This window comes from Leucopleurus acutus, assembly GCF_964270905.1.
Source record: "Leucopleurus acutus genome assembly, chromosome: 11".
In the NCBI taxonomy this organism is placed as follows: Eukaryota; Metazoa; Chordata; class Mammalia; order Artiodactyla; family Delphinidae; genus Leucopleurus; species Leucopleurus acutus.
The window spans coordinates 38,122,428-38,266,606 of NC_139152.1; the positions used below are offsets into that span (position 1 = coordinate 38,122,428).

The following is a 144,179-nucleotide window of genomic DNA, read 5'->3' on the forward strand; positions in this document are numbered from 1 at the left end:
ACATAAAATATCAAAAAAGTGATCGGAATTTCACATCCTAGCATTTTCTTAATAAAAATAATAAGCTGAAGGTAATACACAGCCAATCTGAACTAAGTTAGTAAAACCAGTTTAAAGGGCATTTTGAGGAATTGGTTGTTTATCCGCATTTAAAAAGGAATGATAGAATAAGTTTGCTAAATTAAACACACAGCTTTTGAGGTTATATTTCTACTGGGAAGAAATCATTTGCATCTCTAACAGACAAAAATCTATAAATTAACATTAAAAGTGTGACATTTAAAAATTATAATTTGTAATATTTACATATTGTATATAAATATTACATATTTCATATGTAATTATGCAATTATCAATACATATTACAAATTACATATATAAATATATAATTACACATTACATTTAACTATTACAATATGTAATTATGTATGTTGTAATATTACAACTTACAGATTTATCACAAAATCTGGGCATTTAGTCAGTAGTACACAGCATATCAAACAGAAGTACTTCCTCTAGATGATTAAATAATCCATGGGTGGCACTGCTAAATAATGTCCCAGTTCAATATTGTGTCTTCTCCCTGTCTTATTTCTAAGTTTTGGATAATTTTTAAAATATCTCTGGCTGTGCCACTAGAGATTATGATGGAATTGGCCTGAAGAAATACTCCAGCATATTTTTTTTTAAAGCTGTCTTAAATTCATAAAATATATAAAACCGACCCATCAACATTTTGGAACTAGCTGTGAAGAACCAAGCTGTCGTTGTACAAGAATCTACCAATTAAAATGTTCTGATGCACAAGATGGAGAAATGTCTCTAATTTCTATCTGTGATTGGAGCCGGGCTAACTGGGAGCCTGAATATGGAAAATAGGGATTGGGGCTGGGTTTACTTGGGGGGTTGGCGTTAACATAAGGATTGCTCAAGAGTTTATTAAGAAAAGAGAAGAGATGAAGAAACAGCCCAAAGGACAGAAGAAACAGTAAAAAAAGAGAGACAAGGATATGAATTGAGATGAAGAGACATGATGAGAATCTGGCAGTATGTTGTTCATTTATTTCTGTTACTTCTTGTGGGTTAGAAAAATTCACAGGCATGGAATTGATGGGCAAAAGTGAAGAGCATTTACAATATTAATAGATATTGCCAAAAAAATTGCAACAGTTTATACTCTCACCAGCTGCATATGAAACTGGCTGTTTCCTACATCCTTACCAGAACTATAATAGCAACAGTTTTAATCATTTCTGATATGAAAGTAAAATTTTAAAAGGTATATAAATGTTCTACATTAGATTTATTTACTTATGAGTTAGATTATTAGATTGAACATTGTTTCAAGTGTTTTTATTTCTCTTTCTTGCAGCTCCTTTTTACATTTTTGTGGCCCATTTTTCTGTTGGGATTTAAATATTTTTCTTAGTGATTTTTAAAAGCTTTTGACTAGTTAAGGAGATGAGCTCTATGCTATGTAGCCAAGGACTGGGTAGGCAGAACTTTAAGATGCTTCTAGATGCTTCTTTGTGAATACAGTTTAGTAACTTTCGAACAAGAAAGTCAGTGGAATAGCCTCTATAAAGTTCTAAACAGGAGTCAAACAGACAGGCATTACCTCAAGGGAAGACTGTACCAGAAACATTTTTGTGGTTTAATGTGACTGTCCAAAGCCAAACATCGCTTGGGGTATTGAAACAATGACTGTTGGAAAGAGTCAGGCAAATTTGCAGAGGCACCACAAAGATAGTATTAATTCTCTTACCCACTACCTTCTGTTTTGAATTTTACCACTTTTAGAACCTCTCCCATTGATTCCCCAAAGGGAAACTCACCATGAGGGACATCCGGAGTGAAGACCTGGCATCAATATCAGGTTTCAGTGCCCCTGGGTGGGGGAAGGGGTGGGCGTTGGCTCTGATACAGTGTGCAGCTATAATTGGAGCCCTGCCTAAGCCAGACAGCCTGGAGGGCGTGAGTTGGGAACAAGCTTGTGGTAAACAGCTCTACCTTGCTTGGGTTCCCAAGGTGGCGGTCTCCATAGCACTGGGTGGATTAGTTGCCCTTCCTCCATGGTGGCTTCAGCCCTGGTGGAGTTGTGGACCTGTGAGGGCACCACGGTTAACAGTAGACACAGATTAACAAACTGTTCAGAGCCAGTGTTCAACAGTGACACCGTGTGGTAGCAACAGAAGCTGCACTGCAGTGGGAAGGAAGCCTGCTATGAACTGATTAAATTCACCAGTAAGTTTCTCTTTTGCCTGGAGTTTGGAAGCAAGCACTTCTGGAGCCAAATGCCTCGAGGGTTCTTGGACAATTTGGAGGGGAGGGAGTATCAAGAAAGAGACATGGGGCACCCTGGTAATATGACCAAGGGAATACTTTGAATAATTTCGACCTCAAATTTGAGAGTCAGGTCATACCAGTTGCAACCCATGTGTAGCAAATGTTAGTTTTGTCTCTCATTTGGACTTTTGGGTTTTTTGCCCTTTGGCACTTTTGTAAGTCATAGGGAGTTGCACAATTTTATAGATCAGTTACTTCCTTTGTGACTTCTGTATTTTTGTACGAAGAAAGGCCTTCTGCTCTCTTAAGATATTATATATATGAGATACAGATATACAGACAGTGATAGGAAAACTGTGAAAGGCTTTGAAATAGGTAAAAATGATTACTGGGTGCCCTTTCAGTGGAATACTACACAGCTCTTCAAGGTTACCTGGAAGGATACCTATGATAGAGTGGAAACCATTAGTTACCTAGTAAATGAGCCTTTCCATCTCATTATCAAATAGCCTCTTCTATTTCTCCTCGAAACTTGCCTGAGGCCCTGTTATAAGCTACAGGCCCAAATCTGGTTCTTTAACAAAGACACACAGGCCCAGCGACTCGTGGAAAAGGAGTGTGCCAAGTGCATTAAACTATTAAACACTTGAAAGAATAGACTCCTGGGTAGGAGCTTCTGAGCTGACGTTACTTAGACAACTTTCAAGCTGTACCTGTGGAGTGAGCGTGGATTTACACGACCGCTTTTAGTCCAGAAGCAGACAACTTTATGAAAGCAGAGCATTAACCCAAGATCCAGCAGAGCAAAATTACAAGGAATGGAAGGAGATGATGAGGGAAATCTTACTGTGGTTGTGCTGAGGCTGTCTTAATACTCTTATTTTCTGGATATATAAGGAGACCATTTCTCTTTCTTCTTAAGCTGTCTTTAATCTACAACTCAGTGGACTCTGCTTTTGTAAAGTGAAGGTAAACTCATTCAACTTCCCTCTGCCTCCAAATTAAAAAGCTGTGAGTTCCTTTACTTTTTCACAGCAATAGTTATTTGCATAGTTTCCTTTCTACCAGTATAGAGTTGGAAAAATTGTGTATCAATTCCTTGTAATATCATGTTTGTGAATGATGCCCATTTAATCAAACACCTCTGAGGAACAAAGGTTGATTTTACTTATAAAGCCAATGCCTACAAAACCATCCCAGGAAAGCTGGCCTAGTACCTTCCTTATAGATGGTGAGAAAGGGCACTTCCTGGAAGGGCAGGATCCTTAGCAAATTTTGGGGGAACTCAAATGGAGAGGAATTCATTCAAATTTCTAGACAGCACAGGTGAAATACGGTGGGGTTTCTTGGGCTTGCTTTCCTAGCCTTGAGCTGGCAAATAACAGAGACTTTTAAAAGTGCAATTCTGTGCTCCAATAGCTGTTCAATACTGCATGCCTCCGGATTTGCAAAGCAAACCCAAGAAAGCCTATGTGGTTAATTAACACCTGCTGCACCTATGCAAATCATCAGGCCCAACCTAATGAGGCCAGGCTTTTTTTTTTAATAACCAAGAATAATCTTTGAGATTTTCATGGTTGAAAAGCAGAAAGTTATTAGGAAAATTGGAAAGCATTTGAAAATTTGAAAGGAGCAAAAAAAATTATTGGGTTTACTACCTATGTAATACTAGTTGTCCCTTCTGAGTTATCTGATTCTAAATGAATATTGCTTTCTTTTTTTTTTTTTTTTTTTTTTTGCCTTTGAGCTATTTTATAACCTGGTAAATTGTAGAAAACTGATAGAGACAGAAAAGATTATTGCCCAGAGAAGCAAATGAATTCTGTCTGATGGAGATGTAATTGATTTCCCTCTGTGGAGAAGGCCAGCTTTTCATCTATTAGCAAATTCATTTCAGCATCCCTGATTGCTCATATATGTGTCTGTTCTTTGAATTCTCCTTTGAACCATTTTAAAACATCTTAATTGTTCCTTTATTAACAATGAACTAGGGCTTCCCTGGTGGCGCAGTGGTTAAGAACCCACCTGCCAATGCAAGGGACATGGGTTCGAGCCCTGGTCCGGGAAGATCCCACATGCCGCGAAGCAACTAAGCCCGTGCACCACAACTACTGAGCTCTGCGTTCTACAGCCCGTGAGCCACAACTACTGAAGCCCGTGCGCCTAGAGCCTGTGCTGCGCAACAAGAGAAGCCACCGCAACGAGAAGCCCATGCACCGCAATGAAGAGTAGCCCCGTCTCACCGCAACTAGAGAAAGCCCGCGCGCAGCAACTAAGACCCAATGCAGACAAAAAATAAATAAATTTAAAACAAAACAAAAAATAATGAACTAGATAAATATTTTGACACACTTTGTATGAGTCATATTTCTACATTTGTAAAAAAACAGACATAGTTACCTGTGTGTTTTAAAGTCTTTAATATATATGAGCTCTTTTTAGATATAAGGGGCAATACTAGGATATAGCTTTATTATCTTCAAAAAGCTAGTCATCTTTCCACCATTTATTGAGTAGCCCATATTTTCCCCATTAATTTGAAAGGCCACTTTTCTCGTGTTATTTGTGTTCTCTATTATGATCTATTTATTTCAGTGTAAATCTGTTTTAAGTGTTACTGCTTTATAATACATTTTGATAATCTGGCAGGTTATTATGATGTTGCAGTAACCCTACCAAAGAACAGAGTGTCCTGCCAATTTGGATTAGTCTAAAATTTAAACTAATGAAAGATAAAACATTGGCATACCAAAAATTGGCTCCGTTATTTGGGCCTCATCAACCCCTTCCAGACTGGGCTAACCAGACAGAACCGAATTATAAATCTAGAAGGTAAGCGAGCAGGTTTTCTGAGTTGCAAAGTAATCGGTAAGTCCATAGTTTATTCCATTTTGGAGGGGTAGAGTAACGCACACCCAGACAATTATGTGTAAAATAGGGCAGAAGAGAACAGTATTAGCAGACACGCATGGAACTGCAGTGGAAGTCAGAACCATCAAAACCACAGCAGGACCAGACCTTCTGATTTATAACAAAACCTGCTCATATTCTCAAGCCTTCTGCACGTATGCACTTTCACAACTGCTTGGGTTGGAAAGTGATGACGACTCACACCCTTTGTCCCTGGGGTTTTTTTTTTTTTTTTTTTGGCGTTACGCGGGGGCCTTCACTGCTGTGGCCCCTCCCATTTCAGAGCACAGGCTCCGGACGCGTAGGCTCAGCGGCCATAGCTCACGGGCCCAGCCGCTCTGCGGTATGTGGGATCTTCCTGGACCGAGGCACGAACCCGTGTCCCCTGCATCGGCAGGCGGACTCTCAACCACTGCGCCACCAGGGAAGCCCGTCCCTGGGGTTTTGATTAATTAAGAAATAGAAACAGGAGGCACATAAGGATAAAAGTATCAGCCTTCTTGCTAATGAAGTCAGATCGGTGTCCACAGCTTGGACTCCTGGGCCCCAAATTTCCACCATGAGATTCACACGGGCACCAAGGTGGCCCTGCAGAACCGGCTGTCTCCTGGGCAGCCCAGGGAGAGTCGAGAGCAGCCTCACAGCCAGTCATACCATGAAGGCCCAGGTCGTTCGTGCACTAACCCTGTCCACAGAGGAATTTGGATACCAGACTATGGTCATCTTGCCATCTTGGTCTGATAAAACTTTCCTAAGATCATGGGGAGGAGCCAGTGATGGACATGGAAATGAGGCTGCAGGAGATTTTCCTTCAATAGTTCCTGGAGAAACGTAAGTGTCGACAGGATTTCCTATTTTATGGGTGGTTGCAGTGTGGGTAGAGGAAGACTAGAGTCCCTCCCACAAGATGGCACAGAAACTGATATTCACAAAGATGAACCTGAGTTTAAGAAGAAAATATTACGCTCAGCCTACTCTGATTGCGAAGGATGGAAAAGATGTCATGTGCTTCAGATCAGATAGATTTCTATCGGAAGGAATTTTTAAAGTTTGGGCACCTGAATATAATCTTCCATGAACTCTCGGTGTCCCAGAACACTGACAAACGTGTCAAATCTGTCTCCAACAATCCCAAATAGTGTGTAAGTACCTAAATACCTCCCTTTTTAGTACTGCACCCCAGAAGAATGAAGACAAAAATTCATAAATACTTTTATTCCACATTTTTAATGTTTAAAAACTATGTTAACAGAGCAGTTATAGAACAGAACTTCTTACATGTCTTTATTTACACCACATCCTGGGGGGGGGGGGAAATATGTGTTTGATCAACCATGAATGGCAAAGTTTTGTGACTTGTGACTCACTTAAATCATCCATCTGAAATTCATTTACAAGGTTTTTACATTAATAAAACAGTGGTGTGCTACACGCACTGATCTTAGATGAAGTCTAAAATACACTGAACTCTAGTGAGCGGATTACATACCAACGATCAAGATTCAAGTGTTTTGGGAAAAAGTGACTTAACACAGTCTATGTTGGCGTTGACACTGAAAAGAAAAGGCAATCATGCAAGACTTGCAAAAGCTTGATAAAATAATGGGTTTTTTTTTTCTTTCTTTCATATTTGTGCTCATAGTTAATATTCAGGTCTTTCCCCCCTTTCAGAGATCCCAAAGTTTGGGAAATGCAGCAATTCAATTTTGAAAAAAAAAAAAAAACCCAAAAACCGTTCTCCTCCCCAACTTCTGTTTTCATAAATGCTGTGTAGTGTTAACGGTGAAACAGCATTATGAAGAAACGACTCGTTACTTTGGGTACATCTATTTCTATATGGCAATAATTTGGGTCTAAAACGTTCCTTATTTGTATCTCAGAGGACTAGCTTTGAAATAATTGATCATAACACCAGTATAAGAAATCAACGAAACTATTTCTCAGACATTTCTCTCTCTAAACAATTATGTAAGACTTGTAGGTTCCAAGTTTACATTGAGAGAACTATGTTACCTGGGAGAGAATGTAAATTTTTCTAATTCCCAAACAAAACCGCTAATATCTATGAAAACATTCTTGATATGCAGATACCAGCGACTTCTATTTCAATGAGGACCAACAACTGCAAAAATATACAGCCTATTTATTTACAATATATTTACATACAAATGAAGTATTTCTTGCAATAAGCCTCAACTGCATAGATTCTTCCTTTTAAAGAACAAATTCAAGCCTGTATGCCCATGCGCCCAGTTTCACAGTCCTTCCTCCAAGAAAATCCTAAAGAAGATCTGAGCCTTGCGAATTTTATATGTTTTTCAAGAACTTTCCCTTTAAGATTTAGTGGTATTTTTCAGTTGTCAGCCACCCCATCCCCAATTTGTACCTGAAAGCCTTAGATAACTATAAGTAATTCACCGTGTGTATTTTAGAGGAAGTGTATTCTGCTAAAAGAGTCTCAGAGCTGCCATCTCTAAGGAAACATTCATTAACATCGTTAAATGATGCAGTCTCAATCGTCTTTATTTTGAAAGGGGCTAGAAGTTTACTGTGAACTGGAATGGAGGAATTAAACATTCTGAAAGTTGACACCCTTTCTAAGCCTCATGCCACTTACACTGATAAACAGAGGGGAACTGATTGATGGCTTTTGCACTAAGGCATAAAATCATGTATCTGATCATTTCACTGACCTCCGCCCCACGCCCACCCCAACAAAATGTGCTGTCCAGCACTCTGATCCGCTGAAACCGAGCTGAGCACTAATCTTTTCGGAGCAGTTTGTAGCCCCTCTTGCAGTGCAGCACTTTCAGCAAAGAATTCACTTTAAAGGGAGGACAGTGAACCCAAACATTCTAGAGAACTTACTCCTGACATGAATTCAGTATTTCCTCTGAGGTTGCATTTACAAACGGTATTATCATTTAATTCCTTTCAAAAAAGAAAAAAAAAAACACCCAAACACCTCACTTTTATTTCTTCACAGCTGCCATAACTGTAATCTTATGGTGTGTCAGCCTGCGCGAGCCCCGCTTACAATGATGCACCTGTACCAGCATTTCCAGTGGGAAGGGGGCTGAGACGAGGCCCCTTCCTCCCCTCCCTAAGTCCTGCTTCCCACTTCTTGTCCGCGAGTCCTAGGAACCATCCTCAGAGAATTATGGGCAGGACTAATGAAGAGGAAAAGGAGAGGCAAACTGGCTCCCTGGCAGGGCTTTTTACAACACGGTTTGCTGGGCCTCCACCCTGAGAGTTTCTGATTTTACTGGGTCTGGGGTGGGGCCTGAGAATGTGCATTCCAACGAGTTCCCAGGTGATGCTGATGCTTCTGGTCTGGGGATCCCCACTTTGAGAACCACTGGCTTGGAGGCTTGACGCCAACTCCAGAAAGAAGCCAATTCTGGGGTAACTGTCTGAGGTGTCCTCTGAAATACCGTGACACCTTACCACAGCCCTTTGTCCATCCCAAGCCCCACGGCCATGACCCACGGATGCCCGTCTCAACAGGGTCTGCAAATGTAAAAAAGGAAAAGTGGGTAGAGAGCTTTTTTACCCCCATTTGATTACTGGGCAGTTAAACCATGGTTTACTAGCACTAAACCCATTAAAAGTGCTGTGTGCTGGCTTCTATGACTGGCATGTGGGAGAAGCTATGCCGTGGCATCCTTTTTGGTAGCGGGAGGGAAGGAGACGAACTCCAGGAGTAAGAGGTCCTACAAATAGAAACAGGCAGGCCAGGCCTGAGACCCCAGAGAAAAGAAAGGGTAGCAGCGGAGAACGTCCCTGGCGGTTTACGGCCCACAGGAGGACCCTTCATCCTCCGTAACCCTCCTCCTACCACGAGGTCTCTGGTGGCCCTGAACTTGGTCCCCCTCCTTTGCTGGAGACCTAGCTTCAGGCCACTCTGGGCACCTCTAATTGGTGGTGTGTGACTGGAGTGGGCAATCCAGATTCCAGTAACCACGAGTGAGGGATTCTTGGCAACTCTGAACAAATACCCCCTAGAAACAATATTATATTTAGTGTGTAGGTTCTTTATCAATCTTGTTATATTTATCCTATTTCAGCTAAACTATGGGCTTAGATCGTTTTCTCTAGCTGGTCTGGGGGGCCTAGCCATCACGTATAACCTGGTTTCTAAAGGAAAATGCATTCCAGGTTGCAAACAACTGACAGTTTTACAACTGGTCTGCTTACAAACTGGGGGCTGCCCGTGCTTAAAAAGACTGGACTTCTTTCCCGTCTATACTCTGCAACCCCACTTCCAGTAAGTAACATGAAGGAAACTAGGGATTTCCAGTGTGCTGTGTTATTATAACTAGAGAACAGTTCATAATCCAAAGTACGAAGCTGGCACCGTTCACTAGTGCTGAGATCCTATCTACCAAAGGAAAACATGCTGCTCCCAAAGGCTAAGGTATAATATTCGTTAGTCTACTCATGTAGCAGGAAAACTTCTACAGCACTTGACTGTGTTATTTAAATTCTACCTAACATCTGTGGTACATGTATTTTTGGCTACCAGTTCACTGTTCTGAATAAGAAGAATAAGGGCAGTACACTTTATAGCTAATCCCACACAAATGATGTAATTAGTCCGTGATATTTGACAAATTACAGTAGGGTCTATTGTATTCAGTCAACAATAAACTTAGATAAACATTACAAAGAAGGTTTAAAAATCCTGTAGTATCACAGACATTCACAGCAATGTGCCTCCTCTAAATAAGTATATTTTAAATAATAATAAAAATCCCTTGTCCTGACACGTAAAATCCAGACATCCAAAAATATCACTACACATCCCAAGAGCTAATGATCACCTTCTAAATGGACTCTGTGGGCATAAAATGAATTGTTATAAATTAATGAAGAAAACAGAAAGCAGCATAATATAGCTTGCAGGCTACATTTGTAGTTTATTTAATGGAGGGTCATCCACTCTCTGGCTATTTCATTATTTGGTGCCCTGGACAGCTCAAAGGGCCAGCCAACTTGTTTTGTTGAGTTTCTCTCCTGCTCATCTAACATGGAAGACACTGCTGAGAAGGACAGAGGGCTGTGGATTTTACTAGGTTAAGAAGTCATACATAGGTAGGTACTCGTATCTAAACACCTGAACTCTGACCTAACGTGCATGTAATTCTGGAGCATTATGGTAAAAGCTATGATGATCCCACTAAGAAATGCAGGAAATAACTTCCCCTTTTCCCCCAAGAGGATCACGAGAAAGTGCTCTGATGCCTGCGCTCTCTATGGGACACTAGTCTGTAAAGGGAAGGGGACATTTCCGTGTTACTCCCGGTAAGTGTGGAGGCCTCTGGGGGTCTCCGTGGGGGAGGAACAGAGCCCAGAGCTAAGTGCCTGGAAACTCTGCCAGGAGTCTGCGGTTACAGGCCACTTATCTCTGGATAAGAAATCTGTGCTTGGTGAACTTACGTGTCTGTGGAATTCAACTAGGATGCAGATAAAACACAAGTCCTGCTTCAAGTGACCAGCTCACAGGGTACACACACTTCTCACTGTGTGATACGGACAATCCAATCATAGGTGATGGCCCAGCTCAGGCGGAATGCGGTGCTGGGTTTCTATACTGTCTCCCACGCCTTTCCAAGCTACCTTGTCCCAAACTCTCTTCTTTTTTCAGCCTCTCTGTAGTTCCCTTCACTTGCTTTAGGAGAGGGGCTGGGGTAGGAGTGTGAGGCAACTCTGTCCTCCTGTGTGGTTCACGTCAGGCGGGCAGTAACGGCCCACCCTTGACTAGGGGCGAGAAGAGAGAGAGCACAGACGCCAAAGGCCCCATCTGGGGGAAGAAAGGTACACAGTGATTTCATCACGTGTTCTTCTCAAAGACCATCTCTGAGGGCTCGTTTTCTTTTTTCAAGACTGGATGGATGGTTAATGGAGAAGAAATAGGAATGAGGCTTATTTAAGGTACAAAAATCTTATATTTGTAATAACCTAAATTTATAGATATAAAACAAGTCTTTTAAAGACCCCCCTAAGGTACCCAATATAAAACAGGAATTACTTATCCTAGATCATCCTTGGTTAGATACACATGATTCTCTGTGCAAAAAGCTGGTGGACATGAGTAAAAGCGGCTGGGTTTGTAATTTAAGAAAACGCTTTTCCCCCTTCAACAATACCGATGCAGGGCTGAAGGCTACCTGCACCCGAGGAATATTTCCTTAGGCATTTTGGACAACCTTTTTGTAGGACTCTCGCTTCTCAATTTGTTACAAAGGTATCATGGGTCTTCCCCAATAGAAGTTGACGCAGCTTAGAGTAACTCTGACAGAAATTGTCAAGGGGGAAACAAAACTTCATTTGCTAGATTACCCAGATGTGTAGATTAGTATGTTTACCAAGGTAAGAATCATTCCCATCCCCTTCCCAGCTGAGAACAGTCGCCAGAGAATATCTCTGCACAGAGTGGGATGCGGTGCCAGCGAGGCCATGGGCTGCAGAAGCTCGGCTGCCAGGTGATCAGAGCTGCCTCAAATATTGGGCATCCTCTGGTCCAGCAAGGGTGCGCGCCCTGTGACTCTCATATGATTATCCCTATGTGCTATGTTAACCAAAATAGGCAAATTATTTATGAAACCATTTTTTTTCTGTAAAGCAAAATAAATATATACAATTCAAGATTCTTTTCTTTTCTAAAAAGGTACAGATATTATAAGCTGAACATCAGTAGGAAAATTATGTCAGAATCTGGATGTGTAATAAATAAACATGACGGATGATCATGTTTTCCAAGTTCTAAGAGACGATGACATCACAGAAAAGAGAGTTAGGAGAGTGAAAAATAACTGATTGGGAAAAGTACTGGAAAATATGATTGCGTGCAATTTGGAACAAAAGAAATCCATAATCCTTAAAATTGATCCCCAATCTTGGAGGGACATGAACCATGATAGAAACAGGTCTCTGTTTTGTTACCAAAGTGTTATTCCATTGTGTATCTTGTAAATTTCTGTTTGCTTCTGTAAACTTGCAAAGGATGCGATGAGGGCTTGCTGATGAGTGGTAACTTGACCGTTTCCTTCTCCATCTGGTCTCAGTGGCCCTCATCACCACTTGATGAGCAGGCCCAGTCGTAGATAACCAAGGGAATGCTGACCAGGGAAAACACCACCCCCAGACCCAAGAAAAGGGCAGCCTGGAGTGACAGAAAGGCAACGGTTATTTTCAGGGAAGCAAACATTTCCCACACATACCAGGGAAAAAACAGATATGCTTTTCCCGCTCTTTTTGAGTCCCTCTGTATTTGGAGTTTGTTACAACTATTGCCGAACTGTGAGAATCTTTCTAAAACTGTGTGCATCTGATTCTCCAGGGATGGGAAACTAAGAAAAACCAGCTATCAGAACCATCCTCTGCATTCTGTCCTTTGACTTCACAGTCACCTCAGAGTGAATCTGTTCTACAGCTGACGGTATCCTCACAGCTTCTTTCAGACTAAGACGACAACCGAAAAAAAGAATGGGCTTAGAAAACATACAGGTCGTTTCATTACTCTTTACCAACCAACCTAGGTTATCGCTGGCAGGCAAACATTTCTGTTTGAAAAAGTATTAAAAGGATATCAAAAAGAAAAGTAGATTTGATAGAGTGAACATAGGAAATGGGTGTCCAAAACAAAGTTATTTCAAGGGTTGATGAAGGCCACAGGGGGCAGGTTCCTAACTCCAGAATCTGGAGAACTCGAGATTATAAACTGCTTGGCCTTGAGAGTTTCCAATGAGAGCTGAAATTCAGGGAGAAGGATGAAGCAACATGAGAGCCAGGGGGGCTGGACTAGAGTCTGGATGGGGAGACAGAGGTAAGGGAAGGGGAGAAGGTGAAGGGTGGCATTGGGAGGGTTGCACACAGGCTCACCGTCACCGGTCTGGTGTAACTCCCACTGGGTCCCCAGATGGACTGGATCCCTTGTCTAATGCTAGTTGGTAGATCCTCCTAGCAGTTTTGAAACGGGAGCAGGGTTGGAGAGGCCCAGAGAATTCACGGGCAGTAGGTCTCCATCATTGTCAAACTTAATCTTAGTTTACGTTACTGCTGTGCCAGGGTGACTGCTCTTCCTCTCTGTCCTCATGAAGTCCCCACTGGTCAGCTCTAGAAGGACTGAGGATTTATGGCTTTAGGGATAATCCTGTTGGGGAAGCAGATGCTCTACCAGCATCAACGCTGCTTCTCCTCCATGCACAGCGATGATCCCCCATGCCTATGTCTCTCATCCGGGTCTGTTGACTCAGGTAACATGTGGATTGGAGTGCTTACACTATCTGGGAGGGCGGCTGAGAAGCCTTCTCCGAAGCCAAACATAATGGTGCTCCAGAAGGTACTCATGTAGCAGCCACTTCACCCCTGCTTCCCTCACTGTCTCCAAGTGCACCACCTTCAAGATGCCCTTGAACTTCACCAGACCTGGAAACAAGAATCCCAATATAGAAAGGTAGTTTCTGAATCCAGGTCTGCTGCTCCAAAGCATTTCTGTCAAATCATAAAAAAGACTCTTTACACTAACTCAGCCATTTAAAGTAAGGCATTGCAGGTTCCCTGGGCTGTAGCATGGAGTTACAGGACTAGGAATTGTACCAAAACAGCAGACTGCATAAAATCTTTGAGCCCCTTTCCACTTCAGGTCTTGCTAAAGACAAGGCATTACCCTACAGAGACACAGGATGATAAACGTCTAATCTTTCAGTTGGCCCTGCCCTCGCAGAGCAAAATAAGGCACAAAAGAGCAAAACCTGAAAATATTTTGAGGGAATGGAGAAAATTCTGATATTTTAAATTTCCCAAATGGGCGAACACTAGGACTGCTGCCTACTTTTGAGATCCCTAAAAGTAGTATTAGTTGGTGGAGATGGACTATGTATTTGATATATTTCAGTGAAAAACTAATCAGAAAAATGAGAGTGGCTGGCATGAGACGTACCCAAATTCGTTGAGCTCCTTTATCTCCATCTTGGCTTGTGATTTTTAAATAAAGAGACGAAGGAAGGATGAAAATAAGCATATTAGCAGACGTAACTCCTGAAAAATGAGGAAAAACAAAGTTTGAGGTTGTTATCGTGAAACTTCAGGTTTCTAAACAGCTATTGTAAATAGAATAAGCAGAAAGTCAGAAAGTCGTACCTACGACTCCAAAAATATCCTTCATGGAGGGTATGAAGATCACCAACAAGTTGATAATAACCAGCAGTATGAAGGTCACGAAGACATGACGACATAAATTAAACTTTGTTTTCTTAGCCAGTTCAAATAAAGAAGAACGAACCTGCAGGAAAAGAAAACAAAAAATTCCGTAATGCCCACAGCACGCTGCCTTTCACATTTCTCGGCAGTGACTGAAAGATTGGTGCACAGGCATTTGGGACATGTTTTGCCATGCCTAGTGAGTTTATAGATAGCTTTAACAGTTTGGGAAGCAGGGGGGCTTGACTTAAGATGGGAAGTCTTTTTCTTTACGAATAAAACAGGGGGATCGTTTCTGTTTTATCTATGACTGAGTGTTCTTTTATGGTTCTTCTATATTCCCCTGTCACGGATGACTGGGATTCAAACAGTCTATCTACATTTCTCTGTAAAGAAGAGGGACAGATAAATTAGAACGAAGATTCATTCCATCAGAAGGTTACCCTAACTCACTGATCCCACTTTTTTTGCAAAGAGCTTTGGGATCCTTTCTTGATGCAGTTTCAATGATGCAGGAGAGTTCCCTGCAGCAGGCTTGCTCTGCAAGGAGACCTCAGCTTTTCTCAAGTTGCACTGAGGCCTTTTACTCACCGTGAAAAATAACACCGGCACCGTGAGGATGACAGCGACAATGACAGCCAGCCGCACGGTCAGGATGAGGATGTCATCTTTACTCTGATACTTGTGGAGGAGGTCCGAATGCACGTTTTCTAAAACGAGGGAAACGTAAGAGGGTGTTAAAACAAGACAAAGGCACATCACGGAATGATGGGTTTTCTGAGCCACAAAGAATTTGTAAACTAAAGGGCAAGGAAAGCAAGGTTCTGGGTATCGAAGTGTCTATTCACAATTTATAAAGTTGAAAAGAAAAATCCCCTGTGTGAGATGGGCACCACCTGTCCACACGTACCTGTAGCAAAAAGGAATGTACAGTAATCACTAGAAGAAGTTATACCAAGTGGGGAGCTTAACTTACACTACACTAAACCTAAGAGTAAGTTGGGGGTAGAAATACCACACGGTTGAAGCACAAAGCCCTTCTTCGTCTAGCTTCTCCCCGACTTGGTGCCACTCATCAAACAACACAGAATAGCCTCACTCTCGCTAAGTGGACTGCAGGCCCCACGGGGCCACTTTCAAACTCTCCTCTTATAACTCAATGTCCAAGCAGCAGAGGTACCCATGGAACTTCACCATGGTGAAGTTCATCATTCTTCTCTTCCAGGTATGTTTTCCTCATAAAAAAAGTACTTAGCTTATACACCACTTTGAACTTTTTCTCAACTCTGAACTTCAGGAAGTGTCATTTCAAAGAGAACCAAAGCTAGAATGGCAGCCACTGAGAGCAAGAATGCTCACTCGTGTCTTTTTTATCAATGACTTTTGAGCAGTTAGTTGTGATTTAGGGATGCTCATGAGAAGAGGTGAGCTCAAGGTCCTTCTACTCTGCCATCTTATCTCCAACTGGAAAACGCTCACTCCTTTGACGAAAGATAGTTTCCCTCCCCTCTCAAGGTTCAGGGTGTGGAATTCCAATTCTAGTCAGGGCCAGAGATGGGTCTCAATTTTAGAAAAAGGGCCCTAGGATATAATAAAAATCTCCTTAGTTCTAACTTCCTTGATTCAAAATTCATAACCGTCTAAAAATAGCTGAGTTTTTTCTTTGACCTAAGAGTATGAAAGGGTTTGGTATTCTATTCTATGTGGGAAAAAAATGGATTTGCCAAGAAAAATCATAGCTTAAACAAGGTTGCAGTGAGACCATTCAACTAACATTAGGTACTCTCTCTCTCTCTCCCTCCCTTTACCCACCCTAATCCCTACAACTCTGCAGGAAACTTAAGAACACCATCTTTATGCAGAAATTAAATGTGGTATTTATGGACTCACTAGACAATGCTATTCTCTATCGCTTGTGAGAATGTTAATAAGGGAATTCCCTGGCAGTCCAGTGGTTAGGACTTGGTGCTCCCCTTCCTCTCTAGGATGAATTGATCATCTCTAGATGTGTTTAAATTTTGAGACATGTGTGTTTATGAAAAAATGCCCCCAAGAAATATTATTTAATAGAGAATGTGAAATTTATGTATTTAAATTTATATTAGGTCCCAAATTATAATGATAACGAAAGATGTTAAATAAAGCTGCAGGATGCTTGGAATAGAAGAAGATGAAGAAGTAGTAAAAGAAGGTAAACTATTCATACAGGGTCAATAAAAGATACAAACGAAACCTTGTTCTTTTTCAGATTCCATTTCTTTCAACTTTCTATGTCACTGCTTCAAATCGTTGCAAGGCTCCACCTGCAGCTGAAGGATCAGGTGCTTTATTTTTATTTATTTATTTATTTTTGCGGTACGCGGGCCTCTCACCGTTGTGGCCTCTCCCGTCGCGGAGCACAGGCTCCGGACGCGCAGGCTCAGCGGCCATGGCTCACTGGGCCCAGCCGCTCCGCGGCACGTGAGATCTTCCCGGACCGGGGCACGAACCCACGTCCCCTGCATCGGCAGGCGGACTCTCAACCACTGCGCCACCAGGGAAGCCCCAGGTGCTTCATTTTTAATTAATGCAGAGTGTCATGAGTGTAGCACTCTACTCTTTCTCACTTTCAAAATCTGTCTCTCTTTTCTATTAATGGAATCTGACCCAGTTCTCAACAGCAATTAGGAAAGCCTTCTCTGATTATAGTTTTAAACTTTCCTCAGTAAAGGTGGCGTGCTTATAAAATGCAATTTCTTTTAAGGACAGTATTAGGAGAAAAAATTACAGTATATTGTTTCAGTAATTATTCTATTGTGCAGTCTGCATGAATATGGAAAGGAACCACTGCCATTTGCTTTAAGTAGAGGAAAAGGTCACCAAGTCAATGGACAGATTTGTTGCTTTTTGGGCTATCATATTAAAAGTTATTTTGATATTGATTTTTACTAATTTACTTACTAATACCTATATTTATGTACTGACAGAAGGTACTTACCATAGAATGTCAAGTAGCCAAAAATGGCAGTCAAGAAATACATAACAAACATGGCGAAAAAGGAGATATTTGAAACCATCTGCATCTTTTTCTGTGATCGACTAAAAACAAAGATAAAGGAATTTGAAAAATTAAAAACCACATTACTGAATGTAAGCACCAGTGTTAACACTGAAGAATAGAACTTAACCTTCTATCAGGCTGGGGCTGACCTGACCACCTGAAATTACCCCCAGCAAATATGCCAGTTTATAATAACTTCTTTTACACCAAATGGGTATTGTGAGAGAGACAGCCAGGTAATGAACAATCCCTTGAATGTTCTTCCCCATTCTTTTGAAAGAATATCGAGTTCTCATCTGTAGAGCAAAGAGTATTTTTTAACGTTTGTTTGATAGATACTATCTCTACACTCAGCATGCACAGGAAAAAGGCAGAATAAATTCCAAAGCTGTTCTCTCACCTCGGGGCAGAGCTACAACTTGACCTCGGTGTTCAGTTGCTAAAGCTGCTATTTAAGTTCCGGTTTTCCCACTGAATAGCCCCAGGGAAGCCTGTTTGTCTCCAGAGCAATGAGTGCCTAAGAGCTCACAGCTGGGATAATGAAGGGCTCTCTCTTTCTCTCTTAGGTCAAGTTTACTCTGGGAGTTTGCATGAACCTCTAAGTTTCTTTAACTGCCCAAACAATTAATCCACAAGACTTGTACCCAACAGTCGACCACCAACAGTCACAACATTTGAGTGTGTCGTAAAAGGGAGTATGGAAAACGAGAAAAATTGAGAAGTACCCATGTGAGGAAATTACAAACTAAAAGCTGAACTATTAAATTTAAAAGATGCCAAAGACGTATTTAAACACCCTAAATATAAGGTCATAAAGTAAGCCTGATGAACACATAGATAGGTAGATGTAAATACCGATACTTCAAAGTTTACTCATATATCAATTAAATATGAAAGAGGAAGACTAATGAGTGAATTCAATGCTAAATAACATCATCTTTATTTTTGTTTCAAAATGGAAACAGATAGCTATATTGTATGTCTTTCTGAGTTTAAGACTATACCATGATGCCTACTTCAAGAAACAAGAAAAATCTCAAATAAACAATCTAACCTGACACCTAGAGGAGCTAGAAAAAGAAGAACAAACAAAGTCCAAAGGAAGGAAACAAAGATCAGAGTGGAAATAAATGAAAGAGAAACTAAAAAGACAATAGAAAAGATCGATGAAACTAAGAGCCGATTCTTTGAAAAGATAAAGAAAAATGACAAGCCTTTAGCTAGACTCACTAAGAAGAAAAGACAGAAGGCCCTGATAAATAAAATCAGAAACAAAAGAGGATAAATAACAATGGATACCACAGAAATACAAAGGATTACAAGAGAATATTATGAAAGCTATATGCCAAAAAATTGGGCAACCTAGAAGAAATGGACAAATGCTTAGAATCTCATAACCTTCCAAGATTGAGTCATAAAGAAACAGAAAATCTGAATAGACTGATCACTAGTACAGAGATTGAAACAGTAATCAAAAACCTCCCAAAAAACAAGTCTCCAGGACCAGAGGGCTTCCCTGGTGAATTCTACCAAACATTTAAAGAAGATTTAATACCTATCCTTCTCACACTCTTCCAAAATTTTGAAGAGGAGGGAATGCCTCCTAACATTTTATGAGGTCAACATCACCATGATACCAAAACACACAATGTCTGAGAAATAGTTTCGTTGATTTCTTATACCAAAACACACAAAAAAATTGCTGGCCAATATCTCTGATGAACATAGATGCAAAAAATCCTCAACAAAATACTAGCAAACTGAATACAACAATACATCAAAAGGATCATACACTGTGATCAAGTGGAATTTATTCCAGGGATGCAAGGATAGTTCAACATTCTCAAATCAATCAATGTGATATATATACCACATTAACAAAATACCCACTTACGATAAAAACTCAATGAAGTGGGTACAGAAGGAACCTACCTCAACATAATAAAGGCCATATATGACCAACCCACAGCTAACATCATTCTCAATGATGAAAAACTGGAAGTTATCTCTCTAAAATGAGGAAGAGGACAAGTGTGCCCACTCTCACCACTCTTATTCAACCTAGTATCGAAAGTCCTAGCCAGAGCAATTAGGGAAGAAAACGAAATAAAAGGCATCCAAATTGGAAAGCTGTCCCTATTTGCAGGTGACACGATTTTAAATACTGAAAACCCTGGAGACTCCACCAAAAAACTATTAGAAATAATAAACAAGTGCAGTAAAGTTGCAGGGCACAAAGTCAACATACAAAAATCTGCCATGTTTCTGTATGCTAAAGATGAGCTAGCAGAAAGAGAAATTAAGAAAACAATCCATTTACAGTTGCAACAAAAAGAATAAAATACCTAGGAATAAAACTAACCAAGGAGGTAGCTACAGAGAATAGAGTAGTGGTTACCAGAGGGGAAGGGGCTGGGGGAGGACAAAATGCATAAAGGGGATCAACTGTACGGTGATGGATGGAAACTAAATTTTTGGTGGTGAGCAGGATGTAATGTATACAGAAGGAGAAATATTAGGTTGTACACATGAAACCTATATAAGTTGTAAACCAGTTACCTCAAAAAAAGACACTATGCCATGATGACTATTTTTATGTGGAAAGTCTGACAACAATAGGCTAAAAAGAGAACCCATGAGGGAATTTCTAAGCCGGGCTTTCGTTTTCTCTAACAGCAATCAAAAACAAATCCATATAATCATTGTAATCGTTTGAAATGAACAACAATATTCTTTTGTCCAGTTTGTGGTCTTAACATAAATTTCTTCCTGCCTGATTTACCAGCCTTTTCCAAGTCAACGAAAAGGCAAATCAGATGCAGTGTATTTAGTGGCTCACAGATGGGTATGAAGATTATTATTATCCACTTGCAAAATAATCATAAGTAACATAAAGCAACACAAATACTTGAACTCTCTTGAGTAATATAGCATTTGAAAAACCAAATCAACAAGAAAAAGCCCACAGAGTAAGCCGCTTTATACATTTATGGCCAAAATATACTGTAGGTTAGTGATTTTTCTTGCTTGAGAATGGCAGAAAGTAAATGTTGAAGCTGGGTGATGAGTCAGCGGGGATTCATCATGTGAGTCCATTTATTTTAAATACAGTACTTGCCTATTAATGAGGGGCCCTAAAATGATTCAGTTTGCAAAAAAATTAAACACATCTCTTACTCTTTAAGCTCGCTGTAAATTGGCAGGACAGACGGGTGGCAGACGAATGCGAATGCAATTGTTGGTAAAGCGTACACGGTCTATTTGAAAGAAAAAATATAAATGTTATGGAAAGGCATTTTTACCATAAAAACTGTACAGCTCCAGTATTTCTGAGTCGTCTTTTCATCTGACAGCCCTTCAGAATCCCTGGATTATTTGGTTATTAGGAGAGCTTTGGTATCGAAATAGGAGCAGCTTCTCTAAGAGAGCTTATCTAGCTTGAGACATTAGGCACTTGGCAGACAGGGGTCCTAGAGCTGGGCTCACCCACAGTGTATTTTACAACCTCCAGGCACTGCGTCACCCCGTACTTATGTGGCGCTAGCCGGTTACACAGCACTTTCCTACATTATTTCACTGAATCCCCACAGCAACCCTGAGGCAGACCAGTGCTGTTCTCCTGACTCCCTCCAAGACAGGCTAGGCAACACGCCCAGAACTTCCACCTCCGTTTTACTGCTCTTTGCACTATACAGGGCGCATCAATCAGCCTTAAATATGGCATCTAAAAGGAAAGTTACTTTCTAAAAAGAAAATCACTTCACTGCTTTGGCTGTATCCTTGAGAGTTAAAAGACGGCGAGAGAGAGAGAACGAGCTAAATTCGTTTTCTTCGATAAGGTTTTTTAAAACTCCCAAATTCAATATAGTAACTTCTTATGCAAAAAGAAGTTGGCAGAGAAGGAGGGAAAAGTAACATTTCTCATGCTCTAATTTTGCCCAAGCACTGTACCAGGCACATTCTAACAAAACCCTGTAAGATACAGAATAGAATAGTTATTTTACAAATGGGGTTGATAATTTGCCTGAGGATTCAAATCCAAGCCTGACTGGTTCCATAGTCCATCATTTCCCAATATGTCGTATGAACGTTCCTTAAGTGCCAATTTGTGGTGGCGTCTGTATTTCAACTGTACTTGCTGGGGAAGTCTGAGGTGTTCCTTTCTGTCACCACAAGATAAGAAGCAGTGGGCTAAGGATGTTAGTTATTAATCTGTTTTTAAAGATCTACAAGGAATAACAGAGCTGAGACAATTATCCAGAAAGAGGTTTTCACAGGGAATACTTAAGGCTGTCCTACACATAAACTGGGTAAAAGGGAGGATGAAATATACAATTTGTATATTTCTCCAAGGTCCCTAAATGGATTGTGGCAGTTGGAAGCAGTGATACAGTGTTCTTTTGAGAACAAACACATCAAAGACAGTTTAATCAAAAGAAGTCTGAGAAATACAAATGCCCTTAGTAGAAACACTCGTTTTTCTATTTAAAGGATAAGAAACTTACCTTTGAATTGAAGGTAACATATTTTGGCGTACACATGCCAGCATTTGTTGAATTAGCACTTATTGTTGAATTTAGCTCTGAAACAATGCAGGGAATTTGAAATTTCTTGTATATAACCTAGTATTAAAAAATAAAGGAGAAACAATCAGACGTTATCACATAAAGCCAAATAATGCATAATTATTACATAGCATCATATTACAGCAAAACCAAGCCAACCATTTCAATCGGCACTTACCACAATTAGGAAAAAAACCATACAGCTCAAGGAAAATCCACTAGTATAGCCAAGGTAGCCTAAAAAAAAAAGTTTAAAGAATTATTATGATTTCATCCATCACCTCTTTCAATGCATTCTTTCAAGCATAGTTTGGGGTTCCAATAGTATTCATACATGCTAGTATTAATACAAGATTATTTGATAGTGCTACCTTACTTGGCAAAAATGGTGACTTGAAATTAAAACATTATAGCATTGTGTTTTGATTCCAGTTCTTCCTGACACACTAGACAGAGAACACAGATTCCCAGAATCCAGGGGAAAAGACCTTCCCAAATTTGGCCATAGGTCTCTGTCGCTGTACTCGGATGGATTCCTATGGCCAAATCCCATTTACTCCTTGATCCATTCAATAATTCTTGATTATGCACATACTGTATAAACACTGAATATACGCAGAGGAGAGGAAGTGCTTTCTAGGGAGAAACTGAACACCTGAGGATCTCCACCTTGCTCCCCTTGGAATGCCTGGGAGATCTCCAAGCACCATAACCTCCAGAAAGGCAGAGTTCAGTGGTCTCTGGGGGCTGCACTATTCTCACCCCTGGGGGAGAAGAGCCCTTCTCCACTAGCACTGAAAAGAGCTACATGTATATACACAGAAAAGCTTAAACACAGACTCAGAAACCAGATAATTAAGTAGCTTAAAAAAAAATCTACTTATAGGTCTCACAGAACAGCTACAGAGGCTTGGTATTTTTCATACAAAACAAAAAATTATGGTTAGCAATCATTTTGGGAAGAACGTTAAATGTCTGCCTTGAATGAGCCCAGAATTAAAGGAAATGCATTTCAGAGGCTTTGGACTGGACGGCAGTCTGGCTGCATTATTCCACACACGAAATGTCCATAACATCAGGGACCCTGGTCTCCAAATACACACACACAAAAATGTCAAAACCAAATGGATATGACTTAGTGATTATCTACCACTTTTGACTTTTTGCTTCTCTCTCTCCCTTCAATGAAGCAAATAATTGAGACCGGTTAGACTCTGATAATTTTAAGAGTGATTCATAATACTTTGGGGTAAAATATAAGCAACTTTCTGTCTTGATATCAGATGTGAAATTCTGCTCATCTAAATAATCAGAGTATGTAAGACCTTGTATGAGGAGAATTCCATTTCCTGGACTTTGTGCTTTTGGACAGAGCACTGTCTGTTGCTGGTCCCAGGACCTCCCTTCTTCCCTCCACAGCTTAGTAGAGGGATTGCTTAGGAAGTCACATACCAACCAGTGTTTTTATCCCATGTTAAAGTCAAGCCTGATTAATACTTGTAATTTATCACTCATTTAATCTTTACCCTACAAGTGCAAGCAGAGGGCAAAGTTGTTCGTTTTTATTAGGTTTCTGATTCACCTGGGTACTGCAGAGACTATGAGAAAAGCAAGCTCTTACCTAAGTTCTTCAAGAGACACAGAGGGAGAATTATGCCAAAGGTAACTACCACCACCAGAAGGCGGCCATCCACGTACCAGGCTCTGAAAGGCATGTAAGCAGTTAGGTCACATTTTCTTAGAAAGTGACTTTTCTTTCCTCACACATAAAATTTCACAGTATTTAAACTTTGTTAACTATTACTAATGTTTACCATTAACTTTTATCATTATTCAGGTTTTATCCAACCACTTGGACCCAACCACTAGTCACTGACTATCATCTCTCTCCCCAGGCAGCAGAAGAAGAGACACTGCTTCCCCCCTCACTCCCACTGGCTAAGCATGCCTTTCCTCTGAATTATTTACGTCGTTTCAAAGCTGAATGCACACATTACGTTCTGTCAGATTACAACTTCTCTTCTCAATTATTTAAAGAGAAAGTTCCTTTCTGTTTTGCTTGGCTAATATCATCGCAAAACAAGTCACCACAGGTAGCCATTGCTTTCTCCCTAATCCCTTGTATTTGACCTTGAATCCTGATGAAAGAACACTAGGAACTCTGGTTTCTATGATCCTCCCTTGAAAGAAAACAGAGAAACTAAGACTGACAAGAACTGTTAAACAAGAGGTAGTCAAAACACAGGATGCACTAAACGCAGCTGCAACGTTTTCCAAGGTTAGCTGCATCTTTAATGAGGCTGGCTCACGTCAGTTCTGCTCCCCAAATGCTCTGTCCCTTCTTTAAGGAAGAGACTCGGGTCTTAATCTTGCTTGTTCCACTTCTGTGTCAAAAATACTCCACATCTGTTCTATTTCATAGAAACTGGATGTAGATTTCAAGCTCTTGGGAAATTGCAGCACCTAGCGTTTACAGCATGACTGATGAATCTACCTTTTAAATGCTCAGATTCAAATGGCTCTGCCTGCTTCCTTCATTTATATACCCCCAGAAACAACAAACCAAGAAAAAACAGCCTAGGGAAAACTTTGTTTCTGCAGTCGTCATAAAAGAAAAACGTTAGTTAGCCCACATTTCAATTAAAAGCATTTTAGTTATCTCGCAAACAACGGTCTATAACTTACGAAAATGTCTCTTCCTTTCCCATTAGAAACTTTATGGCAGAGGGTAGTTCATTTTTTACTATGAAGAGGTAGCTCAGCATCGCTAGAGGAAAATGAGAACATTTTTAGAAAGAGGATACTGAGGCTCACGTTGCAAGCTATATAAAAGGTCACCAGCCTGTTCCTAGACTAACCTTCAATAAGACACAAAGACAGCTGTAGACACTGTCCCAGTATCCTTGGTTGTTAAGCGACTACCGTGCCTGCTGGACTTTCCAAGCGCCATTTTAGCAATGAGAAGGATACTGCTTGAATTACGTTAAAATGCATGTGGCCACCCAACCACCGGGATTAGAAAGAAATAATAATGTTCACAACATTAATGTATAGAAAAACACGATCTTTTTACCTCCAGTGTTCTGTAGGGAGGTGGCCCCAAAGATGACAAGTTTCCCTGTGGTGCCAAAGACCTGTTCTCCCAGCTTTTCGTAAACCATGCAGCCTGTTTAAAAACCACAGTTGAGAACAGAAGAAATGACAGAGTTCCCTATGTTAAAAATAGCCAAGATTTCATCACTCTATTGACGAGTCCCCAAGTTATTGTGTCTTTATCAAAAATCACACAAATAGCCTTCTTGGCTTTGCAAGGGTTAAGGCATTCTCATGACAAAACAACCCCTTGACATTTTTGAATGTCAGACATGACCACGATTTTTTTCTTTTTCAGGTTGGCGACAAAAGCACCGCAAATAAACGATGAGGCCATAAGACTTATTTGTTTTACTGTCTCAAAAGTCTCCCTGCTTTACTGGGGGGGAAGTTCCCACTCTGATCTTATTCTCAGGTCTGGTGTGTATCATTAAAATAAAAATTTGATTTAAAAATAAAAATCCTGATGCTTGGGAAGAAAAGTTCCTTTTGAATGAATCACCTGAACTGATTAGGCTAACAAGGAATTATCTTAGTAATATTCCAACAATGCCTCATGGGTCCTAAATACAGTAACAAGCTTAGAAACGTGTAATAACCACGACATCAGAATTCTGACCTTTGATAAAATTTAGTTCAGGGATTTGCAACTCACAAAAGAGGGAAGCAGATAACTCTGTCAAGAGAATAATTTGGCCATAGCAAAATTCTAAAGTGTTCAACCGGCTCATCTCAATAAATACTACAATGTTAAACCATTCATTTAAGAAAATGGGTTTATACTTCTTTGTAACAGTTCAGCTCACGTTTTTCAAAAGGTTCACAGGAAGCAATATGAGTCAGACCACAATTAAACTTTTGTTTATTCTCTCATAAGACTGGTGTTTAACCTAGACAATGGTTAGATCTGCAGTTTATTAGAAAATGTTCCAGTTAAATGGAGTCATCTACCTACAGTAATAGTCGGCCAATGTGGTTTTAGCTAGAGTAAAAGTCAAAGTATTACACACATAATCCAGTGTCCCAGGAACAGAAAATAAACACTTCAGGTATTACGCTGCCCAGAGAACCTGAAGTCTTTTCACAGCACACTCACTCCCACGTTGCATTGGGAATCACGTTTTCTCCTTGGAATATGCACGAAAGGGAATGAAAGCTCTGTTTACTTTTGAAACCTTGGAGGCTGTCATATAAAAACATGGGGTCCTTGGTCTGATTTTATAAAGACCTAAGGAAAAAGCCGAGGCCTTTAAAATGAAGTCATCTTAAACTAGAAAAGCAGGTGTAGTTGAGGGTTCTCTTTAAATGGCAATGTTATTCGCCCATTGCTCATAACAAGTTAACTTATATGTTGCTCTATCTACTCCTCTAGGTAAATTCCTCTACAGGTCTTCCAGTGACGACAGGTCAAAGTACTGTGTTTCTTTAATAATCAAGTTGCTGAACAGGGAGAGTATCATTTGCTCACAGTATCACCATGAGAATCAATGACCCTGGCTTTACAAAACTAGACGTGCCATCAGCTTACCTGTTTCCTTTGAACAGATCAACAGAAGGTTGATTGAATATATGGACAGCAGTGTTACTGAAGTCAGAAGTACCCTAAAGCAAAGAAAATAAGTCTTGTGATAACTATGAAGAACACAGACCCTGACCTCACATTGCATTGGGTTGGCCAAAAAGTTCGTTCAGGTTTTGCGTAACACGTCACGGAAAAACCCGAATGAACTTTTTGGCCAAACCAACAGAAAGGCCAAGGCTGATTTAGATGTTACACGGTTAACGCTATTCATTGACAGGATCCAGATACTGGAACCTATTAGTCACACCCTCCTTAACATCCTCAATAAAAAACGTTCTACCAGGTAAAGAACTGCTCATTAGAATGTAACTCCAAGAATTCAAATGCTTTGTAATCCTAAGCGTAAACAGAAATAGCTTTCTGGGATCATTTCAGTTGAGGCCACTTTAAAACAACATTGTGAAAGAAAGCTTTTGTGGCCTATGGTGCACTTGCTGTGACACCCCCGTGAGGAAGTGTGAGAGAGGGGCGTGAGGGTGGGAGTGGGGTGAGTGGGGATGTTGAGGGAAAGGCTTTCAGTGACCCTTAGGTCCAGGACCACGTGACTGTGGGCACCTTGCTTGATGTCTCCCATCCCTCGCCTATAACAGAAGGCCAAACGGTGTCTAGGTTCTTTTCACCTAATTACTTTATGGCTATCTTTGAATCTATACATTAGACCACTGAGATAATTCACTTTTTTTTGCACCCGGTTTCTCTTAAAATAATAATAAGTTTCCCTCTCTTAACGGATGGGAAAAGTTTGACAACCAAGCGGAATGAGAAGACTTTGTTGAACGACAAACTCATGTTTTTGTTTTAGTACATCTGGCTCATTATCAAACCTTCCTCGAGAAAAAGCACAGTTAGCATGATGTGGGAGATGGCATAGATTATTTCTGAATCGTTTGGTTAAAACAGACCTAAGAATTGCAAATAAAGCTTATTTATTTAAAGAACTAAATTCCAGTCCCCTAGATAAGACCGCTCACTTCCTGATGTAGGGAAATATGTCCCAGGAACAATGCATTACTGCAATTGATTCCATGTTTGAGTAATTAAGGCAATTCTTTTTCTAGCAAGTACTGCTGAGCGGTGCTTGGCGCCTTGTGCAATTCTCTCTGCGTGGGCCTCTTCCCAGCCCTTCCCCCACTCCGCACACCTGCTGAACCACTGCTCAGATGTCACCTCCTCAGGTACCTTCCCTTGCCCCAGGCAGAAACACTGCTTCTTAGCTTTCTCTCGTCTCGCGGCATTTTGTTTCTCCTCCGTTTCAACCATGCGGAAATAAACGGGGGAGTACAGACAGCCAAGGGCAGAGCAGACGGACTGCCAGAGACTGGCCAGAAACCATAAAAGAGTGACAGGGCTTGGCAGAAGTAAAACAAACACTGGGAGAAAGAATGGAAAGTCTATGGGAGGAAGAATGGAAAATCTAACACTTCAGGTGAAAGTCCAACTGACCGGCTAATAAAGGGGAATTTAGGTTAAGATATGATTGTAAAGAAGTACATTCGGACATATATTGACTCAGATCCCTGAGTAAGAGGGTGAATAAGAGGGTAAGTCCCTTATTACCTATTCTGGTTAAGGGACACGAAAAACGGAGAGCAAGCATTTATTAAGCAATCCAGCAGTTTTGAGATCTGTAATGAAACACGATTTGCTACGCTCTGCCGGAGAGTAAGAGACAGGACACATCTGTGGTATGATTTTTCTTCATCTTATAAGATAATATTTATGTTAAGGAAGCATGCCTTGAGTTTCACTCAGAGTTCACTCATGTTGATACTGAACCCTAAGTGGCAACTTCCACAAGAGCCTGTGACGGGCCACAGAGGATTTCTGTGGCACAGAGAAGATCCTGGGCTACCAACTGGGGATAGAATGGATGCAATTTGAGGATTAGCCATGGGCTCTTCTGAAGTGACCCTGTCCTCTGTTGAATTGACTCTCCTGGGACTGACCTGGGGAGGAGAGGACATATTACCACTGGGCCCCAGGCTAATGAGTAAAGAGTATGACCTTTCGAAATATGTACATTGTAGGAGGGATAATTACTAACATCTACCTAATGGGTAACCAAAGGCCCTCAGCCAGGGAGAACTGGGTCCTCAGTAGCAAAAGAAACATTCTACGGAAACATCTGTTCCCCCAGCTGGTAGCCCTGGGACCACATGTTCTTGCACATAGCGGCTCTGAGCCATTCTTTTGGGTGGACTTCTCTGTAGATATGCTCAGCTGGCCTGTGGCCTTCGGCAAAAGAGAAAGGATTTCTTCATAAACTCGTTTCACCTCTTTTTCTTTTCCAAGTGGGAGAAAAGTGTTGATCGGGGAAGATTTTAGCAGGGAGCTCACCTATCTTCTTCCCCAAACTTAACAACAGCAGAATGAGATCCTTCCACAGCGATGACAAGCCCCTTGCTCTCATGTCTGAGAGACATCACACCGCACCCCCGGCCAAACGACCCATAGTAAGTCTGACAGCCAATCCCTGGAGACCCTTTTCTCCATCCCTCCCAACATATAGACCTTCCCTTCCAAGACTGAAGACTAATATAAAGCAAAAACCTTTTTCTCTCAGGTCACTAAAAGGTGACTTCTGTATGTAAAACTCTATCACTGCTTTAGCCTATAACAGAATCTAGCATTAATGGAATTAAAATTTAGAAAAGTATATCTCCCTATTTAGATTCTTGGAAAGAAGCAATAAAATATCGAATTGGTTATCACAGATCCTAGAATAGTTTAAGAGGATCCAGTCGGAGCTGACATCTGAAAGAAAGAGCAGGGAGAATGACTCGTGAGACTAAGGACTTATTGGAACATTTCTTCTATCTTGAGCATGACTGTGCCCCTATTTACACAAGTAAATATTTGTACATATAGTTTGGTTTCCTGGAGGAGAAACATAAGCTGGTATTCCTGTGCTAAGAGGAACAGAAGTGATTCCTTTTTTTTCATTTCATCTGGGTATCATGTTAGCTTTCACACAGCTAACCATGGACCAAAAGTTTCCATATGGTTGGGGCAAAAGCTGCTCGCTGAAAAAGGCATGTTTCAATGGGAACCAAACCTCAACAACAGGCAACTGAGTTGTCAAGGTATTAATAGTTCAGACTGATGTTCAGCCTTGAAGAGAAGGGGACCTAGAACATATGACGGAACACGGGCCCTGGGGAAGCAGTGGCGGGAGAGTCAGTCTCGCGAAGAACGTGTTCAGGGATTTTGAGAACCCTCATGTGTCAGCGATACTTTGAAAAACGTGGTGCAGGGACATTCCAGTAGATTTCGTGTCCCCTGAGAAGAAAGAGGCTGGTTAGGAAACAGAATTCTAGACTCCTGGACTGGGGAGAGACCTTCAGAGACTACCCTGCCCAGCTTTTCAGGCAGGATGGGAAACCTCTATGCTCTGTGCCCACACATAGGCATCCAGGTCTGCAAAGTCTTCTGTCAGGGGACACATATGCAACCCACCCTGCTTCTGGAAAGTGCTGTGCACTGGAACTGAGGCTGAGCTGAAACTTCTGCTGTTGTGTTTATCTTGGGTCCCTATTTTACCCTCTGGACCTACTTGAATCTACTTGAAATCTAACCCCTCCTCCACCTAAAGGTCCATCTGACGGTGCTCATTTTAAGATGGCGCTCTTTGACTTGAACTTCTCCAGTACTTTCAGCTGTTCATCCTGTGATGGAGTGTTCAGCTGTTTACAGCTCAGTCGTGGTCCAGTTTCTCATCCATCCTTTCTAACGGCTGTGAGCCTAGAAAAGCAGGATGCTCTCACATTAGTTTTGATCCAGACCGTGCAAAGCACAGTCAGATTATTAATTTGAGTTGGACATCCTGCTTTTTTTTTTTTTAATTCTTCTTATTAGTAATGTTGAGCATCTTTTCATGTGCCTCTTGGCCATCTGTATGTCTTTTTTTTTTGCTTTAATTTTTTTATACAGCAGGTTAGTTATCTATTAGTTATTACTTTTCTATTTTATACATATTAGTGTATATATGTCAATCCCAATCTCCCAATTCATTCCACCCCACTCCCCTACCCCTGCTTTCCCCACTTGGTGTCCATATGTTTGTTCTCTACATCTGTGTCTCTATTTCTGCCTTGCGAACTGGTTCATCTGTACCGTTTTTCTAGATTCCACATATATGCGTTAATATACGATATTTATTTTTCTCTTTCTGACTTATTTCACTCTGTATGACAGCCTCTATGTCCATCCACGTCTCTACAAATGACCCAAGTTCGTTCCTTTTTATGGCTGAGTAATATTCCATTGTATATATGTATCATATCTTCTTTATCCATTCGTCTGTTGATGGGCATTTAGGTTGCTTCCATGATGTGGCTACTGTAAATAGTGCTGCAGTGAACACTGGGGTGCATGTGTCTTTTTTTTTTTTTTTTTTTTTGTGGTACGCGGGCCTCTCACTGTTGTGACCTCTCCCATTGAGGAACACAGGCTCCGGACGCGCAGGCTCAGCGGCCATGGCTCACGGGCCCAGCCGCTCCACGGCATGTGGGATCCTCCCGGACCGGGGCATGAACCCGCGTCCCCTGCATCGGCAGGCGGACTCTCAACCACTGCGCCACCAGGGAAGTCCTGCATGTGTCTTTTTGAATTATGGTTTTCTCTGGGTATATGCCCAGGAGTCATCCTGCTTCTTTTAAGGCAAACTATTTTGGTTTTCATTTTTATGGAAGCAAGTCACACTTTTCATTCTTGTTGAGCTTCTGGGGGAACTGCTGTTAGGCCAGTCTTCCTGGTTCCATCCTGTGCACTTCTTTTTTTTTTAAGCCAAGTATAAGGCTCTGCACTTATTTTCATTACCTTTTATCTTTCCAGTCTTGTGATATTTTTAAAATTGTTATCCTTTTTCCTTATGTATCAACTACCTCATCCAGCTTCCCATCTTGAGTCTGCCTTCATCCAAGTCACTGGTTCTTTCTGAACGGAACAAGCCCATCTGGAAAATGGCCCACTGTCCGGCCAACTGCTCCAGCCAGACATCTGGAGGTCATCCCTGACTTCTCATCTACTCACTCATCGCTCATCTCTAATTCACTGGCAAATGTCCTATCATTTCCGCCTCTAAAATATATCCCAAATCCATACGCTTCTTTTTTTCCCATCTCCACAGCCACTACTCTAATCCAAGCCACTGTCATCTTTAATTTCTGGGCAACTGTGATAACCTGTTTCCCTTTTCTTGACCCCTCTGATCCATCCTCCATCCAGCAGCCAGAGGTATCTTTTTGTTCTATTGCTTTATTATGTTTCTTCACCACTAGACTGTAGGACAGGCCACGATGGTTTAATTCACAGTCATGGCCTGTCCTACTTACCTGTTTGCTTCCAATACCAAACACAGCACATAGCGGACTCTTGGCTAAGTATAAGTGAATTTACAAAGATTAGAATCTCATTTGTAAGCCACGTGAGATGCCAAATATCTTGCTAAAATCAAGGTACACTCTGCTTAAGCCGGTTTGGTGACCTACCAGTTCACTCTTTCTTTTTTTTTCTGGAAAAGAATTTATTTTTATTGAATTTTTAACTTTAATTAAATTAATTTATTTATACAGCAGGTTCTTATTATACCAGTTCACTCTTATCTCAAAAGATGAAGTTAGGGTAGCACGACTATTTAGGAAAACCTTATTTGCCCCCAGGGAGCAGTATTTTCTGCAGTAATTGCATGTAAATAAGCTATTTAATAATCTGCTCTAGAATAATGTTTGGGATACACTTTTTACTACTTTTGAAAGCTGGGATGAAATTGGCCAATTTCCAGTCCTCTGGCAATACTCCATTATTTTTCTTTTTTAATTCATATGCTTTTTTAAAAAAATTATTTATTTATTTTTGGCTGAGTTTGGGTCTTCATTGCTGCGTGCGGGCTTTCTCTAGTTGCAGTGAGTGGAGGCTACTCTTTGTTGCGGTGTGAGGGCTTCTCACTGCAGCGGCTTCTCCTGTTGTAGAGCATGTGCTCTAGGTGCACGGGCTTCAGTAGTTGTGGCTCACAGGCTCTAGAGTGCAGGCTCAGTAGTTGTGGTCCACGGGCTTAGTTGCTCCGCGGCATGTGGGATCTTCCCGGACCAGGGCTTGAACCCGTGTCCCCTGCATTGGCAGGCAGATTGTTAACCACTGTGCCACCAGGGAAGTCCCTCCATGATTTCTTAAATATTCCTAGATATTTTTACTCTATTTGCTGCAAGAAAATTTTGACTCACACATTAAAACAATGAACATCTAAACATCTATCTTAAAAACATTTATCTGTCATTGTTTTGAATCATATTGATAGGACTATGATTCTTGTTCTTCTATAATTTACCCAAAGATTATATGGATAATGTTATAAAAAATTTCATTTTTTAAAGTATTTTATGCTAATGAAATGGAAAGCTGTGACAATAAATGGAACCAACACACTTAAGGCGACTGAAATGTTCTATGCCATGGTTGTGGTGGTGATTCCACAACTCTATTTGGGTAAACTCATCAAATCTTATCCTTTAAATGGGGAAATTTTATAAATTATATCTCAAAAAAAAAAAAAAAGACAAAAGAAAAAAACCCAACCTCCCAGCACTTTAAGGGAGATGAGACTATCTTTTAACAGCCCAGCTATATAACGAGAAATCATACGACATCCTTCAACCGAGCGTCAGAGTCCTTGAAAGAGGTGAAGATGAAGCAGCCGTCACTGCTGCGGATCCAGAAATAGCTCAGATGGGGGTGTTCAAGGCTGCCACGCAGGTGAGGGCTTTCAGCTCTTCCAGGACCCGCTCCTCTCAAAAAAGAGAGAACCCTTACCAACCCTCCCAGCATGACTCCTCCTGTTCTCTCCTTTGCCAGAGTTCAAGGCAGCGATTCTCAAATTTCAATGTGTATATACGTATCTCCTTAGGATCTTGTTAAAATGAAGACTGTCATTCTGTAGGTCTGGGATGGGACCTGAGGTTCTGTTGGTGCTCGCAGGCAGTGTTGATGCTGCTGGTCCATGGACCGGCCTGGAGCAGGCGGGATGGGAAGCTGCCAGCTCTGGTCCCCCGGCATATCCATCTCAGTGTTTCTGTTTCTCACAACCTCCGAACCAGCGCCACCACACTGCCCGCCACGCTGCCTGCAGGTATCCAGCGTAAATACCTGCGACACAGATCCCACCGCTGTCCAGGTGAGACTGCACTGAAGGGAAGCATTTACAGCTGAACCATTACCATTCCTGTGAGTCCCTGACCGGTGCTCAGTGTGAGAGCGAGTCCTGTCTGCTTCCTTTGGTCGACTTCCTAAGGGTAGTAGAGCATTACTTACCTCACCAGGATATATATTTTTAAAGTATTTTCAACTCCACACTCTTCCCCACACTGCCATGTCTTTCCTTCCAAAAGGGACCCGAGGCTCACCACACTATATAATCCTTCCTCTTCTAAACGTGGCTGAAAGTATAAAAGTTTTTTCTTTTTAATAATGTCCAGAGATGCTTGTTTTATTTCTTACCAGCTGACCGCATTTCAGGCTGGTGACATCAAGTAACAGTTTAATTACCAACTAATTTTGTACCTCTGAACTACAAATCAACAATACAACTCAGCAAGGAGCAATGGGGTCAACGTCTAACTGGGAGGGGCTGGGTTTTCCAAATAAATGGTCTTGGTTGACAGGGTGCCATGGGTGGAGCCACAAGGGCAAGGCCTGAGATGGTTTGGGAGACCCTGACACCTGGTTGAGATAGGCTGAAACCCTGTGAATCCCTAGGCCAAGCCCTCCATCCCAAATCCTAAGAGCACAGCTATAATCTTCGTTTTTGTGGTCAGTTCAGCCCAAACGAGGAGCTGAGCTGGGCCTAGCAAAGTGGATCTGGGGCCTACTTTTAGCTGATCTGTCTTCCACCTGCACTCCCAACCTTAGGGCACAGCTCTTTCTGCAGGTTCTTAGGAAAAAGCCAGGCTTCTGTTCATTTCTTGTCTCTTTTTAGTTCTGCTTTGAGAAGAAAATGGAACATCGGTAACCAAGGGTGGGCACAGGCATCTCAGCAGAGCTCCAGTGGCCCCGGAGCCCACAGCAGGGATGAGTCAGGTCTACGCTGGTGAGGGGTGCTCCTCTAGGAACACAGGGCCACTGCATCCTCCTGGGAGAAGGTCCAAGGGGAAGAATTCATTAATAACATTCCAAGCTAGTAGGAGCTGTTCATCTGAGAAGGCAGAAACTGGGAGAGGGTCAAGATCAAAGAAGAGGGCTTCCCTGGTGGCGCAGTGGTTAAGAATCCGCCTGCCAATGCAGGGGGCATGGGTTTGAGCCCTGGTCCGGGAAGATCCCCCATGCCGCGGAGCAACGAAGCCCGTGCGCCACAACTACTGAGCCTGCACTCTAGAGCCTGCGAGCCACAACTACTGAGCCCACATACCACAACTACTGAAGCCTGCGCGCCTAGAGCCGGTGTTCCGATTCAAGAGAAGCCACTGCAATGAGAAGCCTGTGCACCACAATGAAGAGTAGCCCGCGCTCACCGCAACTAGAGAAAGCCCGCACGCAGCAACAAAGACCCAACTCGGCCATAAATAAATACATAAATTAATTAATTTAAAAAAAATCAAAGAAGAAAGAGCTAGAAAGGAGGGATGAGCAATTCGTTCTTATCACATGGGAGGCACTCCATCCAAGTAAGCAATTACTACATGAATTGTTACTGTAGTTCCTCTTCTTTTTCTCACCAGAAAATTACACAACTTTCCTTTGAGTTCTGGAGATCCCCTGCCCAAGAACCGACTGACAAGCTAGTGTTTTTCTCTGAGACCAAGACAGACCAAGTCATTTAGGAAAGGCTGGTCTCAGCAGCATCTCTACGCTGAGGCTTCACGTGGCCGCGGCTCCCACCATGCTCAGCCTGTGCTCACGGGTGTCTCTGAGCCATAGGGCTCTGCAGATGCGTGCTGGCACCCGAGGCAGGGCCGGAGCACCCATGCTCCGCCCCTTGGTGCCCACAAAACCCTTCTTGAATTGAAAAGCATCCTAACGTTCTAATGTTCTTTAATCATGCAAGTACCTTTGTTTCTCTATTCTTTGATATCCTCAGTGCCTGGGAGAGTGTCTGGCACATAAAATGTACCAATAAATATTTGATGAATAAATGAATTATTTGATTAAAAAATATAAAACCTTTACCATCCTCATGATTAGAAGAGCCCACATAAAAACTACCTTGCTGGACGAAAAGTGGTCTTTGTTGCTCGTCCTGCTTTTATCTAACATCATCTCCCAGCAAACCACAGCCCCTCACTCCTAAACTCGCAGACATAGATGCTCATCACCTGCAAGAAAATGTAAATCCCCAGGACAAGGGAACTGGACAAATGGTAGGAAACATTCTGTTTTCTGGCCAATCATCTTTCTCCAGTCCTTCCCTGGGGTGCGGGTCTCTCCCAAGCTCTCTTCTACCTCCTTCCTTTCTTCCACATTTCCAGGCTGTCTCTGCCCTCCTGCACTTTCCTCCCCACTTTCTCATTCACCTCTGATCTCCACTCACTCTGCTGCTCTTCCATTCCACCCCCATTCTTCCTATGAGAAATATCTCTATGAAGTGAATAAAGATTTAGAAACACTGCTGAAGAGAGTGCCAGTGGGGGATGAGGGAAGGGCTGGAGAGCTCACCGAGGATGAAGTTCAAGTGTCACCCATCTGTACGATGAGAGAGCTCAGATTCAGGGCTTTTCTGGGCCAGTGTGACAGAGCACCAGTGGAGGAAGGGAATTTCAGGTGTGGGGAAGACCTGAAGGGGTTTAAGTGAAGGACTGTGGCATCTAAGCTGGACAGGGAAGGAAGCACAGAGGTCCTCAATGACATTTAAGGCCAGGCACAGTGGGAGTATCCAAGGGGGGAGCCCTTGGAGGGAAGTAGAGGAGGCTGCAGTCCGAAGCAGGGTGTTTGGAAGGTACGTGCAGGTAGGTGGTGCAGCCTTGTTCCTGTGGGGTGCCAGTGGGAGAGGCTTACATGGAGAGGAAAGGGCACACAGAGAAAGTTTATTTAACAAGAGCTTAGATGGAAGAAGACACGTCTGAAAATTAGGAGAGGGGGACAAGCTGTTCTGAGACTCTAATTCATGAGGAAGTTATAAATATTTTGACAAATTCAAAATTATATTTTACATACAAATGTACTCCTAGAGCTTTCATTTACTTCAATGAGAATTCAGTATAATTAATAAAACACTTTATTGATCACCACTAATAATAAATTTAAGCGTATTCACTATGTTGGGCCCACACTAAGCACTTTTTACAATATTTTACTTATGAGTAGCACTATTACTATCTACCTTACAGATAAGGACACTGAAGTTCAGAGAGATTGAGTATTTTGTCCAAGGTCACAAAGTGAGCATCAGAGCCCTCAAACCCTGGTAGTCTGACTCGAGTCCTTACCCACCATGCTCTATTGTCTGCCAAAGTCAAATGTGCACGGAAGGATGCCAGTGTAAAAAGCAAGACCCAAGCAGAAGACAAAAAACTTAGAGTAAAATATATCAAAATGTTAACAGAGCTTGTTTTAACAGTAAGACTTTGGGTGATTTCTTGATACTTTATTTTACGCATTTTCAAAACGGTCTTTAATGATTATATAACTTTTGCAATAACACTATTAAAATGAAAAATAAAGGAAACTTTCAAATGAAAAGTATTGTTATTCCAAACCCTTTTTGGGGTGTGTGCATTTGTTTAAGCCCCAAGCTCATTAATATAGTCCCTATTTCATTTAAGGAGCTCAAGAAATGCTTATGGAAAGGAGCAGAAACATCCAATTATTCAGACCCAAAGTAGACTTCTTAGTCACTACATCCTAATTAAATTTCAACATTCTGAGGGTCAGAGGACCAGCACACTAGGATCTAGTAGCATGTGATTATTTGTAATATTTACAAATTGAACTAGAGAATGAAAGGGATGGTTTTTAAAGGCTGGGCAGGGAACAGGTGAGGATCAATTATTTGTATAATTCCATTTCTTTCCGTGTAGGCAAATCGAACTTCTGTGCTGCAAAATTTCTCTTAAACTAGCCTCACTATTGATTAGATACTTTGTTTTGTCTGAGGAAAGGAATATGCATCGCTGGTGACCAAACCAAATAATATCTAATACAATCCTAAAGAGAAAGAAGTGTTTAAAAGAGATTTGCGGAGAGAAATAGAATTTATCAGTTTAGTTGATGCTTTGAGAAGTTAAGAAAGTTAGGAGGAGGGCTGAGTTTAAATGAGGAAGCTGTACCAGCAAGAAAGAAAACCAGATGCCACCACCACTTCCTGTTTTTACCTACAGTCCTTGGTAGAAGGCTATCGGTTTTGTGGGCACTCCATTTATAACTCTAGACACCGTTTCCTTCCTCTTCTTCCATTCCACAAGGATCACTAGTTTCTCTTCTCCTCAAACCTAGATCCTTACCTTTCAAAACGATGCCCCCTTTATCACACTCTAAAGTTGTGACTCCTGAGTGACAAGAATTCCATATAACCGTTAGGTAAAGGAACATGCTGTGCTTGGTTGGGCATTTTGGACTTCCATTCCAGTAGGAATGATGGATTACGGGCTCCATTCACACTTTGCAACTCTGTTTCCATGGTAACAACGCACATTTAAGGAGAGATGGGAGAGTTAAGAGGAATACACCTTCGTTGCCCTCCCTTCCCCCATCCCACGCCCAACTGGTGTCATCCTGGGTAAGTTACTCAGCCTCTGTGAATCTTAGCTTCTTTATCTGTAAAATGGGGATGATAAATAGGATTGTTATAAAGATTCCATGAAACAATGTATACTTTATAACTACCTTCTTTTTTTAACCCTTTAAAAAAGTAAAAGCCATACAAACAGAGGCTGCAGGGGGCCTTGGTTTTTGGGCTATAGTCTGCCGACCCTGATACAGATGTAGATCATTAATACCATGTGCCTGATGAAAGGTGAAGCGTGTGGCCATAGAACAAAGCAAAACTAACTGGCCCACATCAGGGCAGTTTTCTAATCTACTAAACCAACTACCACTCTATGAGTAAGAAAAGTTCAAGCTACTCTGGAAAGTCCAAATTTCTGGACTATTTGGATCAACTGTGCAGATACACATCTGTCCTACTGTAACCCAGAAGAGTAAATGTTAAAGGCATTCTACACATCACGGCCGTGAACAGTACTGTTAAAACCTTAGACAGTTTAGTTAAGTTGCCTCTTGCAGACTGAGAAAAACACGGGGCCCCAAAATGGGGGCCACGCTGCTGTCCTTGGGTAGTACCGGGGCACCCGATGCAACACAGCACAGGCAGGACTGAGCGAGCTCAGTGTACACACTCTCCCACATTCGCACACACACAAACACACACACACACACACACCACACTCCTACGTCTCTGGGGCCAAGAGAATCGATTTCTTGGAACCCCCCTTATCAGACACATATCAGATGACTCATCAACTAAGCATAACTGCTCAACTTTTAAAAACAGTGGGTGGGACCCATCACCTACACTTGCCAACTCTGTTTACAAAACAGGCACTCATTTTTAGCACAACACCCCTTCCCCCTTTCCTATTTGCCCATTTCTGAAAAGTTCTTCATCCAGTGAATTTCAATAGAGTTCAATGGCACTGCCACTGTCCTTTCTACATGTATTTCTAATGCTGGCAAGCCTGAATGTGCCACTGCTCCTCTTCCAGTATTATTGTTCCCAAACAAGAGACTCTGATGCCAATGATTTTTGCTGCCAGCTGAAGGACAACAATTTTCTCTTCAAATCATTTCTAAGGAACGGAGACTATAACTCAAAGAATTTTGAAAACAAGTAAGCGACTGACGTAAGACATAAGATGAGTGTGCCTCTACCCAGGGACCTCCTCGGATCATCAGAAGAGCAGCGTTTCCTATTGACTTCCTCTTCATCGCCCTGTTTTGATATCACAAAATCCAATTTGGTCTTTCCTTAGGAGGCAAAGAATTGCCTGCTTAGGAGCCCACAGAGAAGACAACTTAACATTTACCAGGAATGACTTGAGAGATATCACACAAACCATCTTTGTTACTGCTAAAAGCAAAATTATCACCTTGGTGGGTGTGATTCAAACTTTTGGGAATATATGGAAAGTCACAGACAATGACAGTTCAAGAACATGCAGAGTATTTGCAAAGGTACACTGCAGTCTCACTCCAATTTGGTAGAATTTGCTGAAAATGATTTAGAAACTCCAGAGAGCTATGCTGAGGCAGTTATCTGAGACTGCAAACCTCTTGAAAGAACAAGAAGCCCATTTTTGTGACACGATAGTAACGATCAAATAACTATAATATCTGAACAGGACTTAGGGCAACGTGTTGATGGGTCTGTTCTAATTCCATTTCTGCCTACCCGTTATGCAGGCTGAATTGTAAAACACCGAATTTAAAGAGAGAAGGCACCTGGTAGTCTGATCTTTGTTTATAGAGTCCTCATTTTATAGATTTATCTTTACCGGCATGGCTATTTACTGATTTGTTTGTAAACACTGTGATTATAGACAATACAATGTTGCCTTTTGGTAGGATAATGATAAGTGATAATGGTCCACAAAGGTAAATACTGAGAGAGAGAAGAATTCACCTACAACTGGAACAAACAATCCACCACAAAGTGAAGGTAATTGCTGTAAACTGACAATGACAATTACTGTCCTTTTTGCAAACAGCAATTTAGCAACAAACGCCCTTTTAGCAATGCAGTGCTAACCTCCTACAGTACTCCTTAACAGTCTCTAACTATTTTGAATTTTCAAATGAAGGAGGCATTCCCAGGAAAGTAACCAATGGGTGGTGAGTCCCTTCCTAAACTTCTATAATTTTCATTACATCTCCAGAGCCTACTTTAAATCTGAAGGTGAACTAAACCTCAGAGTTGATGTTTTCCCTCTGCTAAGTTTGCAAAATTATGAGAGCCATTGTTTGCCCTAAAGCCTTGTAAGACTATGTAAGACTATGCTAATTTTTACATATTCTTTCATTTCAGGGAAACTTTATTGAGAATCAGCTATAGGCAACCACTGTTCTAGATCCTGTCGTGGGGAGAGAGACAAGGAAGACATTAATCCTGCCCTTGTAGGGCTCAGTGTTCAATAGGGAACAAAATATATACGCCTAAATAATGGAAGTAATACTTGCTATTAGAAAGATAAAGGCTACACCAAAAAGAGAAGGAAGGGAGATCTTTCCTTCTACCTGGGAGGATCAGAGAAACACTTTTGGAGATGGCATCGGACCTGGGTCTCATGGGACCATCAGGATTCAGAAGCACAGGGACGGCGTGGGAGGGGGGGGTGGCAGAAAGGCTGAGGTGATGGGCACGGTGCCTGCGGCCCCTACAGAAGAGAGGGAGGCTGGTGTAGCTGATGCAAAGGCCGTCTGCAGGCAAGTGTGGTGAAAATGCAGTTTGGAGCAGGTGGCACTGTACTGATCGCTCATTCTAGCTCTTGTGGTCTAAATAGTGACACCGAAAATATTTTTTTCTCAAGTTTTTTGCAGGAAAGAGAAAGAGGAAAAATCTTATCGCAGTGATTTGAAGTTCTCTAAAAAACAGTTTTCTCAACTAGGTTCTTCCCCTAAAGCACATGGTAAAAAGATACTTTAAAGAGTGTAAACTTTCCACTCCCACTCCACCCCCAGACCGCGTGTCACCCTCCAGAAGTAGCCACTGTCAACAGTTTTCTTGTTTACCCTCCCAAACAGTCTGTGTAATATAGGCACATATTACGCAATCTACCCCCATCCTCACTTCCACCCAATATTCAGTTTGTTTTTAATTTTTCAATACCAGTACATGTAAGTCTATCTTACTCCTTTAAATAGTAGTCTAATATTCCATTTTATGGAACTACTATGGTTATTTAACCAATTCCCTAATAACGAACTTGGTGTTATTTGACTTTGCTATTTCTTGGTTTTCAATTCTTAATTACAAAAAGTTTAGTTAAAGCCCTGGAAGGAATTAAGTTCAAGGGCAGTGGGAAATCTTAAATAGCACATGAGGCAAAGTCAGGCACAGATATGACAATATGAAGCAGTTCAAAAAGTTTACTGGTTTTACAATATACTAGAGGCATGTATTGGACTTGCTGCGACCAGGAACATGGCCACCCCTGATACACAATTTCGTACCCTTGGTATTGCTGAACTATTTTCATTACAATAAAGGTGACGGTTCTTGGTGGAACAGTCGTAAAATAGTTCAGGAACACTGACTGATTTTACAAGGGGATTTTAAAGAGCTAAAGGATTAACTTGCAAGTATCCATTGATAAGAATAAAATTTGTCTCAAGAAGTACATTAATAATGTAAGTTTGGCTTCTGAAGGCATCACTAAAAGGCAGTATAGTGTCTTAGATCACTCAGGTTCTAGACTCAAGAAATCCTGGATGGAACATGGAACCCTGGCTCCCCTATTTTCTAAGTTGTTATTAAGCCTCAGTTACTTCATCTGTAAAATGGGACTAACATTTACTTCATAGTGTTGTTGGTGGGGATTAGATGAGATAACATGGTATATATAGTTACCATTCAATAAATGTTAACTATTATTTGGTAACTACCTAATTAATACTTTAACAAACACTTAGTACATAGTGTTACTAGGTACCAGGCACTGCTGGTACTCTCTCCATCTCCGTCTCTCTCCCTCCCTCCCTCTCTCCCTCTCCCTCTCTCTCTCTCTCTCACACACACACACACACACACACACACACACACACACACACGCTCACTCAGTTTCTTATAGCAGCCCTATAGGGTTGTACTAACTAATAAATATCTTCTTGCGTGCCCCTTTTCAAAGTGCTTTTAGATACATTATCTTTTTTATTCTCACAACCACTACCCCAGTGAGAAAGAAAATGGAAGACACCAAAAAAAGGCAGGAATTAAAATCAACCAAAATAAAATTTAAACTATTGTTTCATTCAGATTGTAACGCTGTTTCACAATTATCATTTCAAACAGATTGTTTACAAACTCAGTGTTTATGGTAAACTATAACATCTCTTTGAGCTCCCAGCAATGTCATGAATTACATTCTCATTTTCCATGGTTTTAAACTTAAAGGTTACATGATTAAAATAATAATAAATAATAATGATACATGCTAAGAAGTTATGGGAAAATATAAAGCATTTATTACTTTATCAGATTCCATATGGTGTAATAAACCTCTCATTTACCTAGCACAGTGAGATCACATGCTCTTCAGAGATTAATTCTCTATAAAACGTATGCGTTTAATAGAAATCTTTAGAAAATGTAACTTTCCTATTTGGGAAGATGGTAACGTGAAATAAACAAAACAAAAGCCATCATTCTTCTGTGCTAATATTTAATTTTTTTTTTTTGTGGTACGCGGGCCTCTCACTGCTGTGGCCTCTCCCGTTGCGGAGCACAGGCTCCGGACGCGCAGGCTCAGCGGCCATGGCTCACGGCCCAGCCGCTCCGCGGCATGTGGGATCTTCCCGGACTGGGGCACGAACCCGTGTCCCCTGCATCGGCAGGCGGACTCTCAACCACTGCGCCACCAGGGAAGCCCAATATTTACTTTTAATTCCTACTTTTGCTATGATGGAGTTATGGGGAAGCTGTGGGAAAAGAGTAGCAATAGAAGAGGAGGATGCAGGGGAAAGAGATTTCTTCAGCACCCTTTGCCTTTCCCTTGGATCCCACTCAGGAAAACTCAATTCAATAGGTGCATTTGACCCTTACCCGTGCCTCAGCACATCCCCAAACTGCTGCCTCAGGGAACAGCCCCATTTTACTGCCAACAGAGAACATATACCTTCAGAACAACTGTCCACTGAGATTCACCACTAGCATACTTCCGGTTCCTCCAATGCAATTATAAGGCCTCAGGATTTAGGATAACACAAAACCTCACAGCATTCTCATAATAGGGCTGAATTCACTGAATCGAGCTGAATCAGACGTGTGTTAAACAGGAATGACAGCCATTATAGTCAGGCCCCCAAAATGAGCCCCAAACTCATCCAGCAAAAAGAAATCACCCCAGCAAGTTTCCAGATGACTCCAATGAGGAGCCCAGCACCCCAGCCTCAGTGAGACACGGAGGAGCCTTCCCAGCTGCTTTTCTAAAGAAGCCGGGACAGCCTTGGGCTCTTTCTCTGCCTTGGCCAATATGAGTCTGGAACGGGGCCCTGCACCAGATGAATTATCTTCTTCCTGCCAACTGCTTCTTGGCTTGAGCAGTTGTGGGAACAGCTGGTTTTATAACACAGAGGGAGCCCTTGTTCTGAGGTAGGAGAGCTCTGCATTCTGTGAAAAACTTGTACGTTTGGGTCTCTATACAACTACCTTCATGAGCTTTAACCTGAAGGTTTGGTGTGTTGTGCTTGCTATTCATGCGTCTTGCAAAGAACCAAACAACCTATGAGAGTTTTACCCAGAGGAAATCTTCCGGCAACTCTAAAAGTCACCTTTACCCAATTCTTGGTCTCAATCAGAAACTGAAGTCATGAGATAAGAGATCACTTATCCCTGAACCAGTATAACTAAAAATCAACCAAATTCCAGGAATGGTAGGTTGAAAACAAGAATTTACTCCTGCTCCCCTGGCCCCAATAATCCAGTAAAGCGATTTCTTAAGGCATAAAACTGCTAGGATAGTAAGAACAGCAGAGAAGAGACGATAGTAACAAAAATTCGGAAGCTGGAAGGTGGACAGAGCTGAGTCTTAAACTGGCGTGGAGAAAGCCAAGACCGATCCAATTTACACCACAGAATTCCCAAAAGGCCCTGGTGGCATTACTGGAAGTAGGGAACAATGGACAGCATGAACTAAAATAAAGAGCATCTGTTGAACTTCTTTCAAGAAATAGCTAGATTCCCCAGACCAGGCACCTACTCTGTAAAGCAGAGTGACTGCTCCTCTCCCATCTTGGCAAAAGATACATAAATATACAGAAAATATATTCTCTGAAAAGTATAAAGTGTAAGTCTCTGAGCGAGGGACTCAGCACAACTTGTGAGGGAGGGGTTCTGTAATGAAAACTAGGAGTGGGTGGACACATGCACAGAGATATTCACCCAAGCCCTTTCCCCCAACTTGGTTCCCATAAAGATGGCAGCAGTGCCCAGACCCTACAGGCAGGTGACTGGAGGATCTTTCCTGGGTGATCTGAACAGCCAAGAAGAAACTGACACGGCTGGTTCCCCAAGGAAAGGGCTACTGACAGCAACTCTAGTGAAGCTATTTCCAACAAACCCCACTCATGTGTACCAGGCTCCAATTAGCCTTGTTCCAGTCCACCCCCTGCAATTCTTGAATACAGCAGACAGAGAAGGGCAACCTGACATCTAAGGAAAGATTCTAAAATGAAAGAGTCCAAAATAAACAGAAAAATCAACTTGCATCACAGGGATACAATCAGCAGAACTCAGATTATGGGAAACACTATACGATACATGGTCCAGTTTCTTCAACAAATAAACTGCGCAGAAAAGAACAGAAGAAAATGGGGGAACCTATAGAGTGAAAGAGACTTAAACCACATAACAACCAATTGTAGTATATGGACCTTATTTGAGTACTGATTTAAACAATCCAATTGCTTTTTAAAAATAAGGTAAGCAGAGCAATTTAAATATTGTTTGGGTATTTGATGATATAAGGAACTGTGGTTAATTTTCTGGGTATGGCATATCATGGTTATGTTTTTACAGTCCTTATATATTAGAGAAGTACACTGAAATATTTATGGATGAAACGATGTGATGGCTGAGATTTTCTTCAAGACAATCTGGGTGAGGGGCTGACTAAACAAGCATGGTCATGAGATGAAGGGAATACAGGGATATTTTAGACTCTCTACTTGATGTCTGAAATTTTCCATAAGAGAGAAAAACCATTACTAGAATCCTCAGAGAAAACAATGAAATTGTAAAACAGAAACAAAATAATATAAAAAGGGAACATTCAAAGAAAGTTTAAAAGCCCCTGTAAATAAAAAAATAATAAGAGAAATAAAACATTCAGTAAAGAGTTGGAAAAAAATTGGTGGCATATTCCAGAGAGTACAGTGAAAAACTTTAGAAATGAAAATAAAGAAAAGAATAAAGAGTTAGAGGGCTAGTCCAGAAGGTCCCAAATCTTGGTAACAGTTCCAGAAAGAGAGAAAAGAGAAAGAGAAGGAAGGAATTCATCAACACAACAATGTAAGAAAATGTCCCAGAAATGAAGACCATGAATTTCTAAAAGAAAAGATGTACCAGCTGCCTGACACAATGGAGGAAAAAAGGCACACAGCAAGACACAGCATTGTGAAACACTGGGAACAAAGAGATTTGGCAAGTGTCCAGAAAAGACAAAATAAAAACAAAAGCCCTGGCTACATAAAAAAGATGAAGAGGGCTTCCCTGGTGGCGCAGTGGTTGAGAGTCCGCCTGCCGATGCAGGGGGTGCGGGTTCGTGCCCCGGTCTGGGAAGATCCCACATGCCGCGGAGCGGCTGGGTCCGTGAGCCATGGCCGCTGAGCCTGCGCGTCCGGAGCCTGTGCTCCGCAACGGGAGAGGCCACAACAGTGAGAGGCCCGCGTACCGCAAGAAAACAAAACAAAACAAAACAAAAACACTCTGAGCAGTTTCTGGCATAGAGTAAGAGCCACAAGAGCTGTTCTTGTTATCATCACCAAAGAAATGACTCTTTATCCTATGTTAACATATAACTACTTGATATATTACAATAATTAAAAAGAAAGCAATCAGTGTAAAACACATGTCCAAACCAAACATATTTCCAGCTTTGGAATGACTGAAAATTGTCACAGACCATAGGGTTTTGGAGGTGAACAGGGTTCTGAGATTTTTCTAGTGCCATTTCCTTGTTTCAAAGGGTAGGGAATTGAAGCTCAGAATAGCTAAGTAACTTGCTGGACTATACAGCCAATTCAGAAGAGGAGTTGAGATTAGCAGTCAGGTGTTTCATGTCAATGCACTGAATTTCACAAGTGTAGCTACTCAAACTCCATCTATGGTATCGTCACAGGGTCAGAATTTCACATATACAAAAAAAGTATCACCACAGAAATATTTTATCCAACTCCTGTCATTTTACCCTAAAACCTGCCACTTGGCTCATGATATACGTAAACAGAAAGACCACCTAGAAAGATCCAGCCGGGGCAATAAAGCGAGGAGGCTACAGTTGGGTTTACTGGTTAGGTTGACAAGAGGAAGGTAATGTATTAGATTCATTGTCCTACACAGAGCTGTTCTGATTCTAGGATGGATACCTCTAGTGGGTTTACACACAAAAGTATGACTATTAATCCCTAGTGCTGTGGACCAATATGGTGCAGCCTGGATGGGCATTTCTGATGCCTGAGTAGTGGCATGGGTAGCAATGCACTTCCATCACAGTCTTCTAAGTCTTTCTAAAGGAATAAACACAACTTGCAGGATTAGTAGACATTTTGGTCACTGCTTCCAAGGAAATGATGGGTCTGGCAATGATGACTCCTGGGCAAGCCCAGTGAAGAGCATGAGTGTCGTCAGGGGTGAAAGCACCACTGTTACTCCTTTGAGGTCTGAGAAATCAGGCTGGGTGGGAATTTTCCTGGTATAAATTGTATGATCTGTCTTCATCTCATTCCAACTGAAATTAAGCTCTCTGTACATGTGCAGAAAATCTCATTCAACAGTTTGAGATGAACTTATTTCAGAAGAAAATTGCCCATTTTCTTTTCACTGAATCTCAGGGGGAAAGTACAGAGTAATTTCTCATCTTTAAAACACTGAAAACTTCTATGCTTCTTGAATATTTCTTACAAACGAATTTGCAGTTACCTTTGGATGTAGTATGTGTTCCACAGCTATCCAATACCAAAGTGGTGACTGGATGGATTAAACACCTCAATATTTTCACCATTTATTGATAGCTGAGATTTAAAGTGACAAGTCTAGAGTCCAAAAATACAAAAAGTGCTATTTTCAAATCTTTTATCCTTTTTGCAAGTGCTTATTTTGGTATTTCTGATTAATGACAAGATTTTCTCCTTTTACTTTCTTATAAACATGAGGTGCTTCCTGGAAAATCATTCAAACAAACAATATAGAAGGATGCACTGTAACTTAGCCAAGTTAGTAAAACATAGAAAGAAATAAGAACTATTTCAAAATACTTCCAATGTCTTCTGTGTATGAACAGAAACCTACAGAAAATACAGTTTTTTAAATGAAAGGTACGGCAGTGTCAACACTCACAGGAAAAGTAGGATTCCGGTATTTGCCAGGGCGAAGGCGAGTCCCAAAATCCCACTGCCCATAATGGCGTTGCTTAGGTTAAAAACAGACATGCCCAAGGAGGTTGTTCCTGGAATCTGAACAGAGACACATTAAGCAAAAGAGTCCTCAAGACAGATCGTCACGCCAAAGCCTTTAAAGAAAGCACTATCAGGAACCAACAGGGAAATGAAGTTCGAGGAATCCTTTCTTAGTGGTCTAGTTACTTTTTTTAAATGGGTTTTAGGAGAAAATACAGAGGCTCCGAGGAATAACCCGGTGAATAAATAGCTATGTTTTTGGTACTATCCTGGATGAATTAAACATCTGTCACAATTTACGTAATTTTGAAAAATAAGCAAACTTTATTATAATGACACTTACATAGTCATCACATTTCTTTTTTTCCAAATGGCTGTTCGTGAGACTCCTTCTACTTTCACGATCAGAAATAAACTTGCTGTAAAGAGACGTATTATGATTTAATTTCGTGATAATGACTTGAAAATTTAACATCATGACTAAATGATTTATTACTTACCAAAACATCACACATAAAAAGTTATCAACCAGTTACTTAAGAGTTTATAGTCCTATTCAACCACTCTCCCTACCTCATTTTTGTTTTGGTTTGGGTTTTTTTTGCCAGTGTTAGTTGTCCACATTCTTGTTTTACCAAATAAACTAAACGTGCTCCAAGGGCAGACCCCTTGCCTCATTCCTTTTTATATCCCTCACTCTACTTAGCACAAAACAATGCAAACAGCAGGCGCTCATCTTGAGAGGAAATGAAAGACAACCGTAAGTCAAAAAGAGCTATAGATTTTGAATCATTTTAATACGAATAAATTAAAACATTATATGCAATGCAAGTTAACTTTTACATAGATTGTTCTCTAACGGAAAATTAGATGATGTCAAGAATACTATAAAGCTGGCATTTAAAAGAATATTGGAGGCAGGATTCCTTCTGAGCTCACATTCCTGGAGCACAAAGGTATTACATAGGAATTCCCTCCCCCCAGCAAAAAGGAAAGCAACTCTTTTCCCATCACACATTCTTTCAGCACCTGCTTATATGCGAGTCACTAGACCAGGCAATGTGGGAGATATGGGGGTGTGTAATAAGTGATGCAGCAGTAGCCCACAGGAAATTATGGTGGAGGAAGCAGGGCATATGGTCCATGGTTAGAGGCAGAGCTAGTAGGGCTTAAAGCAAGCATGGGATTCAGAACGTGAGTTCAAATTCTCACTTGCTCTGAGGGCCTGAGTATGCTACCCCAGTTTCCTGATCTGTGAAACGGGAACGATGCTATTATATTATCTCATAGTGTTACTGGGAGAATTAAATGAGAGCACATGTAAAACATAAGTACAGCTCCAGGCACAGAGGAAGAGCAACACGTGGGAAAGATTCAGAGAGGGTGAGTGGAGTAAAGTATACACAAATATACAGAAGGAGGAATTCAGAATGCTCGAAGGACCAGCAAATACATTCGGGATTAATATCAGAACTTTAAGTGCTATTGTCAAAGAAAAGTCTATTCATAAGCAAACTGCACATGTATTAGTTAAGACATGTTAGGGGTGCTTTTCGGCTCTCCTTCTGGAAGTTTTATTATCTGGTCTAAGTAAGAAATAATCAGTGCGTTTTCCACTAATAAATATAAAGCCACTTGAATTGGACTATCTTAAAGAGGCATATATCTTTAAACTATACATTCTATTTTCATATGCTTTTTTTTTTTTTTTTTTTTTGCGGTACGCGGGCCTCTCACTGTTGTGGCCTCTCCGGCTGCGGAGCACAGCCTCCGGACGTGCAGGCTCAGCAGCCATGGCTCACGGGCCCAGCCGCTCCGCGGCATGTGGGATCTTCCCGGACCGGGGCACAAACCCGTGTCCCCTGCATCGGCAGGCGGACTCCCAACCACTGCGCCACCAGGGAAGCCCTCATATGCTTTTTTCTAATGAGGCTATATTTCACCATAAACCATGTTTTAATGAAAGATATATATCATTAATGTTGGTTTTATCTGTCTACCGTTTTCATCTTTAATCCATATTCTTCAGGTCTGCATTATTTCGCCAGGAGAAACCAAAGCCAGGCAACATAGATACTATGAACTTCCCCTGAGGCCACCACCTGGTATGAGCGGCGCGGCCTGCGGTTTATTTCCTTCAGCATCTGCCTTTGCCTAGGACCTGTCCAGCGACTGTCAGAGATGAAAAGGAAGTGAAGAAAACCCAGGTCTCCTGAAACCCAGGAGCTGACATTCCAGCTGAGGAGAGACCAGACCAGCTAACACCAGAATAGGAACATCAGGCCATGCAAAATGGAGATGAGACAAGGAAGCCAGAGAAGGAAAAACCATTATTGGGTGGGATTAGCCCGAGGAAACTAAAGGGCCGAGGCCTGAGAAACAGCATTGCAGGGTCTTAGCAAGAGAATGACATAACGAAAGCTGTGTCTTTGGAGACCCGTCTGGCAGTTCTCTAGCCTTGGCTCTGCTTTTGCCCTTAACATTTTCAATCTTTCCCGAGAACTGAGGTTTACAGATCTGGCTGGAGAGGGACCGGGAGAGCAGCCTTCCTTTTCACCCAGGCGGCCCAAGGAAATGGGGGTGCTGGACTTTCCAAACTGAAATTGACTCGTATTTAGTGTGGCTGTTAAATGAAAGACTGGATACAATCAGGCTAATTTCAACAACCAACTCGAGTCTACCAAATCATTATCCAGAAGGTCCCCTGTTTGCCTTTCTTGCAGAGAGAATTGCTTTTCAAAGAGAATCTCCATTGTTTTTAAATTAAGGGGAAAGTCCGAACGTTTTCAAAGAAACTAAACCAAACACCAGTAAACCTCCTATTATGGCAGATCTAAGTTCCTGGCCTGCCAATGCTCCCCAGACTTGCGGCAGAAGACTGATAGAGAAGAACCGGATCAAGGCACCTGGATGCAGGGGCATTCAACAGGGTCAAACACTGCAATGGAAGGGGAGGAAGAAGAGGCCCCTGCATGCTTGCCAGCTCTCTGCGGCAGCGCTTCTGCAGGATGAGAATAATGCAAGTGACCTGCAGAGCTGTTGTGATGAGTAACCAAGAAAAAGCACATTAAAACAAATAGTGCTTTGAGTGCTTCCTGATTCTGCCTCTTTCTGTCTATTTTCTACAGTAAGACTTAATAGGTTTTCCCAAATATCTTCACTGGTGCTCCCACTGAAAAAGTTTCGAGTCCAAACTGCTCGCCCTGCAAATTCCAGGTACTGCTGAATTTGATTCTGCCCCACTGTTCAATCTTAGCTCCCCCTGCTCTTCCAAACGGTCTTCCCAAGAGGCGGTGAGGATCAAGATAAGACCAGGGCATTCTGAGAATAGAGACTGAAAACCAAGTACCGCTAGGAATCCACTCTCCCCTCAAGAGACCCTCCATCCTCCTCCCTGCCAATGCCTTCCTGCCCGTTCACAACCCTCATCTTCCATGAGTCTGCGGATGTTCTGGTCTGAACGCAGTTTTCTGACTCTGACCTACTTACGATTTTTCTGTAGCACAGACTGTGGCACTAAGCTCATCTTGCATCCAGAGTGGTGGTGTCATGTTCTCACTCCCTTAGCTCCTCCTTCTATGTACCTGCCCATGTGTTAGCAACTCAGAGGAACCCTCCATAAACCAAATGCGCCTCTTCCATTGAGGAACTAGGGAGTAGCTTAGGCTGCAGGGAAATCTCGCTCAGTAAGAACGGAGTACTCAGATAAAGCCTCTGTATTCTCTTTACGGTATTTCAACTTTTCCTTCTGCCTTTCGATCTTTGCTTTGTATTTCTGCAAACTTTTTTTTAAAACAAAATAAAACCAACCTTTTTTTTGTAATGGAAAAGTCCATTTATAATAACTAGGTCAAGCAGCTTATCACAAGTTTCTGTTATCTCACCATTTTAAAAATGCAATTTCATGTTAAAAAGCACTGACCTCTGGCAAAGACCTCTTTATTGACTTAAAAATGAGCTATTGGAGAAGGTGTCTTTGACATGCGGTCTTGGGAATGATAAAAGTATTATTAAAAAAGCATTTTCAGTGGGTCGTTCTGTACCCATAAAGCAGAATCTGATCAACTCTTAGGCAGCCAATTGTTCTGTGAACAAAACAAAACAAAAATCTACAGTGGCTGTCATGCTGACCTTCAACAAAGCCTTAAAAAGGATGTAGGCGTTATACTAAGGTAGTGTGAAGGGAGACAAGCAATACAGAGCAGTTATTTGAAGCCAAAAATCAATCAACAACAACAACAACCCAGTTAAGGATGGGTTGTACAATGGGAAGATAATCTTCCTATTTTAATCTCTACCAGTCAGGTTCTTACTAGGTTACAGTGTTCCATTGGAAGATTTATAACACAAAAGAGATGAGTGGTTGAACTTAAATGACCTTTCCTAGCTCTTTCCCTGAAACTAACAGTCTATAAAAAAGGAAAAGAGAAAAGGAGGAAAGAAGCATGTAACTGAGAGACTGGAAAACATGAAAGAATTAAAGAAATAGGCATTTAAAGGCATTTAAAGAGAAGACTGAGAGGTGAGAAAAGCCTTATCTGGTGGATAAACTCTACCCAAAATAGGAGAAAACAGATTTTCGTTGTAGCAGGAGCAATTAAAGCCAGGGAAGAATTTTCTGAAATGAAAACTGAATATGGGAAGAAGTTATGGTATCTTCTTCCCTAAGGTATAGAAAAGACATTAGAAGAAGAGAAGGGGTAACTTTTCAAGGGTCCTCCCGATGATACAAATGTAGTTCATGAACTCTGGAAGACATATAGGGACCAAGGGGAAAAAAGGCTGATGTAAGGTGTAGTGACAAGAGTTCCTCATTAAGAAATATCTTAATGAAAGACTCTCAAACTTTGTTAGAAGCTTCCTGGGTCATAACAGCAATAACTATTCATGGAGATTAGAGCAACAGTAGATAAATATTAAAATATGTGAATATTTGCCTGGCTACAGCTAGGATAATCTATTAATATTTCAACGACTTTAAGATAACAATAACCAACAATTATCCCAAACCTAAAACAGTATTATTAGTCCTTGGGTGGAGAAGAAAGAAGTGCTTGCCAAAGAAAGAGGGTTGCACGTTTACTGTTAGAGACTTTCCTCGTACTAAAAGACTTACTCTTGCCAGACACCACGTCAAGTGCTTTACATGAGTTTCCTCATCTCTTTTCACAATAATTGCATGTGGTTAGTACTATTTTTAGCTCCATTTTGGAGAAATTAAGTAACTTGACCAAAGTTACATTATAACTAAACTGCTGAGCCATGATTTGAACCTAAGCGGGCTGATGGTACAGCCTGAGTCCTTAACCTACAAACAGCATTGCATTTAATATTCCCCAACAATCCCAGGAGGTCAGGTATTATTTTTATCCCTGTGTTACAGGGATGGAACTAAGGCTTAAAGTACAAGATCACCCAAGACCTATGGATGGAGCCAGGATTCAATATAAGTTGAAATCCAAACCATGCACTTAACTGCTCTCTCTGTCTGTCTCTGTCTCTTTCTTTCATTTAACAAATACTTTGTAATGCCTGCCCTTCTCCAGGCACTATTACCATATCATTACAAGGTACAAGAGATATAAAAATGATTAAGATGGGTCCTTCTCTCAAGAAGCTCACATCTAGAGGAATGTCTAGAGCTCATTACTCAAAATGTGGTCCATGGACCAGCTGTAAGGGCATCACCTGGAAGCTTGTGAGAAATTAGAATCTCAGGCCCAGTACCAGAGCTACTGAATCAGAATCTGCATATTAACAAGGTTTCCAGGTGTTTCACATGCACATTAAAATGTCAGCAGTACTGGTCCAGTGGACATTTCAAAAGGCTTTGCTTTGTAAAGCAATTATACTCCAACAAAGATGTTAAAAAAAAAAAAAAAGGCTTTGCTGTTCCAGGTATAGGTTTCTATGACTACAACCCACAAATTAGGGCATGAAATAAAACAACTGAACTGGAATAAGAGCAGGTGTCCTAATGCCCAAATGGCTCTACTCGATTTTTTTTTTTTTTTTTTGCGGTACGCGGGCCTCTCACTGTTGTGGCCTCTCCCGTTGCGGAGCACAGGCTCCGGACGCGCAGGCTCAGCGGCCATGGCTCACGGGCCCAGCCGCTCCGCGGCATGTGGGATCTTCCCAGACCGGGGCACGCACCCATGTCCCCTGCATCGGCAGGCGGACTCTCAACCACTGCGCCACCAGGGAAGCCCCTCTACTCTATTTTTAACTAAACTTAATAAAATGATTCTTAAGGTATCCTAGTAGGGAGTTTCCAGGCAAAGCTATCAGTTATACGCCAGCTAATGAGAAGTCAACATTTGTTTTCAACATTTTCTCTAGCTTCCTAATAAAAGGCACTGTTACCTAGAAGTTCACTGTTTTGGGAGATGGTTTTCCTAGATTCATATAATTGGGCCTACCTTCCTCCCACCAATGTGAAAAAGCTAACAGAAGAGTCAGAAGTATTAGGTGTAGCTTTGCAGAGATCACGGGTGTGTGTGTGTGTGTGTGTGGGTGGGTGGGTGTCTTCTTTGATTTTTATTTACCTTTTTGGCTTCATGCTGTAATATGTTGTTTTTAAATTTTCATTGTTCTAGAGCCAGAAATGAAGCAAAATTCATAAACCATGTCAATGAAAGAGGGGAGATAAAATAAAGCAATAAATGCATCACACCACACTTGTGACAGAGGAACCAAATTCCAAAAAACAGGAAGCTGTACAGCCCATGTCTTAGTCATGGTCTCTGGGGAAGTGAGCTCCCCTGGCAGGCACCCCAAGGGGCGAGAAGGGGTGCCTCTCCCTACCGCAAGAGGTTATCACCTCCCAAACAATACTTTTTCTTAGTAAAACTTTTAAATATCAAGTTCAGATCTTAAGCTGAATATTATAAAAGACTCTCATTTTAAGGTCCTCAAGGTTTACACTGCTTTGGGAATGAAGCTTTGTTATAAACCTATAATGTGCTAATTGTGAAATAGCTGGAATCCCATCCACCACCGTTAACTGCAGGTCAGCAGTGACTACAGAACACCCCAGGGGCCCAGAGCAGAAAATAGCACTGGTAGAGTTTAGCAGAGTTTAATTGATAGTAGAGACTATCTTTCTCATTCACGCCCGAGCAGTGTAATCAGAGGCAGCAGGACAGAGAGGAAAGACAGGGATTTCAGACAGACCTGTGTGTGCCCTTGAGCAAGTTATTTTATTTCTCTGAGCCTCCATTTTCTTATGGTACACTGAATTTTTAAATTTTCCTTATTTGCAAAAGAATACATTGAATGACGTTATAAGGATAAGTGGTAATATATGTAATCACATCTGGCACTCAAGAAATGGTAGTTATTCTTAATAATTACACAGAAAGGTGGTTGAGAGTCCACCTGCCGAAGCAGGGGGCACGGGTTCGTGCCCCGGTCCGGGAAGATCCCACATGCCGCGGAGCGGCTGGGCCCGTGAGCCATGGCCGCTGAGCCTGCGCGTCCGGAGCCTGTGCTCCGCAACGGGAGAGGCCACAACAGTGAGAGGCCCGCGTACCGCAAAAAAAGAAAAAAAAAAATTACACGGAAAAGGTGAAAGAAGCAAACTTGAGTTCAACAATAAGAAGTATCACATGGTGAATGATACTCTGATGGCAATGAGGAAATATTTGGGTTGGAGACTTAACCTCTGAGAATGTGTAAGGAACAGTACAAGGAGGAGGGGCAGGGCTGAAACTTCTGAGTGTCTGTAAATGATGGCAGCCCAGTCAATTACACATTGTATCAGAATGCAGAGCAGATTATCAGAAATGATTTCTGTGAAGATGCCTGGTTAGCTGACATAATGTTTTCATCTTCCTCCCAATTTCCTTTTGACCCCGCTCCCGCAAGCGTAGCATGGCTGGTGTTCTAGTAAGTAGTCCCCGTACATTCCACTCTCTCCTCCCAGCCTTTTAGGAGGCCTTAGGCTTCAAACAAACCTCACCACTAACTCCCAAGCTGGAAAGCTTCCTGCTAAGGGATCCATATAAGCTGGCTGTAAAACCAGAAGGTCAGAATTTGCAGCAACATGGATGGACCTAGAGAGATTATCACACTAAGTGAAGTAAGTCGGAAAGAGAAAGATAAATTCCATACGATATCACTTATATGTGGAATCTAAAATATGACACAAATGAACTTATCTATGACACAGAAACAGACTCACAGACACAGAGAACAGACTTGTGGTTGCCAGTGGGAAGGGGGTGTGGGAGGGGTGGATTGAGAGTTTGGGTTTAGCAGATGCAAACTATTATATATAGAATGGATCAACAACAAGGTCCTACTGTATAGCACAGGGAACTATATTCAATATCCTGTGATAAACCATAATGGAAAAGAATATGAAAAAGAATATATATATATGTATAACTGAATCGCTTTGCTGTACACCAGAAAATAACATGACAATGTAAGTCAACTATATTTCAATAAAATACATTTTTTAAAATAATTAAAAAATAAAATCAGAAGGTCAGAGAAGGCCCCAAATCATTAAAAAGAAAAAAAAAAGATATTTGGTCCTACTCTTGTAACTTGAGAAACACAGGACCCAAGGGTTGGAAGGACTTGCTGAGGTCACAGCTAAGGGTGAGAGCTGCCAGGCCAGCATTCTTCCTACCCGCCCCCTACCTCCCCTCACTCACTGTGTCTCTTCTTTTCTTTCTCTTTCATGTACTATTTCTCCGTTTCATGTACTGTTTCATCTACTATTTCTCATAGAGCCATTTGGCTCTGTGTTATTATTACTTAAAATCCATATTACAAACGATGCTTGTAGTGGCGTATTTGTCATTTTAACATGGGAACATTGACAAATGCGACTTTGACCATTCCTTGATTAACGTGTGCAAGGCCAGATGACTGTAGTACACATTCAGATATGGCACGCAGTGAAACTCCAACAGTTGGTCTGATTCATAAACACAGAGCTTTTGAAAAGTTAGGGCTGGTTGTGGTCCAATGTATTTATACATTTTTATTAGACTCAATTGAAAGATTTGAAAGAATGAATAAATTACTTTCCTATTTGCTTCATCTGCTATTGCAGACGATGCCCAACAGATGTCACATATGAAATTCAAATTACATCTTCAAATGGAGCATAACTTTAGTAATGAATATTCAAGAGAATAACTGAAAACCAGAATGATATTTTAGAGACATTTCTTTCATTGGAGAGAAACTGTTCGTGGAAAAATACTCACCTATTTATCTGACCATTTTCTACCTCGGTGAAATCATTGGAATCATTGCTAACGTTATCATCTTCGGGCACTGTCATGTTTTGCAATTCAGTTAATTCGAGTCCACTTTTGAAATGCATCATGTTTAGAAAGTACCTGTCGTCCAAATCCTCCTTTTCTGAGTGTATTTACAAATGGATAGCAGCAAAAATATAAGGTTCACACCCCTAAAATACAACACAAGGAAAAATAATTAAACATACGAATATCACCACTGATTACACATAAGCTATTACACACAAATGCTTTGCTGATAACATAACTTTTACATTTTGCTATTCAAAACATTAAAGCAATCTTGGTACATCAAGTTATAGAGGCTGTAAATTTTCTGTCTTTCATAAATCTTCCTCCATTTTTAACTATAAAATGAGTCATGTCCCATAATCTTTATGCTCACGTTCATAGGAATACCATGTGATCTGTAGGCAACAGAGATGCCCTTTTACGAAGCAGTGTGTTTAAAAGGAAAGCGAATAGGTTATTTTAATGCGTCAGACCACAGGGCACACATATAGCTGGGTACAGACTGAACAGGCACAAAAGCACGTCTGATTTAGCAATCCCAGTTTAATAAAAATGCAAATCCTCAATAAACGGCATCATACAGGATCAACCACCCAACCTGGAGGTCAAGCAGCAAAGGACATATCTGTGTTCTGAAATTTAGCAAACCGTTTATCCATCAACTGCAAGAGATTAAATCAGTCTCTTCAGTGAAATCCCTCCATGTCAGGGAGTTAGGGAATTAAAAACTCATACTCAGGGGATTTAGGTTAATCCACCTGAAACTGTATTTCCTCACAGAAATGAAAGACTTGCCGAGTTCACATTTTCTCCCACATGGATGACTGTGATTTAAATTTCTGAGTGGTCACCAATAACATATAAGGGGGTAAAGAGTTTCAGACACACAGCATCACAAATCAAAAAGCAGGTGGCAACAGAGGTATGGTACTGTGATTTATTATAAAGAAGACATATTTGGTCTTCGTTCCTATTTCTGGTTCACAGCTCCCCAAACCCTTAGAATTTCCTAAGTGTTGAGGGTGATAAATGTCTTTTGGTATATTAATGAGGTGACTTTGGGAAAGCACCTACGGATGGGGGCTGGTTGCCAGTGGAGCCAAACATGTGATTAGAGGGTTGGAATTTTTAGTCCCCCCCCCACCCATGATTTCCGGGGAGAGGAGACAGGCCAGAGCTTGAATCAATCACTAGTGGCCAATGAGTTCATCAATCATGCCTATGTAATGAAGCCTCCATAAAAAGCAAAAAAAGGAGGAGGTTCAAAGAATATCCATACCAGGGACCCAGAACTCCACCCCGCACTGGGCACCCAGCTCCACAAGGACTGAAGCTCCTGTGTTGAGGACCTCGCCCTGTGTATCTCTACATCTGCCTGTTGATTTGTATCCTCTGATATCTTTTGGAATCAATTGGTGACCTAGTGAGTAAATGGGTTTTCCTGAGTGCTGTGAGCTGTTCTGGCAAATTAATGGAACCCAAGGAGGGGGTCATGGGAACCTCTGATTTATGGCCAGTCAGTCAGGAGCAAAGGCAATATCCTGGGCTTGTGACTGGTGTCTGAAGTGAAGGGCAGCCTTGTGGCATGGAGCCCTTGACCCGTAGAATCTCATTCTGTCTACCAGTGGACAGTGTCAGAATTGAGTTGACAATTGTGGGTGTGGGGAAGCCTATACACACACACACACACACACACACACACACACACACACACACACATTGGAAATGGGTCCAGGAACCCTTTTAAGAGGTAAATGCAACTTCAAAAGTAAGGCCTGTAAAGGTATAGGAGCCTCACTAAGATAATCTCGGTGAGGCAATGGGGATCATGGAATGAAGCAGAATGTCAGCGAGATCTTTTTTTAACCTCCAATGGATGATCCATCTTGGAGGATGTTTTGATATTTTGTCTGATCCTGAATTCCATAAGATAACTGTAACCTAGTTAAGAGTCAAAGCTCCAATGTGCCCATCTAAGCATCCTAGTATATCCGAAGAAGCATTTTGCTAACTGATAATATTTTCAGGACCCCTAGAAAGTACCTTAGAATGATGCTTCTTTAAGAACTTCCTTCCTCTCAACCTAGGGCCAAGACGGGAATAAAGACGCAGACCTACTAGAGAATGGACTTGAGGACACGGGGAGGGGGAAGGGTAAGCTGGGACAAAGTGATTGAGTGGCATGGACATATATATACTACCAAATGTAAAACAGATAGCTAGTGGGAAGCAGCTGTATAGCACAGGGAGATCAGCTCGGTGCTTTTGACCACCTAGAGGGGTGGGATAGGGAGGGTGGGAGGGAGACGCAAGACGGAAGAGATATGGGAACATATGTATATGTATAGCTGATTCACTTTGTTACAAAGCAGAAACTAACACACCGTTGTAAAGCAATTATACTCCAATAAAGATGTTAAAAAAAAAAAAAGAATTTCCTTCTTCTCTTCCCCACAGCTAGGCCCCACCTTACTCCTTTCCATTCACACCGTCTCCTGTCTAGAATGAATCTTCCCTGGTTCCAGGATCCTTGACAGCTTCCACAAGATAAATACTGTCTAATACCTCAGATTCCAGGAGCCTCACCCTTCCTGCAGGGCAGGGCCTCTCCTGGAAAGCAGGAAGCCAGGAGATGGGAGATTGGAGCTCCCCGAACTCCTGGTCTAAGGCTAACCTGGCAGTTCAGGGCTGATTCTTCCAGCTAGGGTGGTAGTGCTGGAGCCTGGGCCATGACTAACTGCTTTTAGTGTCTTCACACAGCAGCAGCATTTACAGCCTGTCTTTACTTTGCAGAAGTTGAAGTGCATCAGAAAGGTTAACCCCCTTGTCACCCCTTGGCCCCCTCTGAAGAAAGCTGCACAGTGGACTGGGCTGGGTAACCCCTAGGAGTCTCGGCACACGGCCTCTTGCCTGTATGACTCCGTCAGAGGCCACTAAAGTGATGCCGTGGGGCTGCTAGAAAGTTCACTCAGTGGGGGCTTCCCTGGTGGTCCAGTGGTAAAGAATACGCCTTAGGGGCTTCCCTGGTGGTGCAGTGGTTGAGAGTCTGCCTGCTAATGCGGGGGACGCGGGTTCGAGCCCTGGTCTGGGAGGATCCCACATGCTGCGGAGCGACTAGGCCCGTGAGCCACAACTACTGAGCCTGCGCGTCTGGAGCCTGTGCTCCGCAACTAGAGAGGCCGCGATAGTGAGAGGCCTGCGCACCGCGATGAAGAGTGGCCCCCGCAACTAGAGAAAGCCCGTGCACAGAAACGAAGACCCAACACAGCAAAAATAAATAAATAAATAAATTAAAAAAAAAAAAAAGAATACGCCTTACAGTGCCGGGGACAGGGGTTCGATCCCTGGTCAGGGAACTAAGATCCCACATGCCATGGGGCAACTAAGCCTGCGCGCTACAACTACTGAGCTCGCGTGCCTCAACTAGAGCCTGCGTGCCGCAAACGACAGAGCCCACGTGCTCTAGAACCCGCGCCCCACAACTAGAGAAGAGAGAGCCTGCACGCCACAGCTAGGGAGGAGCCCGCGCACCACAACGAAGAGTCCCACGTGCCTCAACAAAGATCCCGTGTGCTGCAACTAAGATCCGACACAGCCAAAGAAATAAATTCAATAAATAAATAAGTAAATAATAAAATCAATCTTAAAAAAAAGTTCACTCAGTGGATGGCGTTTCCAATCTGGGTTAAGGGGTCCTTTTCTCTCTAAAAACTTGTAGGAGACAGGGTACTAGACAAAAAATTTCTGAGAAGAGGAAAAGTTGACTAACAACAGATCTGGAGTCTACTGTTTGAATGTAAACTTTCATATCAATATATGTGTGTGAATACAAATATATACTATACATACACACACACACACACACACACACACACACACACACACGTGCAATGGACCAAAAAGGAAAAGAATAAAAAGAACAGAGTAAGTTCTGGCCACTAAAATTATGTCAGTATTAGGCAAATGCCAGTTCTAAGTTAATCACAGAGGATACATTTTTGCCTTTGGCTTAAAGAGAAATTTATTTTTTCACAGTTCCAGAAGTCCAAGATTAAGGTAATGGCAAGTTTTATTTCTTCTGAGGCCTCTCTCCTTGGCTTACAGATAGCTGTCTTCTTGATCTGTCCTCATATGGTCTTTCGTCTCTCTGTGTGTTCTCTGTATTGTAACCTCCTTTTCTTTTTTTCTTTTTTTTTAAAGTTAGGATAAATTTTTATTGTTGTGAGATAACCTATCTGAAATCTAACTTATTCTTGAAAATAAAAACTGGAAAAATGGGGAAAATTAACAAAGTTAGTGACATCTGTCACTAAGGTTGAGGCCACACTTAGGAAGTACCATCCATTCCATTTATTATATACTTATTGAGTGCTAGGTGATGAAAGGATTTTAAAAGTCTGAAAAGGATCTGAGGCAGCTTCACAGAAAAATCACATTTGAACTGGCTCTTGAAAAAGAAAACAAAAATTTTCTGGTTCTAAAGCTAATATATGCCCACTGTAGAATCTTCAGAGCGAACATTGTACAAGAAACCCCACCACCTAAAATGGGTCACTGTTAGAGTTTCACGTGCTTCCTCCCTTCTTTTCTTCTTTTTTTCTTTTCCTTTCTTTCTTCCTCTCTAGCTCTCTCTCCTCTCTCTTTTTTATTTAACATTGGAATTTTAGCCTGTTTTTAGTCTGTCTTTCATGTAATATTACATAGTATGTATTTTGAAGGACAGAAGTGTTTTTTAAAAGTATATTAGTTCCTTGTTAATAAATAATACAGGCCTTTGTAGAAAAATTCGAAAATACAAGCTTGCAAATGAAAGAAAGAACAAATAAAAAGAAAAAAGTCACCTGTTATCTCAGCAAGCAGAGATGATCACTGTATATATATTGGAGTATAACCTTCAAGGATTTTTCTACGCACATAGATATAGTGCCTGGCACACAGTAGGCACTCGATAAATATCTGTTAAATGAAAAGAATGAGTACAAATGTTTTAAAAATATGTATACATTTACAAAAATGGAAATCATACCATAGAGTTTTTACAACATATTTTTTCACTTAACAAGATATGGTCTCCTATCCTGAGTTATGTCCGTAAACACGGGTCTACACCATTACGGCAAATGCTCCTTAACCGCTTGACTGTGCCATAAATTGACATCCAACCGACTACTGCTAGACAGTCACACTGCCTGGTGGACAGGAGACTGACAGGTGGAGATGGGCCCTGAGCTGAGACTTTTCAATGAAGGAAAACACGGCCAACGACAAAGACACAGGAAGTGCAGGTTGAGTTTAAGAAACAAAAGAATTATAGTTTCACTGAAAGACTGAAGCAATTATCAGACTATACAGTTAATTAAAAGACCGAATGGGGTCATCATGTGAAGATCTTGACTATCTCCACAATTACTATCTCCCAACATTTATAATAGGTTACAAATAGAATATTTCTGATCCTTCACTGCAATCTTGTGAGGTATTCTTAAGAAGCATTATTATCTTGCCATGCTTACTGGTACGTTTTACTAATAGTACCAATGTAAAATACAGAAACTTCTTCTCTACTCTTCATGGTGATATGCATCAAAGGAGAGGATACATAGAGAAACCTGGTTTGGTCTTTCTTACGTTGCTTACAACCTACTGAAACAAGCAAGACCTTCCCATATAAAGTGACAGTATATCATAAAACATTTGCATGATAGAGACCAAACTGTACAACAGAACAAAGAATAAGTCCAGAAAGATTTCAGAGACATACATACATACATATGTACATACAGGAAGGAAGGAGGGAAGGAAAGAAGGAAGTAAGGAAGGAAAGAAGGGAGGAAGGGAGGGAGGGAGGGAGGTGGGGGGAGGGAGGAAGGAAATTGGAACCTGCAGAAATCAGGTAAGGTTTTATAAAGAGTTAGGACTTGAACTATGTCTAAAAATAGGTAGGATTTAGACTGGGGTAGGGGAGGCATTCCTTGCACTGGAAACAGCACAGGCAAAGACATGGAGGCCAGATGTGCACAGAACACCCACTCAGATGAATCTCGCTACAGCAGAGGGAGCAAGGTACATGTTCTTGAGTAATAAGAGGTTATATTGGTTTAGCAAAAGCTGATTAAAAAATTGTAGAGAGAAAACCAAACCAAAGAATATACTATAACTCAAACGTCCAAAATTACTTTTGGGGATAAATAAACAAAAATACAATTTCAATCGCTAAGACACTGTGTGATGGACTGGCCCACTCAGTATTTGTTCCCACGTCTTTCTAGTCCAGTTCTGTATCTAGAGGATAGAGAGTTATACTTCAACTAAAATAAAAGCTTAAAATTGATAGTCTTTGAAAACCTGGGGTCCTCGGGAGGCGGGGAATGGCCTTCAGTAGTGAAAGGCTGGGACCCAGTAAGCACTCTCATAAGAAAAGGTGTTTTCTCTCTTCTTACACAAAATTCATGACTTGGGGGAGGAGGGGAAGATGGTGGAAGAGTAAGACGCGGAGATCACCTTCCTCCCCACAGATACACCAGAAATACATCTACACGTGGAACAACTCCTACAGAACACCTACTGAACGCTGGCAGAAGACCTCAGACCTCCCAAAAGGCAAGAAACTCCCCACGTACCTGGGTAGGGCAAAAGAAAAAAGAATAAACAGAGACAAAAGGATAGGGACGGGACCTGCACCAGTGGGAGGGAGCTGTGAAGGAGGAAAGGCTTCCACACACTAGGAAGCCCCTTAGCGGGCGGAGACTGTGGGAGGCGGAGGGGGGAGCTTCGAAGCCGTGGAGCAGAGCACAGCAACAGGATGTGGAGGGCAAAGCGGAGCGATTCTTGCACAGAGGATCGGAGCCGACCGGCACTCACCAGCCCAAGAGGCTTGTCTGCTCACCCGCTGGGGCGGACGGGGCTGGGAGCTGATGCTCGGGCTTCGGTCAGAGCGCAGGGAGAGGACTGGGGTTGGCGGCGTGAACACAGCCTGCAGGGGGCTAGTGCACCACGGCTAGCCAGGAGGGAGTCTGGGGGAAAAGTCTGGACCTGCCGAAGAGGTAAGAGACTTTTCTTTCCCTCTTTGTTTCCTCGTGCACGAGGAGAGGGGATTAAGAGCGCTGCTTAAAGGAGCTCCAGAGACGGGCGCAAGCCGCGCTAAAAGCATGGACCCCAGAGACGGTCATGAGATGCTAAGGCTGCTGCTGCCGCCACCAAGAAGCCTGTGTGCGAGCACAGGTCACTATCCACACCCCCTTCCAGGGAGCCTGTGCAGCCGGCCACCACCAGGGTTCCGTGATCCAGGGACAACTTCCCCAGGAGAACGCACGGCGTGCCTCAAGCTGGTGCAACGTCACACAGGCCTCTGCCGCCGCAAGCCTGCCCCGCACTCCATACCCCTCCCTCCCCCCGGCCTGAGTGAGCCACAGTCCCCGAAGCAGCTGCTCCTTTAACCCCGTCCTGTCTGACCGAAGAACAGACGCCCTCTGGCGACCTACATGCAGAGGCGGGGCCAAATCCAAAGCTGAGCCCTGGGAGCTGTGAGAACCAAGAAGAGAAAGGGAAGTCTCTCCCAGCAGCCTCAGAAGCAGCGGATTAAATCTCCACAATCAACTTGATGTACCCTGCATCTGTGGAATACATGAATAGACAACGAATCATCCCAAATTGAGGACGTGGACTTTGAGAGCAAGATTTATTATTTTTTCCCCTTTTCCTTTTTGTGAGTGTGTATGTGTATGCTTCTGTGTGAGATTTTGTCTGTATAGCTTTGCTTCCACCATTTGTCCTAGGGTTCTATCCGTTTTTTCTCTTCTTTTAAAAAAAACATTTTTTCTTAATAATTATTTTTTATTTTAATAACTTTATTTTATTTTATCTTTATTATATTTTACTTTATCTTCTTTCTTTCTTTCTTTCTTCCTTTCTCTCCTCCCTCCCTCCCTCTCCCTCTCTCTCTCTCTCTCTCTCTCTCTCTCTTTCTTTCTTCTTCAGGACACTGGTCCACAAGAGACCTCCCAGCTCCACATACTATCAAACGGCAAAAATCTCCCAGAGATCTCCATCTCAACACCAGCAGCCAGCTTCACTCAACGACCAGCAACCTACAGTGCTGGACACCCTATGCCAAACAACTAGCGAGACAGGAACACAATCCCACCCATTAGCAGAGAGGCTGCCTAAAATTATAGTAAGTTCACAGACACCCCAAAACACACCACCAGACGTGGACCTGCCCACCAGAGAGACAAGGCAGAGAACATCCACCAGAACACAGGCACTAGTCCCCTCCACCAGGAAGCCTACACAACCCACTGAACCAACCTTAGCCACTGGGGACAGACACCAAAAACAACGGGAACTACGAACCTGCAGCCTGCAAAAAGGAGACCCCAAACACAGTAAGACAAGCAAAATGAGAAGACAGAAAAACACACCGCAGATGAAGGAACAAGATTAAAACCCACCAGACCTAACAAATGAAGAGGAAATAGGCAGTCTACCTGAAAAAGAATTCAGAATAATGATAGTAAAGATGATCCAAAATCTTGAAAATAGAATGGACAAAATGCAAGAAACATTTAACAAGGACCTAGAAGAACTAAAGATGAAACAAGCAATGATGAACAACAAAATAAATGAAATTAAAAATACTCTAGATGGGATCAATAGCAGAATAACTGAGGCAGAAGAACAGATAAGTGACCTGGAAGATAAAAGAGTGGAAATAACTACTGCAGAGCAGAATAAAGAAAAAAGAATGAAAAGAACTGAGGACAGTCTCAGAGACCTCTGGGACAACATTAAACGCACCAACATTCGAATTACAGGGGTTCCAGAAGAAGAAGAGAAAAAGAAAGGGACTGAGAAAATATTTGAAGAGATTACAGTTGAAAACTTCCCTAATATGGGAAAGGAAATAGTTAATCAAGTCCAGGAAGCACAGAGAGTCCCATACAGGATAAATCCAAGGAGAAATACGCCAAGACACATATTAATCAAACCGTCAAAAATTAAATACAAAGAAAACATATTAAAAGCAGCAAGGGAAAAACAACAAATAACACACAAGGGAATCCCCATAAGGTTAACAGCTGATCTTTCAGCAGAAACTCTACAAGCCAGAAGGGAGTGGCAGGACATATTTAAAGTGGTGAAGGAGAAAAACCTGCAACCAAGATTACTCTACCCAGCAAGGATCTCATTCAGATTTGATGGAGAAATTAAAACCTTTACAGACAAGCAAAAGCTGAGAGAGTTCAGCACCACCAAACCAGCTTTACAACAAATGCTAAAGGAACTTCTCTAGGCAAGAAACACAAGAGAAGGAAAGACCTCCAATAACGAACCCAAAACAATTAAGAAAATGGGAATAGGAACATACATATCGATAATTACCTTAAATGTAAATGGACTAAATGCTCCCACCAAAAGACACAGATTGGCTGAATGGATACAAAAACAAGACCCATCTATATGCTTTCTACAAGAGACCCACTTCAGACCTGGAGACACATAACAGGCTGAAAGTAAGGGGATGGAAAAAGATATTCCATGCAAATGGAAACCAAAAGAAAGCTGGAGTAGCAATTCTCATATCAGACAAAATAGACTTTAAAATAAAGACTACTGGAAGAGACAAAGAAAGACACTACATAATGATCAAGGGATCAATCCAAGAAGAAGATATAACAATTGTAAATATTTATGCACCCAACATAGGAGCACCTCAATACATAAGGCAAATACTAACAGCCATAAAAGGGGAAATCGACAGTAACACATTCATAGTAGGGGACTTTAACACCCTACTTTCACCCATGGACAGATCATCCAAAATGAAAATAAATAAGGAAACACAAGCTTTAAATGATACATTCAACAAGATGATCGAAATTGATATTTATAGGACATTCCATCCAAAAACAACAGAAGACACATTTTTCTCAAGTGCTCATGGAACATTCTCCAGGATAGATCATATCTTGGGTCACAAATCAAGCCTTGGTAAATTTAAGAAAATTGAAATTGTATCAAGTATCTTTTCCGACAACACTGCTATGAGACTAGATATCAATTACAGGAAAAGATCTGTAAAAAATACAAACACATGGAGGCTAAACAATACACTACTTAATAATGAAGTGATCACTGAAGAAATCAAAGAGGAAATCAAAAAGTACCTAGAAACAAATGACAATGGAGACACGACGACCCAAAACCTATGGGATGCAGCAAAAGCACTTCTAAGAGGGAAGTTTATAGCAATACAATCCTACCTTAAGAAACAGGAAACATCTCGAATAAACAACCTAAAGCAATTAAAGAAAGAACAACAAAACCCCAAAGTTAGCAGAAGGAAAGAAATCATAAAAATCAGATCAGAAATAAATGAAAAAGAAATGAAGGAAACAATAGCAAAGATCAATACAACTAAAAGCTGGTTCTTTGAGAAGATAAACAAAATTGATAAACCATGAGCCAGACTCATCCAGAAAAAAAGGGAGAAGACTCAAATCAATAGAATTAAAAATGAAAAAGGAAAAGTAACAACTGACACTGCAGAAATACAAAACATCATGAGAGATCACTGCAAGCAACTCTATGCCAATAAAATGGATAACCTGGAAGAAATGGACAAATTCTTAGAAATGCATAACCTGCCAAGACTGAATCAGGAAGAAATAGAAAATATGAACAGACCAATCACAAGCACTGAAATTGAAACTGTGATTAAAAATCTTCCAACAAACAAAAGCTCAGGACCGGATGGCTTCACAGGCGAATTCTATCAAACATTTAGGGAAGAGCTAACACCTATCCTTCTCAAACTCTTCCAAAACATAGCAGAGGGAGGAACACTCCCAAATTCATTCTACGAGGCCACCATCACCCTGATACCAAAACCAGACAAGGATGTCACAAAGAAAGAAAACTGCAGGCCAATATCACTGATGAACATAGATGCAAAAATCCTCAACAAAATACTAGCAAACAGAATCCAACAGCACATTAAAAGGATCATACACCATGATCAAGTGGGGTTTATTCCAGGAATGCAAGGATTCTACAGTATATGCAAATCAGTCAACGTGATACACCATATTAACAAATTGAAGGAGAAAAAACATATGATCACCTCAATAGATGCAGAGAAAGCTTTCAACAAAATTCAACACCGATTTATGATAAAAACCCTGCAGAAAGTAGGCATAGAGGGAACTTTTCTCAACATAATAAAGGCCATATATGACAAACCCACAGCCAACATCGTCCTCAATGGTGAAAAACTGAAAGCATTTCCACTAAGGTCAGTAAGAAGACAAGGTTGCCCACTCTCACCACTCTTATTCAACATAGTTTTGGAAGTTTTAGCCATAGCAATCAGAGAAGAAAAGGAAATAAAAGGAATCCAAATTGGAAAAGAAAAAGTAAAGCTGTCACTGTTTGCAGATGACATGATACTATACATAAAGAATCCTAAAGATGCTACTAGAAAACTACTAGAGCTAATCAATGAATTTGGTAAAGTAGCAGGATATAAAATTAATGCACAGAAATCTCTGACATTCCTGTACACTAATGATGAAAAATCTGAAAGTGAAATCAAGAAAACACTCCCATTTACCACTGCAACAAAAAGAATAAAATATCTAGGAATAAACCTACCTAAGGAAACAAAAGACCTGTATGCAGAAAATTATAAGACACTGATGAAAGAAATTAAAGATGATACAAATAGATGGAGAGATATACCATGTTCTTGAATTGGAAGAATCAACATTGTGAAAATGACTCTACTACCCAAAGCAATCTACAGATTCAATGCAATCCCTATCAAATTACCAGTGGCATTTTTCACAGAACTAGAACAAAAAAATTCACAATTTGTTTGGAAACACAAAAGACCCCGAATAACCAAAGCAATCTTGAGAACGAAAAACGGAGCTGGAGGAATCAGGCTCCCTGACTTCAGACTATACTACAAAGCTACAGTAATCAAGACAGTATGGTACTGTCACAACAACAGAAAGATAGATCAATGGAACAGGATAGAAAGCCCAGAGATAACCCCACGCACATATGGTCACCTTATCTTTGATAAAGGAGGCAGGAATGTACAGTGGAGAAAGGACAGCCTCTTCAATAAGTGGTGCTGGGAAAACTGGACAGGTACATGTAAAAGTATGAGATTTGATCATTCCCTAATACCATACACAAAAATAAGCTCAAAATGGATTAAAGACTTAAATGTAAGGCTAGAAACTATCAGAAACTATCAAACTCTTAGAGGAAAACATAGGCAGAACACTCTATGACATAAATCACAGCAAGATCCTTTTTGACCCACCTCCTAGAGAAATGGAAATAAAAACAAAAATAAACAAATGGGACCTAATGAAACTTCAAAGCTTTTGCACAGCAAAGGAAACCATAAACAAGACCAAAAGACAACCCTCAGAATGAGAGAAAATATTTGCAAATGAAGCAACTGACAAAGGATTAATCTCCAAAAGTTTTAAGCAGCTCATGCATCTCAATCACAAAAAAACAAACAACCCAATCCAAAAATGGGCAGAAGACCTAAATAGACATTTCTCCAAAAAAGATATACAGACTGCCAACAAAGACATGAAAGAATGCTCAACATCATTAATCATCAGAGAAATGCAAATCAAAACTACAATGAGATATCATCTCACACCAGTCAGAATGGCCGTCATCAAAAAATCTAGAAACAATAAATGCTGGAGAGGGTGTGGAGAAAAGGGAACACTCTTGCACTGCTGGTGGGAATGTGAATTGGTACAGCCACTATGGAGAACAGTATGGAGGTTCCTTAAAAAACTACAAATAGAACTACCATATGACCCAGCAATCCCACTACTGGGCATATACCCTGAGAAAACCATAATTCAAAAAGAGTCATGTACCAAAATATTCATTGCACCTCTATTTACAATAGGCAGGAGATGGAAACAACCTAAGTGTCCATCATCGGATGAATGGATAAAGAAGATGTGGCACATATATACAGTGGAATATTACTCAGCCATAAAAAGAAACGAAATTGAGCTATTTGTAATGAGGTGGATAGACCTGGAGTCTGTCATACAGAGTGAAGTAAGTTAGAAAGACAAAGACAAATACCGTATGCTAACACATATATATGGAATTTAAGAAAAAATAATGTCATGAAGAACCTAGGGGTAGATAGGAATAAAGACACAGACCTACTAGAGAATGGACTTGAGGATATGGAGAGGGGGAAGGGTAAGCTGTGACAAAGCGAGAGAGTGGCATGGACATATATACACTACCAAACGTAAAATAGATAGCTAGTGGGACGCAGCCGCATGGCACAGGGAGATCAGCTCGGTGCTTTGTGACCACCTAGAGGGGTGGGATAGGGAGGGTGGGAGGCTCAAGTGGGAGGGGATATGGGGATATATGTTTACATATAGCTGATTCACTTTGTTATACAGCAGAAACTAAAGCAACATTGTAAAGCAATTATACTCCAATAAAGATGTAAAAAAAAAACAAACAACTCATGACTTATCCAGTGTTTATGTCTCAGCTCTGCTAGGCCTTGGCCTTCCACTTTCTCTCTACTGGCTTCCCTGACTTCTGTCAGTCACGCTCAGCCTCATATCTGGAAAGTAACCTTGAACTGTCACCCCTCCCTCCTGTCTTTACTGCAAACAGTCTGAACAACTTGCCCCTGACCTCATCACTCCCCTGAACCCAGGATCCACTGGCAAATCCGGGCTTCACCCTTCAGGAGCTGTGCTGACCCTGGGCAAGTAGGTTAACTTCTCTTTACCACAGTGTCCTCATCTGTAAAATGGAGATAAAGCAGTGCCCACCTTACAGAGTCCTTATAAAGACTCCATAACTGGGTCCATGCTCGGCCTGATTCTGCTAAGCGAGGGTGACTGTCACTGCTACTATTGCTACCTCTTCCTAATCAAGGCAAGTGGCCTTTTCTCGGTCCTCATCCCTTCACTTCCCTGCACAGGAGGGTCACTGTTTCCGGACCTCCACCACCTTGCCCCTCGCCGCATCCTCCTACACGCTGCTTCCTGCCTCCTTTGCCAGCTCCTGTCCTCCTCCCAGCCTCAGTGTGGGCAGCCCTTCTCCCTCCATTCTTCCTCCGCACACTCCAAACTCTTTCCTTTGTAAGTTTCAAGGCTGAAGTGTCAGGCTTCACCCCGCAAGGGCATCTTTCCTATCTTTTTCCCCCCAGGCCTTTTCATTTTACAAAACTAGAAATCCTCTGCGTTTTGAAATAGGATCTTCCTCATAAATACTACTTGCTAATGATCACGTCACTTAACATGGCATGTGTTTCTTCATCTGTAAACTGAGAAGGCTGCAGGGGAGGGGCAATCTCTCAGGTTCCCTCCTGCTCAGAAAAATTTCCACAAATTGTTTTCAGACCCCAGCTGCCCGCCGGCCCTCCCCACGTGGATGTTTGCCATGACCTCCAACTCCACGTGCCTCACTGAACACATCACCCGACCTCACACATCAGCTTTTCTATTTCTGTTCACGATAATGTTCGTTCCCCTCCTCACTCAGACATGGAACCCGGATATCTAATCAGTCCTCAGGTCCTATCAACATTCTTTCATACCGTCCCTTCCTTCCTCTCGTTCCTTCCAGCTCCCCAGTCCTAGCCTGGCCAGTCGCTTCCCCCCATGCTGCCTGCTGAGCCCTACCCACTTCAGGAAGATGCAGGTTCTTCCTGAAAATCCATGTCTTGCACATTCCTCTTCACCCTCCCCTTGCCAGTCATAACTGTTCCTAATAGCTGAATCCCTGGAACCTCAAATTCAAGGCCCAGATTGCTCTTACCTCTCTCTTTAAATTTCTCTCCCACGATGTTCCTTCTGAACCTTCCATTCCTGTGACGGACCTACTTATAAGCAGTTTCCTGCTTTGCTTCCACCATCTTGGTCCTAACATACTTCCCGCAAACCCCTTCCCCATCAAGCTCATGCTCATTTAAGTACAACATTTCTTTCAAAGCCCATCTTGCTGGCTTGCATGCTTTTTTTTTGTTTTTTAATTTCAAGCCAACCTTCTCTGTGAGGTCTTCCTCCAATGACCAGCTCATGACTGATTATTGACTTGTGATGAATTCTTACAGCACTTTTGTATAGATTACTCACTGGTTTATAGCAAGAGTTCTTATACATTTTCATGATCTCCTTATGGAGTTATCCAGTTCCCTAATTATTATACATTTTCAACTTCTCGAGGACAGGGACCACAGCCCTCTTAGCTCTCCAGCACACGGTGACAGTAAATATGTTAACAATAATGGGAATGACTAAATTGAAAAAGCAAGCTATGATAATCTGTCTATCGACAATACAGCAGCAATCCTCACAAACACAATTTCACAGGAAAACATAACAAAAATGGGAAGTTAAAGGAAGCAACACATACAGCCCCACAGCACAGTTTTCATTAAGTCTGCCACTTAATTTCTTTTACATTTGATCCGGGCATGTGAGAATTACGTGAAAGTGCATTTAAAACTGTAAAGTACTATATGAATGGAAGGTATTTATCGTGAACATCCTGGCCTCTATGTCTGGAATGTTTGAGAACTCTTGGCATGATTTCTACAAGTTCAGAGAAAGGGTTGTATTAAAGGAGTGGTTCTCAACTGGGGACCATTTTGGCGCCCATTTGACCATGCCTGGAGACATTTTTTGTTGTCACAAGTGAGAGGGTGTCGCAGGCTTCTAGTGGAGAGAGATGCTGCTGAACACCATACAATGCACAGGGTGGCTGCCCACAACAAAGCCTTACCTGGCCCCAGATGCCAAGAGTGCCGAGGATGAGAAGCCCCATGTTAAAGGAAGCTCACCAGAGGATCAAGACTGACCATTTCTGCACGGGGCAGAGACGAGCTGCTCACTTCCCTGGAAAGACTGCCCCCTGCGTCCTGTCTTATTCACAGTATCCCAGCACCTGCTCCTACCACTCCACAAGGCTGTTCAGGTTCCCAGATGGTCTTTTATTTTCTTAATTTTTATTTTTTTATTTAACTATTTCATTTTGTTGGAAAATATTTGACTAGGTAATACAGGTACATAGTACAACATTCATAAAGTACAAAAGAGTCTACAGGGAAAAAAGCCTCCTTCACTCCTTATCCCCCAAGAAGTTCCCTCCCATGTTTTCTTCTATAACTTTTACAGTTTTATTTTTTACATTAAAATCTTTGACTCACCCAGATGATCTTTTAAATGTCTGTTCTCAACATGCCCAGCCTATGATGTTGGGGAGTTAACCTACCCATATTCAGATGTTTTGAAACTATTCTGATTTCTCAAAGTCAGAAAATATTAATAAACTCTAGAAGTTAATGAAGTTAATCTGTAACTCTGGATACAGGAGGACGGACTGTATATTACATTACAAAATTTAATTAAATTTAATTAATTTAATTAAAACAGTGAGTGTCTTTGAGCAGTGTGAATACCACAAAAGTAAAAATCTTTCTCATCAACTGAAAATTCATGGATTTAAATAATTACATACAGAGTTTAAAAACAGCTTGGCATATTACAGCCTTTGAGAAATTCTTTTTCTTTGCACATGTATGTTTTTGCTATAGTAATATCTGTGATCAAGGATTACTATTGAACTAAAAACAATAAACAGGAGTTTATTTTTTTTAAGTCCTAGCTGTTATGACAGCTAACTCCCAACAAAATACTCCAGGAAAAACAGAAATAATGACAATTTGAAAGCACCACAAAGTGCTTTCAAACTGCATGTAAGGAGGTTCATTTATAAATATAAACATTAAAAAATATGCCATTATTTGAAAAGAGAAAATATAGTAAAACACACTATAAGTAAATACCAAATGATGTTATAGTCCTTGAACAAGTTTTTTCTTCTCTTTGGACCTTTGACAGAATCTGAAGTGTAGATTAACTGATGCACTCTCAAAGATCTCTCCCACTTCTAAAATCCTCTGAATTTATGATTCTGTAGACTGTTTCTTAATGAATCACTTTCATTTCAGAGATAAGCAGATGGGCTTGTGGACAAGTCTTTTGAATAGGTGACTTAGACTAGGAGTACTCAGTTCTGACTACACATAGAAATCACCTTGGGAGTTTTAGAAAAATAACAGTGATAATCTGCCCCCCTAACGCACACCAGTTTCTGATTCACTTGGTCTAGGATGGACTCTAAGCATGGATATTTTAAATGCTCTGTAGGGGATTCTAATGTGCTGCCAACATTAAGATCTACAGATTACATTGGGTTGGCCAAAAAGTTCATTCAGGTTTTTCCGTGAGATGGTATGGAAGAACCCGAACGAACTTTTTGGCCAACCCAATACTAAGGGTTTAAAAACAAATGCAGCAGGAGCCCAAGTTGGTAAGCTGAATGAGCAAAGCAGATTGGGCACAAGAAACTGGAGAACACGTGTCTCATCTATTTCAGTAAAAGTAAGACAGATCTTTTGGTTTCTTTTCAAGAAATGCCAGAAATCCCCAGGCTTTAAGTGAAATTCTGATACTGTACTTAAATGTTGACAACTAATTCCAAACAATTCTAAGAGAACGTGGAGGTCCCACAAAATCTACCCACAGGTTTCATTTGGTCCTGTAGCCACCAGTTTGCAACATAAACAAAACCAGTTCAATAAACCAAGCCCAGCTCTTCCTCTGTGCTCTGTCCTGCTGCTCTCCCAACTCAGAGCCTTCCCCTCCCAGACCTTGGGCCATAACCTCCCCCTTGCCTTTTCCTTTCCATTGTCTCTTTTCCAATCATCTTCATCATTCCTAAGACATGGAAACTGAGACCCACACATTAAATCTTTATTTGGCCCTGGCTGCATCACTGGATGGGCTTCTACGCCCGGGAAAATTCAGGTTCTAAACTGTAACCTGAGGCTGTGACTCCAAGATGTCAACAACTGGTGAGCTTTGCCAAGTCAGGGGAAAAGCCGGTCAGGCTCATAATTTCACATTACCAAGACTTTATCAAACAATATATGGAAGTCTTCATTTAATGTCTGCTTTTGTTTTGCTTGCTTTTAAATCTAAACCACTGCGTATGAGAATTATCCCTGGTGTTGTTATTGTTTTTGTTTTTGTTTTTTTTTTTAAGTTCCTATGTCTGGGCTCTGCCGCAGGATGACTAAATCTGAATCTCTGGAAATGGAGTCTGGGCATTGGTAGCTTTTAAAAGACTCAAGGTGAGTCTGATGTGACGCTCACGTTGAGAATCGTTCATCTCTACCCATCTCCTAAAACTGCCGATTAGCAGCGTGTTTAACTCCAGATGACTATCATCTTGAGTTCTTTTAACTTGTTCAAGGATGTTCTCACCTCTGTTCTCATTGTACCTTCACAACTCTGTGAGTTTGGCAGCTTGGACACTATCATAAGCATTGGACAGATGAGAAAACGAGGCATTAAAAATGTTAACTGGGGCTTCCCTCGTGGCGCAGTGGTTGAGAGTCCGCCTGCCGATGCAGGGGACGTGGGTTCGTGCCCCGGTCCGGGAAGATCCCACATGCCGCGGAGCGGCTGGGCCCGTGAGCCATGGCCGCTGAGCCTGCGCGTCCGGAGCCTGTGCTCCGCAACGGGAGAGGCCACAACAGTGAGAGAGGCCCGCGTACCGCAAAAAAAAAAAAAAAAAAAAAAAAAAATGTTAACTGAGTTGCCCCAGTGGACCCAGCTAGTTATTGGCAAAGACACACTGTAGCTTCACCTGAGGCAGAGTTCCTTGATCGCAACATGGCTGCTGGCAAAGTTTCCCCAAACCATGGTGCTTCCCTATCACTGAATTCCTTTATGCTTAGTAGTAACCTTAACACACAGGAGGTGAGTAGAAAAACCAATGAATAAAATGTGATCAACTTCCAGAAATAAGTGTAACAATGTTTTTTTTTCTTATCATACTTAACCCTTCCCTTATTTTATTTTTTATTATTTATTTTTAACACCTTTATTGGAGTATAATTGTTTCACAGTGTTGTGTTAGTTTTTTCAGCTATACATATACATATACTCCCATATCCCCTCCCTCTTGTGTCTCCCTCCCACCCTCCCTATCCCACCCCTCTAGGTGGTCACAAAGCACCGAGCTGATCTCCCTGTGCTATGCGGCTGCTTCCCACTAGCTACCTATTTTACATTTGGTAGTGTACATATGTCCATGCCACTCTCTCGCTGCGTCCCAGCTTACCCTTCCGCCTCCCCGTGTCCTCAAATCCACTCTCTATGTCTGTGTCTTTATTCCTGTCCTGCCCCTAGGTTCATCAGAACCTTTTTTTTTTTTAGATTCCATATATATGTGTTAGCATACGGTATTTGTTTCTCTCTTTCTGACTTACTTCACTCTGTATGACAGACTCTAGGTCCATCCGCCTCACTGTTTTTAGAAGACTCAATTTAGGGTAAGTGTTCTAAGTTGTCCTTCTGTGAAATCTATGATGCTATTTGGAATGTGCTTCCTTCCACGAACCTGCACACCACCTTTCATAGATGCACATTCTCCCAGGGACTGAGAACATTCAGGTAGTTTCCATTAAGGTATTATTTTCAGAGTATTTTCAAATGATTAAACATTCATTGAATATTAGAGGTAAGGGGAACTTTCCTGATCAGCTTCCCCCATCTCTTCTGATAGATGAGAAACCTGAAGTCCCTTTTAATTCAATATATATGGACCGCTAACATTGTGCCAAGCACTGCACAACCATTATCCTCATTAAACCTTCTGAATAGCTCATCATACCACTACCACCACGTTTAACAAATGGGGGGGTGGGGTGGGAAATGAGGCTCCGAAATGCTAAAAAAACACAAAACTTGCTCAAGGTCCCCAGGCTGGAGACCTGGGACTGATTCAAAGTGTATGTCCTTATCCTCCACCTTCCATCACCTGGACTGATGATGGTGCAAAAAGTGAAAGATAAATCTTTATTTAAAGGTGAGGTGATCAGTGGACACATTTGATGAGGTAGAAAAGTGGCATGTAGGCTAAGCCTTCACAAATATATAGCTTTCAGTAGGCATTCCAGTTTGGAATCAACATCAATATTGAGGCAGAAAAGTGAAAGGAAGGGTATAGGGTGAACTGGGAGAAAGAGGTGAGGATTGTGGAGGGTCCCGAGCGCCCAGCTAAGGAATTTAGACTTTAATTGTAGGCAACTGGAACCCACTGAAGGTTTTCAGAAGCAAGATGAGTTTTAAAAATGAGTTTTGAAAACATAGATCACATGGAAGTGTCGAGATTGAATTAGGGGAGCAGAGCTTGGTACAGAGATCAGCTAGAAGCCCATCACACCTCCTTTGCTGGCTACTTCACTCTTTACCACGCGCTGTGCTTGCATCTGCTCCCCTGAGCGCTGGTTTCTTCGGGGCACCTCAATGTCCGTTTCACCGTTCTTGTATCCCAACCGACCGCTGCAACTGCCCTGTCTAGGGCAGATAACAGAGACCTGAACCCGGGCAGTGGGAATGGAGATGAAAAAACAGATTTGTGGAGCATCTGCAGCACCTGGTAACTGCTCAGAAGCGGAGAGAAGGTAAGAGAGAAAGAGAAGCAGAGTAGAAAAAGACTCTGACGTTTCAACTTAACAGGGGAACAAATAATGAGATACAGAAAGAAAGGAATGGTCAACAGTAGCACAAAGTGCTGAACAAGATGTTTTGGCCAAGGTCTCAATGCAACAGGCATTTATTAAGCAGCTACTCTGTGCTGGGCATTAGGGGAACAGTAATGAATTAGACTGGTCTTTGCCCTCAAGTATCACCCAGAGGGAGGAAAAGACAGCCTAGCAATAATCAGGTTCCTGGCCTCTTAGTCTCAGGACAAATGTCCCCTCTCACACAGGCCCTCCTAGAGGGTCATCTGTCTCAAGCACCCTCCCCCATCACATGATCCTGTTTTATTTCTTCATTGCTGGAACAAATCTCCAAAATTCATTTATAGGTACATTTATTGTCTGTTTCCCCCAGGAGAATGGAAGTCTCACAGAAGCAGGAACTTTATCTTGCTAGCTGCTAACTGCCACATAAACCCTCAGTAGGGAAAACTCATTGAATATGTTGGAGGGGAAAAAAAAAAGTGAATAAACGTCAAGGTTAAGACCTCGAGCCAAACTAGGTGAGTTTCTCGATGCCTAAGGCGACATACTGAACACTGAATAACTCTGAAGGGTAAAGCCATTTTGAGATTGGGGTCCAAACCGAAATCCAGGGGGCCCACCATGGATCAGAGCCCTGACTCGGCTGTTTCGCATAGATTTCAGGAATACCCACCCAGCGAGAGATATTTAACAATGAGGCCAGCCAGCCGCCTGGCTCAGGTTTTATTTCAGTTGTCCTTCTGACGTCAGAAGAAGCACGAGTTGCTGCACAGTTTCTTCTATCAAGGTGACAAATTACAGCCTTGTTGGGCCCAGCAGTCTGCAAACCATAGATTTATTCTCTCCTCCCCCTTATATTAAAAAATTTTAAACCCACGGCAGAGATGTCAGATTCCTCTCGAAATGCAAATAAATCCTGTTTCCTAGCTCTCGGGTCTTTTTTCACTCATGAAATACATCACCAGGGATTCGTTTGCGGAAGTATGCGATCCTGGTGGCAGTTAGGTTTTCACCGTAGAACCAGTGCAATAAAAACCGGGTCCGCGCCGCAGAGTGAGACACAAAGGACTCTCAAAATTGTAGCACCACCTTCCTAAGCCGAAGACAGCCTGTGAAAGGCACCCGAAACTCCGTGACGCGCTTACCGCGAAATTCCTTTTGCCGCCATATGCACTTGTACCTTCTCTGACTACAGTTCAGCCCAAACCCAGGGCCGGGCGATTCCGCAGGGAAGCGGCGCCCAGGCAGCCCTGTAACCTGGAGGTCCCAGTGGGCGCTGAGGAGCCCGATGCTCCGGAAGGCGGATTACGGTGCGGGGCGGGGACGCGCACCAGGGCGAAGGAACACTTTCCTCCGGGCACGGCCGCGGCGAGGTTAAAGGCCTTTTGTGGCAACGTTTAGGGAAGCGAGCGAGATGCGGGGGTGGAGGGAGGAGGTGGGAGTGCAGGCGAGGACTGTCCGCGCCCGCGCCCCGCGCAAGCGGTGGCCTTTTGTTCGCCAGCTGAAGCGGATCCCAGCTCTCAGAGTGGCACTTCTCTCTTTCTCTCCTTCTTCATTTGGGAAAGAACTTCTTTGGGGCGGGAAAGGGCAGTGAGTCACTGCCAGCATCCTTTAGCAATCACCCCCTCACCTCCACCCCACGACCCGCATCCTCCCACTCCTATTCATACTGAGAGCGGGGCAGAGCTCGAGAAGGGCCGGCAAGAGTGCTCCCGTTTACTCGGGCTCCGCGCCTCCGCTCCCCGACCCGCGGCCAGTCCCCGAGACCCAGACGGCCGCACACACAGTCCCGAGGACATCACATGCCCTCCTCGGGGCCCAGCGGACACAGGAAATTCCCCGCAACTGCCCGGCATTAAACACTCCTCGGGTATGCAGTCGCGCCCTCACCTCGGCCGGGCTCTCCAGACCCTCGTGGTCCCTAACCCCCGTGTGACTGAACCAGATCTGGTGCCACAATCTGTCCCTAAGAAAACAGACTACAAAAGTAAGCCAGAGCCCATGCAAAGGTGAAATAAGGGGCCCCGGCACCTCCTTACACTGTCGTGGGCGGTCAGGAGAACCGGGGATCTGGACTTTTCCTAAAAGCAAAATCCGAACGCATCCGGCACAGCCGCGCACTCCTTCCTTTCTCGCCGCATGGATGACTTCTGCATTACCGCCTCCTCTCACATCTAAAACATCCCTTTCCTCCCCGCCGCCGCTCCCTCAGCTCTCCCCGGGAACGCGAAATCACCTTACCTCGGGCAATAAAGGAAAAGTGGCAAAAGGAGACGTCAAGGTATCCGCCCTTCCGGGATTTTCCCCCGGCCGTGCGATGTCCTTTGTGTCAAGGTCTGGCTGCCTCAGCGGAGGAAAGGTGGCCTCCGTCAGTGAGGTCTGGGCAGGGAGGCTCAGCGTGGCGTGGCGGATTTCCGAGGAAGGTGAAGGGCGGCGACCTTCAGGCGGAGCGGCGTGGCTGCCCCAGCCCGCGCTCTCCTGTCTCTCCTCCTTTCGGAGCCGATTGCATCAGAATCTCCCCCCACCACCAACCCCCACACACACGGTGCTCGCCAGCCTCGCACTTACATCCACATGCTCGGCCGCCGAGGGTCTCGAATCGCAGTCATTCTCCTATTGGGGGGCGCGTCGCCCCTGTGCATCCATGGCTCGTGACGGTTTAGCTGGGAAAGTCAGGCTATTCCTCCGCGTCCAGCGTGCCGTCGCCTCCCCTCCTGCACGCCCGCTCTTTAACCGAAGCTGCGTGTCACTCAGCGGTGCCCGTCACATGGTGCCTCTGCCGGCGGCCGCCCCTTGCTACCTCCTTGTCACCGCCCGCCGAGGATGCAGCGACCGCGGCCGGCGGAGACTGAGCATTCGGGAAGAAGGGAGGAGTGAGGGAGGGGTTGCGGGGCGTGCGTGTGCGGGGCGCGCCGGCAGTGGCACCGGGAGCAGAGGCTGCGCGCAGCCTGGACACCTGCCCCACGCCCCCCTGGGGCCTGGCAGCGAGCCCAGAGCCCAGCTGCGGCGGCGGCTGGAGAGCCCTCGGGGATGGAGGAGGTGGGGGCGGCTTGGGGGTCGCGGAAGGAGGAGAGAAAGGCTGCGCCCTGCGGGACTGGGGGGCGCTTTTGGGGTCAGCGCCAAGGCCGGGCCGGGGCGCGGGAGCGAGGGGAGCTGCATTGTGGGAAGGGCGCCGCGTGAGGATGGCCGTGGGAGTGGCTGGTCGGCGCGCAGCCCCGCGAGCCGCTAGCGGCGCAGGAGCCGCGGGTATAGAGGGAGCGGCGTGTCGGCTTCCCCGGGAAGGCGCCGAAATGGCCGGGGTCGGCGGGGAGGGAGCCGAAGCGGCTGGGGCAGCGGGGAACGCTGCACCTCTGGAAACCCTTTGTCCGCAACCCGCAGTGGGAGGCACCTCCTGTCTTCCGGATCGAACACCCGCAGACCTCGCCAGCCCTCCCCGAGATCTGTTCTGGGGGGCTCTGTTTGGGGGATTGGGTGGTTTTGCTGAACTGCGGGCGCACTCTGGCCCGGCGGGGAGACCCCACGTGATTCCGCTCCGGGCTCGTCGGGTTCAGGGAGCCCGGCGCTCCAAGTCGGGGGCCAGCGGGGAGCGAGGGCGCAGGATGGAGGGGCCTGGGACAGCTGGGCCCATTTCCCTTTCTTTTGCTCACTCTTTGTTCCAGGCACAGCCCCCTTGAACTGACTGGGCACTTCCTTGCCGGGGAGTGTGTTTCCTTAAAATGGCGACGGGAAATCCCACCTGCGCGTCAGCCAATTAGACTGTCAGCGCAGCGCGAATTTGCGAGGTGGAAACTCGAGCCTTTTATTGACAGGAACGGTTCCGTCTCCGTGTTCCATCAAAACAGGAAAGGGAAGGTGAATCATCTGTCAAAAATTAATCTACCTGGAGCATTTCAAGGGGGGCAGACCGAGTAGCCTCTGTCACCGAGTGGCTATGGCTTTTTAGTCACCGCTGGAAAGGAGAGAATACAACCAAACTCCTCGTAACTGACTAAAATCCTCGTTCCGTCCAGTCTTCGTTAGTTCAAGAATGGCTATCAGAGAACTCTACTCTGAAGGCCAGCTCTTGAATAAACCTGAGAAATTGAAAGGCAGTGCAAACAGAAGGGAAGATACCGGGCAGCCTCGTTCAGACAGACCTGCCATCAAATTCTGCCTCAAACACTGCGTCCCTTGCCTGCTTAACTTTTGTCTTTAGTCATGTTTCCCGATTTGTAAAAAAGAGAGTTAGTATCATCTCATAGTGATATTCTACAGGTCACCAGAAAGTTGGTTCTTCTCCCCCTTCCCTCCTAGAGGAAGCTAATTTAAGATGAAATTACTAATTATAAGTAGTGTGCACCTTGCCTGGCAGAGATAATTCTTATGACTAAGGTAGGAAATCTGAACAGGCAAAGTAGGTAGATTGTGAGCATAGCTCCATAAGCCAGTTGAAATGGTTACCTTTTTTATCATCATGTGTATTCACCAGTGTTTGGAGAGCATCTGATCGCAAGCTTATCTTTTGATTACAGTTTTAACTTATTTGCTAGTTTCTGTGCACCAAAGACTGCAGTTAAGTAGCATTTTAAAAATTGGATTCAATAATGATGAGTTGGGCTTCACTCCTTGCCAATTACTGTGCTAAGCACTTTACATATAAATATTACATGTAATCCTTTCAACTACTCAATTCGGTATTATCCTGTTTGTATAAACAAGAAAGCAGGTTTGAAGAGGCTAAGTTGGCCACGTTCACTTAAGACAGTAAGTGGTGAAAGGGGACGTGAGGGAAGTGGTTCCCATTCAGGCCTGAATTCAAAGTCCACGCTCAGGCTTAACCATGATGCTACGACCATTTGCAGGTAGACACTCTTGGGCCTTGAGTGTGCAAAGATCTTCACCCCTCATCTGGCTTTTAGTTGACAACCTGGAACTGAAGGGTAGACATCAACATGGAGGCTGAAGTGAAGAAGCTGCCGTGGGGAGGATTGCGGGGAAGGAGAGTGTGGGTGGTGTTCAGGACGAGTGCCTGGTCACTGCAGTGCGGCTTTTCCTCCAAAACTGCTGGTAGGTGAAACTTCCTTTCAGCGGTCCTTTCAGTAGCCCAGCACTTAAACCCAATTGCTGTGGTCTCAAATGGGGGAAAGTGGTGTCGTGATGATGACTCTGCTATTCACTGTGTGCTTCCCGAGAGACAAGCAACAGGATAAGCACCTTACAGATGGTCTCTCGTTTAATCCTCACATCATTCCTAAGAGGTTGCAGGCCATCCTAACCCCTGATTCAGAGGTTAAGAAATTGATTCCAAGTCCACCCAGCTCTAATTGGCATATCTAGTCTTACATCCAGAGCTGACGCCAAAGCCAGTTTTCTGTGCCTGGCTCTAAAATGTTCCCCGATGCCTTTGGAGGACCAAGAGGTAGGACAAATCCCAGGCCCCTCTGCCTTCACATGGGGACCACTTCCCTATTGCCAGAGACCTCAGGAGTCAGTTTGCTCTGTAATAGGTTTCTGAGCCCCAAGAGCATTGTCATTCGGATCTAATGTTACTGTGGACCTTTGCAATTGAGTAGCTAGATTTCCCCAAAAGATATTCAGGTAGTCAGGACACATTTAATGGGTTATACTGTGGCCTGCCCTATGGAACTGAGAAAAGAAAAATTCTGTATCTGAAAGGGAGGTGGGAGCAGGAAGCTCTAGTGTGAAAGGAGAACTGAATCACCTCAGGTCACCTGGGAGTTTTCTAGTAGCTCCATAAGGCCCTTTCTGGATGGTTCCAGGAAGGAGGGGCAGCTTTGTGAAGAAAGATCAATCACTTCCCAAAGCAGATTCAGCCTGAACTTGAGCCACATCTGCTCTCATCCCAGTTTCACCCTGTACTCACCCGGTTGTACCTCTTCTCCATCTGGGTTGCCCAATAGGACAGCTGTGCGCTTACAGAGAAAAGGTGCTTTCCTCCATGGGTTTTCAAAGCTGTCTAAATATATCTGGTCTAATACCAGTAGACTTCTTGTGCATGAATTTTGAAATAGGATCAAAACTACCTTCTGAATATGTATAGCTGTCTTCCTTTTTAACTGGTTATAGGACAGTCTGAATTTTGACGATGATGAAAACAGAAATGTCAATTGGTGCGGTTATTACAGACTAAGTGTCCTGAGCACTTCCTATTTGTGACAGAAGTAGTACAGCCATCTGAAAAAAATCTTGCCTCATTAGAAACTAAGTTATTTATTTTGAAATCAGTCTTTTACTCCTATTTATAGGGTCTGCCCTAAAACAACAGATGGTCTTTAAAATTATTAGTGCTTCTTTTGACTGATGCAATCACATTTCTTTGCCCGATTAACCCTTTTTTACCAACTTTGATGTTCCTTGGAGCTCATCCATAGATGACAATATTTTGACAATAAGAGTTAAAGCAGCCACAGCAAAAAGTAAATTTGCAACGAAAAGAGTCCCCAGTTGTCTGACCTATCCTTCTGCAGATACGTGGTACCATGTTTCCTACCCCCTTGGTAGCACTGTGACAGGGCCTGCTGTCACCTCTGCCAGCGTTGCGACGGGCATTCTACCTCATCAGATTTGTAACTGGCTCTGGCGGGAGGTCAACAACTCCCGCTGATTCTAAACTGAATTTAAATTAAAATCCCAGAGCAGGCTTCTTAAAAAATGTCTATTGTTTCTGATTTCAGCCCAGGTCAGCTTTCTAGGGTCACAGTTAGGGAAGCAGGGACTAGGGTTTGTTAGGTATTGTGACTATACGGCAATACGGTTTCATTCGTTTAAGCTCAGCTAAAGAACCAGGGCCAGTGATCAGTCCCAGAAGTTTAATGTCTAATTTACCCGACGTGTATGCATTGTTATGCAGGTCAACTTGAGTGGATCTCCCTAGCATGTTACCAAATGAGGTAATGAGACCCATCTGATGATCGAATGACTCTGTGTCTCCGGAGTATTCACCACAATGCTTGGCACATAATAATTGCCCAATAAATGGTATCTGTTACCGTTCTGCACACTTTGCAGAAATAAGCACAAGACAATGAATATTCAAAGCCCACGTTTATAGGCACAGAGTATTCTCTAATGCTCACTCCATACCGAAACAGCTGTCAAGCCCACACCTCTACTCCCATTCTTCCCACTACGGGACTAAGGAGACAAGGTATTTATTAGAGAATAGTTAGTCCTTCAGGTTAACTCCAAACCTTACTGTTAAAGTGAGAAAGCATAGTTTAGGCTCTACGTAAGAAATGTATTAATTAAAAAGTAGAAGTGTTCCCAAATCGAATATCACATCTATACTTTTTAATGGTGCCAGTGTAAGTTAGCACAACTTTATGTGAGGTAGCAATTTAGTGATTAAGAATGTGGGCTCTGAAGCCAAATTTTCTTGAGTTCTAATTCTGGCTCCACAGCCTACTACGTCTGTGGCCTTTGATGAGTTGCTTAACTTCTCTGTGCCTCAGTTTCCTCATCTTTAAAATGGAAATAAACAATAATACCTACCTTATACAGTTATATGAAATATGTTTGTTAATATGTGTAAACACTTAAAATAAGTCACAACTTATCTCAGGTATTTAATAAATAATAATACTAATTACCGGAAAATAATTTGACAATAAATAGGAAGAACTTAGATCCCATTGGTGTCACTTCTGGGAGTCTGCATCCTAAAAATAATGCACAGAGATGTTCACAAATAGCACAGAAGGTAAGGGCACAGGCTTTGGAATCAGGCAAGTAAAGGTAAAAAGTATGTTTGAAAGTATTCATTCAAAGCAAGGATAACATAAATTCATAAATGACAGATCAAAAGTAAATACTCAGGTGTCTAGGCTAGGGGAAACCTATAAACCCTCTGTAAACCCTTAGAGATACTGTGGGAAACAGAATACAGGGCTGACTGTTCCTTAGTCCCGATCCGATGTGGTTACTTTTGGTTTCTTATTAGTTTGGATGTCCGAAGGCAATATAGCTGGAGAAAGGATCTTCATCCCAGAGTGAGAGAAATCAAAGTGATAGCAAGTGATGAAAGGCATCAAGGGAAGTGGGGATATAGATGAGAAAATGAGAAAGTGAATGACAAGATCGGAAGGCAGAAGAATCTGAAGGCACAGATGCATAGCGTGAGCTAGTTCAGGCCAGGACGAGGGCAGGGTCATCTCAGGAAGTTGGAGGGGGCTATTTGATGCTAAAATCTTGCTGGGCAGAAATATAATTTTTGTCTTCTCTGCTGAAAAGGTAGCTTTGGGGAGGAAGGGTTGGTTTTTGTCTTTGTTTTTTCTATTCCGTCTGGGAAGCAATAAAAGGGGAAGAACTCTATTCATTACTTGAGTAGAGTCACATGCTTTACTAAAATGTTTCTTTTCAAAGTAATTGTTCTTAAAATAGGAAAAACCCAGTAATTTCCAGTGTGCTTGATTTTGAAGGACTATTTATTCAGTTGTATTTTAGACATCCAATGCTATTTCATAATCACAAATGGGGTCATTTTAATAAGAGATTTATTGATATGTTTATAGCTAACTACACACACACACATATATGTACTTCTAAGATAAAATACTCAAAGTTTTTGATGCAAATGTAACATGTCCAAAACTGAACTCATCCTTTCTTCCCCCAACCCAAGCTCTCCTCTCCTCCATAGAACCCATCTTGGGAAACCGTACCATCGTGGTCACAGCAGCTCAGGCGAGAGGTAGGGGAGTATCTTAGTGTCTCCTTCACCCTTCACATCCAATTGATGCATTCTTTGAACAAACATTTACTAAGTGCCAGGCTTTCTGCGAGTCTTTCATGGAGCTTGGAAAGACCAACATTCCACAATGATCTCACCAGTGAATGTACGATTTATAGATGGAGAGAAGTGCTGTGAGGAAAAGGACTCAGTATGACTCTCTAGGGTAACAGAGGCACATGCACTGGGCTGGGAATCAGAGGAGGCTTCCCAGAAGACATGAGCCTTGCTTGGATTCTATCCTCTTTATGCTGAGGGTTTTAATAGGGAGGAGGTGATGGACATGATGCAGTGAGCATTTTCAAAGGAATAATCACTAGTCCTATCACTCCACCTTCTAAATACTCGTAGCATTTGTTCCTTTTCCTAACTCCTTACAGCCATAACTAGTATGAGCCTCTAGTAACACACTTCTGGGAAAAGTTCTCTTCAAAAGGCATTGATAACGTACCTCATCCTTAAAAACATCTTGATTTTACTTCTGCAACATAATATGTACTTGTATATACTTGTCAGTAATACGCCTGTATTACTGTCCTGTTTATTATATGCATTAAAAACATTCACAAAACTTAAAATTAAATAGCAGTATTTTACACTTATTTGTTAATATTTTTATTGCTAAAATATTGTTCTAATTATTATTAAAATATTAACATTTTAGTGAGCTAAGTTGAATTCAATATACTTTATTTTTAAAATCTTAGTCTAACGCTCTGTCATACAGCAATTCACGAGTCTGGTTCCAAATTTGGTTAATTTTGACTCTTGAATTTAATGGCGTCATAACTGGAAAAGAGACCCCACAGAGACACGGGGACCCAATGGAGGCAGTGTACTGTTGGCTATACTTATCAAATCAAGCTGCCCAGTTCTTAATCCTATCCACTAATTGACAAAGATGTATTTTTTCACTGTTACTCTACAAAGATGCACTTAGATGGAGGTCATCATTCATGGTTATGGAAGTGAGCCATGGGCCCTACTTGATAATTCTGAATTTGTTTTGATGGACTCCTTATCACATTTGATTAGATGGTCATTGCTTTACCTTGCAATGTGGCTGACCAAAGAGCTCTCTCTAGGGGTGAAAGTGTCAGCTCTACCTTTTTTATTTCCTTAGGCTTGAATTATTATTATTTTTCAGCTGAAATTTCTTTAGAGGAATCTTTTAAATCTACTTTGTCCAGTTTTGGAGGACACGTTAAAGTAGATAAAACAGAAAATATAATTTGTAAATTCACTCAACCAAGCATACAGAAATGCAATACATTGCAATATACTGAAAGGGGACGAATTAACTAAGGCACCACTGTCACCTTCTGTGCTCCTTCCTCAAGATACCTGGGATGCTGCAATTGACGGGGGCCGTCTAATGTGTGGGCTGAGGGAGAGCCATCATTGGTCTATTCATCTACATAGGAGGAACAATATTTTCTCCCTGCAGCCCACTTTGTTACCCCGCCTTAGCCTTCCACAAGAGCCTCCTAGCTGGTCTCCCTCCAGCCACTCTTGGCCACATAATCTCTCCACAACAGTTTAGAAGTCACTTGCCTGAGTTGGCAGTCTCTGAAACCCATTGCAATGATTTATTCAGAGACTATCTTCCCCACAGGTCTGCAAGCTTCATAAAGGAAAATGGCATGTTTTTAACTGTTTCCAAGCACCTCAGATATAATACAAGCTCAATAAATATTTGTCTAATTAATGAATGTATGAATGAATATATAGAATATCTTTACAGTTAAGTAGCTCTAATTCTTTTCTATTGAATTTAAATTTCATGTCCTTAAAATGACAAGGAATATTAAAATATTTATATAAAATATTTATCAAATGTACACTTAGCTAAGTTTTTAAAGTCTGAGAGCCTATATATACAAATCAAATGAATAGCCATTTTTGGAATCTTGTGATGAATAAATTATCATTTTAAAACATCAAGGGTAAATGTCTATTGAATGACACTTTTAAAAGGAAAAAAGGAACGTCAACCTGTGTTTAAAAAGTAATGTATTAACCTATAACGGAAAAGAATCTGAAAAGGAATATATATGTGTGTGTGTATATATATATATATATATATATATATATATATATATATCTCCCTGAATCACTTTGCTGTACACCTGAAACATTGTAAATCAACTATACTTCAAGAAGAAATAAAAATTTTAAAAATTACAAAAAACTTTTAAATAATGTATTTAATTTAACAGGGTTCTAGTTTATGGGAATGATCTGGAAAATTCAGAGCCCCAACCACCTAAAAATGATCATTCCTTAATAGCAAGTGTGGTTTTTACTTCCAGACTTACCTGGATAAGTGCCAGCTTTCTCTAAGTCACATTTGCTGTATGAAAATCACATTTGTAAATGGAGGCTAATTAAATTTTGTGATTTAAAAAACAGTTATAACTTAATTGTCCTGTTGTGCCTCCTTGTTCTTCTCATAACAGTTAGTATTTAGACATCATCCTATACTTAAGATACAAAGCACTTACCAATATCAATTTAATAATGAATTCAATAGTTCTTTCTCTATATTCAATATTGTAACTTTGATCAAAAAAGAAATGCACTGATCTTTCCTTTTCAATTTTGAAAAGGAACAGAATGAAAGAAAATTGTCTTATTGCTGGCATTTGTTCATTCGTTCATTCATTCATTTGTTCAACACATGTGTTCAAAGTTAAGTCCTTTGGCAGTGTTCTTTCTCTGATTTTCTGTTCTCCTTTGGAAACTTACTCCTGCATTTATTTTTCTACTACGGTATTTTCATCCTCTGCTCTACCGACTGTAAAGTATTCAATCCTCTCCCATCATTAAAAATAAAGAAAGAGAGGATGGAGGAGAAGTGGGGTGGCGGTTGGGGGGAGGGAGGAAATTTCCTTTGATTTTACATTTCTCCCTGGCTATAGCTCTCATCTTTCTTCTATTTAAGGGCCAAGATTCGAACAGTTAACAATATGTTTCCAATTCTTTACCTCCCATTCACTTTTTAAATACACACACACACACACACACACACACACACATACACACAATTGTAAAATTTATTCTCACTGTGGAAAAGTTGGAAAATGCAGTCAAATGTAAAGAAGAAAACCCAAATCATTCATAAGCTTACAGACTCTAGATAACTACTATTGACATTTACTTCATTTTGTATATGTGCATACCATTATTACAATCAGAATCATGTCCAGTTTTGTATTTTGGTGACATTAAATTTTGATCATTTTACTATGTCATTAAAAATTCTTCAAAAACATAAAATTTTAAGACTACAAAGTATTCCATCATACAGTTTTGCAATCATTCTCATTGATTTCAGATTTTTACTTTTTATATAAGTGTATTAAACTTTTCCCTCATCTCTGATTATTTCCATAGATAAATTTCTAGAAGTGGAATTCCAGGGTTAAAATGTATCTATGTTTTAAAATGCTTGCTACAAATTTAAAATCACTTTCTAGAAAGAAAGTATGCATTAAAACATTAATAGTATGTGAAACTGCTCGTGGCATTGAATCTTCAGCATTCTTGGGTATTATAATGTTACTTTTATTAATTTAGTAAGTGAACAAGGGTTTCTGGGTTTAATTTGCATTTCTTTTGTTACCAGTTTTATTGAATTTTTAAAATGTGCTTATTAGACCTTTTATTTCTTCTCTGAATTGTGTATCATGTGCTTTACTCATTTTCTCCTAATATTTTAGTGTTTTTAAATCCATTTGTGTAAGCTTTTTATATTTTAAAAGTCATAATCATAGCTACAGTTTTTCCTTTGTCTGCCTTTTATTATTTTTTATGTTCAGACGTCAAAATTTTTATGTCAATGAACTGTTGAATTTTTTTTTCTTAGACCTACAAATTCATTTCTTATCCAGAGGAAAGATAATATACACCAGAACTTGGCTTTAGTTCTTATGACTTAGATATTTTTCCACCCATTTAATTCTTTAATCCATCTAGGGAGAGTTAAGAATCTAAACTGATTTGCTCCAAATCGCTAACCAATTATTCCACTACCCGTTGTGAAAATGCCTTCTCTTCTCTCCTCAGTTGTGGTGCCACTTTTATCAGATGCTATTATTTATTACTGTTTATTATTCCAGATGAATTTAGGATTATTAATAAGTCAATAAAAGAAAACAATTGGACTTTTGTCACACCTATAATTCAATTTAAACACACACATAAAATATTTACAATGAAAACCTAAAATACCCAAGGATTCTCTTAACACAAAACGTATAGGCTATCTTTCTATATTTTTCAAAGTATAAAATTTTGCTAATATATAAATAAAGATCTGAATACAATGAGAAATATACCACACTCCTGAACAGCCTGAAGATAGCAATTTTTCCTAAATTAATTTATAGAAAAGGAAATTTGCCAACCAAATTTTAGTTTTTAAAATAAAATATCAATTGTCCGCCAGAGGGCAGACAGCAGAAGCAAGAAGAACTACAATCCTGCAGCCTGTGGAACAAAAACCACATCACAGAAAGAGAGACAAGATGAAAAGGCAGAGGGCTATGTACCAGAAGAAGGAACAAGATAAAACCCCAGAAAAACAACTAAATGAAGTGGAGATAGGCAACCTTCCAGAAAAAGAATTCAGAATAATGGTAGGGAAGATGATCCAGGACCTCGGAAAAAGAATGGAGGCAAAGATCGAGAAGATGCAAGAAATGTTTAACAAAGACCTAGAAGAATTAAAGAACAAACACCTAGAAGAATTAAAGAACAAACAAACAGAGATGAACAATACAATAACTGAAATGAAAAATATACTAGAAGGAATCAATAGCAGAATAACTGAGGCAGAAGAACGGATAAATGACTTGGAAGACAGAATGGTGGAATTCACTACCATGGAACAGAATAAAGAAAAAAGAATGAAAAGAAATGAAGACAGCCTAAGAGACCACTGGGACAACATTAAACGCAACAACATTCGCATTATAGGACTCCCAGTAGAAGAAGAGAGAGAGAAAGGACCCCCCAAAAAATTTGAAGAGATTATAGTTGAAATATTCCCTAACATGGGAAAGGAAATAGTGGCTCAAGTCCAGGAAGTGCAGAGAGTCTCAGGCAGGATAAACCCAAGGAGAAACATGCCGAGACACATAGTAATCAAACTGACAAAAATTAAAGACAAAGAAACTTTGTTGAAAGCAGCAAGGGAAAAACGACAAATAACATACAAGGGAACTCCCATAAGGTTAACAGCTGATTTCTCGGCAGAAACTCTACAAGCCAGAAGGGAGTGGCATGACATATTTAAAGTGATGAAAGGGAAGAACCTACAACCAAGAATACTCTACCCGGCAAGGATCTCATTCAGATTTGATGGAGAAATCAAAAGCTTTACAGACAAGCAAAAGCTAAGAGGATTCAGCATCACCAAACCAGCTCTACAACAAATGCTAAAGGAACTTTTCTTAGTGGGAAACACAAGAGAAGAAAAGGACCTACAAAAACAAACCCATAACAATTAAGAAAATGGTCATAGGAACATACATATCAATAATTACCTTAAACGTGAATGGATTAAATGCCCCAACCAAAAGACACAGGCTCACTGAATGGATACAAAAACAAGACCCATCTATATGCTGTCTACAAGAAACCCACTTCAGACCTAGGGACACATACAGACTGAAAGTGAGGGGATGGAAAAAGATATTCCATGCAAATGGAAATCAAAAGAAAGCTGGAGTAGCAATAATCATATCAGATAAAATAAACTTTAAAATAAAGAATGTTAAAAGAGACAAGGAAGGACCCTACGTAATGATCAAGGGATCAATCCAAGGAGAAGATATAACAATTATAAATATTTATGCACCCAATACAGGAGCACCTCAATACATAAGGCAACTGCTAACAGCCATAAAAGAGGAAATCGACAGTAACGCAATAATAGTGGGGGACTTTAACACCTCACTTACACCAATGGACAGATCATCCAAACAGAAAATTAATAATGAAACGCAAGCTTTAAATGACACAATAGACCAGATAGATTTAACTGATATTTATAGGACATTCCATCCAAGAACAGCAGATTACACTTTCTTCTCAAGTGCACACGGAACATTCTCCAGGATAGATCACATCATGGGTCACAAACCAAGCCTCAGTAAATTTAAGAAAATTGAAATCATATCAAGCATCTTTTCTGACCACAATGCAATGAGCAAAAAAAACAAAAAAAAAAAGGCCTGCTGGTTACAGAAAGATAAACATCCCAAATGTTCATTCAGAGGGGGCTAGTGAAAGCAATTATGTCTGCACAGTGGAACACTCAGCAGCCTTCAAAAAAAAAAAAAGAATCCACCTGCCAATGCTGGGGACACGGGTTTGAGCCCTGCCCCGTGATGATCCCACATGCCACGGAGCAACTAAGCTAGCGGGCCACAACTACTGAAGCCCATGCATCTAGAGACCGTGCTCCGCAACAAGAGAAGCCACTGCAGTGAGAACCCTCACACTGCAACGAAGAGTAGCCCCCACTCCCCAGAACTAGAGAAAGCCCACTTGCACCAATGAAGACCCAACGCAGCCAAATAAATATGTAAATTAATAAATAAATTTATTTAAAATAATATGAATTGTCCTAACCATGCACAGCTAAGACACCATTTTTAAGTAAATTACATTTCTTTGTCAGGTAAGCATAAATAGGGACTTTTCATGTACTTGGTTTCTAGCCATCCACAATATATTGGTTGGCATTCTTATTCTATAGGTAAACATGGTAGACACAACTCGTGTTTGTTACATGGAGTAAAATAGCATCTTGGTCTAAGTCACCAAGAATGTTTGAAAATCAACCAATTAGACACCTGTCATAGGTTGGGTTCCCTGGGAAACAGTGTGAGACTGAGGTTAACGAGCATAAGGTTTATTAGGGATGTTCTTGGGATCCACGCTTGAGGAAGGGGAGGAAAGGAAGCAAGGTTAGGGAAGAGAGAGGAGTTGGGCTATGACACAGTCTCAGCGAAAGCCTCAGCCAACCCCACAAGGAGCTCAAGGCTGCAGTGGCCCTTCAGAGCTGTCTTGAGTTAGGGTGAGGACCCGGATATCTTTACCTCCATATTGACCAGTCATGGGACGCAGGCTGCCTTGGGAAAAGAGTGTGACCTCGGGCTACTCAGCTTTCTTTCACAGAGATACTTCCGCAAGAGGGCAGATAAGTGAGGGCTTCTGACAGCAGCAGTCCTAAAGGGGGAGAGGGACAGTGTCCTGCGGTGTCCTCTGTAGCATAAACTTAAATTCGTCCTCATAATTTCCACATCGTGTATCATCAATGTCTATTCAATAAGATTTGTAACAGTAGAAAACAATTCTTGAGAGAATTATTTTTTAAAACACACAGCCTAGTGTACTCCATGTCATAAACAGATAAGAAATAGAAAAGAGGGACTTCTCTGGTAGTCCAGTGGTTAAGACTTCACCTTCCAATGCAGGGGGTGCAGGTTCAATCCCTGGTCAGGGAGCTAAGATCCCACAGGCCTCGTGGCCAAAACATAAACCAAAAACATAAAACAGAAGCAATATTGTAACAAATTCAATAAAGACTTTAAAATGGTCCACATCAAAAAAGAAAAAAAAATCTTAAAATGAAAAAAAAGAAAGGTTCTAAGGTCCTCTTGTCTGACTCTTGGGCATGAAAAACTATAACGGAAGCGTTTGGATTTTGCTTTCCATTCCCTTTGCTTTTCATTGTCTTCTTTGGTGAAGCAGCAAAGCAAAAAGAAGCCAGGGAGAAATAGTAAGGGATCGAGGTTCACATATATTCTTGAACAGGGAATGTTGATAGTGATCTATCCATATTAAGAAAGATAGCTCATTCTTCTGACCTTTACGAAGTGGGGTTGGGGGATGAGGGGACAGGTAGAGATGGAGGGGAGAATAGGAGGGTTGCAGAGGTGCTGACCGAGGAAGATTGCAGGGGAAGGAACAGAAGGAAAAATGACCAAACCCCTACTTGTGCCCACCTCTAAGTAACATGCGTGCGTGTTTTCTGTTTTGCCTTCACAACAAACTTTGAGGTAGGCACTATTAGCCCCAGTTTTCAGAGGGAGGATGTGAAGGGCAGAGAGGGAGTATAACTTAGTCAAGATTTTATAGACAGTAGCTGAGCTAGAATTCAAACCCCCATCTGTCTGCTCTCAGTGCCTGTGTTTCTTTCTGTTATATGCTATAAATATGAGGGATAGAACAGGACCAAACAGTTAGAAATCATCCTGCCATTCTAGCATCACTCAGCTTCATCATCCATGTGGTTTAATGAACATTTATTGAGTGATTACCAGGCACGTCACTATTGGTTGGGATTAAAAAGCGATGAGTAACATACAGTATTAGTCACGAAGATCTACTGTGCTTATCAGCCCTGTTAATTACTAGCCTATCGATTTTGCCATTTTGTTCCTATACCCGTGGCAAAGTAATGGAAATGGTCATCCAATTAATTTCTTGGATAGCTTGCCCGAGTTACCTAAATGCATGACAAGCTGACATTTGAAAGACATTAAAAACATGAGGTATGCCCGGAGGTGGATCTTTGGAGATGAAAGGAGAAGCTGCTGACATGGACGGGGGACTCCTTTTTCTAATGGAGGCAAAGTAAAAGAATGTGATCTAAGGGGAGTAAAAATGCGAGGTGAGGGGGACACTCCTGAGTTGTTTGTTGACTTCAGTGAAGGACCTAAGAGAGTAAGTTAGAGGCTGTACATTCTTTCTCTTGGTATAGCGTCCTGGTTACAAGCATGGGCTTTGCTGCGAAATATACGCAAGTTCCCGTCTTGTCCACATGTGAGATGCATGTGTGGGCAAGTGACTTATCTTCCATTATCTTGAGTATCTTTACTTATAAACAGGGATATTTATAGTACCCATCTCATAGGCTTGCCATGTGGGCTACATGAGATACAGGCTTAAATAAGGCCTGACACTTTTTGCTTTCTGCTGATTAGCTCTTGTTAAGAATTAGTATGCTTTACTTGAACACTTATTTAGCTCTAGGTTATATTCAATATGGGAGACAGTAGAGCCTGGTGGTTTAAAAAATGGGGTCTGGAACTGGACAGCCAGAGTTCAAACCCAGACTCCGCCTTGTGCTGGCTATGTGAGTGACCTTGGGCGAGTTAGTTAACCACACGGGGCCTCAATTCTCTTGTCTGCAAAGTGGAGAGTATGACAGATCCTACTCCAACGTTGTCATGTAGATTGTGACTTCATGTATGTAAAGCCCCTAGGACAATACCATATAGAAGAGCTATGTGTTCACAGTTATCTACATACACACACAGATATGTGTACTTCTAAAATAAAATACTCGAAGTTTTTGATTCAGATGTAACACGTCCAAAATTGAACTCACCCATTTTTTCCCCCAACCCAAACCCTTTCCCTCCTCCCATAGACCCCATCTTGGGAAACTGCACCACTGTGGGCACAGCTGCTCAGGTGAGAGGTTGAGGATACACATGTCTTCAGACATACACGAACACACTGGAAAGTACACACACACACACACACACACACACACACACACACACACACCAGCTACAAATGGTCCAAGCGCTACAGTCCCTTCTCTGGGGAAACGAGCAACACACTTACTCCTGTGCTGAATTTCCCTGGGAAAGGGACCTGACTTCTGTAACAGAATCTAAGGTCAAGATAAGACGGGAGGAACGTGCAGCTCGTGGTACAGCCAGCACAGGCCAGAGAGTAACCCTAGTGTCCTCTTCACCTTCCTTATCGGCCTGCTTGCCTTCCTTCCATCACTCCCACCCGCCATTGTTCCCCTGGGGCCTCTCCTGTGCCCAGTCCCTGGTTTCAGTGAATTTCAGCAATGAGCCTTCCCTTAAGTATGAACTCTAATTAAAGTATTTGCTGATAACTTCAGGTAGGAAACCTCCCAGGGGGGCCTTCTTATTTTTTACAGGAGGAAAAGTCAATGCCTGTTTCGTTGCTTCTGCCTCTCCAGCCCTCCCCGTTTCTCCTTAATTTCTGTCCTGTTGTGGGACGAACTCGCAGCAAGTGGAGCAGTGGGACGTGTGGTTTTATTCTCGGTGCTGTTCCTCTGGAGGTGCCGGGTTACACGTGCAAGGTTTGCCAGGACACAACCCACATCACCTGTACTGCTCCCTTCCCAGGTGATGGGGCAAAGCAGGGCTGCTATTTTCGTTTAGAAAAAAGTTATCACCAGGTATCTAGTACGTCTCTTTGGCTTTTCTCTTATAAGACACTTTCACATCTTTAGCAGGGGAAAAGAAGTGAGCCAGAGGACACATTAAAAAGAGGAAGGAGACATAGGTTTAGGTGAGGGGTCTTTATTTTCCTAGATAAATGTTTGCCTTTTGTAGATTATATTTCATTCCCTATCTCTTTATAAGCTAATCTTTTTCTGTGGTCCTCAATTAATTGTTCAACTTCTTCCTTAAAAATATCTACTGAACCCTTGCTACTCAAGAACCAACACCACAGGCATCACCTGGGAGCTTGTTAGAAATGCAGGATCTCAGACCTATGGGATCAGAACCTGCACTTTAACCAGATCCTCAAGTGATCCCTATGCCCACGGAAGTCTGAGAAGCACTGTATTAACCCATCACAGCTGCCTGCAAACACTCTATGCTTCCTTGTCAGTGGCTGAAAAAAATCTTAAAATTGTGTTCCAGAATTGCACCAACATATACTGATCGTTTATCCTTGACTTCGTGCATTGATTTTTCTCTTAAAGTTGTGTATAGTCAGGGACACTCAAGACGGGGGTGATGTAAGTACTCTACCCTCCAAGAAGTAGAGGGGTAGAGTACCTTACTGTACTTCTAGGAGAAGATGGAGATTTAAATCTTTGTCTTAGGGTAAAAATGGTGATGAGGAAAGGAAGAGGCATGAGCAGAATCTAAAGTAACCTCAGGACTGGAGCTGAAAGGGTGGACTTGGAATGGCCATATTGGGTAGCAGTGAGAATAAGTTACCAGGCACTAATCTAATACCCATGGTTGGAAAGCAGAAGCAATGTAGGGGCAGCTAAGAGACTATCTTGTGGACATTTAGCAAAGAAATAACATGTCTAAAAAGGATGTTGCAATTTCTTAAAGAAGTTGTAAAAGGTGGACTGGTACTTTTCCAAGCCTCAGTTTTTCCATCTGTCAAATGGAGGGTCATTTCCAGTGTGCCGATTGTTGTAAGGAATAAAAACAAACCACGCAAAGAGCTTAGACCAGGGTCGGCACATAGGAAGCAGTGAACTGGCACAGAGGTAGCTAGAGTTATGCTATCACTACTCTTGAGAGACTGAAAGCAGAGAACGTATCTAGGAAGCTCTTCTAGTAGTAATAATCATAGCAACAGTGATTAAGTGCTCACTGTGAGCTGGGCACTTTCCTAAAAGTGCTTTACAGAAAGTAGCACATATGTGCCTCACCACAGTCCTCTGAGATAGGTACTGTTATCCCCATTTGTCAGATTGAAAACTGAAGGACAGAGGGCATCAGCGATTTGCATAATTTCTCCACCACCACGCTATTCCACTACACGTGTTCCAGTGAAGACAAGGAAGAGGGGTATGGAGGGAGAAATAGAAAAGAAAGGGATGAGCGAAAACCCACCAGGGGGGAAGAGTGGCAGTGAGTGAGCAAACAGCCCTGGCTGAAGAGACAAGGGTCCAAAGTAACTCTGAACTGCTGAGCAGAGCTGGGAGAAAAATGGTACCCATGCCAGAGATGGAGGTTTGTTTTGGTTTTGGTTTACCATACTCGAAATGTTTAAGGTTTGATCAAAGTCTCTGGGATCATTTTGAAGCCATAAATCATTATTTTTGAAAACTAAGATTGCTTTTGCTTTTTTGAACAAAGAATACTCAGAACCAGCCATCCACCTGAAGCCTGTGTGTTCAGTGATTAGTTCTGTACATAGGTGAGCATTTCTCTCAAGTAGCACATATTTAAAGAGCATAAGTGGCTTTTTTTCACACCCCATTTAATTTACACTGGTTTTACCTTCCTGCACAGATGGCCTGCTTTTCCTCTTCCTGTGCTTAATTCTCACTGAAGCCGAAGAGTGTTAAATGCCCATGAGGATTCAGTGGCGTTAAAGGATCCAGGAAGAGGAGTCAGATGGCGCCAGTATTACAACAAACCTGCAAGGAATGGTTCCTAAAGTTATGATATTATGCACAAAGCATGAAAAAGATATTTTGCAGCATTGTTAATAAAATGGGAAGATGCAAGAAATGCTAACTGAAAATAAAGGAGGAAACTAAATAGTATATGCAGTGTAATTCTCAAATGGTGAAAGTAAAATGTATATAAATGTATGTTTATATTTATCACATATTTTTAAAAGGCTGAGTAGTCATTTTATAATCAGAAAAATCCCGTGCTTTTAAAAAAGAAAAGCAACATTTAGAGTCTCTGTGTTTCCTGTTAGGTGTTTAAATCTGAATGAAAGCAGCAGTTTCTGCTGAATTTTTTGCCTGGTCTGTTTGGGAGAGCCTTAAGTTCAGGGAAGAAGAGAGGAGCTCTTCATCATCACCAGCTGTCAATTGTTGAGTGACACTAAGTAGAATTGCTCTTCCTATTAAGTGGAAAAGTCAGCCCAGAGGGACAGGAAGAGAGGGTGGTGGGAAGGAAGAACCTTCAGAAGAGCCTTCCTCTTCAGCATTTTTCAGTGATGATTACACCAGGGACTCCGCCAGCTGCAGCCTGCAGCTGTGTTTCCAGCTGTGCCTGGATAGGGCTGGAGGATGTGTATGTCAAGTGCCCTAGCGGCCCTTTTCGGGAGCATGCAGACTAGTCAGTACATGCAGTGGAGCTGTGGCTGCACTGAAACTCTAGGAAGGGGCTTTCTGGACAACTTTCAGAAGGCTGAAGTTCTACCTTTCAGATGTCAGAAAGATCAAGTGAGTCCATGTACATAAAAAACTGAAACTTACAAAGCACTATATTGATTCGCTTGTTGAGATGATTTCTGTCCTTAAGCTCTAAAACTTTAAAGCTTAATCACGGTGACTTTCATAAATGCAGCAGACAAAATCTTTCTATTGCTTAGCATATTTAAAAATTTTGAAAACAGCATTACACTGACCATAAAGAATGCTTTATAGCAAGAAAATTATGATCCATCACTCTCAAGAACCAAATTATTTCCATTTGGGGGGCTTTAAAGTGTTTATGCTTATAGTATAAGAAAGTTACATGACATTACAGAAATTCTGCAGAAAAAAATATCATCCCTCTAAAATTCCATGACCCTAAGGCAACTGTCGTCAATTATGTGTAGCCTCTTCCAAGTTTTTTCCTAGAGGCAACATCTTTAAAATTTAAATTGTAGTGGATATAATAAATTTGTAATCTGATTTTCTTTTGCTCTTCTGTTTGACACCATATTAAGTAGGAGTCAGTTTAGGATAATGGTTAAAAAATCTCATGCTCTGGAGTCAGGTAGGAGCTTCTTTAAGGAGTTCTCCTCCTATTAACTGGAAAGGGGAAGTCACTCAGAGAGATCACTGAAAGAGGGCAGGGGAAATGAAAGAAGAATCTTCAAAAGAGACTTCAAAGGGGGGTAATACCCACTTCACAGAATTATTGTGAGACAGATATGAAGTAATATCCTCAACATTGCTAATTTATGGCCTGGCACATAGAAAGCATTCAGTATATGGTAGTTATTGTATCATACATATGTTGTTACATAGACTTTATGCTAATTATTTTAATACCAATATAAGATTCCATAGATAAATGTACTATAATATCTCTATTGTTGACCATTAATTTTCTTATAATTTTTCAGTATTATAAATAATGCAGGACATGGCTTTTCTTACATTTTAGATTATCTCTTGAGACCATACACAATTTAATGGAATTACTATGTCAATGAACATTTTCTTGGTTCTTGATACATTTTGCTATATTGATTTCCAAACATGTTCCAACTTATAATGTCATTATCAATATTTGAAAGCAATATTTTTACTGCACCATTGCCAGGATTAAATATTAAAGTTAATTTGTGTGTGTGTGTGTGCGTGTGCACACATACATGTGTTTGTGTATGCTCACTAATTTGGTAAGAAGCTAGTGATGATGTATGAGGATTTTTGCTAAGCCGGGGCAAAACTTCTGATAAGCTGGCATGTGGAATTAGGAAGCAATGCTCCCTAGAAGTACTCTTCATGATATGGACAGACTAAGTTTCTAACTACTGTAGAAAGTTCCAGAAATTTAACTCCCATGGTATATGCAGAACAGATGCCCAACTGTATCTCCTGACTTGCATTTGTCCAAGAACTCAGTGGGAACGAAATAGTGTTCAGCTCATGAATGGGGGTCATCAGGTGTAAGAAGTTTTAATGGTAAAAGAGAGAACCTCCAAAAAAGAAAGGAAGGAAAGAAGGAAGGGAGGGAGGGAGGGAGGGAGGAAGAAAAGAAGGAAGAAAAACTAAACTTCAGGAAGAGGCAGTTGAGCCTTTGAGGAAAAAATTCTCTTTGAATAAAAATATATTCTGACAGAGTAGCTCAACAGCAAGGTCTCACTGCTGAAAAGAGTTGGTGCTTTCTGAGCACTTAGAAAGAGAAGATGATAATAAAAAAAGGAAAAACATATCACATGTCTGCTGTAGCAATCTTTCTCTGAAACAACTAGTCAGGAAAAGTGAGTATTTCCAACCAGGTAGAGAGTGGAAAAAGCCCTAGAGTCGGTGGGCCAGACAGTAGCCTGTGGGCAACAGAGCATTAGCCATTGGGGGGACAGGGATGGCTGAGACAGGGACAACAATGCTCTGGGCACCACTTTGATGACATGTGAGGCAGTGGGCCTACCTGTAGCTGCTTGCTGTCCTCTTTCTGAATTTCTGCTTCTGATCTACTATGGTCTTGGAAACTAGATACCAAATCTTGTCAGACTTAGTGGTAAAATAACAATAAAAAGTCTCTAGGAGGAGGATCCTGGGAAGGCAGTGGAGTAGGAAGCACCAGAAATGTCTTCCCACCTAGAAAAAATTGGACTGGCAGAATCTGTCTGATGTAACAATTTTGGAACTTTGGAATTTGTTGAAGGCTTGAAACTTCCAGAGGAAGGTGTGGATGTTAAATTGCAGTTAATTTTGGTTAATTTACCTCACAGCACAGTAGCAGCTACCCAGTATCCACCCCCCAGACCCTTGGCAGGCAGCTATGCACACATTCCGGGAGAAGGTTGTATGCAGCTTGTAGGAGCCAGAGTGGGCAGTACGGGTCCTGTCTTACAAATACTGGAGATCTGTACTATGATGACTGATTACTGCTTCTGAGCACAGAGGTACAAAGAGGTGGGTGGCCATTGTTGTTGCATCTCTCTCCATTGTTTTAAGTTCCTCCCCCTATTGCTGAAGTTACTTACAAGGGATTTAAGTGCCAATGTCTTTTTATCTAATCATTTTTTCTTTTTTCTTCCCTTCTGGTAGCCAGACATTAAAGACTAAGATATTCAAAGGTAACTGCAAAAGTGGGGGACATTGGAAAGTTATTGCACATGCCCAGGAAAAGGCATACACTCAGAAGAGACGTGAGAAGATCTAAGTGTACTCCTCATGCCAATCCTTGGCACAGAGACATCCCACAACAATCAACCAATAAAGAAAAACAAAATCCATCAAACTCTAGGGAAAGGGAAGAATCTGATTTCCAGAGTTACTATATTATTAGATTCAAATGTCCAGTTTTCAACAACAAAAACAAAAAATCACAAAGCATACAAAGAAACAGGAAAGTAAGGCCCATTCAAAAGGAAAAAATAAGCAAAGAGAAACTGTTCCTGAGAAAGACCTTATGGCAGACCTATTAGACAAAGTCTTTAAAACAACTGTCTTTGACATAGCTTCATCCACCAGAGGGCAGACAGCCGAAGCAAGAAGAACTACAATCCTGCAGCCTGTGGAACAAAAACCACATCACAGAAAGATAGACAAGATGAAAAGGCAGAGGGCTATGTACCAGAAGAAGGAACAAGATAAAACCCCAGAAAAACAACTAAATGAAGTGGAGATAGGCAACCTTCCAGAAAAAGAATTCAGAATAATGATAGTGAAGATGATCCAGGACCTCGGAAAAAGAATGGAGGCAAAGATCGAGAAGATGCAAGAAATGTTTAACAAAGACCTAGAAGAATTAAAGAACAAAGAAACAGAGATGAACAATACAATAACTGAAATGAAAAATACACTAGAAGGAATCAATAGCAGAATAATTGAGGCAGAACAGGTAAGTGACCTGTAAGGCAGAATGGTGGAATTACCTGCTGTGGAACAGAATAAAGAAAAAAGAATGAAATGAAATGAAGACAGCCTAAGAGACTTCTGGGACAATATTAAACGCAACAACATTCACATTATAGGGCTCCCAGAAGGAGAAGAGAGAGAGAAAGGACCCAAGAAAACATTTGAAGAGATTGTAGTCGAAAAATTACCTAACATGGGAAAGGAAATAGTGACTCAAGTCCAGGAAGCACAGAGAGTCTCAGTCAGGATAAACCCAAGGAGAAACACACTGAGACACATAGAAATCAAACTGACAAAAATTAAAGACAAAGAAAAATTATTGAAAGCAACAAGGGAAAAAAGACAAATAATATACAAGGGAACTCCCATAAGATTAACAGCTGATTTCACAGCAGAAACTCTGCAAGCAACTCTATGCCAATAAAATGGACAACCTGGAAGAAAGGGACAAATTCTTAGAAAGGTATAAACTCCCATGACTGAACCAGGAAGAAATAGAAAATATGAACAGACCAATCACAATTAATGAAATTAAAACTGTGATTAAAAATCTTCCAACAAACAAAAGTCCAGGACCAGATAGCTTCACAGGTGAATTCTATCAAACATTTAGAGAAGAGCCAACACTCATTCTTCTCAAACTCTTCCAAAAAATTGCAGAAGAAGGAACACTCCCAAACTCATTCTATGAGGTCACAATCACCCGAATACCAAAAGCAGACAAACATACTACAAGAAAAGAAAATTACAGACCAATATCACTGATGACTATAGATGCAAAAATCCTCAACAAAATACGAGCAAACAGAATCCAGCAACACATTTAAAGAATCATACACCACGATCAAGTGGGATTTATCCCAGGGATGCAAGGATTTTTCAATATATGCAAATCAATCAATGTGATACACCATATTAACAAATTGAAGAGGAAAAACCATGTGATCATCTCAATAGATGCAGAAAAAGCTTTTGACAAAATTCAACACCCATTTATGATAAAAGTTCTCCAGAAAGTGGGCATAGAGGGAACCTACCTCAACATAGTAAAGGCCATATACAACAAACCCACAGCAAACATCATTCTCAATGGTGAAAAACTGAAAGCATTTCCTCTAAGATCAGGAACGAGACAAGGGTGTTCACTCTCACCACTATTATTCAACATAGTTATGGAAGTCCTAGCCAAAGCAATCAGAGAAGAAAAAGGAATACAAATTGGAAAAGAAGAAGTAAAACTGTCACTGTTTGCCGATGACATGATACTATACATAGAGAATCCTAAAGATGCCACCAGAAAACTATGAGAGCTAATCAATGAATTTGGTAAGGTTGCAGGATACAAAATTAATGCACAGAAATCTCTGGCATTCCTATACACTAATGATGAAAAATCTGAAAGACAAATTAAGGAAACACTCCCATTTACCACTTCAACAAAAAGAATCAAATACCTAGGAATAAACCTACCTAGGGAGGCAAAAGGCCTGTATGCAGAATACTATAAGACACTGATGAAAGAAATTACAGATGATACAAACAGATGGAGAGATATACCATGTTCTTGGACTGGAAGAATCAATATTGTGAAAATAACTATACTACCCAAAGCAATCTACAGATTCAATGCAATCCTTATCAAATTACCAATGGCATTTTTTACAGAACTAGAACAAAAAAATCTTAAAATTTGCATGGAGACACAAAAGACCCCAAATAGCCAAAGCAGTCTTGAGGGAAAATAACAGAGCTGGAGGAATCAGACTCCCTGACTTCTGGCTATACTACAAAACTACAGTAATCAAGACAATATGGTACTGGCACAAAAACAGAGATATAGATCAATGCAACAGGATAGAAAGTCCAGAAATAAACCCACGCACCTATGGTCAACTAATCTATGACAAAGGAAGCAAGGATATACAATGGAGAAAAGATAGTCTCTTCAATGAGTGGTGCTGGAAACACTGGACAGCTACATGTAAAAGAATGAAATTAGAACACTCCTTAACACCATACACAAAAATAAACTCAAAATGGATTAGAGACCTAAATGTAAGACCGGAAACTATAAAACTCTTAGTGGAAAACATAGGAAGAACACTCTTTGACATAAATCATGGCAAGATCTTTTTTGATCCACCTCCTAGAGTAATGGAAATAAAAACAAAAATAAACAAATGGGACCTACTGAAACTTAAAAGCTTTTTCAAAGCAAAGGAAACTACAAACAAGATGAAAAGACAACCCTCAGAATGGGAGAAAATATTTGCAAATGAAGCAATGGACAAAGGATTAATCTCCAAAATATATAAACAGCTCATGCAGCTCAATATTAAAAAAACAAACCACCAAATCCAAAAATGAGCAGAAGACCTAAATAGACATTTCTCCAGAGAAGACATACAGATGGCCAAGAAGCACATGAAAAGCTGCTCAACATCACTAATCATTAGAGAAATGCAAATCAAAACTACAAAGAGGTATCACCTCACACCAGTTAGAATGGGCATCATCAGAAAATCTACAAACAACAAATGCTGGAGATGGTGTGGAGAAAAGGGAACACTCTTGCACTGTTGATGGGAATGTAAATTGATACAGCCACTATGGAGAACAGTAAGGAGGTTCCTTAAAAATCTAAAAATAGAATTACCACATGACCCAGCAATCCCACTACTTGGCATATACCCAGAGAAAACCATAATTCCAAAAGAGACATGCGCCCCAGTGTTCATTGCAGCACTATTTACAATAGTCAGGGCATGGAAGCCACCTAAATGCCCATTGACAGACGAATGGATAAAGAAGATGTGGTACATATATACAATGGAATATTACTCGGCCATAAAAAGGAAAGAAATTGGGTCATTTGTAGAGACGTGGATGGACATAGAGACTGTCATACAGGGTGAAGTAAGTCAGAAAGAGAAAAACAAATATCATATATTAACACATATATGTGGAACCTAGAAAAGTGGTACAGATGAACCAGTTTGCAGGGCAGAAATTGAGACACAGATGTGGAGAACAAAGTATGGACACCAAGGGGGAAAATGGTGGTGGCGGTGGTGGTGGTGGTGCAGTGGTTAATTGGGAGATTGAGATTGACATATATACACTAATATGTATAAAACGGATAACTAAGAAGAACCTGCTGTATAAAAAAATAAATTAAAAAAAGAAAAAACAACTGTCTTCAAGATGCTGAAAGAACTAAAGTCCAGAAATGTGGAGAAAGTCAAGAAAACAGATATGAAAAAATGAAAATATTAATAAAGAGATAGAAATCCTAAAAAAAATTCTGAAGCTGGGAAGTACAATAACAGAAATTTAAAATTCACCAGAAGGATTCAAAGGTAGATTTGAGCAGACAGAAGAAAGAATCACTGAACTTGAAGATAGGAAAATGGAAATTTTCAAGTCTGAGGAACAGAAAGAAAAAAGATTGAAGAAAAGTCAACAGAGAGAGCCTAAAGAACTTGTAAGACACTGTCAAGCAGACCAACATACGTATTGTGGGAGTCCCAGAGGGAGGAGGAGGAGAGAGGCAGAGAGAATATGTGAAGAAATAAGAGCCCAAAACTTCCCATATTTAATGAAGACATGAGTATAAACATAGAAGAAGCTCAATGGCTCCAAGTAGAATAAACTCAAAGAGACTCACACCAAGACACATTATAATCAAACTATCAAAAGACAAAGGGAATCCTGAAAGCAGCTAGAGAGAAGTGACTTTTCACATACAAGGGATTCAATAAAATAATCACCAAGTTTCTCATCAGAAACTTTGGAGGCCAGAAGGCAGAGGGCTGATGTATTCAAAGTGCTAAAAGGAAAAAACAAAACAAAACTGTTAACCAATAATCTTATACCCAGCAAAACTTTGTCAAAAGTGAGGGGGAAATTATATCATTCCCAGATAAGCAAAATCAGAGGGAGTTTGTTATTATTAGACCTGTCCTGCAAGAAATGAATAAGTTAGTTCACAAGTTGAAATGAAAGGACAATAAACAGTAACTGAAAGCCATATGAATAGATAAAGAGCTCAATAAAGATAAATACATGGGCAATTATAAAATCTAGTGTTACTGTAAAAGTGGTTTGTAACTCCACTTTTTGATTTGTACATGATTTAAGAGACATAAAATTTTTAAAAAATTATTTGTCTAAAAGCTAGTATTGATATTATTTGCAGCTTTGGTTTATAACTCCACATTTTGTTTTCTATATAATTTAAGAGACTAGTTTATGTTTTTGAACATACAATATATTAGGATGTAATTTTATGATAACAACTGAAAAAGAGGGGCAGAGTTTTTGTATGTTATTAAACTGGTATATATCCAAATTAGAGTGTTATAACTTTAGGATGTTGAAAGTAATCCCCATGGTAACCACAAAAGAAAGAACAACCCAATTCAAAAATGGTCAAAGGACTTGAATAGACATTTCTCCAGAGAAGATACACAAATGACCAATAAGCATATGAAAAGATGCTCAACATCACTAATCACTAGGAAACTGCAAATCAAAATCACAATGAGATAAGACCTCACACTCATTAGGATGGCTACTATTAAAATAAAACAGAAAATAACAAGTGTTGGCAAGGATATGAGAAATTGGAAATTTTGTGCACTGTTGGTGAGAACGCAAAATGGTACAGCTGCTGTGGAAAATAGTATGGCAGCTCCGCAAAAAATTAAAAATAGAATTTCAGTATGATCCAGCAAACACCATTTCTGAGCATATACACAAAATTGAAAGCAAGATCTTGGAGAGATATTTCTACACCCATGTTCATAACAGCATTATTCACAATAGCTACAACATGGAAGCAAGACAGGTGTCTGTCCATTGACAGATGAATGGAAAAACAGAATGTGATAATACATACAATGGAATATTATTCAGTCTTAAAAAGGAAGGAAATTCTCCAATATGTCACAACATAGAGAAACATTAAAGACATTATGCTAAGTTAAATAAGTCAGTCACAAAAAGACAAATACTCCACTTTGTATGACTCCGTAAGTATGACTCCACTTATATGAGGCACATAGAGTTGTCAAATCATAGAAACAGAAAGTAGAGTGGTGGTTGCCTGAGGCTGGGGAATGGAGGGAGTGGGGAGTTATTGTGTAATAGGTATAGAGTTTCAGTCTTTAAGATGAAAATAGTTCTGGAGATGGATGGTGGTAATTGTTGTACAGAAATATGAAGGTACTTAGTAACACTAAACTGTACACTTAAATGGTTAAGATGGTAAATTTCATGTATTTCATTATGTATATTTTAGAAAAATGAAAAAAGGCTCCGAGAGAGAGCCTGAGGGATTATCCTATAAGCAATGTGTATATATTTTAGTGTATGGGGTTTATAAACTCTATTTTGACCACATATTGGTCCTTTTAGTTTCTTTCCCAACCCTTAGTTCTGTTCTATTCAAAGGAGTTTGTCTGATAGCTGAGTTCTAAACAGGTGAGGTCATTTGGTAAATGTTTTTATAGGTTTACTTGCCCTCATCCAGGTTCATAACATATAAAGGCACTATAAAGGAGTAGATAAAAAAGTAGACTCTGGAGTCAGAAAGACCTGGGTTTGAATTTGAGCTCCAGAAGTAACTACCTATGTGACTCTGGGGACTTTTGCAACCTCTCAGTTTACTCATCTGTGAAATGGAGATAATAAGGTACCCTTGGAGTATTTTGTGATAACTAAACAAAATGCATATGAAATGATATGATGATGGTGCCTGGCACCAATAAGAGCCGATGCTTGTTATCATTATACTGAGAAGTCCCAGCAGGAGGTGAGAGCATTCACTCTCTCTCATTCTGCTTGCTATTGAGATGACCATGTCAGCATAACACAGCCAGTTCACTTTGCAATTGGAATTACACACAGATCATTGTTTAATTATCAGATGATATCAATAAAATGAGGATTGGTAATGGATTTTATAAAAGAAAGAATGATTTTTCAATTAAATTTAGAAAAGATGCAAGCAGGGGAAAAAACCTTATTTCCCTTGAGTTTACCCTATAATCACAAACTGGGCCTGAGTAAGCATATTGCTTCTTAGAACAAGGGTAAAATAAAGTCATTCAAGACCTAGTTGTGCAAAATTGGATTTCCCAAAAAGAACTGGAGATCAGATATTCAAAAGAGATACTCTTAAAAACAACATTGAGGGGCTTCCCGGGCTTCCCTTGTGGCGCAGTGGTTAAGAATCCGCCTGCCAATGCAGGGGACACAGGTTCGAGCCCTGGTCCGGGAAGATACCACATGCCACGGAGCAACTAAGCCTGTGCGCCACAACTACTGAGCCTGTGCTCTAGAGCCCGTGAGCCACAACTACTGAGCCTGTGTGTCCCAACTACTGAAGCCCGCATGCCTAGAGCCGGTGCTCCGCAACAAGAGAAGACACCGCAATGAGAAGCCCGCGCACCGCCACGAAGAGTAGCCCCTGCTCGCCGCAACTGGAGAAAGCCTGCGCACAGCAACAGAGACCCAGTGCAGCCAAAAATAAACAAATAAAAATAAATTTATTTAAAAAAACCCAAAACAATGATATTTACATTTGAAACTAATCTTTCTTTCTTTTTCTTTTTCTTTTTTTTTTTTTTTGCGGTACGCCGGCCTCTCACTGTTGTGGCCTCTTCCGTTGCGGAGCACAGGCTCCAGACGCGCAGGCTCAGCGGCCATGGCTCACGGGCCCAGCAGCTCCGCCGCATGTGGGATTTTCCCAGACTGGGGCACGAACCCGTGTCCCCTGCATTAGAAGGCAGATTCTCAACCACTGCGCCACCAGGGAAGCCCAAAACTAATCTTTCTTAATTACTTTTTATTTATCTTTTGGATGAAGCCTTTACACACACACACACACACACACACACACACACACACACAAACACATATTCATAGGTTTATGCATATGTGTGTGTGTATATTCTTAGTTTGCCTACTTATGTTTTTTTCACATAAAAAAAAACAGAAACATGCAATTGGAAGATAGCCGTGGTGAATTTACCCCTTCATTTCGTATCACGAAAAGAGTGTTTTGGGGCCCTGGGCGACCCTCCCTTTTACCTCCCTCAGCTTCTCTCTTCTTCACTTAGGCTTAAAGAAAGAGACAGTGTAAATGAGTATATAGTATCTTTGTCTCAAAAGAAAGCACACAGTAGAAAAAAGCACGTCAATAACCGATACAAATGCGTATTTAAAATATGATTGGGATTGAAAACATATGTCCAAAGACTTGTACATGAACATTGATAGCAGCATTATTCATAATAGCCCCGTATTGACCCCAGCCTAAATGTCCATCCCCTGAGGAAAAGATAAACAAAATGTGTTATATCCACACAAGAATGTATTTATATTTTTATGTAATTAATTATTTATATTTATATATAAAAATATGCAAATTTGTAGTTAGTATATTTAACTCTGTGAATATACTTAAAACCCACTGAATTGTACCCTTTAAGAGGGTAAATTTTATCGTGTGAATTTAATAGTACGTGAACTATATTTCAATAAAGCTGTTTTTAAAAAAGGAAAAGAAGAGCCGACTAGGTTCTAACGGAACTGTTGTAATTTTCTTTGTTATCACGTCTATAAATAATTTCACCATAGAAGTGTTATAGTATTTTCATAAAGCACCTGAAGGTTATTTACATAAAGCCAACTTTTTCTGAAAACATCTTCACCTTAGAAATGGGAGTTTCCCGGGAGAAGCAGGGAGCATTAACAGTAAATTGGCTCAAACCCTCTTGGAGGATTATGGAAATGTTTGCATTCTCTATTCACACTCACCAGTTGAAAATTCTGAGGCAATGTTTGTTTTCAGAACATTTAAAGCTTCCTGGAGAGATTGAATAATTCTTAAGAGTAATGCCAAAACAGCATTATGCATTTGACATGAAGAATTAAAGAGAATGACTAATGAAGTTCTAGCAAAGCTCCTTCCAAATTCTACCTCTGTTCTCTACCAGGGTGTATGAGTCATTTTCCATGCCCAATTCATTTAAACAATGAATTCTTCCAGAAATCGAGAAACTAGCCAGCAATGACAAAGTCCACTCGAAAAACAAATTTGAGTTTTTGATTGTATTTCCATTTGATCCTCTCTAAGGAGTAAAATGAACAGTGTCATCAATATGCTACAGGAAGGGGCTTCCCTGGTGCTGGTGGCGCAGTGGTTGAGAGTCCGCCTGCCGATGCAGGGGACACGGGTTCGTGTCCTGGTCCTGGAGGATCCCACATGCCGCGGAGCGGCTGGGCCCGCGAGCCATGGCCGCTGAGCCTGCGCGTCCGGAGCCTGTGCTCTGCAACGGGAGAGGCCGCAACAGTGAGAGGCCCGCGTACCGCAAAAAAAAAATAAAAAATAAAAAAAAATACTACAGGAAGAAGTTAGATTGAAATAATATTACAGGTTTTAAGTTATGCAATGTTTTCAATCTTATAAGTGTGGCAACTGATATGTGGGGCTAATTATCATTCTTTTTTTTTTTAACAGGTAAAAAATTTTATTTGCTGATTTAAAGTCTCCTAAAATATAAAAAACAGAACGGTTTCCTGAATTACAGCTTTTGGCAGTAAGTAAAGTTCAATGCAAAGAACAATAAGCCTCAACTTCCTGTAGCAGCCTTTACTTTGCCCTAAAAAGAGAGACCATTTTCCTACAGAGACAGTCATTTAGATGAGACACACATCAAGTTTTTTTCTAAAGTGCCAAAACTCATATAATTCCTGTAACTGCAGATGAGAATTATAACTTAAATACTCCAGGTGATCGCAAATCCTGAAGAGTTCCTGGTTTCTGTGACGGGGAAGAATTTGACTAGTACATAGTTGAACTAAAATCCAGGCAAAAATGCTCTACAACTTCATCTACTGGTTTGTAATTCATTAACATATTGTAAGACTGTTATTCAAATCTAGTTATGTGGTAATAAGACCTGGGAGCATTTTGTAAAAGTTTGTTTTAAAAATCCCCAGTTAAACTTAATTTGCTAATTTTCTATTCTATTATCTATATTTTTCTTTGTTTAATCTGTCTCCTTTTCTTTCCACAAATTCCCAAGGACAATTCCTTAAAAAATTATTAGTCCTATTGTTCGGTTGGAGGTGAATTTATCCCAACAATCCGCAGGTCTGTGGATGTCCAGAGTGTAACTCTGGTGAGCCAGATGGGCTCCTACAACAACCACAGCAGTGTAGTAGGGCACAGTTTGACCGATGTTCACTCCCAGCAGGCTCAGTGCCCCCAGCATCGCCACAGTGAAGCCACTGAGCCACTGCTTGGTATCTTCACGGAACAGCAGTGCCGTGGACTTAAACCCGATCCGAGCATCATCTCTCTTGTCCTGATGAGCATAGATAGTATCGTATATTAGAGTCCACATAATTCCAGAAAAATAAAGAGGAAGGCAAACAGATGGATCACAGGAGCCCTTGACAGCAGACCATCCAAGTAATGCTCCCCAATTAAAAGTCAACCCCAAGGCTAATTGAGGCCAGTATGTAATTCTCTTCATTAGCGGGTAGGTGATGACAAGAAGTAGGGATGCTGGTCCAAGAGCTATACTGTAGTAATTCAGACACAGAAGAACACGCAGTGCCAAGGTCAGCTGTCCCCCAAGAAAAACAAAGGATTGAAAAGTTGAAATGTCTCCAGCAGCTACTGGGCGACTTGCTGTTCTTGTAACCTTGCCCCCATGGCCGCTCCTCTGTGGAGAAAGGAAGCACACTGCACTTTGCAACACCAGCTATTCAACTGATACAGGCGCTTCTCACGCCGGGTTTCAGTGAGGACACTAAATGATCCTGTTGCTTTATGTGGCATTCAAAAGTGATGCCACCATCTTACTCTGCAGAATTGAGAGGAGCCTCTCTGTTCCTTTCTGGGACGAATCTACTTTTTTTTTTTTTATCATAGTCCTGGTCCCACATGTCATTAATAGTACAGCCTGCTCCAGGCATCAGAACAGCTCCAGTGCCAAAGAGGGATAACATGTACCAATCTGGAAAACAACCTGTTTCAGCTGCCAGACCAATGCTCCAAGTACATGGCAGATACAGTAGCCAGGTTCCTATGGGCTTGTCCAAACGCATGAGGCGCAGGTAGGGCTGCAGAGGGCGGGGCGCCGAGTTCACGATCGCCGCCGCAGGCAGGCTCGGCCGCCGCCCGAGCGGACCCCGCCCGGCTGAGGGCCGCCAGTCTCCCGCGTGGAGCCCACTGGCAGCGTGCGGTAAGGTGAGGGAGCGCCGCGCGGGCCCCACAGCCACACCTGCGTCCCTGCCCGTAGGCGCCGCACGAACCCCGCGCCTGCCGCGCCCAGCATGGCGCTCCGGAGAGCGCCGATCATTCTTAATTATAGAAAAATTTCTACACAGAAAAAATCATGGGATTAGATTCAGAGCTTATTTGGATCATACATTTAATTATACTTATTGAGAAAAACAAATTCTAATCCATAAAACAGATTAGAAATAACAGCACAAATCTCCTTAGCCTGCCAACCAGGCTTAATAACTGATTATTAACTTATAATATCAGTTATTATCAGAAATTACCTGTAATATTCAGTGAGCTAATTCACTGCTAGCTCTTCTAAGAACATAGGCTCCAGAATAAAACAAAAATAAATTAAAAGAGAGATAGAGACAGAGTCAATCCCTTGCAATCTCTTTCAAGTCAAATGAAATGATTCCTTCCTGGGTCAAAACAACCTTAGGGCTATGGTGGAAGTGAAGGGAAAGAAGATCCTCATTTCCAGGGACAGCTACCTGTCCTTCCTGATTAGAGATATCTGAACCCAGAACTGCCCCCCAACAAGCCTTTCTGACGTATTTGGAAACTTCGGAAGCCACTTCTGATGGCCCCGCTCTTGATATGACCCAATGACTCGGTACCCACGACATCTGGTCATTGTAGACCCTGTAGGGACTATTGCACCCACGTCAGATACCTTGGGACTCACTACATTAGACCTCATTTTTCACCAGTGCCTGTTCCAAACCATTCTAACATCTGTGGTTCACCAAAGTGATGCACTACTCTTCTACATAGCAACCCTATTTACTTTTATTCTCACTCGCTCTACCTTGCTTATCAAGGTATACTTTTTCTCTCCATAGACTCAATCTCTCCATTACTCCTTTTGCATGGCAATTTTGGGAAAAAGAATTTCAAATCACTCCAGTAACCCCCTGCCACCCACAGACCGAGGGAGCATATTAACCTGGGCCTAGCAGAGTAGATCAATCTGTTGCCAGACATTCTACAGACAGCTGGGCTAGCCTAAGAACCAAATAACCTGGTGTTTGCAAACAGGATACCACTTCTCCCACAATACATCCACTTCCACATCAATTATCTGTTTGTCCGCCATGATTTCTCTGAACTTCTCAGCATCACAATTTTTCCAGCACCTGGGTAGTGTCTGGAAGAAGATCTTCCGGTGATCCAAAGAACAGAAAGCAAAAAAACAACTGACTGGGGCTTCCCTGGTGGCGCAGTGGTTGAGAGTCCGCCTGCCGATGCAGGGGACACGGGTTCGTGCCCCGGTCCGGGAGGATCCCACATGTGGAGCGGCTGGGCCGCTGAGCCTGCGCGTCCGGAGCCTGTGCTCCGCAATGGGAGAGGCCACAACTGTGAGAGGCCCACATAACGCAAAAAACCCCCCAAAAAACAAAAAAAAACAACTGACTGAGACTATCAAAATGGGAGACGCCATTAGGCTCTGCTCCCAACACATATATCCCCTGCATGTATCCCGAATTGGAAGACCAAAGTATAGAAGTCATCAACTTCATCACCTTCCTAAGTCAACTACACAATTCTCTGTGTAAAGACCCTGACTCTAACCCCTCTCTGATGCACTTACCCCATGAAGACCTCTATTCCTATCATGTGTGTAAAGACCAAGAGATGTCACTTCATTTTTGTCACTAAAAAGCAAGTTATGATTGTTGAGTTCATTGTGATTAAATATCCAGTAAACCGGTAGAAGGCCTGGGTTTCTGGCTGCTGGTGTTGTAGTATCTCTGACATAGAACTCAGTGCTAACATCGCACAATTTCCAGGGTGCACACGGTAAAGTCTGAAGCTCAGAATGCTTTTAAGCTGCATGTTTTACTGGAGAGGAAGGGTTGGCTGTGCAAGGGGTTAAGTATTTCTGCAAGAACTGTGGGCCGAATCATAAGTCCTTGCTGTTATTGCAGTATACTGAGAATCCCTTTTTTTTTCTGAAATCATTCTAAAAGAGGCCCTTCACACAGGGAACCTGAAGAATTTCATATGTGAATATTAAAACTTTTACTCTAACAATATCAAGAACTTTGTTTAGTATGTGACAGGCAGCTAAAACTATTATGCCCACTGTGTTCAATTAGGAGCAGAATTTAGTTTAAAGTTATTTTTCTACCTTGAAACACTTTACAAATACAAAAGTCTATGAAAAGATGCTTTGTTCGTGACTATGCTTTTTCTCCGAAAACTCAAATGTATGTTCGTATGTATGTGTGAGTGTATATAAATGCACACGTATAATATATGCAAAAGAAAAGAAGACCCTGACTCTTACCCCTCTCTGATGCATTTACCCCACCAAGACCTCTATTCCTATCGTATCCCAGAGGCTGACTCAATAATCTGGTAAAAGAAACCCAAGCACATTATCAAATGGATATTAGAAGAATGGCAATAATCAAAAACATGGACAAAAAAACATTTTTGAGGATATGGAGAAATTAGAACTGTGCTAGTGGAAATGCAAAATGGTATAGCCACTTTGGAAAACAGTTTAGCAGTTCCTCAAAAGGTAAAAAATAGAATTATATATAACCTGACAATTTCACTCCTAGGTATACACTACAAAGGACTGAAAACATAGGGCCACAGAAAAACGTGTATACAAATGTTTACAGCAGCATTATTCACAATAGCCAAAAAGTGGGAACAACCCAAATGCCCGTCAGCTGGCGAATGGACGAACAAAATGTAGTATAAGCCATACAATGGAATATTATTCAGTCATGAAAAGGAATGAAGTACCAAGGTAAACTACAAGATGGATGGACTTTGAAAACATTATGACAAGTGAAAGAAACCAGTCACAAAAGACCATGCATTGTAGGATTCCATTTATATGAAATGTCTAGAATAGGCAAATTCGTAGAGACAGAAGCTATGTTAGTGGTTGCTCAGGGCTGGGGCTGGAGGGGAGGAAGGAATGAGAAGTGACCGATGATGGACTTGCAGTTTGTTGGCTCTTAATAGGCTCTACATTTCCCTCCTGTTGCCTTTTCAGACAAGTGGTGATAAAGGTTCCCTGCTATTGCTTGTCCCAGATTCTTCATCTTCCCTTATTAATTCTTTTTATCCTGTCCACATCTGTTTCTTGTTGGGACAATGGCTGGTGTCCTACCCCTTTCTCTGTGTATGTCCCTGATTTCTAACTCTGAGGCTTCTTGGTGCAATTCCCAATATCGACTACCTTATTCTTTAGGGAGAACCGCACTGATGGATAGAGAGTGGAGAAAAGATTGCATATTTACAACTCTTCCCTTCTCTTTTATTCTACACGTATTACTGAGAGATGTCAACTACCCAGGACACAGTGCAGGGCTTCCCTCTATCTAGGGAATTAGTGTCTTAGAGAGACAGAGATAGAAATGGGCTCAGTGGCAGCCTGGCTGTGCTCCAATGGAATTTTAAGAGATGGCCTGGTACTCAAATTGCCCTGAAGTTTTAGGACTTTAGCTATTGTTATTTCTAAACCTAATAGCTTTTGTGAGTGAGGGCTTGTGTCATATAGGCCAATTGGCTTCATTTTTCCAGGAAAGGAGTAACTCATCTTCAGAAAACTAAGACAGTTTAGGGCCAAGGCAGAGCCTGACAAGAACCTATATTTATTTCATTATACAAAATACAGATCTTCCATTGTCAAAAGTTTACAATGAGTTGAATCCCTTGTCTTAGCCCAGTCAACCCCAAACCACCAAAAACAAACCCTTTGTTAGGCAAAATCAAATTTATCGGCCCATTGCTATGAAGGAGATCTCAAATCAGAGAAACTGTGGTGCATCTCACCAACCAAAGCGAAAGATGGAACTAGGATCGAGAGAATTCTGGGCCAGGGTAGAGTCTGAGTTAAATTTAAATAAATCAGTGTTTTGATAGGCTCCAAGCAAAGTAAGGCAGTGTAAAGTGGTCAACATCACACTCAGACTGCAAAGTAGACCCAGGGTCTTGTTTCCTTGGAAAAAAGAAAGCTAAGATAGATGTGGGACACTGTGTGCAGAAACCCCTTATCTGAAACTCTGCATCTGGGCTGCAAATCCAGATGGCTCTCTGCATCAGAGTAACTTAGACACCCCCCCCCCCAATCCGGCCCAGCAAGAGTAGGTTGTTCCTCTCTTACTGATATCTTTTCAAACAACAATTTAAATCAAATTACTTACATTTCTGATAGTCTCCGATTTTAGAGAACAGTTTCTCAGCGAGGAAGAAAGTGGTAGTCACTTAACGAAGGGGATTGTTATGACACTTTCCAGCTGCTGTGTGTCCTTGGGGGAAATCTTGTTTCCTGGTAACTTACGCGGCTGGCTTTATCTGTGTCTTTTATTCCAATCTGATGAATGGTAGGACAGATTTTTGCTGTCCAAGCTATCTTTACTTTCTCATTGCCTTGGTGGGCTGCACTGAGCATGTAGCATAAGCAAGAACTAAATTTTGTAAATTAAGCTGCTGAGATGCTGGGGCTTTGGTTTGGTTTTTTTTTTTTTTTTTACCAGAGCATCACCTAGTCTAGCCTGGATGTCATAGAGAGTTCTGTTTTAATTAAATTCCCATAAAATGAGGTACTGGCTTAGGGGCTGGTAGCAGGTGGCAGAAAACTATTATTGGAGGATGAATGGATGTATATCCACATTATGCAGTGGCAAAACATTTGAGAAAATTGTCATCTGAGGTAATTTGGTGGGCACGTCAAGTCCTCAAGAATTTGTAGCCTTAGGAGAAGAGGTTGGAAAATAGAATGTTTATAGCCTGTGTTGGTTGTTAATGACTATGTTTGGCAAGGTATTATAAGAAATAGATGAGCTCAGAAAACAATTGGCCAGTTTGCGAGCAGGAAAGGGAATAGAGAGTGTCTACAAATTTGGGAATTAATGGGGTTGCAAAATGCAACCATCTCTGATCCACAAACAGTAAAAAGTAGCATTGAGCAATGCTCTGATAACAAAGTCTGATTAAAATAGCCCTGGAGAAAGGACCAAAGCAAGATACAACCATAAGGTATATTGTTAAAATCTGTATGGGTTAAGGTGGCACCTGCTGTATCTTTTCAGTTGGACAAGATAGGGTGAATGAATTAAGGTGTGTCTTTTCCAACCAAATAGGGTGAATGAATTAAGGTGTGTCTTTCTCACCAAAGATAGGCCCACGGTAATTGCAATTGAGACAGAAAGAGACAGAGATAGAGAGAGAGGCAATAAAGCAAAGACATGTAGAAAATTCAAGATGTATGCGTAAAGAGAAATGAAAACTTATGTCCTTTCAAAAACTTGTACATAAATGTTTATGGCAGCATTATACATAATAGAAAGAACGTGGAAACAATTCAAATGTCTATTGCTTGATGGATAAATAAAATACTGTATATCCATACAGTGAAATACTATTCATCAATAAAAGGAAATTAAGTGCAGATATGTGCTACAATGTGGATGAACCTTGGAAATATTATGCTAAGTAAAAGAAGCCAGGCACAAAGGACCATATATTATATGATCCAGTTTATACGAAATGTCCAGAATGGGCAAATTCATAGAGACAGAAAGTATATTTTTGCCTCTTGCTGGGAGTAGAGTGAGCTGGGGTGGGAGAAGGTTGGGGAAATCGGGAGTGACTGTTAATGGGTGTGGGGTTTCTTTCTGAGATGATGAAAACGTTTTGTAAGTACTGGCAAAGTTTGCATAACTCTGTGAAGATACTAAAAACCATTGAATCTTATACTTTAAATGGGTGAATTGTATGATATATTAATTTAATCTCAAAATAAGCTCGAATTTAAAAAGGAAGTATATCTCACAAAGAACTGTGGGTATGGCTATTGGCATATGAAATTGACTGGAATCAGACGAGAATAGGACTAAATTTTTTGAGTGAGTTCAAATGCTAAAGGGACCACTAGCCTAGAGAAGAGAAATTGACTGCTCAGGATTTAAAACAACCCTTGGGCCTAACCTTCTCTGAGTAGAAAATGGGCTGGAAAAACTGCCTCACACCTAAGGAAGAGCTATTCACTCATTCCCACTTCTGATAAGGCTAAATGGGATATCATAAAAGGAAGAATCTTAAGGAGGGTTCATTCACGGACTGTCAGGGCAGAACTGGAACCTAATTAAATAACTTATCCTATCCCCGGGTAGGAAGCCCTCCTCAGGTTGGCCCAGCAGTATTTTATTTTATTTTATTTTATTTGTGGTACACGGGCCTCTCACTGCTGTGGCCTCTGCCGTTGCGGAGCACAGGCTCCGGACGCGCAGGCTCAGCGGCCATGGCTCACGGGCCCAGCCGCTCCGCGGCATGTGGAATCTTCCCGGACCGGGGCACGAACTCACGTCCCCTGCATCGGCAGGCGGACTCTCAACCACTGCGCCAGCAGGGAAACCCGGCCCAGCAGTATTTTAGAATTGCTGCAGAACTGGACTTCCAGGAGTATTTAGCTCATTTATCCTGCCTCTGACCCTCAGTGCATAGTATATTGAGGGCTGATAACTTATCTTTTTGGTTCATAAGACTTGGAGCAAGAAGAATCACATCCAGACCTAATGTAGACATAACAGGGCATCAGCCCCAATGAAGAGACCACTGTACATTGCCCAGAAGTCTTGGACTTGAAGGTTGCCGCTGTGGATAAGGCTTTTGGCTCATCTCCCTCAGGACCGCCTCTAGTGACTACGCTCAGCACAGTACCTGGCGTGTGCTAAGCACTACCTGATGGGAGTTATGCTAAATTCTATTAAAAGGTTAGCCAAATGAGGCATGCACAGGTTAAGGAACTTGTTGGAGATCACACAGCTAGTAATGGCAAATCAGATCTTGAACCCAACTTTGCACAGCTACAAGGTCATGCTTTTCCACCTAGACCAGGAGAGCTCTCCATGAACTGTGGCATAGTGACAACCAGTGTGGAGCAACTCCTGGCATCGTTGATTATGAACTCTTCTTCAATAAGTACCGCAGTGAAATCTGTGCTGGCCTTGTAAGTATTATTGCTTGTGTGTAGTGTGTGTGTTTGTGTGTGTGTGTGTGTGTGTGTGTGAAGAAAGAGTCTTGTTTCACTAGCTTCTCCCCCACGAGCAAGAAAGAGCGGTCTCTTGCTTGCTTCATTGCCTCCAATGCAGGTGGTAAGTACTAAATATTTCTTTTTGGAACAGTTTATGAGGGAAGAACATTTTCAAATTTATGAGGCTCTCATGCATTTTGAGAAGAGATTTTCATATTTCACATATTTCCTTCTTTGGATCTTTCTATTTAGGGATCAGTTTAAAAATACAATCCCTCTATCTGGAGCAGAAGTGTTGTGAACCATGAGTTCCACATCTCTTGAGACTTTGAGTCACTTTCAAGGCAAAATACAAAGAAAATGAAAGGAAATTAAAAAGAAATATAGCTTGGTTTCGGCTTGGAACACACCACGATTCCATGATAGGTTACAGTAGATTGGAGACACTGGAAGAAAATACATCATTTACCAAAACTTAAGGTGTGCCCTTCCCCTCAAGAAAACTAAACGGCTGCTTGCTAGAATTGTATCCTTAAAGTGGCATCTTCAATATATTTGGGTATTTTATTGCTTATTTAGACCAGATACCTCACTCTTAAAAACTATGTCGATGTGTGATTCTGCCACATTTTCAGTAAGCATGTATATAACTTTGGAAGCTTAACGTTATACACTTAGGACCTAGGAATAATTCCCCAAATCTCTGAGAAACAGATGGTTCAGAAGATTGGTTTATGATATCTTGTTCTTTTAAAATTAAAGATCTCCAGAACTAGATGTAACCAAAGGTCAACATTTTTTTTAAGGTTTCTTACCCTACCTATTTAGAAAGACTACGATTTCGGCAACCTGAAAGCAATTCTTGGCAATGGCATCATTCTTGAGTAGGGGACAGGAAATGGATTATTTGACATTGTGTCTCGTTTCCACTTTGATTTCTTCACCTGTTCCACCTTAGATATACCTGGAAGGACTTGAGGATCTCCTCAGCAACACATTCACAGTCAAGGAGACTGGAACTCTGTGTGAACTTCGTGTCCATCTCGAGGCTCTTGGATTGTACTGAGACAGACGATTGAGTTGTAGACAGGAAGCCAAGGCCACCATCCTGGCAATAAGGAGAGAAAGAGGGGACTCAGCAGCTGAGCTTCAGGCTGGCAGGATTCCTCTTTTCTTGGGGTCTCATACTCCTGAAAGAATTTAGAGTCACGTTTTTCGAACCCCGTTGCATAAAGGGCTTCGTCTTGTGGATCATTATGGAGGGATGAAGCAGGTGCGAAGAGGTTGGGAGGCAGAGCACTTAGGCTCCAGACCTCACCTCTGACTGTTTCAACCAGCCCAGCTTTGCTCTTATCTACTTTACAGGTTGGGCTCTATGTCACGTAGTTTTAAAAAATAATCAGATGAAAGAGTTAAACTTACCAGAACTCCATTCAGGGAAAATAATATACGTGGTTAGAAAGAATACTAAGGTAAGTCATTTAGGAAGGGAGAGAGCAGAAGTGAGATCTTCAAAAGCAGACTGGAAATAAAAAGATATGACCAGTAAACTGCTATCTCAGGAGGGTGGGTCCTGATGACTCCAAACTTTTGTTCCTCTGAGATGAACTGGCAGATTTGAGGACAGAGCTGAACTACTCATGAGAATAGAGGACAGGCTGAGTATTGGTGTGGGAGGAAGGGCAGACAGAAAATCTCTAGTTCACAGCACAGCCAGGCCGACTTGGGGGAAAAATATGTCAAATGGGATTTTCTGAAGTTGCACACGGTGGCATGTGCAGTGTCAAAAGTCCCTTTACTATCTAACCCTCCAACACCCCACACTCCAGGTAATATTTAGTAAAACTTGCTTTGGGGCTTTCATTGTGAATAGGTTCTTCCTGGAGAAGGCAAGAGATGCTGATGAGGTTTGACAACTGATGATGTAGAGAGAAAAGACACCGTAAGTGTTTCATTTGGTGATTCACCAGAAGGGCTCGATAGCAGGTAATAGTCAGTGCTAAGGTTTATTACAGCAAAGGATACAGAACAAAAGCAACAGGAAAAAATATGCAACAGGGGGTCCAGAGAGGTTTGTCACGGGCTTCCAAGACCTTCCTTGTCCGAGGCCACACAAGAATGCTCTTTTCCCAGCACTGAACTATAGGGACGTGTGCGGAATGTCCTTGCCCGGGGAAGCCCCAATGTGCCTCAAGGTCCATGCTTTTATAGGCCAGGGGGCAGGAGGCGGAGGGGGGCGGTACTCCTGGTCCCATAGGCCTATTCTGCTCTGCAGCCAGACTTGGCAACCAAGACTCAGAACCCCAACAATGAAATCAGGTGCACATCAGCAATCTTGGTGTTGGTAAAGCAACCTGAAAAGCCAGTAGAGGATGATACATTGCTTCAAGTGTATATAACAAAATCGTCAGTCACTCACATAACGAACATTCTGAGGGCAGCATTCCCAGGAGCTGGCCAGCGGTCACTCATGATTCCCTCGAAGACATAAGTAGTGAGCAATCAGGCTTGCTGTGTTAATGTTTCCCTCACACTGCGTGGGGGGACTACCAAATTTGGCTGGGATTTGGAAAAGGATGTCACAGCCCCAGACTCACTTATATGTGGTAGAGGTTAAAGATGGCTTCTGGTACCTGGAGATAGATCATAGGCTAGGCAAGAAAGCCTTCCGGTTGGAGCCCTCTTGTTAAAGACGACTGAACTTTACCTTTGAAGTCTGAGTGTTTGATTTCATGGTACTAGCTGTATTTATTTTGCAAGCATTTAGTACATTTTTGCTGAAATTTTGAGCCTCACCAAAACTATGCTGTGAAGGGCATATTTATTCATTTGACAATTATATTGGAAAAAGGGAATCCAAAGAAACAGTTTATCAGTATCTCTGGGCTGTTTTATTAGACCAACCATCCCAGTTTGCCTGGAACTGAGGTGTTTCCCAGGATACAGGACTCTTCCTGTGAGAACTACTTTCCCAACCTTAGGAGTGGGTCTCACAGCCGTGGTGTGCTGTATCACCTGCCCACCTGACTAGAGAGCAGGACCCATCATTAGCCAATGTTTATCTCGAGAGGCTGGCTGGAGAAAGTGCTCGGAATCTAACTGTAGAGCCCCATAGTGAAGTCTCCACACCTGTCACTGAGGTCTCTAGGATAAATCTAGCCTGCTTATCTAACCTCTAATTTTCTGAGGTACCCCAATCTCCTCCTAAGCTCTCGCCCTCAGCCACCATTTTTGCTGAAGCTAATTTAAGTGGATCTTCTTTACTTTGTTACCAGAAACGTAACTAAGCCAATCCTCTAGGTAAGAGCACTTCCAAGTTGAGAATCAGCCCTGGTTCTTCCGAGATGTTCCTCGGCTATTATTCAGGCTTACTGGAAATATCTGGCTCTCTGGTTGTAGGACTGAATTTTTATCCCAAGGGACCCATCCGCCAAATATGTATTTTAAATTTCAGATCAATAACTTGGCATCCTGGGTTCACTTCAGTATTTTTTAAAAAATGGCTTAACTGAGAACTGTATGGATTCTGTTAAAACCTGAGTCTGACACATTACCCCAGCCTCTTTCCCACGGGCACGTTAGTTGCACACAGGTGTTCAATCAAAGCTTCTCAGATGAATGACTAAAAACTCTACTCGTCTTTTGTTCTTGAGATTTGTTGCAAACTGCTGTACTTTCTAGTCACAAATAATTCTTTCCCTTTCGAACATTGTTAGTAAATGGATATAAATTTCTTGCATTAAGGTTCCCTTGCCTTTGGAACCGCTCCCCAGCACACCTGTTCTAACTTCCTCTCTGTTTCAGCTTTGGATATTTCACTTTTTAAGCCCTAAGTTTTTAAGACTACCAGCAGGCCATACCTGAGCTACCCTGTGTATCTTAGTAACCTTCCTCCCAAGTGTCCATCTCTCAGGTAACCCTCAGCTGGTCTGATTCCTCTCCAGCCATAGCACTTCCTCTCCTTTGCTGGGACTACTCCACAAAGGCTGAACTCACCCGACTTCTTCCCAGGCCTGTTTCTTACTTTATTTGTGCATCAGAAATCACTTGAGTAGCTTTCTGGGAGAAAAGGTGCTCTCCAAACCTATGGAATCAGACTACATACACACGTGCTCCCGAAAACTGCCTTTTTTTCTTTGGCCGAGCCCAGCAGCACGCGGGATCTTATTTCCACAACCGGGGATCAAACTCGTGTTCCCTGCAGTGGAAGCATAGAGTCTTAACCACTGGACCGCCAGGGACGTCCCCAGAAAGCTGCATTTTAAAAAAGCTCCCCAGATGTGATTTTGACGCACTGCTTAGAGCAGGCCCAAGCCTGGGTCTTCCAGATGCTAAGCATTTTTTTCATTCCTCCTCACACTTGGTTATCATCATTAGGAACTTAAAAGCAACTTAAACTTCCTGACCATTCTCTTCATTATAATCACTAACATTATATGGAACCCTACTAAGTGCTAGGTTGCTGTGCTTACAAAATACACCAGACACGACTTATCATTACTTTAAATAAAACACCGCTACTCAGGATTAAGCATGTATTTATTTTAGTTCAGTTAAAACAAACATAGGATGTTTCATTGAAACGGTGTAGCACTCTTTGCCAACAAGTCATACTGGAATTGTTGGCCTCTAACAGTACAGTGGGGATATTTACATTATATACAGAAAGCTTAACACACCCAGGTTCTCAAAGGTCTTAAATCACACTAGATATTTGATTTTATTACACTAGATCATTTTGTTAACTACTGCATTTTGAAAATTTAGACCTTATTTAAAATTTAAATAAGAGATCTGAACTTGCACCAAGTTTTCATGAAAAAAATGTGATGTTCAGCCAGTCTGTTTATTGCAAATACAATTTACACAGTATTTTAAATTTTTAGTGTTTACACAATTTGTTTATTGAAATCTCTGTACAGGTACTTTTGGGACCATTCTTATAGATACATAATGTGAATTCATCAAAATGCAGTTAAGAAACTTATAGGAATATATACATTTGAACCCAAGACCCAAACCTGACATTATATACAACCTATTTACAAATACATATGGACAGACAATGTATGTACATAAGATTATCATAAATATTGAAAAATAGGTTAGCTTTAATGGATTAATGCTGTTCTATAAATAACATTACAGTTATAACTGAAACATCCACGGAAGACAGTAATGCAAAATGAGGTGACACGACAGTGGTTTTAATACTGAAGACTGCTCATTACTGGGAATTCACTGTTTAGGAACCTCCAGGTAGACGAGATAGCTCCAAGAAAATCATGCAATGGAATTTACCCGTGGCAGTTGATTTTGAACCTCAAACAGCCAGGAGATTGGAGGAGCCTCCCACATCGATTTGCCGTGAGAAGAATTTTGTTTTTTTCATTTCTTCCTGGTTGCCATGGTATTTTCTCCCATAAGAAAGGATGTAAACTGTAGAGAACAACTCTTTACTTGGTATTCCCTGGTCAAGTCTTAAGATACACAACGAGCAATTCTTTCCAGGAATCCAACCAGAAGTGCCAATTCTTGGTCTGAGCTAGAGGTGAGGTTCTGGAGTCGAATGGAGTGCCAAAAGCCCAAATGAATGAAAGCAGTGCTGTAGAATCTGTCTTCTCACTGCCTTTCGAGATGGTCCCCACTTTAATTTTCGTAGAAACAAACAAAAACGGACCATTGGTTTCACCCAATGTAGCACTACAAGACGTCTTCCAGTTCCACAAGGGTCTTTGATTACAGACACATCTTGTCTGTAATTTAGTCACATATAATACAAGAATGCATAACAAAAATCATGTCTGCCACATTTCTGGCCCTTGCCTAAAACTAGAAATGTTTAGTTCAAGAGAACAACCTTATAGCCAGGTGACCAATGAATGATTCCATTATTTGCTTCCCCCAACCACTAATGGAATTATGTATATTAGATTTTAGACATTATGCCTGATGAGCAAAGTACCACATTATTTAATAATATATTCACCATACACCATGACGTACAATAAATGTGCTCTTAAAGCCAAATAATTTTTTCACTTCTAACTGGGATTAAAATAGGAAGGGTGGTCATGCAGTCGGACCAATAGTTACACTCAGGTTGCACTGTTTTCCCTAGCTAACCATTTGTTGGATGTAAACAAGTAATTCTATGTTGTACAAGAATGAGATGACAAGCCAGTGCACATGAGTTTTTTAAAAAGCTTACTGCATGAGAAACCCAGTGGCCTATACGAAGAGAACTTATATTGTACCAAATATTGGTGTAACCTATGGATTAGACCTCTACTGTAGACAAAACATGAACACAACTAAACCATACATTGTCAAGTAATTCACACTTCCAGGAGCAGATGAGCATTTTGAAAAGTTGTACTCTCTGGGTAGAATAGTTTTGGCCTACAGCCATCAAATGCCCATTTTCCACTGCTGGAAGCAATGCCAAAAAAGGGCTGGCCCAAAAAAAAACCCAGAGCTGTTAACACAACTCTGGAGGCAGATGCAACTGAATAAACCCTGTTTTACCCAATTGCACTATTTGGTACCTCAAAATTAGTTATTTTATTTCCCATAGAAATATCTGCATTATCTTCCATTCTAACAGATTGAAGCCATAAATACTTCAGAGTCTAAATGAACCAAATTATTTGGGGACAGAGAAGAAAGGTGATGATGAGAGTTCATCTGATTTGGTATAGCCACAATCAACCAATTATCCTTTCATGGTGAAGTCTGAATGGAAATAAAAACTATGCTCCTATTCATGGTACAATGTTTCATTACATCATTTTCTCTAAAAATTATTTTGGGTAAAAAAAGTATTTGGCTTAGTATGCCTACAAAAAGGCAAATCATTTCATAATACTAGTATTTGTTTTTAAATAACAATGAATTATTTTTTAACAGAATTCACTGACAACTGCTTTTGGATAAAGTTCAAAAAAAGCAATTTTTAAAGAATAGTGCTTCTGAGGTCTTTAAATATTTTTGGTACAAAAAAATAATAGTATTTTTCCCAATGGTTATTTCAATACTTTGCTATAAATTAAGAAGAATTGTTTCTCACATCGAATGGTTCCATTAGGCACATTCAAGTAAAATCATAAAATATCCAAGTTAAACAATGACACAGCCAAACATGTGGCTTGATTAAAGTTAAGAGTTCGTCCATTCTCTGGAATGGAATAAAATTGTCACTTCCCTTAACCCGAGACTCGTGGTTTTGTTGTTAATATCCATTTCTATCATACAGAATAGCTTCTTTAAAAACAAAACAAAACAAACAAAGAGTTCACTTATTCTGCACTCAGAAGAACCAGCGAGGAATCTGCACTTCAAAAGGAAGTGAAACTGAAAAATTAGGTGAAATTTCATAGTAGCTGAGAGTTGACTCAACACTGGCATCAAATGGACTATCGAGTTTTAGTGGTGCTGCTGGTTAATGGCCACCTCCGGAGGCATTGTGGACCCAATCCAACACAATCAAGGTCATGCTTCCGGTCATCACCACTACGCCACTTAACAGGAAGAACAGAGCCTGCAATGAGCACACAGAGAAAACTGATCAGCAAGGAACAAAACATACGCTAAATATTCCTCTTTTTTTTTTTTTTTTTTTTTTTGCGGTACGCGGGCCTCTCACTGTTGTGGCCTCTCCCGTTGCAGAGCACAGGCTCCGGACGCGCAGGCTCAGCGGCCATGGCTCACGGGCCCAGCTGCTCCGTGGCATGTGGGATCCTCCCGGACCGGGGCACGAACCCACGTCCCCTGCATCGGCAGGCAGACTCTCAACCATTGCGCCACCAGGGAAGCCCCCTCCTTCTACTTTTAAAAATGGGCTTATAATTACTAAAAGCATGTCCATAATACTTCACAGAGCTACAGTTTTACCTTGCTAAAGATAGTTAAACTGTCTTAAGTGAGTGATCAAGGGGTTATCTATAGAGTACTAAGTAACTGTATCTTTGAAACTTTCTCAAATTTTCCCTTTTCATTCCTTTGTATGAAATGAAAGGGTAAACAATTTTCTTTGCTAAATAAATTATTTCATATAATAGAACTGGACTGGGATTTTTACATTTTTTAGAAGGAAAAAAATTTAACTTACAAAATCAAATCCAAGTCATCTTAAAAATGCAGCCTGAGTCGAAGCTGGAGGTTTTTCTAAGAGACATGAGTAGGTCTACTCCTAATCCTACCCCCTTCAGTTACTGCACTACATATTTTACGTGAAATAAGATGATAGTTGTTGGTTCACAAACAATTCTAGTAGTTTACTCAGACTACAATAGTAGTGGCGAGTAAGGACTGAAATGCGGTCTTTCTCCTAAATATCCCCACCAGGATCATTTGTGGTTAACATACCACATTCTTTGTCAAATCAGTCGTTATTATACTTTAAAGTGTAATAGCAGCCCCCTCCCTAACCCCCAAGCTTTGCTTTGAAAATGGTTAGTCTCATTTGACTAAATACCCCATTATTTCTCTTTTATATACTCCAGGCCCATTTAAGTGCTGGTCACACAGTAGGCAGTCCAACAAATACTGGTTAAACAACGTTGAAAGTTGAGCCTGTATTATCTTTACTTTACACTCTATCTCTATTCCTAAAATATCTAATAACTTTCTTGCAGTTAACTTAAGCATACGTATTAGATGGCAAACCATCTCTCACCTCCTCTCCCAATCTTCCATCTGTGAAGTACACAGTTACAGACATATTTGTTTACTAGAAACTTAAAATGAAACTACAATAAACGACATTTAGGAGACTAAAATTAAAATCAGTTGAGGAACTTCTGGCATTAGATTATTATTATTTCTCCAGTCATAATCTCTCACTCACCCCAATCTTTTGTACAGACTTCATAGGTTCTTTCTTCACTAACTTGATATAAAAGGCAGATGGAAGAATAAAAATTAACATAGCAGCTGCAGATGCACCTGTAAAAGAACATTTACCAGTTCTTAAGAATCACTTGTTATTCATTTTATAAACATTAAAATCCCTGATATTTCAAGCAACTTTGATACTTCCTAAAACTTACCAATGAAACCAAAGATATCCCTAATAGTTGGTACAAAGATGACAAGTAAATTGGTAAATGCCAAGATAGACATTGTAATGATACTATGACGCCACCAACTGAAATCTTTGGTTGCACACAGCAAGTGAGTTATGGAACTCCGGATCTGCAAAAATAAGTGGATAAATAAAAACTGCAGATTTAATTAATGAAAAAAACAAACCCCAAACAACAGGATATATATATCAACTAGCAGCTATTTAAATACTAAAATTGTACCCCTCCTCAATTGCTGTTTTCTAAATATCTGAACACTAGAAAGATCACTGTGACTTCAATTACGGAAAAAAATATCCCAGGATATGTTTTAAAGATGTATGAAACATTAAAAAAAAAAACAAAAAAAAAACCTTCAAAAACCCGCATCAACTCGATACTGCTGTAGCAGTGTTTCCCTTCTCCCAAAACATAGAAATCACACAAATCTTCATGTTTCACAATTCATTCCTACTGAAAGGTTACTTACTGGGAAAATAACTACAGGTACTGTCAGGGTGACAGCCACCAACACAGCCAAACGGACGACGAGAAGCAGAACATCAGCTCCCATGATGGAAGAGTAGGTATGAAGCAATTCTGACTCGACGTGTTCTACAGAGAAAAGCCAAGAAAAAAAAAAGCTTCAAGTGTGCTGTCCTCTTTGGAGATTAGTTAGAAAATCTAACTTAACGGGAAAATCTGCACCAAAGTTATTAGCTACTCACAAAACGACCACAAACTAAGAGGTTAATAAGATTAATTTGGAATTAGGGTTAATGCAATTAAAATAACATTGAAAAAAAGTTTCTAAATACCAAGGAGAGATTTAGCCACATGACCCCCATTAAAAACAACAGGAGCTAAATAGCTAAATCCCATGGTCTGGCTTACAGTGTGTGTGTGTGTGTGTGTGCTGTATTAATCTGAAGGGGGTGGGAGAGGAGAGTCAGGCTGAACCTAAATGCAAGCACATCACGTAAAAAATGCCATCGAATGGCTAATGGTAGATTTGGGAACGTGGATTCTAGAAGTCACTGACTCAATATACGCTACAGGAAATTCTAAGCTCTAAATTCAATCGTTCATCACAAATATGAAATATACCAAAACAGACCGAGTTTTTAAAGTGACAGAAGTATACATATAAAAGTATCAATTCCATTTCGTTAACTATCCTTTTTGTAAACTAGACGTTATTTACCATAAAACGTCAGGTATCCAAAGAGGGCAGCAAGCAGGTACATGAGAAACATAGCAAAAAACGAAATCTTGGACACGTTCATCATTCTTCTACGGCTGCGGCTACACAAATTCAAAGGAAAATACAGATGCGTACTTTAGCAGCAGTTATAGCAGTAATTGAAATTTTTTCTAGTTTTTCCAATAAATTTATATAAAAGTAGGTAAAAAGCACTCACCCTTTAAGCTCTTCATAAATGGGAAGAACAGCAGGATGACAGACAAATGAAAAGGTCAGAATTGGCACAGCATAGACAGTCTGCAAAAAACGTAAACACTTTCTTAATATCCTGATATAACAAACTCATGTTATCACAGTTCTGCAGCTTGTATTTATATTTATTAATCTTAGAATCAAAGCCTAAAATGATGTTTTCTGGCATAATTAGCTCCCACTCTTCTAATTTTTTCACTGAGTGTGATTGATATCCTCCATTTCCAAATGTATCAGTTATGAACATCAGACGATCATTTCATCTCTCAATCTACTTTAAGCTACAAACCAACACTTTCTTCTCAGTCCTCAATAATGAGCTAATCATGTTTCCTAAAGGGCAGCTATGACCCGATCTTCCTTTACCTTGGGAGTGTTTTAAAATTTCTAGTGGGTATTTTCCCTGTTTTCTTCCCTAAAATCTTCCTCTGAGGACACAAAGATTATAGTTACCTGTGAGTTGAAGATAAAATAATGTGGTTGGCAAGAATCACCTTCAGTCATATTAAAAGCCACATCAGGTACAAAAGCTGTTGGCTGTGCTAAGGTGCTGTTTATGGTTTCATTAATAAGAAAAGCAACTTCTGCAGGACAAGAAATCTGAAATTTCTTGCAAACCACCTGAAAATACATTATTTTGCATTTGTTAGACTGAATAATGTGACAGGGCTTAGAAAAAGAATCTCTAGCTTTAAAGAAAAATTATACCTACCACAATCAGAAAGAACATCATACACAACAAGGAAAGGCCACTGGTGTACCCCAAATACCCTATAAGGAGAAAAAAAAATTGGTATTCGTTTACTAAAACAGGTTTAGGGCAAATATAACTCAATTCTGCTTGCAAGACTTCAGTGTGGACACATCAAATTTCTAATGCTTATACAGTAAGATGTAGAATAACTTAAAAATACTTGTTAATAACTAAATCAATAACAACTATCCTTTTTTATTTTTATAAAGCACAAGATGTTGTAAATGTCAACAGAATATTTGGGCCCTTTGGTAACCATCCTGCTAGAATTTTTCAAAGACCTACAAGTTCTGAATGCTGAAATTCACAAAGGTATGTTTTCGGGGCTCTTTAGCTCTTATTAATTTCTATTAAAAGGAAGCCAACCAGCTGGTGAGGCTCATTTCAATTTTCTTTAGAGATGGGTGTGCTCACCTAAATTCCTCAGCAGTGACAAGGGAAGAATGAGCACCAGTGAGACCAACAGAACCAAATAGTCACCGTTCAGATACCACAATCTGAATTAAAGAAAAGAAAAACAAGGTCACAACCAGCCACAAAAATACTCAGAATAACATACATTTCTTTTCACAAGACTCGTTTTATACTTTAAAAAAAGACAGGTTTGGAAAGAGTATCGCTTATTCAAAAAGCCCACATAGACAGAATAGATTTCTAACTTTGAGCGCTCAATGCATATTCACTCAGGTTAGAGATGGGATCTCAAACAGTGTAACTTCTGTCCCACTGTTTGCTCTGGGAAGGCTGCCAGCTGATTCATAACATAAAATGCTTCTTAAAGGCTTGATACTAACGTAGGGAACAAAGTGGCATTGTTAAGCCAGTAATCTTATCTTTAAGCATTTTTAGAAAACTGTGTGCCAACTTCATCAGAGCTTTAGCTCACTTTTTTTGATGCTGGAAACAAGGAAATTTTATAACAAGTTTCTTTCAGACGTTTGTTAGCAAATGTACTTACTAAACATTTCAACAAGGAATTTCTCACGCTTCGATAAAATACATAGGCAAAAACAAAACAACAAAACCCAGTCCCCTAAAACAAGAACTTATTCCAGGTTGCCAAGAGTATGTTGTGACACCTTGACCCACCTTGACTCCAACAGTAAAAAGATCCCTTCTGAACTCAAGAGAAAATGTTATGCATCTCTCCTAAGAATTCTAGCAATGCCTTTTCCTTTTTAGGTAATCAACTACACCATTTAAAATCACTTATTTTCAAATTCTAATTGCCCTGTCAATTGTACTCTGCTCACTTCAGCAATAAAGACCCCCCCCCCACAGAAAACTAATATTTAAAGATCAGCTTACTAAACTAAATTTCAAATGCCACAGAGATAACCAAACCGCTCTATTTTGAGATAATGAGCTGCATGTAAGCTGTGAAGTACATTATCCCTCCTCATGTGTACTTTAGATAAAAACCTGTTAGTCCACTCGGATGAATAACTTCGCTAGAAGGACAAGGTTTGTACAGCATAGCCATACATTTTCTGGTATGCTGCACTTTAAATATATGAAATTTCAAATTCACGAAAATCAGACAGGAATTGATTTTTAATGTAATTCAAAATGTTAATCCTAAATTAGGTTGGGGTATGAGTTATTCAACTATAATTTCTTGGGACAGTAAATATAAAGAGAAAAGGGAAGTAGGTTCCAGAAAACCTGTTTTCACACGCAGGTTAGAAATTTGTTATTCAGAGTTATACAACTAGTATAACTTGTCCTATAACTACTGTCTTTGGACTTTCATTCTCAAAGTTTCAAATCAGTTTCTGGCAGGACTTCTTGGTCAGTTTCAAAAGGAGCATTTACAAAAAATAATTTACTGATAATCATTTTGTATCCAACTTTGATAAAAATGTATCTAACCATTTTAGACTGTAATTGTTTCTTAGGAGTAACCTTACTTAGCACCTACCCAGTTGTATCTTCAATGTTCATTAATGCCTGGATCACCAAAGGTAACTCATATTTCACTATGAAGAGGTAGCTTGACATAGCTGGAGGAAAACAAAATTATACCATTACAAGTGCAAAATGTGGCATGTGACACCAAAAGTAACGTGTCACCACTCTCCGCTACATAAAGAGCAAAAAAGTCTACCCAAACCGTCCTTTAAAAATTCTTACCTCCAATGTTCTGCATTGTAATCGATCCAGAGGCTGCAAGCTTTCCAACCATTCCAAATGCCTTATGTCCCAGTTGTTCATACAATAAAGACCCTGTAATTTAAGGAACACAGAAGCATGAAGCAAGTATTTTATAAGAGAAAGAAAATCATGACAGGCATTAACTGTTTTAGAAATATCAAAAATGCTACCATACCTCCTTCATTGGCAGTCTTCAAAAGGAGATGAACAGAATACAGGGAAAATATTGACACAAATGTCAACAGGATTCTGATGAGAGAAGGAAGAGGCACAGGGTTATAAATAAGCACGTCTATATTTAAAAACAATTCTTTTTGGCTTTATTTAAACAGTAAATATGGAACTTGTCCTAATATTTTGTGTACTAGACAGAATGCCCCCTAGGACAGGTGTTCACTCTCCTGACTAGAGTGTCAACAAGTTCTCTTACCTGGCACTAAACATGACTGCATCATGTCTCAGGTAATAACTCTACAGTACTGGTTAAGAACAGGGTTCACCCACTGAACCAAAGGTGCTGGGAGACACTGGAAAACCTAACTTTTCAGTGGTAGAGTTACAAGACTTATATTTTGATTTTGGCACCATGATAATTAGCTGTGTACTTGCCACTTCTCTGCATTGTATAGTTCCTTTTATCTATAAAATGGTTTTAACACCTGCCAGTTACTTGTGAAATACAAATGAGACAGATTCAGGAAAGGTCTTGAGACTACTTGGACCACGTAGATAAGCAAAGGAATGGGACTATAAAGGAAGTGGAGGGAAAGATACTGACATGTTAAGTGTCAGGCACAGCTTTACAAACAAATGGGCACAAATCAGAGAAGTAACTACTGGAACCATATACTACATTGTACACCATGGTATGGAAGACAGGCCCAGCATTGTCAGTTAAACAATGCCTGTGCTAGAACAAGCAGGCTATCAGTCCGACTGGGCTGTCTCCTCCCTCAGTACTTTCGCTTGGATGGAACAGGAGAAAAAAAAAAAAAAAAAAGAATAGAGAGGAACTAAAAGTTCTCTACTAAGTCACTACGCTTTCCTTTAGGGCACACGTCCTCTCTCATTCCAGCTTTACTTTCTTCCCCCCACGCAAGCCAAGAAGAATATAAATTTCTTTTTATTAAAAGGAACAACAACAAATCAAAATCAGGGAAACTCATAGAAAACTCTGCAAACAAGAAGACAGTCACATTTTCCAAATTCTTTACTGGCAAACTGAATACAGTACCTTATATGGTACTGGCAAAGAAACTGATGTCTCTTAGTTAAACAGAGGTGGTAGCATTAAGCTGCCATTCTAATGCCCAAAGTTTCATGGGGTCTAATCTGCAGTGGAAATGACACAATCAGCCTCATCTCTAACTGGACAAAGCATGGCTTAATCAAAGACAATGTTCAAAGTGTGCTGACAAATTCAGTCCTTTCTTTTACATAGAAAGGACAATGAGGAATGAACAGACTTCATAACCCTTGAGGTCACTTTCAACCTCAAGTTGAGTCTACTTTACAGGGTAAGCTACAAGAGTTGTTTAACCAGATGATAGCAGCCATGTGGCTTTTGAACCATTTACGTCTATACCTCCAAATATACGTTGTAAAATACTGATGGATTTAAAAACTCACTTTAGCACTCTTAATATTACTTAACCATTTATTAAATGGTTAATCATCAAACATACAGACCCTATTAGAGTATAAATAATTTCAAAAGTGCAAGGGTAACGTATCAGAATTTTGCTTTCTCTTACGAAACAAAGGTGCCATGTTATCTCATGTAAATTCTGCACCATAACCACACTGGGAGCATTTAAAAACTGCCTCCAGTTTTTATATTAAGAGTTAGGTAGGGTTTCAAATATTTAACAATGATGCCATTCAAGTACCCCACTAAAAACTTTGAAACTCTAGGGTCCTTTCTACAAAAATTCCTGGCTCTTGGTCTTATATGTCAAAAAGCCTCATGCTCATGAAGCAAGCTGAGTGAATCCTAGCTTCCAAAGCTCAAAGCCATGCTTAACTTCAGCGTGGAATTTCACCACGAAGCAGAGCTTTGCGAAGGTCTGCTTTTCTTTTCATGAACATTCTACTCTGCTAGAAAAAAATAACTTGAGTAGAAGGCACCAGTCAGTTAACTAAAACATATCTGTAGCAAAGAGACAATTCCATGCTACGTGCATATGTGGTTTCTTTGCCTGATAGTAAATCACACTATCTTCCACTGAAAGTTCCTTAGCCAGGAGCCCACAGAAGCCCAATCTTAGTTGCTATGATACAAACATCACTGAAAACGCATACTAAACTTCACATGTATTTTTCTTTTATGCTTGTTTTTTCCTGGGAATAAGGTCCATACTTTTACATTCTCCAAAGGTCAGTGACCCCCCCCCAAAATGGTTAAAAACTGCTGTTCTAAAGTCTTCTACAGCTCCAAAATTCTGTTCTAGGTATTTACGCTGGAAAGCACAGGAGTAACTAATTCTAACTGGACAACTAGGGGGAAAAAAAAGGGAATTCAAAGCAGGTACTTATTAAAATATTCATCTTTTGCTGTGGCAATCACATAGACCTGGAAGAGATAAATATTAAAAAGAAAACAAAAAATAAATTAAAAAATCACATATGGGTTGCTTTTACGGGTCCAGAAAATTGTGTCTCACTTTTCTTAAAAACATGTTCTAGGTTAGACAAATACCACCACACCCTATATATTAAAAAAAAAAAAAGTTGTTTTCTTTATGTACAAAAGGAGCCACAGGTCCTTGGGGAGACTGTCAATTTACCAAACTGACTTGAAGGATACCATGCTTTTTAATATTTCTTGCTTCAGAGTTTGCCAGAATAAAAATTCTACCCTGGATTTATCAACAGTTCTTTTCAAATATTCAAGCCCTATTCAACTGTAACTATCCTCTTTGACTTTAAAGACTTCTTGGTTTAATTATCGGTTTTAAGAGTTGTCCTTATTTTTCCTACCTAATTGGCTTTTTTGATATCATGCAGTTACGTAGCAGAATAAAGAGATTTTCAGATTTCTCATATTTTAACTTTTAAGCAAATGATCTTTAAGCCAACTACTTCAACTGTAAATTCAGTCTCTGGAGCCAAAATATATGTTGTATCATCATATTTACTGCCCTGCATGGCAGACTCACTACTTACACATACTTACATAAAAAGAGCAATTCCAGTATTAGCCATGGCATAAGAAAGCCCAAGGATTCCACTGCCCACAATCGCATTGCTCAGATTAAATACTGACATTCCAAAGGAAGTAGTACCTGGATGCTACATAGAGGGAAAACGATAACCAAACATATAACAATAATTAAATGGAGAAAACCAGCTTTGGGCAAGTTAGATTTGAAATCTAAAAGTAAAACTATTCTTTTACTCCATAAAGCCACAGAAACATAAATTATTTTTAACTTACAAAGTCTGTTTCATACTTCTTCTTCCCCAAATTCGACTCAAGTAAAAAGTTCTGGTTTTCAGGATCTACATCTGCATAATGGCTACAAAAAAAGAAAAAAAAAATCCTAAATTGGATTGAAATATACAAAGGAATGCTTCAACACAAAACGGTCCCCGCGTTTAGCTGTCACACATCTTTACTTAAATGCGTATTAAGTAGTAGTCGACTTTCACACGACACCATGTCATGGCAACCACCGGATAATCTTCCAGAGATTACATGCTCTCTCCAAACGCTACAGTAATTTAAAGCAACAGAAGAAGAGTTCCAGGTAAAGAACCTCCGATGCACACAGGCCGTTTTTTAAAAAGCACACAACTTCTCCCACCTTTTCAGAGCAGCTTGTTTGGTGGGGTAGGAGTAGTTGAAGTCACTGTTGGAACTGTAGCTGCTGCTGTCCTCATCTGGGGAAATACTGAACCTTCCCATTTCGGCTTTCTTCATGCTGGTCGGCAGGAGGAATCAGGCGCAGCGAGTAACGCTCGGCTCCTTTTGTCCTTGGAGATGCACTGGCCCGCGCGGCTGCCTGTGAAGGTAGAGGCGGCGCGTCAGGACTGCAGAGCCCGCCCTGGTCACGTGACGCCGCCGGGCGGCGCTGCTAGGCTGATTCATCCCCGGCCAGGCGAGTGGAAAAGTACCAGCCGAGCGCGAAGGGCGGGGGCGCGCGCCGAGGGGCGGAAAAGTACAGACCGCGGAGCCGCGGAGAACAAAGATGGTCCCCCTGCAGCGCTGCGCCTGCGGAGGCCCACGCCCCCCCAGACCCCGATGACCCTCTCCAACGGAATTTAGTGTTTCTCCCTCTCCATTCTCTCAAGTTTCACGGGAGGGGTGCGGGGGCTCTGTTTTGCTTTTCCCGCAGCCTCCTAGGTCGTGCACAGGCACGCAGGGCAAACATCCCACCCAGGCATTGGCTAGGCGTGCACTGCATGTACCCCAGGCGCGCAGCTCCCCCTTTCTAACATTTACAATAGCAATGCCGCGTAATTCGTCCTTTCACACCTGGAGCCCCCAGATGGCGAAATGCCTCAGCAGCAGACAGACTCGAAGGGGGCGGAAAGGGCGAACATGAGTCCTCTCCCGAGAAAGGGAGCAGAGGGCGCGCAGAGGCGTCAAGGGTTTGTTTACACGCGCACGCCCGTGCCCTCGAGCACACCAGTCCACAGGCATTTGGCTAGCGAGCGCTTCGCCCGGCCGGCCCCTCCTCTGCCCGAAAAGGAAACTGATGCAATATCGATCGCCGATTGTCAAACGTTCCCGCTTGTCTTCCCCAATCCTGGCCTCCGCTACACTAAAAGCCCGAACCCACTCCCGTCGCCCCCAAAGTCCAAGACCCGTTTATGTAATTATTTTTATTAATTCAATTCAGTCACAAGACTTGTCGCAACGGAGCCTCGGGGCCCGGCTGGCTCCCCTCCCCCTAACAGGAGGATGCGGCTCCGCTCCGGGCGGGCACGCAGCCCCCGCGCCCCTCCCTCGCCCGGAGGAGGGCCGCGACCTCGGTGCGGACCGGGATCGAAGGCTGGCTAGCACACCGAAAAAGCCCCCCCCCCCAGGAGTAAACGACCGCGGCAGCTGCCTTCCCGCCGCGGCCCCTCCCGGACGCCCCTCCCCCACTCCCACCCGGGCCCCGAGCCCTTTGCAGACGCCCCCGCGCGCATTACCTCGGTAGGCTCGACTCCTGTATCCCGGAAACAACACGCAAACGCCTTCGGTGAGTTTTTCTCAAACAGAAATCGTAAAAAAAAGAAAAACAAAACGGAAAATCCAACTAGAAGCAGGAAAGCAATTTTAACTAAACAAGGAAATGGCAAGTTGCCGCCCCAATCGTCCGGCGTCCGCCGTCTGAAGGGAAAGGAGCGAGTGTGCGGGAACGCGTGGTCGGGCAGCTGGCGCTTCTGCACGAAAAGCGATCCAGCACGGCAGCCTCGCGCGGCTCTGGAGCCAGCGGCGCGAGCGGCGGGTTATAGCGGCCGCCTTGGAGGACGCGTCAGTGGGCGGGGCCCCAGCCGCCGGGTGCCTGCTCTTTGTGTATCAACACCACCTGGGCTCCGCCCCCCGCCCGCCCGGGCCCGCAAGGCCCCACCCCGCCCCACCCGCGTCCGTCCCCCGCGGCTGACTCGGGCCGCCTAGCCCCGCCCGCTGGCGCCCCCCTCCTCCCGGGCCAACCCAGCTCTGCTGTCTCCTGGTCAGCCTTGGAAAGACGCCCCCCGTGCTTCCCCCGGTCTGTCCCTTTCAGCCCGGACTGGTGCCCAAGACAGGAACCTTGTCTTTCAGGAACCTTCTCCTTCAAATACCCTTTCGTCCGAGTTTCCAGCAGGCTTTGCTTTCTCCTTGAGGCTTTTTGGGGACACATCTCGCCCACCCAATCCTTTCCTGCCGGTTATTTTTGTGATTTACATGGGGGGTTTTCTCTAGCAAAGTTGGGCCAACGCAGCAACGTTGTCTCCATGGTAGGTTTCTGTTCTCGTTCTTTCTTCTCCTAGACCTGCTTTCACTCTTCAAAACTAGCCTGATTAGGTCGGTTGGCAGCTCCATTTAGGGAGATCCTTTCTATACGGACACGGAAAACCCTATTAAGGGTAAAGCTACGTCCTGCCCAGTAAGCCAGACTGCTTGAAAGGGGTCCTTGGTTGGGGGCTTCGCTCTTCCGATGAAGTGTAGGAGTCCCACTTTCCCTTCGCAAACACATTGCAGTCATCCCACCACCCCACCCCAATTGGAGAGCTCTCCTCGCCTCTCTCTCCTTGTATTTACATAGGCGCTGCCTCGGTTGGAATGCTGGTCCTCCCCTTCCAGTGTTGATGTGGTCTTGCTGAGCCAGGCAACTAGGGGGCCCCTTCGCTGTGGAATACTCGGTGCTGCCGGAAAGGCTGGAAACAAAGGCCTCTTAGGAGAGAGAATTGTTGGTTGAATGAATGAATAAACAAACGATCTGACTTACTGCTCTCTTCCTTTTGAGGACGTGGGAGAGATTGGGCAGGGTTGGGTGTGATCACAATTTTTGCTTTCAATGTTTTCCTGAGGAAATCTGTACAACTGTCTATTTCCGTGGCACGTGAGGCTGCGGGTGCCCTCGGCCTGCACCAGTGTTCATGATTGACGTGGGGGGACCCGATTTCCCCTTTATACTGCTTTCTTCCCCCACCCCTTCGACTGGTCAGACCAGTCTCACCTAAACAATACTCTTGCTTGCTTTAGTGCCCAGCTTCTCACCATCACTCAAGGCTTAGTCACTGAGCCTCGGGAAAGCCTCCCTCCTCACCCCTCTTATTGCAGGGACTGTTTTCTAACCCATGTGGCGAGGACTTTTTAAAACCTATGCTGTCTTGTACTCAAAATTGTTCAAGTTTGTAGTCTTACCAGGGAGACTGTGAGCTCCCCAGGGCAAGTTTGGCACTTGATACACATTTGGGGCTGAAAAAACTTACCTTTCTTCCACGCACATTCCCTAATAACACCGATCAACTCTTGTCTGGAAAGCAATCTTAGTAGTGGGTTAGAGAGGACTCGCTGGAAGTTCCTTTCTATCAGGTTTCAACTGATGAAAATCAAAAGATCTTAAATCAGTTCTTCATCCAGGTTAGTCCCCTGCATAGTCAGAGGTGGTTATGGTTGGCAAATCCTACTCTCAGACTAGTTCTCTTGTCCATTGGATGTTTTGGTGGTTTGGATTGCAGTGCAGGCTTAAGGAAACCTGTAAAATTGAGGGGGTGTGTGCGTGTGTGTTGGGGGGAGGCCTGTAATCCTGTTCTGACTTCTCTATGACAAGAACCTGAACAGTAAATGACAAAAAAGAGGGGGAGGTATTGAAACATTGATTTTTTGTTCGCAAATTTGATTCATGTTTTCAAAGGCCACTTGAGGCATATCTGGTTACTCAAGTGGCTTCCAAGTGAGGCCTGATGTGCTTGAGTTTTTGCCCTTATGCCCTGGGCTAGAGTGCATGGGACACAGTACCCTGACCCAATTTCTAGGAAATTATACCGCCAAATTCTTGTTGGTCAGAAGTGCTATGACTTTGCTCTATTCCTAAGCAAATGTTTTAGCAGAACAGTGCCTTTCAGAGCTGCAGAATGGGACCCAGGAAAGGACAGTGATGAATTCAGTGGATTACTACACGCTTTTTTTTTTCTTTAATTCAATAGAACAAAATAGAATTTAAAATATCAGTATGCCATATATAGTAATGCTAGTACTATTCTATAAAACTAATTTGGATTATGTACAAATATGTATATATTCTGAGTTATGAAGTAAAATCTATTTCTTACTGTGGGCTGGGATCAAAGAATTTTGAAAGCTACTAAGAGTAAACCTATCCTAACACAGGAAAATAATCACAAATACTAGTTGTCAACTCTGGATTTTCAGGAATGCACTGCATTGTCGAGATAGGTCAGTAGAAGTTTTTAGGGAGGGTAGATAGCTCTCTTCTGTAGAATTATTTGACCATTATCACCTAATAAAATAGAGTGGGTCTGTTTCTGGGGGCTCTAGCTGTTTCCCAACCTGTGGTTGAACAAGATCATCTTCAGGATGGTCCTCAAAATTCTATTTATCCAGCATTTCAGTTTGCCCGAAGTGGGCTCCCACATTATATTTGCTTGTCTCTACCCTTCGTGTCCAGCCGAGTAGTTTCATTCTCAGGTTGGCTTTCGTGGCTTCCCTTGATGTGGCACTAGCCTATATGTCCGTCCTAATCCCCCACTATTCCTTGTGGTAGGCAGCTTCTGAGATGAAGCTCAATGAACCTCACCTGATATTCATACTCATTTGTAATCCCCTTTCCTTGAATATGGGTTGGACCTACTGATGTGCTTCTATTCAGCAAAAGTGACGGTATGTTACTTCTAAGATTAGGTTACAAAAAGTCTCTGGCTTCCGTCTTGTTCTCTCTTGCTCTCTCCCTCATTTGCTTTGAGGGAAACCAGCTGCCATCTTGTGAACTGTCCTACAGAGATGCCCACAGGGCAAGGAACTAATGTCTCTGGCAACAGTCCAGGGAAGCCTGCCAAGAGTCACAAGAGTAAGCATTGAAGCTGGTCATGGCCAGCTGAACCTTGAGATGACTGCAGTCCCAGCTAATACGTTAATGAGAGGACCCAGCTAAGCCCAGCCTGGATTCCTGACCCACAGAAATAAGTGATAATAAATGTTTGTTGTTTTATGCCACTAAGTTTTGCAGTAGTTTATTACTCGGCCATTGATAACTAATACATTCCCCTTCTTCTACCCTGTGCGTTTGCCACTGTTCTCGAACCATTTCCCATATCCCATTCAAACTTTACCCACTGCTTGGAATATTCTTCATACCTCCTCTTCCCTGCTATCACCATGTATCTAAACTCCTATCTTTCCTCTGAGGCCCACCTTAAATGCCAGACCTTTCATTAATTTCTCTTTATTTGATGCTCCCATTTGCAACTGATCTCATTCTATTCAATACTTTGAACGTAGTGCTTTGTAAGTATCTTTTGGTGCCACTTCTTTTCGTGTTGTCTATGTACGACATTTTCTGTTAATATCTTTTAGGGTAGAATCTGGCTGATCACAACTGACCTAGTCACTTGTAAACAGAAGGTACTTTTTGAGTATTTGGATGAATGAAATACATTGAAGTACCTATTTAAGTACCTACCACTACCTGAATTATATTTATTTATCTGTTTACTGTTGGTCTCCCTCACTAGAATATAAGTTCCATGAAGGCAGAGGTTTAATCTGCTTTGATCACTGTTAGCTCCAGTACCTAGAACAGTACCTGGTAATACATTTTTGTTGAATGAATGAATGTAGGAGTACACAGTAGAAAGCATATTATCTAATATGTCTAAACGGCATCTATCTCATTCCTTACTGGTCAAAGCAGAACTCTTTTTTTTTTTTTTTTTTTTTTTGCGGTACGCGGGCCTCTCACTGCTGTGGCCTCTCCCGTTGCAGAGCACAGGCTCCGGACGCGCAGGCTCAGCGGCCATGGCTCACGGGCCCAGCCGCTCCGCGACATGTGGGATCTTCCCGGACCGGGGCACGAACCCGTGTCCCCTCCATCGGCAGGCAGACTCTCAACCACTGCGCCACCAGGGAAGCCCAAAGCAGAACTCTTGACTTCCCTAGCAAAACTGTTCCTCTCCTAATTCTTTACAATTTAGAAGTATAACGCTACCATTCATAAGGGAGCCCTCCTTTTCCTCAAATACCCAATCCATCAGCAAGTCTTGAGGGTTCTGCCTCCAAATATATCCAGAATCTTGCCATCTCCACTACTCGGGTCCTAGTCCAAGCGGCCATCACCTCTCTCCTGGATCACTGCAAACGCCACAGCCTAACTCATCTCTGGGCTTCCATTCTTGGTGTTCATTGTCTGCTCTCCACCTGGCAGAAAGTAAGATCTTCTCAGAACATAAATGAAATCCCTTGCTTAAAAGAATAAATTGTGAAAGCCCTCAGTGGCTTCCAATTGCAACCAGAAAGAAGTCCATATTCCTCACTCACCATGGCCTTACCGGGTTGTGCCCTTGCCTACCTCCTCAGCCTTGTCTCCTGCCACTCTTTTCCTTTTCTTTTCTTTTTTTTTGTTGCATCATTCTATCTTCTTTTAAAATTATTTATTGGAGTACAGTTGATTTATACTGTTCCTTTTCATTATGTATTAGCCACAATGATTTTCTTTTTGTCCCTGAAATACTCTTAAGTTATTCCCTTTTCAGGGCACTGTACTTGCTGTTTCTTCCACCTGGAAATCTCCTTGCCTCTATGTTTGGGTAGCATCACTTAGGTCTGTTTAAATATCACTCCTGAAAAAAAAAAAAAGTCTTCCGGACTTGCCTGGTGGCGCAGTGGCTAAGAATCAGCCTGCCAATGGCGGGGACACGGGTTCGAGCCCTGGTTCGGGAAGATCCCACATCCGTGGAGCAACTAAGCCCATGTGCCACAACTACTGAGCCTGCACTCTAGAGCCCGCAAGCCACAACTACTGAAGCCTGCGAGCCACAACTACTGAAGCCCGTGTGCCTAGAGCCCATGCTCCACA

At 41.5% G+C, this 144,179-nt stretch overlaps 3 protein-coding genes across 3 annotated transcripts; all 3 read right to left on the minus strand.

Moving 5' to 3' along the window:
- Window positions 1-12,046: 12,046 nt before the first annotated feature.
- Window positions 12,047-80,203, minus strand: SLC38A1 (solute carrier family 38 member 1). The gene is made up of 16 exons (XM_082850806.1): window positions 80,147-80,203; window positions 57,214-57,419; window positions 48,333-48,408; window positions 47,931-48,046; window positions 26,627-26,700; window positions 25,079-25,171; window positions 24,691-24,772; window positions 23,627-23,709; window positions 22,184-22,242; window positions 21,946-22,062; window positions 20,618-20,697; window positions 17,378-17,478; window positions 14,992-15,110; window positions 14,341-14,482; window positions 14,141-14,238; window positions 12,047-12,361 (listed from the first exon to the last, which is right to left on the minus strand). The coding sequence occupies exons 2-16, from the start codon at window positions 57,333-57,335 to the stop codon at window positions 12,260-12,262; spliced, it is 1,464 nt and encodes a 487-aa protein (XP_082706932.1). The 5' UTR covers window positions 57,336-57,419; window positions 80,147-80,203; the 3' UTR covers window positions 12,047-12,259.
- Window positions 80,204-111,956: 31,753 nt separating this feature from the next.
- Window positions 111,957-113,297, minus strand: LOC309968845 (4-hydroxybenzoate polyprenyltransferase, mitochondrial-like; the record flags this gene model as incomplete). Its single annotated transcript, XM_082850328.1, is given in 5 exon segments — window positions 111,957-111,992; window positions 111,996-112,037; window positions 112,041-112,652; window positions 112,870-113,210; window positions 113,213-113,297. Coding segments are annotated over 5 exon segments (1,107 nt in total). The 5' UTR covers window positions 113,289-113,297.
- An 11,466-nt stretch (window positions 113,298-124,763) lies between these two features.
- Window positions 124,764-139,140, minus strand: SLC38A2 (solute carrier family 38 member 2). Its single transcript, XM_082851117.1, has 16 exons — window positions 138,811-139,140; window positions 137,478-137,675; window positions 137,108-137,189; window positions 136,847-136,962; window positions 133,847-133,920; window positions 133,651-133,743; window positions 133,439-133,520; window positions 131,932-132,014; window positions 131,476-131,534; window positions 131,217-131,384; window positions 130,729-130,808; window positions 130,512-130,612; window positions 129,798-129,922; window positions 129,293-129,437; window positions 129,091-129,188; window positions 124,764-127,782 (listed from the first exon to the last, which is right to left on the minus strand). Exons 2-16 carry the CDS (start codon window positions 137,591-137,593, stop codon window positions 127,684-127,686), a joined length of 1,521 nt encoding a protein of 506 aa, XP_082707243.1. The 5' UTR covers window positions 137,594-137,675; window positions 138,811-139,140; the 3' UTR covers window positions 124,764-127,683.
- Between the last annotated feature and the right edge of the window lie 5,039 nt (window positions 139,141-144,179).

Excerpts from the sequence above, each read along its gene's own strand:
- SLC38A1 (XM_082850806.1), bottom strand. The coding sequence starts at position 57,335 with ATGATGCATTTCAAAAGTGGACTCGAATTAACTGAATTGCAAAACATG. Across the intron at positions 24,773-25,078 it reads CTCCCTACAGAACACTGGAG|CGATGCTGAGCTACCTCTTC; the intron begins GTAAAAAGATCG and ends ATTTTCCTCTAG. Across the intron at positions 15,111-17,377 it reads TGGCTACTTGACATTCTATG|AAAACGTGCATTCGGACCTC; the intron begins GTAAGTACCTTC and ends CCCTCGTTTTAG.
- SLC38A2 (XM_082851117.1), bottom strand. The coding sequence starts at position 137,593 with ATGAAGAAAGCCGAAATGGGAAGGTTCAGTATTTCCCCAGATGAGGAC. Across the intron at positions 133,521-133,650 it reads TACAATGCAGAACATTGGAG|CTATGTCAAGCTACCTCTTC; the intron begins GTAAGAATTTTT and ends GTTTTCCTCCAG. Across the intron at positions 131,535-131,931 it reads GTCACTGCTGAGGAATTTAG|GGTATTTGGGGTACACCAGT; the intron begins GTGAGCACACCC and ends TTCTCCTTATAG.